The sequence below is a fragment of the Sturnira hondurensis genome, unplaced genomic scaffold, assembly GCF_014824575.4.
Source record: "Sturnira hondurensis isolate 20B ecotype Veracruz unplaced genomic scaffold, ASM1482457v3 Scaffold0021354, whole genome shotgun sequence".
Classification (NCBI taxonomy): domain Eukaryota; kingdom Metazoa; phylum Chordata; class Mammalia; order Chiroptera; family Phyllostomidae; genus Sturnira; species Sturnira hondurensis.
In genome coordinates, this window is record NW_028093985.1 from 9,034,144 (window position 1) to 9,178,322 (window position 144,179).

Here is a 144,179-nt window from a genome sequence, read left to right on the forward strand (position 1 = left end):
CAATAGGTTTTATAATATGTCCAATATCACACAATTACTAAATGGTAGACTTACTAGTTAAACTCTCACCTGTCTAAATTCTAAATTTAAAATTCTAATTTAGAATTCTAAATTCTAAATTCTAAATTTAGAAAACATAAATTCTCACCCGCTGAATTTCTGGTAGAAACAATCAAATGAGCTGCTTGGCCCAACACAATGGAAATGAGTTCATCCCAATCATGATTAGGGCAATACCCTCTAGGCACTTACCTCTCTTCTTAAGAATTCTCAGAATATTTTATTTCTACTTTTCAATTCTCTGAAATTTATACTAGTTAAATAGCAACCTCTGGGGAGAAGATAATACTAGAACTGATAATACTAGAACTTCAGTTCTAACAAAAATTAGAACTGAAGATAGAGTACTTTCTCATGGAACTAGTATTCTGGAAATAACCATTTAAATTAAAGAGAGAACAAAGTAGTTGGCCAATAAAAGTTAGAGACATGACATAACATAATATTGCAAAAAAACAAGTCAAACTCTTCTCTAGCCCTGAGAGATTTTCACCTACAACTCTAATGAAAGCATTATGATTGCTATCACGGTGATTACCAACACTCTGTTTTCTGTATTTTCACCAAGAGGTTGCTACATACAGTACCTGATCCTAAGTGTGCAGTCTGACGCCTTTTGAGTCACGCATATATTCACATAACCTGTTGGTTACCCATTGATGGTAGAGCATTTCCATCACCCTAGAACATTTTCTCATGCCCCTTAGTTTTTTACTTCAAGGTGACTACATCAAATTAAATTGTAAGCAACACATTTCTTACTCCCTAGGCCACAATTCTACTATGCCCACCACTGATTCTGGAATGTGTAGAAATTTGGATTGTGTTATTTAGGGTACACCTAGAGAAATCTTACTCCTTCCAATGTAGCTTCATTTAATAGTCTCCATAAATTTGTCCCATACTTGCCTTCATAATTTTGGTCCGTTTCTTCCTTTGATCTCTCCTGTTTGATTGCATGCTCCCCATTGCCAGCATAACCTCCAACCCCTCCTTAGACCTAGAGAATTTTATACATCTTTTAATATCCATTTAAGAGCTACCTTTTTATTGAAACCTCAATTTGTGAAGAATTCTCCCCCCTTTGTAACTGTCTCAGTCCACTCAGGTTACTATAACAGAATACCATAAACTAGGTGACTTATAAACTTAGACATTTATTTCTCTCAATTTTGGAGGCTAGGAAGTCCAAGATCAAGGTGCTGGCAGATTTGGTGGCTGATGAGGGATCACTTCCTGGTTCACAGGTGGCCAGTCTTTATGTTCTCACATGGTAAAATGGGGAAAGCGGCTCCCTGGGATCTCTTTTATTAGATTTTTCTAGTCCCATTCATGAGAGTTCCACCCTTATGACTCAATCACCTCCCGTGGACTCCACCTCCTAACCCTATCACACTGAGGGGTAGCATTTAACGTGGATTTTGGGGGGGGTTACAAAACTCAGTCTGTACCAGTGCCCCACTATGTCGCAACCACACTGCTCACATAAAACCTATTATTGCATTTTTTACATGTGACACTCTATTAGGTTCTCAAATAGGATTGCAAACTGCAATGTCTTAATGACCAGAAAGAGTGAATGAGTGAAGTAGCTAGGATCAATATAATAAGGAATGACTGGGAGTGTAGCAAATTAGAAAGTATATACCATCACCTAGAAAATGCAAATAAACTTATTTAAATAAAACCAAAATGTTGGCCAAAAACTTGTGGCACTAGTCCTTTCGTATATAAGCCACTAAAGTGGCTGTGGACACCTCAAGATGGGAGGGTCAAATACTAGTGACCAGCCAAGGTTTCAAAGAGTTTACATGTCAAAGGGTTCCTTAGTTCAATCCCTGTCCAGCAATCCGCTCTACTGACTGGAAGACTAAACCACAACTAATTGCCCTGACCTAGATTTCTAATTATTATCTGAGAAAGCAGGGCAAAATTTTCATCTCAATACCTAATTCCTCACAGATTAATTGTACTTCCATAGAGAAAGTCAAGTGAAGATATAATTTCCCACAAATGCTATGTTACTCTGTTTGACATCATACAACAGCACATTCTCATTAAGCAACATGAGATTTTAAACTTGGGATTTTAAAATATCTACAACATGTTCACATTTTATAGGCAACTTTTACACATCATTTATTTGTTGGGGTCTACATTTACAATATTCTCTTGAATAATCTCACTAGTGCTCATAGTTCTTTCATAAGATTTACTCATTTTTACAACATAATTTTCTTGGGTGTTTTCACTTTCTTTGTTAGGTAGCCTCACTTCAAATTACTTTTGATGCAGTACGTGCTAAGAAAGAACTACAAGACAGAAGTTTGAGCAATGCCACCAATCAGATGTTGCTCTAAGGAAATCAAGTCTCAGAACTTCCGAGAGAAATGTGGAGTGAAGAACAAACAGTTCATATAAACTCTCTTAATCCCCTCGTAGGCTATGATGAGTGGGCTTTGGTAGAATGTTAGATGATGCTAATATAATTTGAAGCATCTGCATAGGTAGGCAGTGCAATGCGGAGATTAACAGTGCAAGCCCTGAAGTCAGAGGTCTCGGGTTAAATCTAGGGTCACACTTAATCACTTAAGCCACAGGTTCATTTGTAAAACGAGCTGCCTCATAGGCTTGATAAAAAGATCAAGTATCAATTTGCAAAGTACTTAGTGCCAATTCTGACGCATAGTAAGATCCAATAAACAATTGCATGTACTACTAATATTATTTACCTGACATGACATTAGAAAATCAGAGAACATTTTTATTTAGTTTGGTCATAAAGCATCTGATTTTCTACTATGCCTTATGCTGATTGTTTAAAAGCTTGAACATTCTGGTTTATATACATAAACACACACATGCACATATGTATAACAGTTTTTATACAGAGATTATAGTAAAAAATGGATGATTTTACCCAGAGGTGCCATGAGGAGGGGATTGTCTCTGTGCAACCCCATCAGCAGTGCTGGAAACTAACAGGAAACTGCGGCATAATCACTACACACGCAAGGCCTTGCATACTTACTCAATTACTGACTTCACCGACCTCTCACATTCCTATTCAAGCATAGTGAAGAGAATATAGCATGTTCAATCTCTAGTTGAGTAATTACAAATAATTAAATTTAATTTAAGCCTAATTATGCATAAAGCAAGCCTAGTATTTCCTTGGATCTCGATATGTTCATGGGGTCTCCTGACTAGCCAGGCTGGCTGTATAAAGCAGCATAACACTTGAGAATTGATCAGAAGCTTAAAAAAGTCAGCTGATGTCACTAATTCAGCGTGTGCCCTTGAGCAAGTCAGTCAGTTTTGTGAGACAGCCTCCTCGCCTTCAAAGTCCTGGGAGGGACCAGTTCCTTCACAATTTTTTCCAGAGCTCAAAGTCTGTGTTTGCATGATTATCTACTCCACCTTCTTCTACCCTAACATAATTTAAGGAAAACACATTTCCCATGAACAGTAGAAGAGGTCTTCAAACAGAATGATAGATGCCGCCTACTGGAGAGAATCAGAACTGCTAAGGGGGTGGTGAAAGGGAATTGCAGGAAATCCTGTCACCCCAAGGTAATCCCTTCAGTGCCCTGAGAGTGGGTTCCACTCCCCTCTTCTCTACTGACTGAACTGCTCCAATCATCCACATATAGTAAATTTGAAAATGTTATTTAGAAAACCTCTTTTGGGGAGGTCATTACAAGGTAGCTCTCAGATCATGAATGGTCTTGTGCATGTATTTTATACAGTCAAAAATATTTTTTAAATATTTGAATTAGTTGTCAAAACTTGCAATTGAAAGAAGACACAAAAATATGAATTCCCGGTTTCCTTTCCAACTACACTGCATTGTCCATAGCCCGACCACTCCCCATGCTGCCTCACATCCATCACTCTGCGTTGCTCTTTGTTCTTCTAGGGGAGAAACATTTCTCTGTGTCTCAGCTCTTCAAAGGTAGGAAAACTAAAGATAGACCTATTTCATTCATTTATCATTGGTATGATTTTGGCCTACTACAACCCTCAGCTTATAATATGTTTATTTTTTTCATAATACAAAGCTTAAAATAGAAAACTTGAAAAATTAAAGTCTGACAGCATTCTCTTTTGCAGGCATACAGCACACGGGTGGTATACATTGGCCCATCTACTTTAGAAAACAATTTGGTGCCCTGGCTGGTGTAGCTCAGTGGATTGAGCGCAGGCCTGCGAATCAGACGATTGTGGTTCGATTCCCAGTCAGGGCACATGCCTGGGTTGCAGGCCAGTTCCCAGCAGGGGACGCACAAGAGGCGATCATACATTGATATTTCCTTCTCTCCTTCCCTTTCCCTCTAAAGATAAATGAATAAAATCTTAAAAAGAAAGAAAGAAAACAATTTGGCAATATCTGGTCAGTTTGAAGACAGGGATACTATACGACACAATTTCACATCCAGTTTTTTGCTATGCATGAGAATATGCATACAAGATTTCTGTTACCTCTTGCAAAAAAAGGCAGAAAAGAAGAAATGAATACACATAAAGAAAAGTTACTCCACAAAAGTTAAAGAAATTAATGAGAGCTTTATGACTAAGTCCTGAAACTATAATTTTAAATTGAAAGAAAACAAGTTGCAGAATAATAGGTACAGTATAATTTACACATAAGCTCATATAAATCTTGAAAACAAGCCAAATTAAACTATATAGTATTTTTGATGGCATAACATTGCCATCAAAATGCTATACTATGCCAATAAATAGTGGCATAATATTGTTGGAAGTATATGTGGTCATGGACAGTAGTTGCCTCTGGAAAGGAACCTCTAGGAGACAAATGTATAAGTACTACTTCATATTGAAAACAAAAATAAAGTGGAAACCAATCTAGTTGACCGTTGAGCAATGAATGGTCTAGGGCCTCCCAGTCCTGCGCAGTGGGAAGTCCGAATGTAGTAACTCCTGTAGTACAGTCTGAACTACACATCCCTGCATTCATCAAACCATGGATGGAAGACAGGATTTTGGGAATCTGCAATTGGAAATGAGAAAATAATTTCCCATCTGAGGTTGGCTGAGTCAGCAGTTCATTGAACCTGTGGTTGATTAAGTCTGCATATGCAAAACCCACAGGTAGGAAGGGTGGAGGGTTGACTGTATTTATTGGAAAAAAACACATGCATATAAACAGATATGCATAGTTTCAACAGGTGTTGATTAAGGGTCAACTATGATAACAAATTGTAAAAATTCACTAACTCTGGATAGGGCTACTTTGCATTTCACTGTCATTTGTCATAGTTGTCAGCATGTTTAAAATAGTTTGTCTTTCTCGAGTAAAAATGGGAGATATTTTCTGCATCAAAAATGAAAGACCAGAATGTTGTAGCTGTTTCAAAATTGCCTATAAAGTTATTAGCAATTATAATAAATATTACTAATAAATTAATAATTTGAGCCAGTGGGAACTCAATGATCGGTCAATGGAATTGAGAGCTTGGACCTCAGTTAAACGGGCGCTATGACACCCAAATGGCCCCTTTAGCAAAGACCTGGCTCCAACTGCTGCTCAAAGGCGAAAAGCACGTGTCATTATACTGCTTCTATTTTTAGTGCAGTGAAGATTAGCTGCTGGTTCCTTCCCTTAACTTTTGAAAAAAGTAGTCTCCATTTGCAATATAAAACTTTCTTTGGTGTCAGCTTGACTTTCTAGAGTGACTGCATTATTGTATGCCTCATACATACAAATGCCCACTTGTAACAGTTTTAAAAGCTCAAATAAGACATTTGCTTCTTTTTTTTTTACATCACACTTGAAATTAGGTTGTAGAAAACAGACACTTCAGTGATCACTATATCCAAATACTGAGGGCAATAGGAGCTGCAGAACAATCTATTCCTTGTTGGCTACAATGGTTTCTTTCCAAATGAGAAGGCTATTTTAAATGCTCAGAGATTGATTTTTTTCTTCGTTTCCTGCCTTTCAATCTTATTTTCTGACTTTCTTTTTTGTTACTAGCGTGGTCCTAGAAAGATGACCTATGACATCTCTTCAATTATGAGAAAGTTTCTTTTAATACCGTAGCCATACTTTAACGTCAGCAGTTGGCACCTAACGTGCTCGTTCTCACGGAGAGCAATGTGTGAAATGTGCTATAGAACCGTCCCATGTGCATGACTCCACAAAGATGCCTTCTGTTGCACAGCCAGAGCCTGTCAGCAGTATCTCTGGGGCACAGCAGTAACAAGTAGTAGTAAATGGAGACAGAAGGCTCGCCTCTGAGCACGGCAAACACTCAGCCTCTGAGGGGGCTATTATTTCTATCTTGTTAAGGAAGCAATACAAATACGCTTGGTAGAATCTCTGAAAGAAAGCTTAGTCAAAAATCTCTTGAATCCTTGCCTCCTTAATTTCGGGCTCCTAAAACAAGAAAGACCTAGCTTTCTACTTGTGTGGGTGATGAGATGGCACAGTCACCCAAGAGCGATGGGCTTGCAAACCTTATATGGTCTTCAGAAGTAAGACCTTGTGTGGGTCTGTGTGTGGGGGTCTGTTTGTGGAGACATTAGCCCAGTGCTCTCCTGTTCAGACAATGAGGCAAAATTACAAAATAGAAACTCACTCAGGTTTGGAGTGGACCATCAGATTCCATCCTTTATGTGGCTACTTTGGAACGCCAGAATAATGGCCTCAATTACACTGGAGGGCAGAGCATGTGAGCCTGCAGCTGTGCTCAAACCGAAGCAAAGACAATCTTTCCCCACCATTCTCTGCTGCCCCTCAGATGTCCTTTCTATAAACGGACTGAAATGAAGTAGATTCATGAACTCTTTAATATCTTTTTGTTCATCTATATTTTTGCCTTCCATTTTATCTTCGTTGCTCAGTTCTCATTCCCGTTCTAATTTTCTTTCTCCTGCTTGTAGCTCAACATTTATAATAACCTTTCATCTGGTTTCTACCCCAAACCACATGTTTGCATATTTGTTCTTATGACTTCTGGTAATTGCAGTTGTCATAGTTCTTGGCTAGCTGCTTTTTTATCTTGTAACAGCTTTAACATAGCTTGAATTGGTTTAAGGGAATAAAATAATATAAACTCACTCTCATCCTAGACCACAACTGTCTGCAATACATCCAAAATTTCATAATTTTTCATGAAATCTGAGAGTTAATGGGCCAGTAAATAATTATAGGATTTTCTCCAAAAAAAGAATACATAAAAGTATTTTTACCAAAGTGAAGATAAAATGCATATTTACCCTCTAAGACTGAAAAATATGTGAATAATTAATTCCTGCAAACAAAATTCTCATCCCATGGTTGCCATTAATTTGACTGAAACCTTAGATTTATTTTCTCTGTGTCTACAGAGTCTACAGTCTAGTACGAGGGGGTGATAGTTTGTAACAATTCTTGGACCAGTAAGAAATACCACTGCATAGGTCTCTATGAACTTTCGTTGGTCTAATAGTTTTTCCACAGTTTATCAAGGTAATAAACGAGCAGTCTGACAGTTTCATCTCATGAGGCCACCAATTCCGTCTTTGATGTCCTTCAGTTCTCTCCCCACAGCGCAGTGAATATATGGAATTTTTTTAAGATCTGGATGGAGGAACAGAGTTCTTTCATCTCCAGGGTTCTAACCCAATCCTTCTAACCAGCCTGAGCCCTTTATTTTTCCTTGAAATGTGTTTACAGCGTTTGTGTTGGTTTGTTCAAGCTCTGTTATTTATGTAATGTTATTGTGTGTTTAGGATTCAATTTTTCTTTCTCAAGAACTGACCAAGTAGGTTGACGGAGACTGGAACCTTATCTTTCTCACTGTTACACCTCAACTGCCAGCAGAGTGTTTATCTAATTTAACAACACTATGTAACATTTTACAAACGCTGACTCAATTTAACCTCCATTACAGTCCTTTGAAATAAGTTTGACTCTTGTTCCCATTTTAAGGATGAGAAAAATGATGCACAGAGATGTTTAGTGACCTCACTCAAAGTGAGTTACCTCATTCAAAGACAGCAAGTGGCAGGACCAGGCCAACTCCCAACTGGCACGCTACTTTATACGCCTACACTGTACTGCTCCTAGTGCTTGTACGTGTTCAACGCTAGTCTGCGGATGGAAAAACAAATAGAAAAGAGAAGGGGATGAAAGCAGAGAAGGCAGGCAGGAAGGAATTTTACAAATACATAAAGCTAAAAATATTGTTGATTCAGAGATAAATTTGGATTTGAATTTTATTAATACCATTATTATTATGTAGCATCATCTGGAATAAACGTATTAGCATTTACATATATTTTGATAAGTATTAAATAGAGATAATATTTATTTAAATGTTAAGTCATAATAATACAACAAATGCCCACAAAACCACCACTCAGTTCAAACATTAGAATCTGATGTTGGGTAAGGTAGGTGTTACCTACCTATCGCACCTTCCTCCTGCCCCCAGGAAGGAGGAACAGCCACTCTGAATTTTGTGCACGTCATTCCCTCTCTTTCTCCATATAGTTTTCTCACATATCTAGGTATCCTAAATAATAGTTTAATTTTGCCTGCCTCTGAGTTTTATTAAAATAGTATGATACTCTCTAAAGTTCTCTGTCATTAGCTTTTTCACTTCGTATTATATTTCTATGACTTATCTAGGTTGAACAAACTCTTTATGATAAAATGACTCCCATAATTATTTCACTTGACTGACAAAAATCCTTAGAAAAAGGGAGATTGGCCTCACCTGTCCTGTTCCCTTCACAACAAGAGCCACGAAGAGCGCGCTCTTTATTGGCAGACGAGCCACTGGCAGATCCAGACTGTTCGCCAGGCTGCCATACGGTCGATACAGGCGCTGCTTAGTCTTCGCAGCGTGTGCCACGACGCACCTTCCACAGCAGTGAGTGTGTCTGAAGGCTTGTACCTGTGAATCGACTTTTCAGGAGGTATGGGTGTTGCCACGCTACGCTGAGTAGAAAAGTGAAATAAAAATGAATCAATACACTTTCCTTAGGGCTTCTTGGACATTCATCTTATTTCCACATGTGCGGCATGCATTTAAAGCTTTGTGTTCATTCCAAATATGACTGTCATGTCTATTTCACAATATCCTGTAGGATATGGTAAATAATAGCATATGTAAACCCCTCCCCCCAAATAAATCTGAGGGAAGAGTCTGTCTTTTATTACCTCCCAAATACTCTTTTCAGACCTTCTTTCAGCTGCCTAGCAAGCAGAGGAGGCAAGAAGAGATCTGAATGTTCCTGCGGCTGTAGTGGCTTTGGGGTCGTTTATGACTCAGCGAGGTGCTGATATCTACTTTACAAAATAGCACCAGTTAGCAGAGAATTTAGAAGTCCGCTTTCTAGATGAAATGCTCAAAACAAATGCGCCAATGGTTCGTAATTACTTTGAGGATATCGAGAACACAAAAGTTCCTTTGGCTAAACTGAAAGAGTGATAAATCCTCTGATGGTTCCTCCATGGCACTGGGCTGGTAGCTCCTTGTCTGATGTGGTATATTTAATGCAACACTGATGCTTTCTAAGTGACTATTTGCTGAAGACATGTCTGCATAGGGGATTCATTAATGAACTGAAGAAACTAACTGGGGAATTCAGGGCCCCCTTCCCTGACTGCTAGGAAAGGGGTGAGAGGTCATTTTACCATGTAAATTTGTCAAGTTTATTCTTGCTCATGGATTGATTAACTAATTTAGCTGCTTAACCCCAAGTAGATTAGTCATCATCCTCCAAGTAGTAAAATACACATATGTACCAGCAGCAGTGTGTTCTGTAAAAATAGCAAAATTTAGTTAGTGCTAAATAGTCAGACTAAAGCATTTACTATCCTAAAGCCAGGATGAAGCTTTTCAGTATCCTTTATGGAACCAAAAGAACTGCCCCATTTTGAATTTATATGACTTAAAAAAAAAACAACATAGAGCAAAAGTTGTTTCTTTTTGCCTCATTAGATTGCAGTGCAGTAAAGAATTTGAAATCACTTGATTCGTAGTCAACCAAACTTGGGTTTGAGTCTCATCTTTGCCACTTTCTAAATTTAGATCTTAAGAAAATGATGGAAACATTTGGAACCTCAGTTTCCAACATTGTACAATGGGGGTTTTTGAAATGGTTTTTATTTCATAGGACTGTTGTGAACATCAATGAGGCAAAGCCTTAGGATCTCCTGAGGGTACTTGACATGTAGTGAGAGCACCTTACAGCAGAGTGAACTGTTGGGTGATTGGATCATCCCATTGATTTAAAGAGAGCTCTGTCATCCTGGCCTTTCTAGGGCCATGTTTTCCTGCAGACAGAGAGTTAGTTGCTGCATTCCCAGACCTCATTTTGCTTTTGGATTCCATGTGGCCTCCAGCTGGAGCAGAGGCACAAGAGTCAGCGTTCAGCAGCACATGGGGAGCATCCAGTTTGCACCAGGGTTGCACTCTCTTTGTTCGGCTCTCTGACAAGCAGGAAGAGGCCCAGCAGCCTCCTCTCCTTGGGGGGATCCCTGTGGGGAGCCCTCTACACAACCTGCTTTCATTTAGCCTCCACGTGGTGATTGTTGTTCTTTTCTAGGGCTTTCTGTTTTCTTTCTTACCGAGTCTTTTTCATGTTAAAGTTGGGCAAGATGTACCTGCACAGCAGGCATGCTCTCCCCTACTGATGAGTATCTATTTCTTGTTTCCATCCCACACGGTTAAAGCTAGTTGTTTTGTGCAACAAACAGGCGAGGCCAACCTTAGGGCAAACAGGATGTGTTCCCACTCAGGGGGTGGCATGGACAAGGGAAGGTCCTGCCTGCGGTATGCTCGCTCTCACCCAATTGCTCTGTTTGAAGTGGTCAAGAGGAGCAAAGAAAGTTTGGACAAAAAGAATAAAATTCATGCAAGTGAGATCTGCAGGTTTTGACCAGAACCCGCTTTGCCTCAGAACCCAAACTGGGCATGGTGTTTCTAAAGATGGTATTCACTCAGAAACTATAATCAAGTAGCATAAATGTACTTTTGATATGAAACTGAAACTAAGAGTTTCAGTCTCAAATCTGAATGATTCCAATGGGCTTCCAATGACTGGTGTTTAACTAAAACGTGACGATTTTAGCTCACCACTGAGTAGTATGTATCACAGAGAGGCAGAAGGAAAAGGAAAAGGTAAAGGAGAGGGGCCCTTCTGGTACAGTTTAGGAATGGAAATTGGAAAACACAGGGGTAGAGTGTAGAAAGGAAAAACTGAAGGAAAAAGTTGTAGAGCGGGCTAAAGGACTGCATTTCTATGAGTAATGGCTACGCACAGAATGCAGAATTCTTTGGGAGTTTCTGTCCAAGACTTCTCAGGAATTCTCAAGCCTATTTCTTGCTGCTACTTTTCTCCCCTTGAGGTGTTTGTGCCTGAACAGTTACATTGTAAGTGGTAGTTGCTTAGGCCAGCGTTCCCCTCGTCCTACAGTTTTGTCTTTGACTGTTTGGCTTGTCATTTCTTTTCCCCAATAGAATTCTGGTACCTGCTGTCTTTCTTTCTTTCTTTCTTTCTTTCTTTCTTTCTTTCTTTCTTTCTTTCTTTCTTTCTTTCTTTCTTTCTTTCTTTCTTTCTTTCTTTCTTTCTTCCTTCCTTTTCTTTCTTTCTCTTTCCTAATTATTATTTCCTGCTGTCTTTCTTAAAGTCTGTACGGCTAGATGCATTGATCAAGACTAAGTATTCTCATCTTAACCAGATTTTAAACTCATTGAACATATTCATATTGAAATTATTTTAATGCATTCTAGCACACACTTTTTAAAAACTTTTTCATTAAATTTTTAAAAACAACTGAAATGTACTAATGCTTTTTCAAAACCCATAGAACTGTATACTAAAAAGGTAAAATTAATGTCAAGGATGCCTCAATTTCTTTAAAAAAGGGTTTATGTAAAGAGAAGTACATTTTGCAAAATTGTCTGCTGAATTGGGGCCCTATACATAAACAGAATGAGGTGGGTACAGCGTCCTGATGCTGAAACCATCACGAACACCAGATCTGAGGCCCTGCTCAGTGACTGACTAACTGTGGGATCTCGGGCATGCCACGATGCCATTTGTCATCTGCAAAGTGAAGAGTTTGTCCAGATTAGCATTTCTCAAAATAAGTTTGGCAAGATGCTAGCTCCTCAGAATGTCTGTACTTTTCATATAAAACAAAGGGGTGGGAGGCTTTTTGCCAGATATGTTTAAGAATGGCTCCACCAAACCAAGTCAAATAAGTTTATTTAGTACAGGACTTGTCGGGCCTTTTTGCCTACATACAAGTGTGTGCAGTATTTCCTAAACTTATTTCATCACCATACCCTTTATCCACTTGACCCCAGCTTCCAACATCCACAGATCTCGTGTATAAACTTTGGGAAACACTTAACAAACCTTGCTGTCCTCTTGACCATTGTTCTGATCATTTCCTTAGCTAACAATTTTATTGGGACACAAATTCAGGTGCACAAACAAAATAAACCTACCTATTAAGTGGTCATTATGACACAGTGATTTGCCACAAGGAGTCTGAATAGATGGGACAACACTTCACACTGAGGGTGTAGACCAGATATGGTCAGTGTGTTCATCACATAAATACATTTCAGGCTTTCCCCTACATCGTGTCAGTGGGATGTATGTAGTGAGCAGGCAGAGGTTAGCAGAAATAAGAGATAACAGTAGAAGTATGGGCAGAGTCAAACCAAATATTATTAGAAAATGAAAATACTGGTAAGATTCGAAATGTTTGAATCCTGTTACAGACTTGAATCAAGCACTTTCTCCTTCTCTCCTAACAACTCTGAGAATCAAGTTTCAGGACAAAGACCGTCCTCATTTTTATCCCCACTCTGGGAATCCCACATACTTACTGTTTGGGTGTGAAGCTGGGAGTGAGGAAATCTTTCTTAACTGAGTGAACTAGAAACAGCAGAAAACCATCTTCCCACACTACACTCAGCAGCCGAGCTTACGCAGACACATCTCCAAGGAAAAGCTCTTAACTTTTCCAAAGTTCTTTAGTAAATATCAAATTATTTATATGCTATCAAAATTCGCTGGAGCCCAGCTGTCTACATCTATCCATAATTTCTAGAAAATTTAGCACATGATATTCCGGTGGCCTTCTACCCTTTCTACAAAGAATGGATCTAGTTATATTAATGGTTACTGGACTCCTCTGCCATTCTTTTGCAGCAAAATCCTTCTGGACAACACAAATACCGAAAATGTAAATGTGGTCACACATAACAAATGACTGCTTTCATGACAGTTTGCCTATGTGCTATACAGGAGGCATCCCAGTGGTCTCCCCTCTTTCTTACTCATATTTATTAGGAGCAGTGGTTGTTTTCCTTATATTACCAAGAAATAGCTTAATATGCTATTAAACAGTTCCCAATGTATACATTTTGTAAGTTAAATAAAAATTAAAATGTTGGTAATTAAAGTAATGGCATAATATACTTTTTTAAAAAAGAAGAAGTTGGATGAATTCGATAAGGAAAATATGGTGTCCTCAGAGTTGCAGAAAGTAAAACTATAGTGTACACAACTGGCAATAGAAAAATAATAGATACTTTTGGCCCCTCCTAGGCAAAAATTTCAAGGGTGGCGTCATTAGTTTTTACTTGAAAATGAACCAATTTATGTGTCTTTCTTTTTCACAATATTAGAGATACTTAAGTTTCATTTAAGCCCAAGACAAATAACCACAAGCAAATATTGTTTTCTCCTGCATATTAAAGCAGGACTTAATCATCAGCGACTTGAACGACTGATCTTTAACAGTAGATGCTTCCTTACAGTACTGCCTATTCTTACATTTCTGTCCCCCAGTTATCCTGAAAGTGAATAAAATGTACCCGTTAGGGTCACTAATAAACGTCTAGAGACACCTTGAATTGATTTAACTGAGCTTTGAATTAGTGAGTTATAGACTCATCTTCACCCTGAATTGTAACCTTTACTCCGTAATCTGCCTGGTCTCATAAACTCTTGGCACCACTGGGGTGGAAACTGTTTCAATAATTTAATATTTCTGTGTTTAGTTTAATATCACTAGTATAAAATCAAATCTACAGAATTAGTACCATTAGCATCTAATATAGAGACATTAATTCTTAACTTAAAAGTCAATAGTAAAAATCTCATGAGATAATAAAATTGTATTGGTCTTTAAATTTTTTTGTAATTTCCTTCCGTTAGATATTTACAAAAGAGTTTTATAATAAAATATTTGATTGGGTTATACAAGATAAATAAATCCAAGTCATCTATATAGCATAGTGCCCATATTTAAAAATAGCATATTGTACTTAAATATTTGATTACAGGATAGACCCTATGTCAAGTGTTTTATTCATGAATAATAATAACAATAATAAGAGGTCAGAAGACTACTTTTGGAGGTAATGAATAGGTTTATGGTATAGATTGTGGCTATGGTTTCATGGGTGTATCCTTTTATCCATACTCATCAATTTGTATACATTAGTATGTGCAGTTTTTTGCATGTCAATAAATATATTTAATAAACCAACCAACATATAAATAAATAAATTAGCCCTAGCTGGCATGGCTCAGTGGACTGAGCACCAGTCTGCAAATCAAAGGGTCGCTGGTTCAGTTCCCAGTCAATGCATATGCCTGGGTTGCAGGCCAGGTCTGCAGTAGGAGGCATGTGAAAGGCAATCACACATTGAGGTTTCTCTCCCTCTCTTTCCTCCTCTCTTACCCTCTCTAAAAATAAATAAATTCTCAAAAGAGACCTTACAGGCAAAAAGGGGCTGGAAAGAAGTATTCCAAGTCATGAAATCCAAAGACCTACAGCCAATATTGCTTTATCCAGCAAAACTTTCATTTAGAATGGAAGGACAGATAAAGTGCTTCTCAGATAAGGGCAAGCAAGTTCAAGGAGTTCATCATCACCAAGCCCTTATTAATATGAAATGCTAAAGGGACTTATATAAGAAAAAGAAGATGAAAAATATTAACAGTGAAAGGACAGCAAACACACAGTTATTAACAATCACACCTAAAACAAAAGCAAACCAAGAGGACAGCTAGATCAGGAGTGGAACCATAGAAATGAAGAACACATGGAGGGTTAGCAACAGGGGGGTGGGAGGAGGAGAAGGGGGGAGAAGGCACAGAAAATAGCATAGACGGTAGGTAGAAAATAGATAGGGGGGAGGGCGAGAATAGTGGGGGAAATATAGAATCTAAAGAACTTGAGACACGTGGTTATAAACTAGGGGGGGAGAATGGTGGGGGAGGGAGTGTGCGGGTGGAGGGGAATGAAGGTGGGGAATAGAACAAGTGTAATGGTATAATCAATAAAATATATATTTTAAAAAATTAAAAAAATAAAAATAAATAAATAAAATATTTTACAAATTAATTAATCAAAATAATAATAATACATTTGAACTTCTTCAGAGCTAAATGAACTGTCAACTATGTATATTTTGATCCTATTCTGTAAAGAAAAAAGGAGAAGACTGAAATTAATGATTTGATAAACAATAGCTACAAATCTCATTACTCAAAGGTTGCCAAAATTTCAAAAAGCTCTAGAACAAGATAAGAAACCAGCCCTCTTTCCTGGTAAAGCAGAATGTGCCCTGGCACCGAAGGACTTGACTGTCAAATGAGCTTTCCACCTGCTGCTGTTTTTAAAGGCCAACAAATTCTTCTCAGAGGAGAAAGTACCTGACATTTTCTTTATTGTTGGGCAGAGCAGAAAGAGTTTGTGCTCTACGCTCACCTCCATAAATGACCTTGCCATGTGCTGGCACGAGACTGCTGCACTAGGCTTCTGGTGCAAGGTGATGACCTAGATTTGGGGAGCTAAAGAGAAGATGCTCCTTGTCCTAAACTGTCACCCTTCTGTTTCCTAAATGGGTGCCACCAATCCCTATATTACAGCTTCATGCCAAGACTTTGGAGACTGTTAAAATTAAAATAGTTGCTTGAGCATTACCCTTTAAGCCTACTATGGCAAATAGACTTGGTTCCATGTGACATCTCTGATCAAAAGGCGGAGTCTGTCTGTAATGTGCTGAAATGGATTCTAAGGGCAGCTTCAAACTTGGCAGAAAAAAATTGTTTTCTATTAATAATGTCTGATGTAAGAATAGGGAAATAAATTAGTGACATGTAAGCTGAGTATTTAACTCTGCTGGTTTTTTCTTTTTCTTTCTTTTTTTTTGCCCAGTATCTATTCCTTTTTATTCTGACAGCATTATCCTGATTTTCCTTTAAAGATTCACCTATCCCCTGGTACATTCACTTGCATTCTAATTTTTTTGTATCTGTTTTTTCTACACATTAAAAACCCGATCAGTTTGATTAAGCAAATCATGTGTCAATAACTGTAGGTGTCCCCTCCTGTCAGCCATGTAGGTAGGCAAATTGGTGAGAGAAGGGAGGTTTGCTCTAGCCTCAGCCTCATCATCAATGCAGCCTACAAACATGTACACTGAATTATCATTCTTTGTTGAGGACATCTGGCACTTACTGAGCGTTTTGCTGAGACTTAAAACAAAGGAGAATAAAAATAAAAATGTATTATGTCCCAAGCCAGTACAAGCTTGTTCAATTATTTTTAAAATGGTACAGAATTATATAACAAAATCTTATGAAATAATGTATAGCAGCGTTTTCTTTTTACTCAAAAATTAAAGCAACTTGAAAGAGAAGGGTTATTTGCCAGAGCAAATTTCTAACACTCATATGCCTAGCTTCTTCTGCAAGAGGATATCTTATTGACTTGGGGTATTCTGAAAATATATTTACTTCAATGTTTATTGTCCTCCCCTACCCATTAGTTTTCCTTGAGAGTTTGATCTTGCTATCTATGACATTTCTGAAGGAATAAGTCCATAAATTGTCCTGATTGCTGTGGCTCAGTTGGGCATCACCCCGCAACCCAAAAGATCACTGGTTTGATTCCCTGTCAGGGCACATAATTAGTTTGCAGATTTGGTCCCTGGTTGGGGCATGTGTGAAAGGCAACTGGCCAATGTTTCTCTCTCACACTGATGTTTCTGCCCCTCTTTTTGTCCCTCCCTCCCCCTCTCTCTAACAATAAGTAAGTAAAATATATTTTTTTAAAAATAGTAAGTCCAGACTTTGCCAAAGGAGTGTTACGTTTTCTGTCCCCCGGGAACTTGTTTTGGGGGATGCATGCTTTCGAAATAAGTTTAACATTATCTCTAACTGTTGCCATGTTTATTTCCCCCACAGCACTTACGTCAATCTGTAATTATTCTATTATCTGTTTCCCTGTTCTCTGTCTACACCATGCAAGTGGCTTGAGGGGAGGGACTTGTCTTTCTGATCATTGTTTGTCTCTAACACCAAGTACAGTACTTTGCACAATAATTATCTGTGAAAGGATAATGGATGGATGGATGGATAAAGCCGATGATGACAGAACAGAGCGGAGGTGCTTTTTATTGTTTACCAGTCCATGGACATTTATAAGTGGGAGGTTCCAAAATATAGGAGTTTCTGTTCTCTTTCCTGCCTTTCTTGAGCATGGCCTCAATACCTATCTGACATCAATTTCTAGGCTACCACTTCCAAAGGATCACTGCCATTCCTGAACTAAGATATTGTGAACTCAAAGAGGTTTTTTCATGGCTGTGTGTATCCTGACCCTGCCTGGAGCCTTTATTCAGCAAAGCAAGCTTGGTACATTTTCTTTTTGTTGTCTTTCTGAGTCTACACAAAAAGATGGACCTTTTAGTGCTCTGGCCAGAAAAACTCGCCAGACCATTCATAACATCTGGCCCACAGCTTCTAATTACTCTTGGGATGCCTTGATATAAGCAACAGCTAATTTTGTATTACACAAGGTTCTGGTTATATTAAAAATGAGATAATGTACATAAAAGTGCTTTAGAAACTATAAAATCCTATACAAATGAAATAGATAATGATCATGATCATTGCTATCATCTTTGTTGCCTTAGCAAAAACATAAAACTCTTTGAAAAGCCTTTTCCCCTTTTGTTCTTTTGCCTTTTAAGAAATGTTGAACTACATGCACCCAGAGAAAAAAATTGTTTCTTGACAGTAAAACAGAACTTTTAAGAAAATCACATTACCCTGGCTGGTGTGGCTCAGTGGATTGAGCTCCGGCCTGCGAACCACACGATCGAGGTTCAATTCCCAGTCAGGGCACATGCCTGGGTTGCGGGCCAGTTCTCAGCAGAGGACTCCCGAGAGGCAACTATACATTGATGTTTCTCTACTTCTCCCCTTCCCTTCCTGTCTAAAGATAAATAAATAAAATCTTAAAAAAAAGAAAATCACATTAACACTTCCAAGTGTTATGTTATAGAACAGAGGAGGAAAAAAAAACCCAAACTATCTCCTATTGACCCAGATCTGCTATTTATACAGAACGTTGGAGACAAGCATTTCTTAGTAGTTTATATTATCAGGCACATAGCATAGCATACTTCTTTTTTTAAGTTTAATCTTTATCACACCTTTTCATTGCCATTTAGTTCCCTTATACCCCTCCACCCCGCCATCACCACACTGTTGTCCATGTCCATGAGTCCTTTTTCCTTTTTGCTCCACCCCTCCACCCCCTAACACCCCCTACTGTCATCTGCATTTTCTACTATGAAGAATAAAACTGATTCCCCTTTACATGAATTTATTTCCTTGTCCCCCTTCTCAAAGAGGATGTCCTAAGGAAGGAGATCCCACTATGCCGGTCACCCCAGCATCTCAGAGCACATCCAACTTGTCATAAGTGAAGTATTGGGTTGGCTAAAAAGTTTGTTTGGGTTTTTTCTTTAATTGGCTCTAATAGTGCTTAGTTGTCTTTAACTTCATGTGAAACAGTTTTGTTAGATTGTATTGTGACAGCTGTCATACGTGTGTATTTTTAAAAAAACTTATCAAAGTTGCTGAATTTTTGTGTAGCCATTTTAGCGTTGAAGGTGGAAGAAGATATGTAACACTTTTGGCATATTATGCTTTATTATTGCAAGAAAGGTAAAAGCTCAACTGAAACACACAAAAAAGATTTATGCAGTGTACGGAGAAGGTGCTGTGACTGGTCCAATATGTTAAAAGGGGCTTGCAAAGTTTCTAGGTACTAGTGACATTTTGGCCACATAATTATTTGCTGTGGGGCTGTCTCACCCACTGGAAGGTAATTAGCAGCACCCCTGGCCTCCACCCACTAGAAGCCAATAGCCAGAGATAGCTGACATACTCAAAACATCCAAATCAATCAAGTGAATGGCGAAAATGAAAAATGTGTCTTTTATCTTACGGAAAGAATGAAACGAACTTTTTGGCCAACCCAATAGAAGTTGTGTAATTCAAAACACAGAAGGGTCTCCATGTGGCTCATCTAGAGAACGAGGTCTGGGGTTCGAATGCATTGAATAGGAATCCCGGTCTCCCTGAGTACTTTCAATTAATAAGCACGAGTCCTGTTAAGAAAATGGAACAACAAAGACGGATACACACAAACAAACTTCTTTGACATGCAAATGTTCCCAGAAGGTACTGAATTGCGTACTAGTGAGAGAGCTGACTGAAGAAGGGGGAGTCTCGGGGGGGACAAGCGAATCCCTGTTTCACAATTTTGACTTTTGTTGCTCAGCTCTCTCCCACTGCCTTGAGAGAAATTATTATTTCATGTTAATCCCAATGCAAGAAAATGTGTGCCAAGAGTCCCGAAAGCCCATAATTTACTGATATGTCAGGATTCTGAATGTTAGTATAGATGGTGAATGTGTAATACACTCATGAGAGATGGTACTCCCACAGAGAATCTAGCTCAGTAATTTTTAGAAGCATCAAAGAACTTTTCAAGGCTCACTTTTACAACATGTTTATTTTCGCAGACGTTCCTTTAGTTTCCTTTTAGTTAGGAAGGATCAGAGGGGAAAATAATGAAACCTATCTTGGGTAAAATGTATCTCACTAAAGAACCTCAATATCATTTACAAGCATTTGCCACTGACTTGGTGTTTCACTGATGATTAGACTAGAAATTGGCATTGATAAAGGAGGCTTTGCATAACATTCAGCAGGCTCTTAAAGATATGTATAATTTAGCTTTGGTAGTTTTCACAAAGTAGAGGGTAGATTCTGCCAATGACCTTCCATGAACTTCTAGGAGTAGATAGTCTTTGGGTGAAAAGGTAAAAAAATAAAGACTCTCTTTTCCTACAAAGGTGGTAATTACACTCAAGTTTATGTGCCCTGATGTCCGTGGGAGATCTTTATAATTTACTCCCAGATAGGCTCTCTATGTGAAGCTTTCTTTTTTTCCCTTGAGAGGAATTTTTTAAGCTATCTGTGCAAATTGGATAAGTGTTGCATACAGTGGTTTGCAACCCATTGATAGAAACTTACAGGCTTTGAACTTTAGTAACAGCATTTGAAAGACAGATTAAAATCTCCTTAACCAGCAAGCATTCACTTTCTAAAAGTTCCTGTTTCTGAGACATGAAAGCACTGTATTTTGTAAGTCATGTAAGTCTAAGCAAAGCAAAATGTACCTCTACTCAATGAATTCAGTGGTAGTTGGTTGTTCAGAAAATGACTTTTTTGAGGCTGTCTGCAAATTGCTGAAGCAGTTTGCCCTTCACTCAGCATCGCAGGGTTCATCTGCCATCATGGTAATTACACATGTTGCCACCCCAATTAAGACTGCATGGGGAAAGATGAGTGATCATCACAGCCATTTCACTGTTACAATCAGTGGTAAATTCTGTGAGAAAACTCCATCTGACAACTTTCCCATCCTCCTGGAAGGGGAGCCCTTGGTGACCAGCCAGAAACATGCAAACCTATCAATATAATTCATGCTGCTTAGAGTTTCAAAAAACAGATATTTCCTAAGCCAGGGAAAATTAGCCTTTGGCATTGGAACTCTAGATTATTTATCCACTGAAGCACATCTATACAATGAGAAACAACTGCCTTGAAAGGCAACAAAATGTTGCATAGAGTTCCCAGGGCCTGTCTGCCTGATGAAGCATTTAATCAAGTAGGCCGCAGGGCCATGTGTCTTCTCTGTGTTCAGGGGAGGCAGTCAATGAAACCGGTTCAAAAGAAGCCATCTAGCCCAGGGCTTGATTTTCTCCACAAGGCTCTTTAGGCAAAATCCCAAAAGTCCTTCTTCAGGCTATTGAGGGATATTTCCAAGCTCAAGAAGCCTGCTCTGCTTTCTCCAAAGACTCAGGTCAGAAAGGTGTTTATTCTCTCACACTGTTTGTTCCTGGACTTTCAGACTTTCGGTCAATACTTCTTGCTAATCATTTGGAGTGCTTTAGTTTTCTCTCCTTAATTACAATGCAGACCACACAAAGGGACCACTTCTCAAACAGTGCTTGCATGGATAATTGGTTTGTAAAAAATTCCTCTTGATTGCTCTGCTGGTGGGTTCTCACCTACACAGTATTTCCACTCGGAAATGGGAAGTCCTCGCTCACTTACGTAAACTTCTCCTTCATTTGCTTTTCATCTAGGCCTTTCTCTCAACCCTTTCCATGTGGTGCTGCCTGACTCTGAAGATTTGGGTCAGAAATTGCTACTTAAAAATTTTTCAACATATAAGCTTTCATAGATATAAAGTAACTGCATCAGAACAAAACCACAGTACTCATTTACATAATGGAGCTCTGTGTGTAAGAATAAAACAGAAGAAGTCTTTTGGACCCTAGCTGCTCATCTCTAGAAGGATATCTGTATACATTATCTGGCTTCCTTATTCAGGAAACACAAAAACCTTCCCTTAGCTATTTGAGTATTATGGATGCATTTATTTTAATAAAATTGGTAGGCTCTACAATGAGTTCTTTTAAGATTTTTTTGAAAATTTATTTTCTTAAGTAAATTTTTATTATATTTTTTCAATTACCATGTATTCCCCTTACACTCCCCCTCCCCCCAATCCCCACACTGTTGTCCATGTCCATGAGCATCCCTTTTCCTTTTTGCTCGATCCCTCCACTCCCGAACTCCCACCCATAGTTGTCAGCCTGTTCTCTGAGTCTGTCTCTATTTTCCCTGTTAGTTCACTTTGTTCATTATTCCACATCAGATTCCACATATGAGTGAAATCATGTTATTTGTCTTTCTCTGGCTGGCTCATTTCACTTAGCATTATGTTCTCCAGATCCATCCATGCTGTTGCAAAAGGTGAAAATTTTTTGTTAATGGCCGAGTAGTATTCCATCATGTAAATGTCCCATAATTGTTTTAACTACTCATCCACTGATGGACTTTGGGCTGCTTCCAATCTTGGCGATTGTAAATAATGCTGCAATGAACATAGGGGTGCTTATGTTCTTTTGAATTAGTACTTTGGATTCCTTTGGTTATATTCCCAGAAGTAGGATCACTGGGCCAATAAGTTTTAACACCAATCCCCTCTTCCTCCTGACTGCTGAACTGTTGATGACTCATTTGGGCTCAGATGTGTCATTGGATAATCCCAGCTCTGCCATTTATTAGCTACCTGATTTTGGTAATATTATTTAACCTTGATGCCTACTTTCTAAATCTGTGGAATGAAAATAGCAATAGTACTACCCTGTAAGACTATTGTGAGGATTAAATGACCTAATATGTATAAAGATTTAGCACCTGGTACTTGGCACATAGTCATCAAATATTAGTTACTTTTCTCCTAGATTTAGGAATATTCTCATGTGCCCCAGTAAATTTTGACCTATACTAGCTGAGCATCGTGGGAGGATGACACTTCTTAATTTAGGATTCTTAGTGCTGAATCATTGGCCTTTCATCACATACTGGTTCAAAATACAGGCTTCAGATGGTAACTCTCTGATTCTTCTGTCTCCCGATACTATCTTAGATTGAGAGATTTTTAAGGACAGGGATTCTATCCTAGGCTTCTCTTTATTGCTCACCATGTCTAACAAGGTATGTCAGATACATTAAACTCCATATTTATTTTTGTTGATAATTTTCCTGTTACCTCCCTCTTTAGTTGTCCCAGGCTGATCACAGCAGAATTCCTTCCTTCATCCTCTTCCACACCATGTGTGTTTGGATCTGCTCGGGGTTACAGAGTCTGTGAAGCACAAAGCAGTGGGGGGCTTACCATTTGAGTAACTAAATATGTGATCTTTGCCAGAACTCTTACTGTTTAGACAGAAGAAAGGGCAAAGATATTTTGGAGATGTGTGTCCAGGGTAATCTATGGGCTGTTTATGGGTAACTTTGGAGCTAGCATGCTGATAAACTTGGAAAGTGATGATAAATTCCCACAGGCATTCGACTGAAGCCAATAGGAGAATCTGAGCAACTTTGCCTACATCGTTAGGGGACAGTCTGTAAAGGTGAGTTTGACAGAAAACACTCCACCATGTGAATGAAGAAAATGGATGAAAAATTCAAGTTCACTGGGCTAGACTCCTTCCCACACATTCTTAGGGGTCCAAATACAAAACGCTTTTTTTCTCGCCTGTTCATTGCACCTTTGAATGCAAATTCAATAATGAACTGGCTTCATTCTCTTCAGAAGGAACTGTTTCCACTGCTAGAAAATGCAGATACAAAAGAAAACCTTTGTGGAAGAATTTCACTCCTGTGGAATGAATCAGCACCCCCCGCCCTCGCAGCATCCCCCCCCTCAACACACACACAGCACCACGTGCTTTTGTCACAAACTCTGTGGAAAGTCCCTTCTCTTATTTAGTCCCTTGCCTCCCCCCTTGGCCTCATGGCCCATTGTAGTTTTCCGGGCTATCATGTGATTATTATTAATGTTATTAACTTGCTGTTTCAAACAGCGTAGGTGCCAGTCCATTAGAGTGAACCTTACCCTTTCTTGTACATCTCCTTGCAAAAGATCTCTCCGGGAATTTTTTCTTTGAAGTTGTGACTTTCCTCAGCACTTTGGTTTGATCTGATGTGTTCTGTGACCTGTGTACAAGGCACGTTTTTTTTGTAGTTGGAAATGAGCTGGGTTTGGGTGATCACTTACACATGTTGCTATTTCCCTTTTGTTTTTCTGCTTGCTCCTTCTTAAACCCCCACTCAGGATATGGTGAATTCTATTGTTTTTGAGCCAGGTGAGAACTGAACTTCGGACTAATTTTTAAAATAGAAGGTTTTTCTAGTGAAGGGTTTTGATGTTGTTTGCTTTTGAATTTTGCTCTTTTAAATGCTTTTCGAAAACCCAAATGTTGTTTCAAATTAGAGGGCATTTGAACTGTGCAACTAAAAATACATAAATAATTATCATCCAGTGAGTTACATACATTTTTAAACACATAAAATAAAATCATAACTACTTGTGATTAGTTGGTGACTTTTAAATTTGTACTATAATGAGAAGAATTTCATTCTATTGTCCAACATGAATTACAAAGGAAATATCACGTATAGAAGCCTCCTTCCATGCAAATTGGTCTGAACATCAGAGAGGGGGCAGCCACGTTACAGGCTAGCGTCTCTGGTGGCTGCCAAAGAGGTCAGGCAGACCTTTCATGATGTGGGAGGAAGGCAGAGACTCGCAGAAAGCAGAGGCTCCTTAATTTCCCGAGCCTAAGAGAACCCAGAAGAGGAGGTTCCTGAAGGCAGGGATGAGGTCTTTCTTGCTCATCATATAGGCTCTCTCTTTCCCACCAGAATCAACTCGAGGGACTAAATTAATTTCTGAATTAAATTTTTATTTTTGATAAGATACTCCCTCCCCACCACAGCAAGTTACTTAGTTCTTCTGTTCCTCATCTTTAAAAGCTTGATAGCTCACCTCCCCCACTATCTCCTACATATACAAACAAAAATGGTGATACTTCAGGTCCTGCTTGATACTCAGGCTGGATAGCTTTGTATCTTCGGCATAGATTATTTTATACAACTAAAAGGAAATATAGAACTTAAAGTAATAAGGAGAATTGAAGTTACATGCTCAATTTTGCTCTTGTAACATTCAGAGAATGACTACCTTTTGAAAAAAATATTTAAGTGCCCCGAAACTACTCTGTGTGGTAAATAGCTGATACTGATATAGGGTGCAGCCAAGGGGAGGCAGAAAAAGGATTTGGAATGAGGTCCAGAGCTCAGGGTATCCAGGAAATATTATTAAGATGTCCTCACCTCCCTCCCAGGTGTCAGTTGGGGGAAGGGACAAATAGAACAGGGCTATTGAGAGTTGTTTTGCATAGCAACAGTTTTGCAGCTGACCTCTGGAATGATTATATAACATACCTATAACATTTAACTGCTTTCATAGATATGTTGAATGGCTGCGGCCATGCTTTGAGCCAGGGAGAAGGGAGTGGCTTCTACCCAGGATGTAACTGGGGGGTGATGCTCTGAGACAGGGCCTGCGTGAGAGCTTGGAATGGATGGGCTCTAGGACATGGGGCCGTACTTGCCCAGGTGAAAAGGGAGAGCCATGCTGTTTTGGAAGAGGGCAGACGCAGCAGCTACTGGAGGGAGAACCATCTGGCTTTAGCAGAGTGAGGACCCCCCCTTGCCCAGGTGAGAGGGGAGAGCCATGCAGTTTCAGCAGAGTTAGGACCCCTTCTTGCAGTCATGAAAGAGAGAGCCGTGTGGTTTGGGCAGAGTGCAGACCCCCTCTTTCCCAGGTGAAAGGGAAGACCACGCAGCTTTGCCAGAATGGAGATCCCTGCGGCCAGGTGGAGAAGAAAGACATGCGCTTTTGGTGGAGTGCGGACCCTGCAGCTTTGGTAGAAGAGGCCCACGCGGCTTTGGGGTGCTCCCTTTGGCCAAGTAGCCTGGAAAGCAGGAGAAACTTTGACTGGAACTTGGTACAAAGAACTCTTGCCAGTGGAAGGTGCCACATGACTTTGGATTAATTGGAGATCCTGCCTGGACAGGTGAAACAGCCCACAGTGCCAGCGACTTGAAAAACGGACGTGTGCTCTTTTCTTGATTTACGGTACCCGGAGTTGAGACAGTGGGAGAAGGGAGCACTGTCTCTGTGTGTGTGTATGTGTGTGTATAGGTGTATACCCTAAAGGACTTTGATATTTTAAGGAAGACATTAGGCCTGAATAGCATTAAATAAGCATTTCGCTTCCTTTTCACAAATCTCTGGCATTGAGAGATGTCTTTCCAATTGGCAGCGGACAGAAGAGCCCAGTAGATATTAGTATACTGTCCTTGGGAGGGGCCTCTGTTTTCTGTAGAACTTTTTGGCATCCCTCGGTGGGCCAAGCATTGCCCCCCACCCTTGGACCTCTGTTCGGTAATAATACCTCTGAGCTCATTTGCTTCAAAGTTCCACTGTCTTGAGTCCACTAAAATGCTGTGTGGTAAGACTAGTTTCTTGCTAATTATCAAATCCAGTGATAACTTCAGCCATTTCCATTCATTATCTTAACTGACCTCTCTGGAGCATGTGGCATTGTGAAAACGTGAGCCGCTCTTTCCATCTTGACTCTCTTTTTTTTGTTTTACTTTGGAAAGATGTTGTAGAAGCTACAAGCCTATGAGTCTGGAATCAGATGAGTTGAATTCCAACCCTGCTCTCTACTAGCTGGCACTACCAGGCAAGTTACGGGTCCTCTCTGGGCCAGAGTATCCCCATCATAGGTTATGTGGTTGTTGTATTAGTTAACCTACACACAGTGCTTAAAAAGAGCTCTTGCACATAGGCAGCATTCAGTAAATATCAGCTTATTTACTCATAATACCGTTTTCCTTCATTTTCTTCCTATTCTGTTCATTGTCTCGTGATCTGTCTTCTTCACAGGTACTGATTTCTTTGCCTCTCCCATAAAATCCTTGCCTCGTCTCTTCTTGCTCTGCATACTCATTTTACTCATGATCTCATTCACTCCATACCCTCACATACACTTAAGAGGTGAAATCTTCCTCAATGTCAGTCTCCAGCCAGACCTCTTGTCTTGAGCTCCAAACTATCTCCCTAACTCCTTACTGCATGGTTGTTGTTGGCTGTGCCATCAGTATTTCGAATTTAATGTGTCCCCAGAGAGACACATCAGCCCCTTCACTAGACCTTTAACCACCGGAGATGAGAGAGTTCTAATCAACCGATATGATAGGGATACCAAGGTGGGGTGTTTAGTGAATGGTGGTGTTCCCCATGCTCGGCTCCAGCACAGGGTGGCTGTGGGTGGGCAAAGAGACTTCAACCTAAGAAGGTGTGTTTGGCTCAGATTTTCACAAACCCTGCTTTTAATTCTAGAGTCTATTATGCAAGGAATGGAGAGTTACTAAAAATTTCTGATTAGAGCAGCACCTAAAAATAGTATCATGTTTCTAGCAGTCATGTCAGTAAGCTATCAGAGTTTAACGATGTGGGTGATCTCGGCCTCTTCCTTTGTGTTCCATGTATCTCTGTCAAGAAGAACCAAAGAGCCTCCTGCTGTCAGGTTTTCCTGTGAGTGAATACGCATCCTTTCTACCGTGGAAAACTGAAGGCCTCCGATCTGGCTCCTTGCCCCATTTGGAAATCTCTGCTGAAGTGAGATAATCCAGTTCCAGTTGCTGAACATCAGGCCAGTCTGACAGCTGTTGCTTCATGGTCAGTTATTGCAGCAGTTTAGTATTACTCGCCTCAAGAGACAATAGGTCCCGATTTCTTCTACTATCCAAGTATTCATGCAGCAAAGTCTTAAGGCCAGGGCCTAAGCTGAGTGCTCACGGGTGATAATTTAGGTGACTCATGAGAGTTGGTATGGCAGATAGAAATCTCATAGGAGATGGCCTCAAAGCACCTTTTCTTTGTCATGTAGTAAAATGTAATGCAAGTCAGAGAAGGCACCTCCCCTACTCCAGGACCATGATTTAGCACAATGTATGTTAGTGCAAGCAAGGCAAAGGGGATCACAACCACCCTGGAGTGTGGACAGCATGGAACATCCACAGCCAGGAAGAGTGATTACTGTTATATACTGAGCACACAAAAATAACAGGAGTACAACTGTTATTCACATGACTTCATTCAACAACTACTAATTTAGCACCTACTACAGACCAGACATTGTTCTAGATGCCAGGAATACACTAATGAACCAGCAGACAAAAATCCCCTTGGCCCTGGAATTTAAATCCTATTGTACTGAGAAAGAATTTAAGCCACAGGAGAGACTTGAGTTGGAGATTTTTGCTTAGTTATCTCATGGAGATCACAGATCAAATTCCTTAATTGTACATCTATGCGCTAGTATTAAAACAAACAAGAAAAAAGTACACAGAGAGAGATATAGCTATATATGTATGTATTCATACATAACCATATATATAATTAACAACACTGTTCCCCTCACCCACATGTATTTCTATGAGTGAGAAGGTATTCTCTCAGATGGTGTCACAGTTGAAAAGAAAGAGCAGATGGTGCTACCAGAGAAGGCAGCTTGCTTGCTGAAATGTCATGGATGTGCAAAAATAAAACCAAAAATGAAAGGCAAAAAAATTCTCATTGGAAGAGTGAACTATCTCATGTTTCCTCCGAGCCACGCAGCTCGGTAATGAAAAGAAACACTCTCAAACCCTTTGTTCTGCATTTATAGCAAAGCTCAAACCACATGTCTGTCATGTAACAAGCCACACTGGACAATTTCTTTTTTAAATTTATTTTCTTAATTTTTATTACATTTATTGGGGTGACATTAGTTAATAAAAGGTTAATAAACCTATGTAATTAATTAATTACATAGGTTTCAGGTGTACAGTTCTATAATACATCATCTGTATGTTGTAGTGTGTGTTCATCACCCCAAGTCAGGTCTCCTTCCATCACCATTTACCCCCCTTTATTACCGTCTACCGCCCCCACTACCCTTTCTCTTTGGTAATCACAATACTGTTGTCTGGGTCTCTGAGGTCTTTTTTAAAATTTCTCAAAGAATAATAATCACTGTTTGGTGGAACCAAACAACGATTATTGTAAAATACAAAAGGTATTCCAGAGAAGCTGGCACTCAGTAAACTACCTCAGGCATAATTTGTGCAGACGAATGATACCGAGTATTGCATGTGAACTACCGAGTGTTGCACAAAAGAAAACTGATGGGCGAGCCCACTCTCCACCCCAGCTTCCTGTCACTGTTGATTTTCCTGTGTTACCATAGTTAAAGGAAGCCCTCTGGACTCATGGTAGCAGATAGTTCAAAATGATGCTTATAAAGCTTTTATAATTATTATTATGTTAAACACATATTTTGGTTGCTGTGTTCTGTGACTCTATGTGCTTATTTCAGCCTCATAACGGTTGCCAGATTCTCTGCATGAATCATATCCTACAGTGAAATGCACAGACCACCGGTCTGCTTTCCTGGCCCCCGCTCCACCCGCCGCGCTGTGCACAACAACAATGCCCGTCATTGTCTCCTGGGATCCTGGGGCAGACCTGAAGTGACAAAAGGGAGTAACTTCAGACAAATCAACAGAATGTAATTACAGGTAAGGAGTTTTTGGCTTTATTCCCTCTAAACATCTGAGACCTGGGATAAATTTTGACTCAACACCAACTGAACTGGTTTTTGGATCAGTTGTTTACCTAAATCTACTGCATGTGTATTTCACAGGAGCCAAGAGACTCGACTGCAAAGCCTGCCCAAAGTATACAGTCTTCCCATCCACCTTGTAGGAGGGGAGAAAGCCTTGGGGAAAGATTAGGTGAAAGATATCGGAGATGTGACCTTTAGCCTTGTCAGGTGGACTACAATCAAGTTGTTAAGGCCCCTGCATCCCCGTGATGTGGAAGAGGAGCCAACCATTGTGTAAATCCCTCTGATTGCCGTCCTACCCTGGCCTCTGGCCTCCCTGCTTCTGGGAACAAAGCAATTTGCCTGCTACTTGGAAACCAATCAATCACCCCAGGTCTGAACCAACAGAGCAGACAGTTCTCTTACAGAAAAGGTAAGATGCCCTAAAAGCAACATGAGCCAGCAAGGGAAGAGGTTTAGAAAATCAACTGAATTGTTTTCCCTTAAGAGTTATTTAATTGAGTAGTGAGAGACCAGTTGTTAGAATTTGAAAAAAATTCAGAAGCTGTAGAAATCCCTTGATTGTAACCTCCCTCCCTAGACTTTGGTCTCAGAAGAAAGACAACTCCTCAACGAGGGTCAGCAAATGATGGCTCCACCAATGTTCTCAATACGGGCAGACGAAGCAACGTCCACAGGAGGCAACAGGAAGCAATGGTTTGCAATCTGACAAATCCTGGTTTTAAAACTCAGCCCTCTCTGTTATGTAGTGGGGAAATCAGACAACATATTGACCTGGTGATCAAGGATGGGCAGGCCAACTTCGGGTGCCTCTGGGTGAAATAGCCTGAGAAGGATACAACTTCACCGAGGTAGCACTGAGTGAGTGCTTAACACAAAAACATTTTTAATCCTCCCTGTTCAGTAAGGCTCTCTGCAAAGCATTGATTTTTCTCCTGCACATCCTGAGTATTAACATGTGATATATGATTTGTCTTTTCAGAGAGTTTACAGTCCAAACAAAAGAAATGAGGAATGTGAACATAAAGATATAATCTAAAAATATCAATACAAGGTGGTATGCTCTGTGTCCAACTGGGGGCATTGATTTGGGGCATTTAAAATTGTGGTTTCCAAGATATGGTCCCTTGTAGACAGGTGGAAAGAGTAAATAATTTTAAGAGTTTGGGAATCTAAATGCTCATTAAGCATTAACCACAGGCTTTAGGCTGTAAGGAAAATGGATAACGCATAGTAAAGTCAATACACACCCTGGGCTAAGGCATGTTTCTTGGGGGTGGAGCAGCCCCCAGGGGCGTCCTCTGCAAATGGGCTGAGTGGTGTAGCAACTCCCAATCCCTGCCTTGTACAATCTACTGGTGCCAAGGATTCCATCAGCCCAAATGAGAGCATGGCGGCCATTCCCTCCAGAGGTTTGCCCCCGGCCACCCACAACAGTGCTGGTGCCACTTGGGCTCCACTTTCGGTGACGGCTCCTGCAGAACAGCAGGCTCTTCGGAAAGCCTTGCCCCACCACCTGGGTTGCCTCCGAGGCAGGTCTGAATCACTGGGGAGTGAGCTTGTCTTTGGACAGTCCACCTTCTGGCTCCTGGCCGTGGTGTTGGTGTTCCTAGAGCACTTGGAATCTTCCCAGACCTCTAGTGGCATCCTGGCCTGTGACCTCTCTGGGGAGGCCATCGCCCAGCAGCCTGGCAGTAGGGCAAAACCAATGCCTAGCAGACCCCTCCTGAGCCACAGCCACCAGTTGCCTTGCTATGGAGGTATTGGGTACATCAGTGCCCCAGCCTAGGCGGGCTGCAGTGAACAGAGAAACAACTGGATTCTTTTTATATGAAAGCACCAAAAAGGACCTTGAGATTACCCCACTGCTACTATATACAACACGCCCGAGCTTTCATGATGCGATGAGCAAAAATAAAATAATTTTAAAAAGGTAACGAAGGGTGAAATAATATGATAAAATAAAAATATTTATTAGCATTGGTAAGATGTTAGATACAAATTAAGGTACAATAGTTCCTTGAGGCAAGGGGTGTTTCTGAATCCACACATTCTGTACCTTCGGATACAACCAATCATGGGTAGAAAACAATATTTTGGAGGGAATGGCTGCCAGAATATTTTGGATTCTGGTTGGGAATCCCATTAGGCAAAGGGTAGACTGTGCATTGTTCTGTGCAACTTTATATAAGGAACTTGAACATCCGAGGATTTGGGTACCTATTATTTTGATTCCTAATTGGTCTTGGAACCAATTCGTTTGAATGTCATGGGAGAACTGTATTATTAAATTCATTGCAGCTTTTTGTTGTCATACATTTTACTCAAAACTGATACTAAATTAACAGCTATTGTTATAACAACACATCCCTGAAATGGCCTTCATGTTTATAAGATATTGAACTGGGAAAAGATGACACCCCTGATGAGGGAGTTCTTAAACTGGAAGTGGTCACTCCCTCTCTATTCCTCCCCATCCCAGCATGCCTTCCTTGTGGTCCTATGGGAGTCATTGGGCTACTGCACGCTCACAATGCTGCTCTGTGCCCTGTGCGCCTACTGCGGGAGTTTGTGTTAAAGAAACTCCCGAGGAAAGGGCGAGATGGTGCCTGGAAGGGAGAGCCTTCCCCTTTTATGAACTTCTGATGCTCAGCTTCTACTCAGAACTCTGGTCTACATACACCTCGGAGTTCAAGGCTTGTCTCTGGAGCACAAACCAGCAAGGCTCATTTTGCAAGAAAAGCATACAAACAAGAGATTCACAATAAAAACTTTAGAGAAACTGAATATGGGATGGAAAGAAACCACTAATGTAAATGAAGATAAAGGGCTTGAATAAAGAAGAGAGGAAGAGGAAGGTAGGAATAAAAAAAAGGAAGGGAGGAAAGAAGAAGGAAGGAGAGAAGAGAGATACTTTGCTTGAAGCAATGATTATTATAGTCCATAAACTGAAATGAGAGTATAATTAATTGTTATTTCTTCACTGATTTCAGTAAAGAAGAAATAAAGAAAGAGGAAATAATCCTGTAGGAAGTAGTCCTCAACCTTTTTCCTTCTGTGGTGGGGTCCCAGGATACTCCCATCAGGACACCAATTCTGCACCAGGGGCAAGAAAGAGTGGGAAGACAGAGGCCGACAGTGTCTGACCATCACAGTTCTAGGACGGAGTTCCTTCAAATGTGTTCTGGGAATCACCTGCATGCGTCCTGAGCCACCAGAAACAGCGTAGGTTCTGGTTTGATACGTAAGTTAGTGAGCCTCATCCCAGAGCTACTGAATCAGAACTTCTGGTGTTAAGGACTGGAAGTACGTATTTTGACAAGCTCCTTGGATGATTCTCTCTCACCTGAACTTTAAGGACCACTTCTGTATAAAGTATACCTCTTAATATCTCCTAAATGAGGCTAGGCCTTCCTGGTGCTGAGTTGAGATACATTTTTATCAACTAATCTGTGTTCCCTGAGCTTGAGGACGTGAAGCATCCAATGAGGAGTTGTGGATGCGTCGACTTTTTTTTGTTTGTCTGTACCCGAGGACATGCTTATTGATTTTAGAGAGGGGGGAACAGAGGAAAAGAGAATGAGAGCGATAGAGAGACATCCATGTGAGAGAGAAACATTGATCAGTTGCCTCTCCTACATGCCCCAACCAGAGACCGAACCCACAGCCCAGGTATGTGCCCTGCCCAGAATCAAGCCCAAGACGTCTTGGTGTATGTGACAATGCTCAAACAAACTGAGCCACACCGGCCAGGGCTCAACTATCATTTTTTTAAATTACTTTTATGGCAGGTGAGATGAAAAAAGGGAAAATTCAGGTTCATTAATCAAATGTTACTGAAACAATTTACCATTCCCTTACACACAGAAGTAAAAAAAAAAAACAGAATCCAAAAAATTAGTTTGTATTGCTATTTCTTGGGTACTTGAAATCACTTGACATTGGTGATAAAACATTAGCCGAACTGATATCTGTTATAAATACACATATTGTTGAATGTTATTTCTTCTTCCATGGACCACATGGCAACGCTCCAAAACCTCTTGGTTTGTTCTTATACTGTAATATTCTTCAATACAGAGGAAGGCATATTTTTCCTAATTTTTACCCTTTCCTTTGAAATTGTTTCCCATGCCATTCATGGACCTTGGCAGTGTTCCAAGACATTTCTCATCAATCTAACATTGTAAGTTGTCAGAACAGATTTTCTTCCCTAGCATTTATGACAGTATACATTCAATATCTGTTCCACATAAATCATTCTATGCTTTTCTTTTTGTTATTATTTCCTTTGTTACTTAAGACTCTTTTTGTTCTGTGCTCACAAGTTGCTTTCATTGTCATCTTTGCCCATTAGCATCACTGTAATAAAAACCTCGCCCTGCTCAGTAACTCTCCTTTGTGCCTTCCTTGGGTCCAGTTAGTTCCGCAGGGCACACTGACGTGCTGAAGCATTGCTGTGCCTAGGTCGTCCACAGTCCGATGCTCCTCCGCCTCCATGGCCTAGCAAAGGCCGTTAAGGGTGGTTTTTAATACATGACATTTTTATCTTATATAGTCATTTAAAACCTAATCTCCATAAAAATGGGGCTCTATTTTTTAACATAAATAACTGAAGTTTGTGAAATGCTTGTATCATGTGATTAAATATTCAGAATTTAAAATGCATATGTCATGTAGGTGACATAACTGCTAATGCAAATAAATGCTCTAATGTTAATAATCGATTGGGTGGGATACAAAAATAAGATGTAACAAGTGAAAAATGTAAAACTGAGTCTTATTCACCAGATAAAATACTATTCTTCTATGACACCTCAGCTGTATAATTACAATTATGATTTGAGCTGCATATTATACTTCAACATTATATTAACTTATGGTATTAATTGTGTTTTCAATAATACACCCTGGAGAATATATGCAGAATTCTGTTTATCATTTGCAACTATTAAAGATCCACCAGTCTGTGGGAACAAGTGGCAATAGATAAGGACTGAGCTTAAAACAATTTATCTTTGTGCTAGTCCTACATTGTATTGTGTGTGTGGAGGGGGCCTGGGGGAGACTGAACATTAGAGAGTATGTGACTGACTAGCAATAGAGGAGACCAGTCAAGTTCCTCAGTTAGCAAAAATGTTAGTTATTTTGCAATATGAAACTTTCTGTTAAATTCCGCTAAGGCTGAATAAGCATTATATAAATTGAAGTCAGATTGCTGACTGAATGAAAATGTTTTGTTTTCTGAAAATACCACAGACCATTTCTGAAACGTTTCAACTTTGGCATTAACCAAATGTATTTGCCAAACACCTTTCCTCTATTCAAAAATATGAGTGCCTACAGTCTACATGTTTCAGATTCATTTGCAACTAATTTATAAAAATTGACAAGACCTGTTTCCTAACCACAAGGTCTAGGGACAACTCAGCTAATACAGAGGGGATTCAAACTCTGATTATGAAATTTCATTAGAAACTGAGAAGCCAATGGGTGTTTTCTTTCAGTCTGTTTCTCCTATTTGGTCTCCTTTGTCATTCTGAGAGGTCCCCAGTTCGCCTTTGCTTGCCTTGCTCTTAGGATCAGTGGACATGTTCATTAACCATATTAGCAATCTTAAATTTCAAAAACAGGTATTGTGAGTATTAATGCTCCCATCTCCCTTGCTTCTTATTTTCAAAAAAGAAAAAAGTTTCTTGGCCAACTGTATGATAAATTCAGCACATTTACTTTCTTCCACATTTAACTGATGGTGTGTTTCAGAGCAGATGTTCTCCACTTACACTTTTTCTAAAACCCATAGAGTGTGCGTATTAGCAATTAAACGATTGAATATCTACGCATCAATCTAACTGAAAATTAAGTAACAAATATTTCTCATATATTCCGGGTTCCCAGATGTGCCTAATCATTGGACTTACATGGGCACTGATCTAACATACAGAACCCCAGATCCCTGTTCTGGAAGTTGGGAAATGTCTATGTTTAATCAATGCACCAAAATGATTCTTAAAAATCTAGGTTCTGCAGACACTATGCTGGCTAATTATGCTGTGATCTTCATAATATGGTCTCTTCAAGAAAGCTGAAGGAGATATTTAGAAAGAAGACAGGATATGATAGTGACAGCCAAAAAGTTTGTGACATTGGGCAAGTCACTTCCTTCACCGGCATATCTCATTTTACTGGACTTTGCTTTATTGTGTTTGCATGTATTATGTTGTTTATAAATTGAATGCTTGTGAGCAGCCTGTGTCAGGCAAGCACCATTTTCCCAGTAGCAACCGCTCACTTTGTGTCTCTGTGTCACATTTTGGTAATTCTCACAAATTTGTTTATTATTATCCCAATATTACATTTGTTATGGTGATCTCTGATGTTACTAAGGCAAAACCTCCACCAACAAGTGATCACTGAAAGCTCAGATGATGTTCAGCAATTTTTAGCAATAAAATATTTTTGAGTTAAGGTATGCATGTTATTTTGCAGACCTAATGCTGTTGCCTACTTAATGTACTACAGTATAGTGTAACATAACTCTTGGATGCAAACCCAGAAATTCCAGGAACTCACTTCATGGTGATATTTGCTTAATCATGGTAGTCTGGAACTGCATCTGCAATATCTTTGAGGTAGGCCTGTATTTGAAATTCATCTGGACATTAAGGAAAATAAAATTAGAAATAAAGCTGTATGTACTTTGAAAACAAAGCAACCCTTTATGCCATTGCTTTTATTTAATTTTATTTTGTCAAAGTATTTAATTTACTTTTATTTTCTATTTTACATAACATTTAAGTAGTGCTTATATACAAATTTACATTTATGAGATAGAGGAATGGGTTAACACAGATTGGGAAGTACTGATTTAGGAGGTGCATTTATTTCCTATTGCTGTATAACAAATTACCACAAATTTAACAGCAACCAACCACAGACATTTCATGTCATAGTTTCTCCAGGTCAGAGGTCCAGGCACAGCTTGGCGGCCTCTTCTGCTCAGGATCTCATCAGACTGTAACCAATATTTTGGACTGATTTGGAGGGTTGAACAAGGAATGGTCTGCTTCCTGGCTCATTCATATCGTTGGGAGAATTCATTGCCTTGTAACTGGAGAACCGAGGACCCCTGTTTCTCTCTGATCACCAGCTGGAGGCCGCCCGCAGTTCCCAGGCCTCTGTGAGCAGTTCAATTTCATATCATGGCTGTTTACAGGAAAATCTCTCCAGTTCCCTAAAATGGAGTCTGCTACAACAAAACAATGACAGGAGTAACATTCCATCACCTTTTATGCTCTATTGATTAGAAGCAAATGACAGTTTGCTCCACTCATCTGCTCAAGTGGAGAAGATTATACTAAGGGTATGAATTATACTAGGGTATAATTATACAAGGATGGTCCAACACAAGGCTCTAAACTAGATGGTCACTAAAGTAAGCTCTTTGCTTAGAAAAGAGTGTGGCTTAAAATGTAGTCCCTAGATCACATGAATGGGAATCTCCTGAGCTGCTTATTAAAAATGTGGATTACAGGGTCCAGAGTAACACTGTTGAACCGGAATGTCTTGGAGCAGGATAAGGAGATCTGTGTGTTTCACAAGCTCCCAGGTGATTCCTCTACATGCCAACATTTTGAGACATTATCATTCCTATGATGCTGTAAATTAATTGTGAGAATGTAACCTCTAAAAGGCAATGGGGGATACCAAAGGAAAAATAAATTGGACTTCATTAAAATAAAAACTTTTGTGTTTTAAAGAACATTCTAAAAAAAGAAAAGACAACAAAATGAGGGAAAACATTTGCAAGTCACAAGTCTGATGTAACTCTATTTTCCAGAATATGTTCTTAGAACTCAAAAATAAAAAGACAAATAACCCAGTTAAGATAGGTAGAGCATTTGGTAGACATTTCTCCAGAGAAGGTATACAAATGCTCAACAAATACATGAAACAATACTTATCATTAGTCATTGAAGAAATTCAAACCAAAATCTCAATGAGCTACTACTTCACACACTAAGTTATTATAATAAACAGATGGACAATGACAAGTGTTGGTAAGGACACAGTCTGATTGGAACCCTTACACATTGCTGATGACAGGGATGTTATCTTTGATCAAACTTCAGTGAGGCTTTTCAGAACCTCCTCTCCACTGGGCATCATCTTTGGCCTGCCATCTCTTGGACTGCTGAGCCCAGTTCACCAAGAATCCTAACAAGAGAGTTTAGCAAGAACCACCTACCTTGATATTCTTCAGGTTCCGCTTAGTGATTTTCCATCCCCTGACTCTCTCACTATGCCAGCTGGCTGTGAATCCTCAGCTTCCCTTGTTGTATTTGGAATTGAGTTCAACCTCTCTCCTATGGCAATGATCTTGAAAAAAATTTTTCTTGTCTGTTTAACTCTTTACAGTGCATTTTTAAATGACACTGGTGAGAATGTAAAATGGTACAGCTGCTTTGAAAATAGTTTGGCAGTTTCTCAAAAGGTTAAACAGAGAGTTACCCATGAATCCCTTTCCTATGTGTATACCCCAAAGAATTGAAAACATATGTGCTCAATTCTTCAACATGCATATGTTTCTTTTTCAACATATGCAAAAAATTGTACATGGATGTCCATTGCATAGTTGTTCACAATAGCCAGAGAAAGAAACAATTCGAATGTCTATCTGATGAATAGAGAAACAAAATGTAGTATATCCATACAATGAAATATTATTCAGCCATAAAAATAAGCGAAGTACCAATATGTTAAAACATGGATGACATGAAAATGTTATGCTTCATAAAAGAAGCCAAACACAAAAGGATACACACTGTATAATTCAGTTTGCATGAATGTTCAGAATCCATAGAGACAGAAAGGAAATTTGTGGTTGGCAGGGGTTGAGGGAGGAAGGAAATGGGAAGTGAATGATAATAGATGCAGGATTTCTTTTGGGAATGATAAAAATGTTCTAGAATTAGATGATGGTGATGGGTACGTAATCTTGTGAATACAGTAAAGGGCACAGCATTTTACAATTTGTGAATTTTTTGGTAGGTGGATTAGATCTCATTTTTAAGTATATAAATAAAGAAATAGAATGCATCACCTTCTAAAGGAATTTGCTTCACTTGTGCTTGTGCAGTGTGTGTGTGTGATTGTTGAAACAGAATGTTAATTATGAGACTAACATAGAAAATAATAAATGTTAATATTTCAAGCAAATACACCATCAAGATTAGTCTTGTTTTCCAAGCACTAAATCTAACCTTGCTCTAAAATTTTAAGGATTCATCATTCTGAAATATAATCAATATAAAAGGCACAAGGAACAAATGTGCAATGAATAAAGTTTTCCTGTAGTACATTGTCAGGGATACACACATTTTCTCAGATACATAGCTTATCTTGTGCTTCTCAGATGCTTTGTTAGCCATTGGGGAAGGGGGGAAAGGATGAGGAGCAAGGAGATGGAGAAAAAATATTTTTTTGAAAAGGAGAGGGAATAATCATTAAAGCTCATCCCTGATTTCTACCTTACAAGCTTTAAAGCCGCTGCTGGCTTTCTCCAATATCTACTGAGATTAGGTATTTAAGCTGCAAAACATTCTGTAATGCATTCTATAATATAAGTGTGTAGCTATTAAGTTTACATATCCAATAGTTTTAAAGAATATGAATATTGAATACAATGGTAAGTCACTTTGCAAGTGGTGCCACAATATAATACCACTTGCTTTCCCTCAGAGTCTTCCAAACGCACAGCCTTGTGCCTACAGTACTTTGGGAAGGGAGGGAGAGATGGCCAATACACAAAGTGAGGGGATGCTTTGTGGGCGGCCCAGAAGCCACACATGTAATGAGGTGAGAGAGTGGAGATGTGTGAAAAGTGAGGAATAAACACAATGTGGTGACATCTCTGACCATATTGGGAGGAAGCCTGCCTTTCCACTCTGTGTTCCTCCCATCTCTTCTTTCTTCTCAGAAAAAAATGTAACAGGAACGCCTAGAAGACAACAAAGAATAAAACTGAAAATATGAAGTTCAATATTTTGTCTTACCCTATAGATTGATTTTGATACTTTCTAACGTGATCTTGATAAAGAACTTGAAAGAACTCAGTGGGCAGAATTAGAAGGAATGATACAGGCTTACAAGAGACTGAGCTTGAGCCAGCTGACCCTGGCCTGTCCATCCATCCAATATTTCCTTGGTATCTTCAATATGTTGGGTGACTTGATAGGTATTCTGACCTAAAGATTAATAAACAACGGCCTCTGCTATTAAGGAGATGTTTGATTTATGTTTAAAATACAAATTAGTTTTAATAGTGCACAAGCAGAGTATGATCTATGGACCATTGCTAGTCTACAAAATATTTATTGTGGCTAGCCAAGCACATAACCTGAAAGTAAGTCTTCGAAACTTTCAAGTACATTGACAAAGTAATTTTATATCTATTGACCCTAATGATCAAAAATTGAGATTGTATTTTATAGCTTTATATTTCATTTTTCTAGAAATGCACTTTTTAAAAAACAGTATTATTAGTCCATGACAGATTGTATTAAAAAATACTGGTCTTTCACCAATGATACTTTGAGAAGTTCTGTTCTAAGGCAGATATTTAGGACTCCCTGTAACTAAACTTTCCCTGGAGACTCAGAAACCTTCCAGAAGTAACTGTTACAGAGCAGAACACTCAGAGATAAACAGGTCTGTCGGGCAGACAAAGGAAGGTGTTACTGGAAAGAAAGTGCACGTGTCCAGGCTACGGACCACCCTGCAGTGAAGCGCTCTCAGAGAGCTGAGAGCAGTTCAGTGCTGCTGGCGTGGGTGCTGCTGGGTTTGGGGCCGTGGTGAATAATAGGAGGTGAAGTTGGAAGACAGCCTTACAGCAAGATGTAAATCTCACACTGCAGACAAAGGGTGATGGTAGCAGGGAGGGCACATAGCTTCTCTTACTCTGCTCTGGTGACCATAACAAAGTATCACAGGCTGATAGCTTAAACAACTGACATTTATTCGTCATAGTTCTGGAGGCTGGGAAGCCCAAGATCAAGGTGGTAGCAGATCTGGTTTTGGTACTGGCCCTCTTCCTGGCTTGCAGACCACACCTTCTCACTGTGTCTTCACACCACAGAGGGAGGGGGTTCTGGTGTCTCTTCTTTTGTAAACAAAGGACATTAATATCGGTATGGTGGCTCCACCTTCATGACCTCCTCTAAACCTAATTATTATTAATCCAAGTCCCCACCTCTTAATACAAACACACTGAGGGTTAGGGCTTTAAAATACTAATTTGTGGAAGGCACAAACATTCAATCCATGATCTAGCTAATGAGCTGTCCACGGCTGATTAGGTTAATAGTGGGACATCCAGAAAAGCTGCCCAGTAGGCAGTTGTGCATACACAGCAGTGACAAGCCTAGGGTCTGTATTTGGTTTGTAAAGTCATCAGCCTAAAGACAGTATTTAAAACCAAGGGAATAGTAAGATGCTGCAGGTATAAAGTATAGCATGAATCAAGAAGAGAGCTCAAAATCATGGGAGTTTCCAGGAACACAAAGAAGAAAAACAATCCGCTTGGAAAATTATAAGACAATGTCAGAGAGGGCGGAGGAAAAGGGGAATATGGAGTTAGAGAAGCAAAGCAGGATAATCTAAGTATGGGGAAAGGATTAATAAGGAAGCACTGAGAGACTCTGTGCTCCCTAGTCCCTCCTATTGGCTGGTCCCTTCACTTACAATTTGGACATCTGATCAACCCAAATGCCAGCAACCTGGTGGCAGAAAGAGGCAAGAGTGTCTTGGTTTAGCCTAGCGCATACTTGGCTACTCATTGTGCCACCATTAGAAAATTACTGAGCTCCTCAGAACCATAGTGTCATCATCTACAAAAATCAGCATAATATTTCTAGGCATGTCATCTCCTCCAGGATATTGTGAGTTCTGAGTGAAATCATTTGTGTAGTAATTACAATGCTGTATCTGCAAAGTGGAAATATTTAAAAGTCTCCTGCTAAGCTGCAACATCTTAACTGAGAAGAGTTTGTGATCATCTGTAATCACATTTATGGATAATTAATTCCCATCAGCTTCCTCCCAGAGATGAGTCATATGTTCAGGCGATCTCAGGAGATGTCCATGGCAGGAAATACAAAGCTGGGAATCAGAAGGACACTGAGAGGACAGATGACAGCAAAGGTCAGGGAGTGATAAAGAAGAAACTTGTCCTGGGCCACAATTACCGGTGATAGAATGGGACATGTTTTCACAGAATCCCAAAGTTCCCATCATTTGATGAAAGCAGAGGTAGTTACTCAATTTTTGAAGAAGTTACATTTTAAGAGTACATGCAATAGAACAGGTCCTGAAAAAANGGAATATGGAGTTAGAGAAGCAAAGCAGGATAATCTAAGTATGGGGGAAGGATTAATAAGGAAGCACTGAGAGACTCTGTGCTCCCTAGTCCCTCCTATTGGCTGGTCCCTTCACTTACAATTTGGACATCTGATCAACCCAAACGCCAGCAACCTGGTGGCAGAAAGAGGCAAGAGTGTCTTGGTTTAGCCTAGTGCATACTTGGCTACTCATTGTGCCGCCATTAGAAAATTACTTAGCTCCTCAGAACCATAGTGTCATCATCTACAAAAATCAGCATAATATTTCTAGGCATGTCATCTCCTTCTCCAGGATATTGTGAGTTCTGAGTGAGATCATTTGTGTAGTAATTAAAATGCTGTATCTGCAAAGTGGAAATATTTAAAAGTCTCCTGCTAAGCTGCAACATCTTAACTGAGAAGAGTTTGTGATCATCCGTAATCACATTTATGGATAATTAATTCCCATCAGCTTCCTCCCAGAGATGAGTCATATGTTCAGGCGATCTCAGGAGATGTCCATGGCAGGAAATACAAAGCTGGGAATCAGAAGGACACTGAGAGGACAGATGACAGCAAAGGTCAGGGAGTGATAAAGAAGAAACTTGTCCTGGGCCACAATTACCAGTGATAGAATGGGACATGTTTTCACAGAATCCCAAAGTTCCCATCATTTGATGAAAGCAGAGGTAGTTACTCAATTTTTGAAGAAGTTACATTTTAAGAGTACATGCAATAGAACAGGTCCTGAAAAAAATAGCTTTAAGAGTTGGCACAATTACCAACAAGTTTTCTAGTGTTAAAAATATAGTGAAAATAGGTAAGACATTTAATAAAACAATCAAGAAACAAATGATACCACTGTCAGACCTTTGGATGGAAGAATTACTGAACTCAGGGATGATACATTTTTCTTGCTCTGGGACCTCTAAAATTACTGGTACCTGATTATGGAAAATGTGTCAAATAAACAAAAGCACTTCAGAGACCACAGGCCACCAATTTCCCTGTGAAAATAACAAATGTTTTATAGTTACTTGGCCAAATATATGCTCAAGTTAAATAAAGAGTGCATCCTATAATAATTTTTATTTCTATTGTGCCACATTTACTATTAATATATTACAAAGAACATGAAGGTGATAGGGCAAAATACAGAATAGATATATTGATAGTCAAATTGGTTCTAATTAAGACAACTGCTATTAGGGAATTTCCCATAAAGGGATTCAGCCCTTTCAGCCTTAGGCATAAGGAACAGAAGGAATTCTTGTTGTAGGATAAGTGAAACACAGAAAAGAAGAATAGGGAGATGCTCTGCCAAGTGAACGATTCTAAAGCAGGCCAAGTTTTCTTCAATTCATTCACTCATTCAGAAGAGAAATCCACACAACAGTTATTAATTGAGCACTTTTATGTGCCAGGAGCATTGTCAGTGCTGGGAGAAAGCAGGACAAAGTTGGAAGCTTCTGGTTGGGAAGACTTACATCAAAGAAGTAACTGAAAAAGCACCACGTGACTGGATGGACAATGGGGTGTTGGGGAGAGATAAATGGAAACACAATTGAGGCTGCAGACACCACGTTAGTGTCTTCAGCCTCTCTTTTCCCTCAAGTTGTTATTTTTCTCAAATACTGTGATTCTGTTCCAGCCTTCCTTTGACTTTAACAACAAAAAATAATTGGAAGGTTTGGGTTGCATGTCAGAAGCTGAAGAAATTCCTTGGCTCAACATAGAATCATGTGATAATTCCATTGGCCACCAAAGTTAATCTGTCAAACTAATAACATGCATAGTTTATATTATGTTTCATTGTAATTAATCTTACATGGTCCAGATAAATCCAGATAAATCTGGACCATTTAATTTGTATTACATTGACAGAATCAAATTACTTTGTTGTTGTTTTTCTTCTCTGTACCTCGTAGTTTAATTTTGTCTATATTGACATCATGGTTTCTGTCAGGAAGTTATCAGTGTTTCTCCTGTTTTCCACTCTCTAAAATTCCTCCAGAAGTGGTAAAGGAAGAGAGTGGTATCTCGTCTCCCACCATGAAAGCTGGAATGAATGACATGGAAGACTCGGGGTGTCATGTACATAGGTTCTTTCCACCTACGTTTTTGTATTTGTAATTTTGCTTTTTTTTTCTTGAAGAGATACCTAATCTTAGAATCACCCTCAAATGAGATTCAAACAAAAAATATATATACCGAGGAGAATTGACAATGGTAATAAAATAGATTCATATACCAATGGGGCATCATAGTAAAAGACATATTTGCAGGCAGGACAGAACTGTCCAGGGAGAGAAAAGTATAGAAATAAACTTCAATGGGCTCTTCTACTCTTGCATGGGGTGAGAACTGTTAGAACATTCTATAATTTAATAAATATTTATTGTTTGCTCACCCAGTGCTAGGAAGTATTCTAAAAAAGTGGGATCCTTCAGAAAACAGAACAACCAATAATACTTAACTTGTGGAGCTTACATGCTATCAAGGGAAGACAGACAATAAACAGTAAGCATAATAAAGAGATACATGTTACATTAGAAGGTGATAAGTACCATAGGAGGAAAAGGTACAGCAGGATAAGGGAGACTGACAGTGTGGGGTGAGAAAAAAGGTCCAGACTTCCAGGAAAAGGCTGGTTATTCCATAACTTTAATAACAATACAACTTTCAGTGAATCAGGGCAACTCATCTCAGAAAACGTGCTTTTACAAGGTGACCAGTGAGTATCAATCCCTTATTTCTGAAAGATAGCCAATCAGGAAGCAACTCAGCTGCAAAAACCATACTTCTGAGTTCTGAACCACCAATCATCAACAGTCTCATGAAGTTACTGAGAAAATGCATGCCTCTGAAATTGTGCCAGTCTTTAAACTTCATGCTCCCCCAAACTGTATGTAAAACTAACCTAACAATCTACCCTCTACTGTGCTTGGAGAAATTGACTGTGTGTAGGTGTATAGTTCCTTTTTAACCATAAGCTAAACAAATTGTGCTTTGTCTTTTTATCTTTGAGATGCTCAGGAATTGAGTGGTGGAAAGTATGGAGAATCAAGGGTGGACAATTGGGCAAAGAAAACACCATTGAGAACATGATGTCTGAGCAAATAAATGAAGGAAGCTAGAGAGTTGGCCAAGTACATACTGGAAGAAAGTTCTAAGAAGGAATACTAGGGAGATCCCAACATGGGAGCGTATCTGCCATGTTCAGCAAAAGAAAATAAAAAAGTGTGCTGAACAAGAGTGAGCAAGAAGCAGACCAGTAGTATAAGAGAGTAGAGAAATTATGGCACTACTCTAGGCTCGTAGCCCACTAAAAAGACCTTGGATTTTGGTTTGGACAAGATGCCACAGACTGGACTTACTCTACTCTACCCACTAATTACTACCATAAACCTTAGATATAATGCAAATGAAAATCAAAGAAGTTCAAGAGGTGGGACTAAATATAGAAACACAGAGGATTCTGAAAAAATTACTATGAACAACTACATGCCAAAAAATTGGACAACTTCGGCGAAATGGAAATTTCTAGGAACTTACAGTCTTCCAAAACTGAATCAAGAAGAGGCAAAATTCTGAACAGACTGATAACAACTAGTGAAATTGAAGCAGTAATTGAAAACTCCCAGTACACAAAATCCCTGGACCAGATGGCTTCACAGGGGAAAATTCACCAAACATTTAAGGAAGAATTACCTCCTATCCTTCTCAAATTATTCCAAAAAATCCAAGAAGAGGGAAGACTTCCAAACTCTCTTTATGAAGCCAGTATCATCCTAGTTCCAAAACTAGGTAAAGACACAACAAAGAAAGAAATCTATAGGACAATATCTCTGATGAACATAGATGCTAAAATCCTCAACAGAATATTGGCAATCTGGTCAGACAAGATAAAGAAATAGAAGGCAACCAAATTGGAAAGGAGGAAATAAAACTGTCATTATTTGCAGATGACATGATAGTGTACACAGGGAATCCTATAGTCTCCACCAAAAAACTACTCGATCTAGTAAGTCAATTTGGCAAAATAGCGAAACACAAAGTCAATATTCAGAAATCAAAGGCATTTTTGCACACCAACAATGAAATATCAGAAGTAGAAACCAGGAAAAAAATCTCATTTACTGTAGCAAAAAGAAAAATAAAGTACATAGTAATAAACTTAACCAAAGAGGTAAAAGACCTATACTTAAAAAACTATAGAACACTGAAGAAAGAAACTAAGGAAGATACCATTAAATGGAAGCATACACTGTGTACATCACTTGGAAGAATTAACATCATTAAAATGTCCATACTACCCAAAGCAACCTATAGATTCAATGCAATTCCTATTAAAATACTAATAGCATATTTCATAGATCTATAATAAATAGTTCAAAAATGTATATGGAACCAAAAAAGACCCCAAATAACCTCAGCAATCTTGAGAAAGAAGAACAAAGTAGGCAGGATCACAATACTGGGTATCAAACCATACTACAAGGCCACTGTAATCCAAACAGTCTGGTAGTAGCATAAGAACAGACATATAAATAAATAGAGCCCAGAAATAAATCCACATTTTTATGGTCAATTATATTTGACAAGGGGGCCATGAGCATACAATGGAGTAAAGATAGGCTCTTCAATAAATGGTGTTGGGAGGACAGCACTGGTACATGCAAAAGAATGAAATTAGAACACCAACTTACATCATGCACCAGAGTAAACTCAGAATGAATAAGAGGCTTAAATATTCATTGCGACACCATAAAAGTGTTACAGGAAAACATAGGAAGGAAAATCTCAATACCCCACATAGCAATATTTTTTCTGATATATCCCCTAGAGCAAGGGAAATAAAGGAAAAAATAAACAGATGGGACTACATCAAACTAAAAACTTCTGCACAGCTAAGGATACCATTATCAAAATGAAAAGGGAACTGACTGCTTGGGAGAACATATTTTCCAATGATATATCTGACAAGAATTGGATCTCCAAAATATATAAAGAATGCATACGACTCAACACCTGGAAGACAAATAGTCCAACTAAAAAATGGGCAAAGGACCTGATCAGATACTTCTCCAAGGGGGACACACAGAAGGCCCATACACATATGAAAAGATGCTCAACATCACTAGCCATCAGAGAGATGCAAATTAAAACCACAATGAGATGACTTCACACCTTTCAGAATGGGCATCATTGATAATTCAACAAACAACCACCTTTCTCTGATGGGCATGCAGAGAAAAGGGAGCCCTAGTATGCTGTTGGTAGGAATGCAGACTGGTGCAGCCACTTTGGAAAACAGTTTGGAATTTCCTCAAAAAACTAAAAATAGAACTGCTTTTTGACCCAGAGATTCCACTGCTGGGAACGTACCCTAAGAATCCAAATCACCAATTTAAAAGAACTTACACACACCAATGTTCATAGCAGCACTATTTAAAATTACTCAAGTGCTGGAAAGTGCCTGAGTGCCCATCAGTAAGTGAGTGGATCAAAAAATGTGGTGCATTTACACAATGGAATACTACACAACAGAAAGAACAAAGGAACTCTTACATTTTGCAACAGCATGGATGGAACTGGAGAATATTATGCTAAGTGAAATAAGCCAGTTGGTAAAAGACAAATACCATCTGATCTCACCTATAACAGAAATCTAATGAACAAAATAAACAAATGAACAAAATAGAACCAGAGGCATGGAAACATAGAACAGATTGAATGCGACTAGAGAGGAGGGGCGAGGGTGACAATGGTGGAAAGAAGAGGAAGAGCCTAAACAAAGAACATGTATGAATGACCAACAAACATGGACAACAGTGTGGAAATTGACTGTGGAGTGGAGGGAGAGGTGGCCAGAGGAGAGCAAAGAGGGGGAAGGTTGGTAAACTGTAATAGAACAACAAAAAATGATTTTTTAAAAATGTCTCAGAATAAATGGCCATTGAGCAGTTATCCTTCCCCACCAGACCTGAGGCTATGCCCATCCCTCAACCAGAGATACCTTGTTGCCTGGGGACACCACCACATGTCACTAGTAGCCCCAGCTTAGGAAGCTGTGTTTTTGTTGTTGCTGTTTGCTTTTTGCTTCAAGATCCTCTTTGCCTGCACACCTCCCCCACCTCGGCCAAGGAAACCAGAGCACCGGCGGTATCATCAAGAAGGGTCCTGCCACAACAGGTGGCTCTAGCCCAGAGAGCAAAGCATTGTTCTTCTCTGCAGGGCTGGAGAAACTTCTCCCAAAGCCAGAGACACTGGCAATGGAGATCGCACCACAAGCACCTGGCCCGAAGCAGTCTTTACCCCGACCTGCGGCAGTCTTCTTCCCAGCCTAGAGGCACCAGGCAGAAGTGGCTGCGTAAGCGCCATCTGCCCCACGAGCAGCATTTGCAATCAGGAGTAGGAGGCCAACCAGCGTGAGATAAACCAAGCAGACCAAACTAGCCCTGCAGAGACCCTCCAAATGAGATTGCCATTGAAACGTAACTCATGGAAAGAGACCTGGGCCTGGCAATATGAAGTCACTGAAGTCACTGTGTAGCCAGAAAGGTCATTTTAAGTAGTGTGAGATTCAACAGAAATATAAAATGCACAGACCCCGATGTTGAGAAAAATGGAACTCTTTTAACACAATAGACAAACCTATGGCCTCCTCAAATGCACAGAAGTAGCATTTTCTCAGCATTAATGATCTGCAGACTACCATTCACCTTGCTCCTCTATACTGGCCCTATCTACCCAGCCCCTCCAGACTGTGAGCTTCCAAATGGGTAAAATTCTACTGTCTGACTTGTGATGATATCTAGGTGCCCAGTACAGGGCTTGCCACACACCAAAGATTCTCAACAATTAGTTAATGAAGTAATCAAGTAAATGATAAAAATAGTAAAATTGCAATTTAGATGGTGATTGACTTTTTTATGTAAAAGTCAAACTTGCAATCATACATTATTCAGTGAGCTTGAGGCTGCTGCTTTTCATTTTTATCACGCCCCACGCAAGTATGCTGTCCTGAAAAGATCCTTGAGGGGACCTTATGCAAAACCTCTGGATGTTCATTTCTAGGGCCAGGCAATGTTAGGTGACATAGGGCAATTTGGGGGAGCAGTAGCCATGCTGTTCCCAAAACTAGTAAAAGGCATTCATTGCTATATATGTGGCAAATTTACTATCTTTATTGCTGCCTTCATGATGAGAGAAAGTATGTACTTTTAGACTGAAAAGTGGAGAAAATGAAATGGTGAGGGGCTTTGAATGATTATTCACGGACTTCTAATGATCAGCAATAAAGGCAGATAAAGTTCAAAGGTGTTCCCTCTGAAGCGGCGTTTTTCACCTCAGGGCAATCTTTGCTCCTTTGTGAAACCAAACTGGCTAATTGATGTCCTTCTCTGACAGCGCCAGGACTGGTTCCCCTGAGCTCAGTGTGTACCCAGGGCTCCGAGCTATCTAGCAATAATGGGGACAAGAGGGGAATAAATTATCATTAAAGACTCCTTGTCCTGCAAAGCTAGGGGTTGGCGCAGTGGAAAACATCAAAACGTGCTGGGTCATTTAATAATTTACTTCCTGAAGTGCAGTCTAATTCTAATTGGATGTGTGTTCTAATTAGCACTGTGTGGGAAACTTAAAATAGAACTACACTTCTAAGTTATCTCTTTGAGAACTGCTGACTTCAGTTTTATTGAACAGCTTTCCCTTCATCCTCATAGCTTTGTAGTTCATATAGATTTTATAAAGGTAACTATTCTTGTAAATCTGGTGTAAGAATGCTTTTTTTTTTCTCTAGGCTTTATGCACTCTCAGAATTCAGGCGCCTGACTCTGGAACAGAAAGTGAACATGCATGCTTTGCAGATGATTCTCACTTGTACATATGGCTATTATGTTGTACATTTTAAACATTATATTTAATGCAGTAAATTCAAGTGCTTTCCATATGGGATTTTTTTTTTACTCCGAGCCCATGCGGCTTAGTTCTTCCTCTACCATTCCATAACTTTGAGGGGCAGTATAATAATCAGCCAAAGAAAGACTGTTACTGAGCAGAGGTCGAAGGGGGGCGATATTTGACCCACTCAGGGATGCAAAAAAAAACTGTTACAGAACAGACACACTGGGGCCCCAGACTCCAGTGGATGGTATACTAACACTGTCTGGACCCCCCTACTGAGCCTGATCATCCATCGCCAATTGGAAAGACATCTCTCAGTGCCAGAGATTTGTGAAAAGGAAAGGAAATGTTTATTTAATGCTATTCAGACCTAATGCCTCCATTAAAATATCAAAGTCCTTTAGGGTATACACCTACACACACACACACACACACACACACACAGCGCTTCCTTCTCCCCCTGTCCTAACCCTGGGTATGTAAATCAGGAAAAGAGCACATGTCCATTTTTCCCAGCTGCTGGTACCGTCAGTTGTGCTGCTGTCCAAGCAGGATCTCCAGTTAATCCAAAGTCATGTGGCACCTTCTCATGGTCCGCTGGCAAGAGTTCTTCGTACCCATTTTTGCAGGCAAAGGCTCTCCTTCTTCCCAGGCCAAGCGACCAAAGGGAGCACCCCAAAGCCACGTGGGCCTCTTCTACTAAAGCTGCAGGGGTCCGCACTCCACCAAAAAGGCATGTCTTTCTTCTTCACCTGGCTGCAGGGGTCCCCACTCTGCTAAAACCGCATGGCTCTCTCCCCAATGGCTGCCGTGTCTGGGTTTAAATCCCTGCACCAATCTTCCTCTGTACCCCTATTTCCGACTTCTCCCACGATCAGTTACACCTGCCAGCATTCCTGTATTATTTAAAGTTTACTTGCTGCTATCATTAGTCTGGGCAGGTATGGCCCCATGTCCTAGAGCCAATCTTCTCAAGCTCCCGTGCAGGCGCTGTAACTCGGGGGACCTGCCCCCATTTACATCTTGGGGGGGAAGTGACTTCATCCCCCTGGCTCCAAGCCTGGCCACAGGCATTTAACATATCCAAGTGACCTGCCAAAGGCTATAGATATGTTAAATGACCAGGCCATGGATTAGCGGCAGGGCTGTGGCTTTACAAAACAGCCCTGCGTGTTCCTGGTCTATGTGTCCCTTCCCCCAACTCACACCTGTGGAAGAAGGAGTGAGGACATCTTATATGTCTCTCCAATATTCCTACAAACCTTGAGTTCTGGACACCACTCCAAATATTTTTTGGGGCCCCCCTCTTGGCTGCACCTTGTATCAGGGCCATGTATTAGTTTCAAGTTATGTATAGTTAGGACTCTTTCAGGTGCAAGTAACATAGGCCAGTTTAAACAATCAGGACAAATACTGTCTCATTAAATGGAAAGTCCAGAGTCAGGGCAAACTCCAAGTTTAATCAACAGTCCAATAAAGTCACACAAAAAACTGAGTTCTTTCTTTCTCTCCTCTGCTGAGTTTAATGTCAGCATCATCCAAAGGCCTGCTCACCTTGTGGTACCAAGAATGCTGACAGTGTCAGCAGGCCTTCATTATTGCTTATTATGTCCAGCAGGAGAGAGACAGAGAGAATCTTTGCCCACAGTCAAGGTCTGGGCTCTCAACCTTGCTGGGCTAATTCAGGTACCAGAACAATTATAGTTGCCAGGAGAATGCACTCAGCCTAGACCTTCAATGACCAATATGGTGGGCACTAACTACATGTGGCTACTAACACTTGAAATGTAAGTAGTCCAAGATGTGTGAAAAAATGCACTGGATTTGAAAGACTTAATATGAAAAAAAGATATATCTCATTGATAATTTTATACTGGTTATAAAATGACAATACAATATTTTAGATATGTTGAATTAAATAAAATATTATTAAAATCAATTTTCTTTTTTTAAAAATACAACTACTGAAAAGTACAAAATTACTTATATAACTCTGTATTTCTTCTATTCAACAAGGCTAGCTAACTCCTGAGGGTAATGTCCAGAGTGGGGACTAGGGACACAGACAGAATTCAGGCTTTGTTCGAAAGAGGGGGAATTGGTGTTGGGTAAACAACCACATGATCTACTATATCTTAGAAACTATTTTAATTATTCTATTGCTATTTTTATTCTAATTTCTAATTGGTAGCTGGGGGATATAGGGAAATCAGTAGATATAGGTGGGTTTTATCTGGAACAGAACACTTTTCTCCAAGCTTCCAAAACTACAGCCACTGTCCTGTCTGATGCTATTGTTGAGACTGCAGAGATTTCCAATACTGTTCTTGATTTCCCTGCACAGCCCATTTACAGCTGGGAACAAAGTAAGGTTGACCTCACAGACCTGAATGCTCTATCACTACTTAGCCCTACATAATTTTATTTTATCTCATATTCAGTATTTATTCTGTCATTAAAGCTGTATGTAACAGTAGCTACACGTAAAGCTATATGAGATATGCCGTGAGGGACAGGAGAAGCTTTGGTGGAGTGGATGTTCCTTATTGCTTCTTTCTCTATACCGCTGCTCTTTTCCCCCTTTTGTTTCCTTAGACTCATAGGTAGAAGGACTCTTTCCCACCTTTACCTAATTGAGAGTTTATTCTTGTCTCTCTCTTTGACAGCTAATTGTGCCAACTGTTCTAAGAAAAAGAATTCAGAAGAATCTGGAGTAGCAGGAAACCTGTAGAAACTAGTAAAAAAAAATCAGTGGGACTTCTTAACACATTGCATGTCATGATTAAGATGCCTAGTTATAAATTGAAGACTCTTCTTCTGAGAAAAGTTTTCCCCCTCTACTCCTTCTAGGGCAGAATTACATTTTATTTTTGGATTAACAACACTAAGAGCTGATATTCTGCCTTTGGGCTGCAGCTCTGACACTAACCCGGAGTTTCAGTGTGGAAGTACTTCGGTGGCAGTCTGTAAAACCCCCTGCAGGGCAATGCAGCAACTCCTGGCACCAAGGGACCTCCAGTTCCAAAGAACACTTTCAGGCAACCCATCCATTGTTCACTGTTCTGAACCTTCCTTACACTATTGATCAGTTATGAAGGCAACTCAGTGATGATTATTAATGAAAACCAAAGCTATCTTTTCAATTAATACATGCCAGTTAAAGAAAAGCCTTCTGAAGCATCATAGTAGAGCAGAGAGAAGATCACTGAACTTGGTGGCACAATAGCTGAACTCCAGTCCGTACCCTGACCCCCATCACCTGTGTGAACTTGAGAGGTGATTTTTCCAGAGCTGCAATTTCCCACATCCGCAATTTCTTCATGAGAAAACACAATAATGACAATTTCCACTTCACAGAGTTATGAAAGTAAAGATAAACTAACAAAATTTGGAAGCATCTAGTCTTGTCCCTCGTGGTACATCATCAATGCTCAGTAAATGCTAATTGGATTAAAATTTGAAGAACTAGAGAAAAACTTCTTGAAAAAACTTTTTGTAATTTTTTTTATTTAGGTAAAACCATGCAGAAAAATGCACAGATCGTTAGTGTTTACTTCACTAAATTCTGACAGAACATGTGTAACTGGAGTCAACGTCAAGAAATGAACACCGTCCACACCCAGAAGCCCCATTTGCTTCTTCTTAGCCCCCAGCCCCACAGGGCTCTGGGTATGGGACTAAGAATACTGTACATGCCCTAAGGGCTTCAATGCTGAAAACCAAACAAAGAAGGGTTTATTTAGGTGAATCGTTCTCTAGGATGAATAGAGAACCTGTGATAGATTAAGAAGAGGAGAGTTAAAGATTAGAACAAAATCACTCACTTGCTCTGCAAATTTGTGTCTACTTGCAAGTCTGTGAACAACAGCATGATAGTGCTTATGGCATTTGTGACCGTGGTCCCCGTTCTCTTGGACTTTTACAAGAAGAGGAGCAGTAACAGAATATGAAAATCCATAGTCTGGGAGTCAGCAGGCAGTCCGGTTTAGTCTCCAGGGAAAACACAAGCCTGGACAGGAGGGGTGGACTGGAGAAGGCCATGGAGGCCAGGCTAAGGGTATTGGTGGGCAGTGTAGAGCCAATGATGACATAGTGGAAATATTCTAATTATGAAGAATGAATTGAAGAACAGAGAAACTGGTCACAGAAAACTAATTAGTTTGCTCTGGGGAATAGTGGAAGCCAACGGCTCATCACAATCATCCAGAGGGCTTGTTAAATGATGAATTGCTCATTCATCCCCAAGGTTTCTGATTAAGTGGGTCCAGGATCTGAGAATCTAGATGTCTAAGTTCTCAGGGTGCTGCTGTTGCTATTGGTCTTGGTACCACACTTTGAGAATCACAGGTCTGAGCTGATAGTTCTCAGCCCTCATAATACAGTAGACATACCTGGAGAGAGTTTTTGTAAACACCTGTGCCCATGCTTCACCTCCAGGAGTCTCAGGAAAAGCCTAGACAGTGGTACTTTCTAAGAGTAATCTATTTCATAACCAAGCTTGAGAACTGTACATCCACATAGTGATTCTGAAATGTGGTTGCTTATCAGAATCACCCGGGGAGCTGGTGGAGCAGTTCCTGGGCACCAACCCAGCACATTCTGAGAAGGAGATCTGAACTGGGACCCTGGCAGTCAAGAGTTTGCTCCTCACAGATGGATCACTCTGATGCAGTCAGTTTCCCTACTGGGTTTTGGGAGCTGCTAATCTGGAGAGAATAGTGAAGACACAAATCCTGGAAATGAAGTAGGAAGAGTGGCAATAGCAAAGTTCCTAGGATTTGTTTACTAGTTACATAGATTAGGGGAAAGGGATTGACACCTACAAGGTAGATATCTACTAAGAAGCCATAAGAAAGCCATGTGTGGCAGTCAATATACTGCCATGGAAACCTGTTGGTGGCACAAAGAGCCACCTTTTGAGTCAATTCTCTTCTTGCCATCAGCCTGGTGCATCCAGATGCCCCGCTTCGTCAGGCCTGACAATCAGTGGAGGCTAATTCGTGCAGACTAAATTCTTGCAGGCTCAAGTCTCTAACATAGATAGCAACTGATAATTTTCAGTGAGATGGAATAAAGACCAAAACCACCAAGCACTTGAATCTCTACCTTGGGCAAATTACACGCGAAGCGAAATCATAATCAGAAAGTGGCTGGGTAGGCATGGAATCAGAGGAAGGAGTTAACTGTGTAAGTCAAATGTTTAAAGGCAGCAGGCTGCGGTAGCTTGGTGCCTCCTTTCCTACAATGCAATGTATATTGGATGAGACAAAAAAGATACACTCTCTGGTAGATAGTCCCTATAAGCACAGAGAATATTTGCCCCAGAGACTGCCAAATGCACTACTATCAACAGACTAATTAACCCATTATTTCTTTACAGATGTGAATACCCTCTTACTCACCAATTGGAACACTGTGTGTTTTAAGGTGATTTTGTGCATCTCTTGCCTGAACGACAACGTACTTGATAGTTTAGTTTTCAGAAGACAGCTTCATTTTTCTTAATTCTTTGTTTCCAGGAATGGTTCATCAATGTCACTGTTGCTATGCACAGTTCGTTTCATTCTTTTGACAATTTCATTTCATTTTCAATAATTATTTGGCTTTTTATTTTTCAGAACTAGAGGTTAATATTTTAGTTAAGAATTCCATTTTTTTTAGAAAACACAATTCGTTTTTAGGACTAAGGGAGACCCAGAAAACCATGAGCACATGAAGCCTTTATACTCAGATCACAAAGCCAGAATGCCCGGGTCACTCTTCCCCCAAGAGCCTTCCCAAAGAGATGGCAGGCACCTTTGGTTAATAGGGCATGAATCCGGCTCTACACATTTGCATGCCAACCTAAACCTGCAAAGGATGGCAAGTATCCCAACTATATTTCAGCTTTACAGGTATACTGAGAATGAAGCCGCTTTTTGTGAGAGCCAAAAGTGGAACAAAGCATTTTCACCAGGCTTGATATAGATAACAAAAAAAATAAATCAAAACTGCAGCATTTGCTTGACCTTTTCTGAGGGTGGGATGGGATAAGCATTGCTGAACGTAGACTCTCCAAGTACATATTTGTTGCTTAGCAATATCAGAAGCAGATTTCACTGGAGGGGGAAGGAGATGCAGGTGGGGGAGGCTTGAATCTGCTCTCAATAGGAAGGGTCAGGATGTGTCTTCTCTGACCTCCTGCTACTCTCCCATTTATGTCAAGCTTTCTGTGTTATGGTGCTCAGATTCTTGTTTAAATCCAATTAAATCTGAGACTTGAGTAAGCACACATGTATATCATCCAGAAGATAATATTAAAGGATTTTGCATTAGCCCAGAGCAGCTGTATCTTTTCTGCTATTTAAGATTTATTCTTAGTATCTTTAGAACTATACACACACACACACACACACACACACACACACACACACACACATTCTGTCTGGAAGAAGTCCAACCATTGTTAACATAACGAGAACGGCTTGTGAAACATCGATGTACGTGGCAGCCACAGAGAGTGGACTGGAATGCACATGGGTAAACAATGACAACTTCAATGTACTAGTCAATAGATGCCTTTAGCGAGCACATGTACTGTGTGGCTTTGGTATTCAAAATGATTCAGGGAGGAGAGCAACGACTCTGTATCAGATTTTGTGTTAAGCTTGAACATTCCTCCATGGAAACTATTTGGGTAATTCCGAAGGCTACAGCTACGGACAACTGGTGATTGGTAGCTTCGTCAAGACAATGTGCCCCCTCAAGCATCATGTCTCATGCAGTTTTGTGGCAAAACATCAGATCACCCAGGGGACTCAGCCTCCCTACAGCCCAGATTTGGTGCTCTGTGACTTCTGGCTTTCCCCCAAACTAAAACCACCTTTGAAAGGGAAGAGGTTTCAGACCATGGATGAGATTCAAGAAAATATGACAGGACAGGTGATGGTGATTGGGAGAACTGTGTAAGGTTCCAAGTGCCTACTTTGAAGGGGACTGAGATGTCATTGTCCTATGTATAGTGTTTCTTGTATTTTCTTTAGTAAATGTCTCTATTTTTAATATTACATGATTGGATACTTTTTGTATACACCACATGTACATATATATTTATGGTCTAATTTCATGCATTACCAGAGTGCCCCATTTTTCTGGTTTTCTTCCTTTTTGGTTTAGGCACGTGTGTTAAAACACAAGTTGGTCTGGCTTCTCTCCTTGCAGGGGCTCCTCATCACCCACAGAATAAAACCCAGCACCCCTAAATTCTAATGATCTGGTCCCTGCTCATCTACCTAGCTTTGTATCCTGTCACTTCTCACAGAATATTACACCAAGTCCAGACTTTTGCATTTTCCCTAACTTGGAGTTATTTCACATGTACATGTTTACTAGCCTTACTACCTTGCTCCAAATTGGAAATTATACAAACTCTGGAACAAAATTGCCCGATCAGCATTATGGTTCTGATACTTTGTTAGTGGTATGACCTTAGATAAATCAGTCTCTGTGGCTCAGTTTTCTGCTTCTAGCACAGGGACCATAGCAGCTATTTTGCATAGTTGTTGTGAGAATTAAATGAATTCACATGTGTAAAACATCCAGTACAGTGCCTGGCAGGTAAGAGGTGCTTCATTTTTACACTTACATTTAACCTACCATACTAAGAGCACTTTGCAAGTTGCAGGACAGTGGTTTTCAAACTACAATGTATTCAACAATTACCAGGGGGATTGAAAATGCTGATTTCCCAGTGTTACCCTCAGAGCTTCTGATTGAGTGAGTCTGGGAGGTTCCCAGGAATCTTTTAAACAAGCTCCAAAACGGCCTGATGCAGGTGGTCCAAGTACACACCTTGGGAAACGTACACCTTGAGAAACATACAGGTAGGACTTGGGGAGGAGAACAGGCCAATCCCAGAGGAAGACTTGGGTTTGCCTGCACATTAATTTCAACCACCTGGGTGGGAGCTTCTTCGAGCTGATCTGGTCCACCAAACTTAGGCCAAGGGGTCTGATAGAGAGGGCAGAGATGGGGAAGATGGAAAGGAGAAGAACGGAATAAGGCAATTACAACCACTTCCAGGGGGATGATTATTTCTCTGTGAACAGTGAAAAAGCTGTCACCGGAGTCCCTTCTTCTTTTAGTGTGACTATCACTAACTGGCTGTTGTGACTATCATTATGCCCCAAGGGAGTTTATAGAAATAAAAGGAAAGAAAAGAAAAGGACACCCAAATAACTTGGGAGCAGAAACAGAAGCTGGCTCATTTCCACCAGCTTGGAGAGAAGCCCCGACTGGCTCCTTTCCCCAGGGTCCTCTCTCACACCATCTCTAGGACCTTTCCCCTCCTTCTTCTATTCGCTCCCACGGGGGCCAATAAACATTGGTTGTCTGGACAAGCTTTATAATTATCCAGGGAAAATTCCAAAGTCCAACAATTGTGCCATAAAATAGCATTGTGCTATTGCAAACTGGTGATGTTTTCACCGTTCTTATTGAATCACATTCTCTTAGAGATGAAAGCTAGCAGAGGCTCTTTTATCCTGAGCATCTTTCTAAGAGATCAGTTGAGTTACTCTGATTGTAATATCTGAGCATTATGTGACACACTTTAACAATGTAGGAAACTTACCTTTCACTAACTAATATATTGCTTTGGGTTTTGTTTTGTTTGTTTTATTAAATTTACTGGGGTGACAATGATTAATAGGGGCATACAAGTTTCAAGTGGATATTTCTATGATACATAGTCTGTATATTGCATTGTGTGCCCACCACACATCAGATCATCTTCTGTCACCATGTATTTGGCTCCCTTTACCCTTTACTACTCCCTACCCCTTTTCCTCTGGTAACCACCATGCTGTTGTCTGTGTGTGTCCATGTGAACTAAGTCATCTAAAGTCCTTTCAGCAATATAGGGCTATCATAGTGATTCAGGCTGCCTGGCTTAAGTCCCAGGCCTGCATATCACTAACTCTGTGACGTTTAAGGTTACCTTACATCTCTAAGCTGCGGGTACTGATCTGTAAAACTGAGGTAATACTTATCCTGAGGTAGTAATAAGAGACCTTGCTTACAACACAGACACCCACACACAGAGACACACACATGCACACACACACTTCAGTGGACTGTTGTGACCACCAGATGAAACAATATACGTAAAATAATAAATCCACAGTAATATTTCCTTCTATTGTTTTTCAACTTTTCCTCCATGGAGTATTATTGTTTGATTATTTTAAACCTAATATCTAGACAAAAACTAGCAGAAAAATACAAGGGAAAGAGAAACAATGGGGGAAAAAAGCATTTCCACTCCATTCGCATTGAATTTCAAATGCTCATAACACACTGTGAGGAGAACAACAGATGAATTTCATCCAAAGGGAAGTTCACATAACTTGAGAAGCAAACAGATATAGAACAAGATAAATCACCCAGTTGCGTACCACACACATTGTGAGGTATTGAATGTGGATTAGAAGTTTCTTACCAATAGTTTGGCCTCCGTTTCTTGAGTGGTTTTATATTTCCAGACTGCAAACAAATGATTATATGTGTGAAAATAATATATAATAAGCTGGAGGACAAATTCAAGTGAGCCAGAATACCAGGGGTCTGGAATTCCGGTACGTTTGCTCCAAGCTCTGCAGGGGAGAAATCCTCCGAGTGAGGTGCGGCTGACAGCCCTCTCATTCACATGCAGGTTCCCCTGGGTGTTGCTCTGAGAGCCACAGCCCCCAGTCAGTGCCGAGTTACTAAGCAACACATCTCCCACTGAGGTATGCGAGGAGACAAAGTCTGGATTTCAAAAACAAAAGATGACCGAAAAGCCCTGCCGAGCAGAGCTAAATACAACTTGCTCTTATCCTCTCAGTAATTTGAGCCTGAAGCCCATTCCCCTCTACCAGAGAGCACAACCTCATGGAAATCAAGTTAGAAAGTAAGCTGCAATTTGCTTTTTTCAAGTCTCTTCAAGTAATGTTTCAAATGACTGCTGATGGATTTTACGCTAAAGTAGAGTGAATCAGATTGTGTTCACCATCTTTCAGTTGGGTACCTGAATGGAAGCTAATTGTCATTGGAATAATAGGTTTAGCAACTAATTTAGCTAATTTTCAGTTTAGGACTTAAATTGCTCTATTGCTTTTCATAATAAGTCATACACGTTTATGGCAAAATTATTTTTGAAGTAGTCAATGTGAAAGTCATAGCAAAAAATAGTTGACTGGGTCATTGGAACTTAAGAATGCTAAATAGATCTGTACGTGTTTTCATATTCCCCAAATATCCTCTTAGAAGGACACAATGAAACATTTTCTTGTTCTAATTCTTATTTTGATCAGTGTTTATGAAGCATCGATTTGGGCAGAAAACTGCAGTTGATATACGGGCTGAAGCAGGGAGAAGGAAGAAGACACACCAAGAAACGACATGAGGTCCAACCACTCAAAGAAGTACAGTTTTAGTAGAAGAGATAGACTTACACGTACAGAAGGTGATGGAAAAAGGAATGAGAAAGCTCTAAATTGTGTAATAATTTGAACATCACCGTTCTAACCTGTACTGGGATAGACTAGGAGAATGACGTAAAGGGAATGTCTGAGAATTTGACTTCCATATAGAAATGAGCGTGGGTCTGACAGCATGCTGTACTTTCCAGCCTTTTTCACATCATGATATACTCATATTAAAAAACCACAAATGCATTTTTACAAGTCATTGAGGCCAAAAGATTTGCTTGAATTGGAGGAGAGTGAGGCTCCGGTGACCCAGTTTGTCCAGCTACTTCCAAGGCCCACAGGTAGCCCAACAAACCCACTGGGAAGCTCTGCACATTTGACACACATTGCTGACATGGTTTTGCCAGCTGGGGAGCCAGAGTCTCCAACACAGTGTGGAGGAGCATTGCCCCCCACAGTCCCATACAGTGTGTATAACATGGCTTGCTTAGCAAGGCAGTGGAAGAGCTGGGTTGGAACCCCAGCCTGAACACTTCCTAGTTTACATGACCTTGGGCAAGTTAGCTCATTTTTCTAAATTTAGGAAAATGTCATGAACATATAGTACCCTGCAGAGACATGTTGGAGCCTGAGACATTCCCATATGTACTTATCAAAATATTCTCCCATATTTGGAATCAAGTGGGGACAAATTAATAGAAGCACTCTAGTGAAAGAACATGCCTATATATTAAGCTTTGTATCATCAAAGCTGTTGACACACCATTATCAACCTTAATAAACCGGCTGGTTGGGGACATACTTGATTGGGAATGACTTCCAATCACACAGTAGTACAGGGTTGTAAGACACAAAGCCTGTAAGACACACGGCCTCTTTTTATTTACAATTATGTTTTATTGTTCAGGGAGTTCTGCATTACTTTTGATTTTCTAAAAACATTACATTAAACTATTATTTTTGCTGAGTACTGAGGTTGCATTGATGCCCCTTCGTTTCGCACCTGTGGTGAGTTCAGCACTTGCCTCACTCTAATCCTGGTCCTACAAAGATGTACTTTGAAGGACTATTACCATTAGGAATAAGGATTATAGAATATCTTTACAAAATTGGTTTTTAAAAATAGTAATCACGGACATATGATCTTACAATACCTACAGAGATTACGTAGGTATTGCAGAGCACACTTGCCGGGGATCCCTGAGGCAGCAGCGCCAGCGAGAACAACATGCCCTTTAGCAAACGTGCTTGAAAGGACAGGCAGTGAGTTCTGCTATCAGCCTCTAGAATCTGCTCACCAAGGAAATTCTGACAATCCTTAAGAGTCCGGGAAGAGTCCTGGGGACCCTCTTGTGTATCCCAAGCCAATCTACATGCCCACCTGTCACTTAGACCCTGATAATGGCACTCAGCTGTCTATCTTTGTGGGCACCAAAAATAGTCTGTAGGTGCTGAAGTTATCTATAGACGTCCATAAAAAGCTCTGTTCCCCACCCCTCACGTTCAGCAAAATGCTGATGTCCCAAACGCTTGACTGATGGTGGTAGAGGACATCTGTCTCTCCAGCTGTGTAACTCTTCTCTCCGGCCCAACACAGAGTCTCGGGGGACAGACCTGGGCATTTTAAGACCCCCTTTGGCAAGAGGAATAGCTCCCTGCGCTGAGTCTGACCCAAAGCGTTCCCTGTCAGCAGAGCTTTGGTGGGTATCTGGGCCTCTTCCTTCAAAGGCAGCACTAACTCAACAGTTTTCGGTGGAACCACTTTCAGAGCAACACTGTGAGAGCTACAGAGCCTACACCACCATGAAACGGCACTTGCCTCTAATTCTGAGAACGATAGCCCAGGATTATTTGAGGGTGAGTGCCACCAACGCACCAGTGTAGGATTAAATTCAACAAACACCGAAAAGTCAGCACACTGACCGTTTCTAACTACCTCTTCTATTCTGCGGCACGGTGTGTAGCAGAGCAATTCCATGGTGGTTTTGTAGTATGCTGCTGCTTTCAGGAAAAGAAAGGCAAATGAATAGGCGCTGCCTTAGCTTTCCATTCCCTTGTTTGTTTGCAGAGTGAAAAAACAAAATAAAACCTTGCCTATTGACTATTGAAAAATATTAGTGATCAAAGCAGAAAGTGCTTACATGAGAAAAGACTTGACAAAAAGCCACATCTAGACACAGGGCAGGTCTGACATCCGATACATTTGCAGCCTGAATACAGACAGATTCCCTTTCCTGTTTCACCTGGTTTCCTCCTCGGAGGCCGACGCTGACAAACAGCCCATCACAGTAGTTTTCGCCCTCTGTCTGCCCTGGACGCCGAGGGCTCTGTGAGCGGAGAATGAGCAAACGTGGAATAAATGTTTCACTCGGAAACTTCTCTCTCTCACTTCTGAGACACTAGGAGCTCTCAGGTCTGCTGCAGTCCGACTCATTTTACACTGGCTTTTCTTCTATCTCCTTCTTTCTCTGTGTGTAATCAAAATAAAAGGTTCTACAAGAGGCTTCTGTGTTCTTCCTCATTTGCTTAGATTTTAGTTCACATTCCTTTATTATTTATTCTCATTACAAAGCAATATGTGTATTGCAAGCTATTCTTAACAATACAGAAAGAAGGAAAGCAAAAAGTTAAAAATCACTGATAATCTTATCAGCAAAAACCACAGTTAACATTCTGATGTAACGCCTGCCAGATTTGTCCGTGTCTACTTCTCTTCATTTATTTAACCTTTATTTTCTTCCTCCACTTACTTGAAATGCCATTTGTTATATGGTAAACCCCCAGATATTCTTTGGTTTGTTTCTAGACTCAGTTCCAGTGGCTTTTTAAAAGATTTTTTATATTTATTTTTACAGAGAGGGGAAAGGAGAGAGGAAGAGAAACATCAGTGTATGGTTGCCTCTCATGTGTCCCCTACTGGGGATCTAGTCCACAACCCAGGCATGTGCCCTGACTGGGAATCAAACCTGCCACCCTTTGGTTCTCAAGCTGGGACTCAATCCACTGAGCTACACCAGCCAGGGCTGTTTTTTAAATATATATATTGACTCTCAGAGTTCTGAGGGCTCTTCAAATCCTTTGACGTGTGAATAGAGGTCAGAGTGGTGGATAGTGAAAAGACCTGTCTGCTGAGGTTCCAGATTTCCCAGTCCTCCTTTCTCTAAACCAGCTTTTATCTTTTTATATATATTTGGTCCTCTGTGTCAGATTTTACTTGAATAAAAAGTTATAAGAAAAAATTCAATTAAATTAAAACCACATAGAGCCTGTGGCAAAACTAGGTTTACAGTTGTTCTTAAGGAAAATAATATAATAATTAATAGATAATAATACAAAAGTAAACTGTGCTTCACACAACAGCAAACCTACTTTTGCCCCTCCCTGTATTGTTTTGTTTTTGTTCATCAAGGTGTAAGATTGTGATATTATGTCTTTGTAGCTGCCATTTTGATGTGACTACATTTGTGTGACTATTTTAAAGTGAGGATGCTTCTATATGGCCTACAAAGCAATCATTACATGTATAATTCACATGCGAGCATAATATTGAAATAGATATTCTCACGTAGTTTCTGAGCCATTCCTGGGCACAGCTGTCCTTTTCTGATGTCCTTTGTTGATGCTTCACTCCATCCTCAGGAAAAACTAGGGTTTCTCACAATGTCTACATTTATTCCTGAATCCTCTCTCCATTCACTAGTGGTGTGAAATTCAGACATACCACCTAAGACTGGAGGTCCCCACAATAGCTACACCTGACCTGCTACCCAGAGACTACCCACCTAAGACACTATTTTTTCTGCTGTAGCAACGGCTGCTGTGCCAAACATGAAACCAGTGTCCCTACTGTTCATCTGTCTTTAAAGACCCGGGACAGATCACCCCTGTTCACCCACCTCCCTCGTATTTCCACACTCAGTAATGTCACTTATGGACATTAGGCCCCTTTAGGCCTCTCCAAGACTCATTTCTGCTTTGAGTTACCATTTTCCCGGTAATCATTTCTCTTAGGATAGAATTATTTTCTCTGGGTAGGTAAAATCCCCATTTTTATGAACCAGGGTGTGCAGCCATGCCTCATAACCCAAGAAAGAAAATAACAAAAAAGTTTTACATTGGTACATAACATATATTTTGAAAGTGCATTATCAGTTCTACCATGAATACTTCACTACATAAGCAAAATAAGCAAAAAAGTCGGTGCATTTTCTGAGTATTCATTTGTGTATTGAATGATATGTCTTTCAATACTTTAATTTCTCTCTTGACTTTACTAGGGTCTTATTTATTTACATTCAATTGATAAATTATTTGAATGTTTACTAATGGCACTTATTTGAAGCTCTAAAGGAGATACACCTCTGTTTTTTTATACTTCCTCATATTCTAAATGTATTTAAATGGATGTAAAGTAGATATTGTGAGAGAGTAGATATGGGAAGGAGGGATATTGAGACCTCAAACAAATCATTAGCATATATTCCCTACTCTCAATGACATATGTGAATTACATTAAATTTGTAATCATGGTTGGGAAAGATGGGATATATATCTTCCTGGAGGCTAACTTATAAAAAGCTTTTGAAATAGTAAATTGATATGACTATAACATTAATGCATATGTAATTTTAAAAATCTTAACAGTATAGTATTGAATAAAGTGAGAGTTTCCCATCATTCGTATAAAGGTTAGAGATAAAATACTGATCAAGCATGTCCTTGGTACACTACTTGGTAATAAAAAATGTATTTTACACATTTTCAGGATTATATTTCAGGTTTGGTGAGATTATACAGAAATATCTCATATTGAAGATCTACACCCAAACCACATGGTTTTAATTACTATAGCTTTATAATACAATTTAATATCTATCAGGTTAGAGGGTCACTAAAACTCTTTTTTATGCCCTCAGTATTGTATTGCTGAATCTTACTTGTTTATTCCTCCAGATACACTTTGAAATCATTCAGTCAAAAAAACTGAATTAAACTTGGCTTTATAGAAACAGTATTTTTGACAACAAAGAGAAATAGCCAAATCCAAAGCATGATTTTTAAGTGCAACTCCTTTAAATGCTGTAGGTGTTTTGCTTCAGTGAGTGTCCCAGAAACTATATTGACCTTTAATACCTAACATTTGCTCGCATTGTAAATTAGAATTTGTGAACACAGTTGGTGGTTCATTCTATTTTTACACTCTGTTTTTCCCAGAGGAATGCCTGAAAGGTGTGAGCATGTTGTCCTGATCCATCAGCACCTCATGAAGGTGAAGTGTTATTGGATCATAAGTTGACTGCTGCTGGCTTAATAGGAATCGTATGGCATAAGCTGTTGTAAGGGAAGAGTAGTCAAGTAGGTGTGGGAAAGGGGGAGAAACTCTAAATTACAAACTGGAAAGTGGGCTATTGATGACTAATTTTATTTTTCCTGCAAGTTACTCTTTGTTATTTCAGAACATTTATTCAAATGTATCTACGCACACAGTTTCTAGCTGGCAACACAGACTCACAATTTGTTCCCCTCCTCTGCCGTATATTGTTTTGGGTTGCTGTGAAAGGAGATACACTCAGGTTACCCAGGCTGTAGGATTTTATTTTAAAGATGCATGGGGAAATGAGGAAACTCTAAGCTCTTTCAGGTTACCAGGAGTTGAGAAAATTTGAGATGGTTTTAAACACAAGGATGCTTACTGAAATAAAAATAACAGAAGGCAATAAAAGAGTTTTATATGGGTGTATATGACATATTTTAAAGTTTGGGTTATCTGCCCTACCTCTGAATACTTTGCTGTATAAGCAAACAAACAAGTGTTTGTATTCTGAAGATTCATTTGTATATTAAAATAATCTGTTGCTCAAATGCCCTGATAATTCTCTTGACTTAACCATGGTTTTATTCATTTATACTCAAGTAGTAAATTATTTGACTCTTTACTAATAGCAACTGTCCATTCAGGTCTCAAGGAACTAGAATAGGATTGATAAAATGGCATTCTTTTCCTCTTACGTCCTCCTACCTGTGACTCAAGTCACCTCTGCTTTCCCTTGTGAGACCACTTAATCACTCTGACTAGTTCTCTCTGCACTTAGCCTCTTGCTTCTGGGCACCTTCTTGCTCTTGGCAAATAGCACCTCCCTATTGTCTTCTTTCTCTTCATGTCCCTCATCTCAGGCCACTTGGCTCTGCCAAATCGCTCTGGATATCTGGCATTCAAACTCAACAAGAGAATCTGATTAGTTCAGCCTGTCACCACCCTCACTGAAAAGCTTTTGTAATAGCCTCTAAATGGGCTGCCTTTGTGTCCAGCATTAGTTTCTGGCCCAGCTAACTGTGACCAGAGCAGGGTCACCTGGCAGAAAGCATGAGTCCCTGTGCCCAGGGAAGAATCCCCTGTGGCTGTTTCTCTCAGAAAGATAACATGCTTAAGACTAGCTTTTCAAATGGAATGGCTTGTTCAGTATGGAAAAGTTTTAGATTTTTGTTCCTGCTCACTAAGATGTCAACCTTCAGACTGCTACAAACACTGTCCTTGACTTTGCTTAATGAAATAACAACGATGAAGCTCAAAGTAGCACACGTAGGCAGCCGAGATGCCTTGACCTTTGCCATTCTCAAAGCATCAGTAAGGGACTTTAACCAGGAAGATGGAGTTGCTGGTAAGTATGGTACTTATGTGACCTGTGTTTTCCAAGTCATACAAGCCTGGAGATAGGACGTGAATATCAGCAGCCAAATAGAACTTGTCTAAGTCCACCCTTTTGTGCTCAGAAGAAACCATTCCTTCCCTCAACACTTTCATCAAGAGAGCTTGGAGTTCCCAAAGGGTTTCCCCCAAGTAGGCAGAGCACTAAGCCCCTGGACCACGATGGCATTCCTGAATTTGATCCCTCGTTTGTCCTGAATCCTTGTGATGAATACCCTAGGAGCAGCTGATGCCAAAAATAGCAGCTGTGCCTTCACCAAAAATGCCACTGCAGCTGCTTCTACTGCTGCCACTGTCTTCCGGACTAAGACCACTCCTGACTACAGGAAAAGATGTCATTGGTGGACACCAAGTGTAATGATGCCCAATGTCAAGGGCACTGACATCCAGTCCCACAACTGACATTAAGAACTCTGTTTTCCCTAATGTTGCTGCTTTCACTGCCAGGACTGCTGTCCCCACCTCAATGCCACTCCAGGTGCCTATAAGCCTGATGCCTTGACCTGAGAGACATCTAAGGGAAAACAGCTTTTTCACTTTTACTTTCCTTTTATTAAAATTTTCTCCTTTATAAACTTAGTCATGAGTCCCCAGGAGCTGGACTGTGGCATAATCTAGGTGAGAAATTGTGTTCAGAACCACCCCTCCCTTCCAGTATCAGTCCACGGGCTTCACTGCTTCTCTTCCTTTCCTTGGCATGAGTTCTTTCCCACAAACTTCTTGGACCCTTATGTGTATGGGAATGAGATAGGCCTCAGCCATCCACAGCTGCAGAGCAATTGGCTACAATTCTTTAATATGATTAAGTGATTTAGAATCACCCAGGCTTAAAGAAATAGTCTATGAGTATGTGTTTGAGGAAATTTAGGCATATCCTAAAATACATGATTGACATAAGGAAGAATTACACTTTTATCAGCTCTATTCTTCCCAGTTGAAGAAAGAAACAGAAGGTAAATAGTCCTCCTGGATTACAGAAATGGGAAGACCAAGATGGAATTTTTACATTTATTTAACACCATCCAGAGAAAGAAAACACTGAATCTGGCAGAGAAAAATCTCCCAAACACTGCAAATGTGTAGTCTTTTCTTAGCATAAATATTTTATACTTTACCATGGCCTGAGTAAAATATTTCCTCAAGATTATTCAAGTATTTGCTTTAGTATTTTGATGTTCACCAAGACATTCTTGTCGACCACTAGCTATGTTCACTTTGAGCATTAGTAAGTTTGGGGTGGTGTGAATCACCCAAACAGACATGTTATTTAGATACCTGGATATACAAAAAAGAGAAGATTGACCTAGAAATATAAATTGGTGAGTTTTAGAGGGAGAAAGGATGAAATCACCAGAAAGAGGCAAGACAGTGTATGTGTTTAGAAAAGAGAACAGTACTGAAAACCGAGCCCCAAGGAACTCTAATACTGAATAGTGCACAGAAGAAGGAAGACTAGAAGAATGGGTTATCACGGGAAGCATTTTGGGAGACCTTTTTAACCTGGAGGGAGTGGTCAGTGCTGTCTAATGCTGAGTGATTCAAAAGTATAATTTTCGAAAAGTTAAAAACAGAACTTCTTTATGAAGATACAAAATTCACACAATTCAAAGAATTTGTTCACCTCATTAACTACAGAGGAAAACAATAGAAAATTAAGACTGGTTCAGAGGAGAATGTGAAGACCAGAGATTTAAATAGTCAAGGGCATGCTAAAATTAATTTACTAAGTAAACAAAAAAGCTGTTTAATATCCTACAGGACAATAGTCTGTAATGTTTGGGGTTACTTTTCTACCTGATGGAAATCAATTGAATCTATTATAAACCAAATTAATTCAGTGCAATAGCAGGAATCATTTGCATTTCTCTCTGTCAAGAATCACTTGCTTTGATATAAGATTTTTTTCTATAGATTAAATCTCTATTCCTTCTGAGTTGTGAAATAGCCTAGTCAATAAAAACATAATCAAAGGTGCACATCACTATAGGATTACATAGTGCCGAGTTGAGCCACACCATGCCTACCACTCTGCTCAAAGAACACCCAGTAATCTCTTTTGCCTATTTCCAGTTTGGAGATAATTTTTCTTAACAGTAAACATGTAAGAGAACAACTCAAAGTGTTTATTGAATGTGGTAATAGGGAAGTCATTGGGGACCTTAGCAAGAATAGTTTGTAGTTGACTGATAGTAAGATTAGAAGACAAACTGGTTAAGTTGAAGAATAAATGGAAAGCAGGATAACAGACACAAAACTATAGGTGATTCTTATAATGCTGCAGAGAGGAAATGGGGCAATAGTTGGACGGTATGGAAAATCAGGGATTTTTTTCATTTTTAAAATTGGAATGACTAGACATGTAAGTCTTGCCTGACCACAATTTTTTCTTGTATTTCATTTCCGAGTATTCAGATGCTCTTAAATGTTTTCTGTCTTAAGCATCTTAAATGTTCAGATGCTTAAAATGTTCTGTTTTCTATGAAATTCCCATAGCAGCTGTTGTGGAGAAATTGACAATGCAGCATGAAATTAGGTTGCTCCCAGTGGCCCTTATGCCACAAATTCCCTTAAGAACAGTGACAGCATGACCCTGCCATCCAAGGCACTGCTCATTTGACCAAGAATCAGTATCTGGCTCAGGAAGAGACCATCTATCATCTACTATAACCAGTGAGGTAACCTCGCATAAGAGTCCTCTCCATCAAGGTTGATACCAACTACCAGAACCAAAAGATCCCACTTGGAAAACTTCAGAATGGGATCATAGAGGGAAGAAGCAATTGCAAATGGGAGAAGAAGCTGAAAGTCACAAAGAAAGGAGGAAAGAAGCAACAATAAGGAAGTGAAACAGGTAGAAAGAAGGATTTGAGGGGTCAAAGAAATAGTGGCAGAAACAGTGGTGGGAAAGAAAGACATAAACTACATGATAAGTGTGGTAAAGTTGCTAGGGTGGTGAACAGTAGTCACGAGTTTCTGAGGGAGACCCTATTAGAATTCCTTTCCTCTGAGTCCTGGGGATGCTATCCCAACCACTGATGTTAGAGGTGCTATCATATACTAGTGCTTAACAAGAGAATAACTTAAAGTATTTCTGACTGATCATCTTTTCTAAACCAAGAACCATCACTGCACAGTCTAACAATGAAAATATGCTGATGGCTCTGAATATATAAAGAGATCTACACCAAGAAATCCATCCTCATGTTTGGTGTTGGACCCAAAGTTAGCTTTTTGTATAATTTCGAGTAAAGACACACTATATTTACTGATTATTTTCTGCTTTCAAGTTTCAGAAAGTTACTCAAAATAAACTTTTTACTGGGAATTATGGAAACTTTTGATTCATAAACATATTTATCTCCTTAAATTCAAACTCTTGCTTATTATACTTACTTTAAATGGGAAGTTAGAGAGACATTGCTTAGTTTCTTTAAAAATAATAATTTTTCTAAAACTATAGAGAATGTTTCTTTTGTGAAAAACGTATTTTATTTTCCCTAAGGCTATTAAACACTATGGTAGTCCTTTATCAGTGGTGTTTACACGGCATGATTTTGTTTATTTAGATGCTTGTAGAGTGTAAAATTATGGGGTTGGTGGTTTGCAGGCAGAATTTGCTTCCCTCCTTCCATCCTTGCTTTTACTTTTTTTTTGGTATGTTTTTGTTTTCCTCTGTAAAGCAGATAAAGTATATGTAAACTCCCTAAAGAACTCTCCACAGACTGGTAATTGGGGAGAATTCTTCTCCATTTTAGAGCTGCACAATTTTCAAGTCAAGCCATATAAAAGGAGCATGGCTTGGGTCAGCCTCAGGGTTGGACTTGCAATGTCTATAAATTTTCTGTACCAGGGGTTGTTCATCTGCTTGCGCCTCATCTCTCCCAGAAGATCCTGCTCTTTTTTTAATTTAGGAAGGAACTTTGGAAGGCTGGTTGGCTCAAAGTTGGGAAAAATATTACCTCTCCATGCTGTATACACTACCCAGCCTGGAGTCCCTTAGTAGCTTCCTCAGCTATCAGATCAACTGTCATGGTATCACATGGTCCAAGTGATCCTCATTTCACTTAATAATTCCTTCAAACCTCAAAAATAGAGATGCTGGCAATTCAAATATTCCAAAGAGAAAGACTTCCTTGTGAAAATGTGAGTACAGTACAGTAAGATATTTTGAGAGACACAGTCACATAACTTTTATTACAGTATGTTGTTATCATTGTTCTATTTTATTAGTTACTGTTGTTAGTCTTTTACTGCCCCTAATTTATAAATTAAACTTTACTTATATATGTATGTATGTGTAGGTAGTCTCCTCAGTTTTAGGCATCCACTAGGGGTCTTGGACCATATTTCTGCGGATGAGGGAAGTATGTTCAATACGAATATTCCGTACCCGTCTTTGAAGGAGTGAGCCACCATGTTGTCACTGAACCACATCCTCTCCCAAGACTGAATTTCCCCCCTTTAAGTATTTCAGACAAAATAGGCCTATTTATTTATATGTACTTAATGATAATTAAGTTTTTTTTGTATTGTGAGCTAAGTCATCCCACTAAATTCAACTTTTTCCTTCACGTATTGATTTGTGATAGGTTGATCCTGGACCCACAAAGAAGTTTGAAGGGGTTTAAAGGACATACATTTAGACACCTTTCATTGTGTGTGGTGAGCCGAACGTAAAATCAATCTTCCACATGGCCAATGCTGAAAATAAACTATGATTTCAATCACAGAATCCAAACATCATCCTAAAACCCACCCTGCAGAAGTCTCATAAAATAGCCATTTATGTTGCTTTTTATTTTTTCTGACTCCACTCTAAAGCTTATGTGAACATGGTGCGGCCCGTGGCTCATCCAGTATTGGGTCAAGGAAAACTTCAACAATCACCCAGGAATTCCTCTGGTTATAAATCAATAGAAAGGGTGGAATTTTTTACAGTCAATGGATGAATTTAACTAATGATTACTCATTAAAAACAAAGAAAAAAGAAACAAAAGCCACCCGGGCTTTCAGAATCGACCTCACTAACAAGATATTTTCCTTTTCTTCCCTTTTCTCCTGTTTTTCTAAACAGGAAAAAAACAAAATACACTATTGTAAATTGAACAAACCAGTTATCTCTGCACATCTTGCTTTCCTTTCCTCAGCACCCACCTTTTAATGCTACTTGCAGAAAGACACTGTCATGACAGGTAAAGAAGTGCCTATCGGAGAGCAGTTTGGCAAAACTTAATTTGTATTTTACATACACTGATTGAGAATCTACTAGAGACTGGCTACACCTCGAGGTGCTGGGTTATAATATCAAAAAATCAGAGCAAGGGCCACTTCTTATAAAGTTCATAATATTCTCTGGCTTCTCTTCTTCCTCCTGCATTTCCTCTCTCAGATCAAGATTAAACATTGGTGCCAGAAGAAAATTCATGAAGAAAAATCAGTAGTTAAGTGAAATCATATATATGAAAGAACTCAGTAAACTATATGAGTGTCCCATGTTGATTCTTTTTGAGTTAGTTATTATGTCACTACCCAGGTGAGAGTTTTCAATGACTACCTACCTGTGTCAAACAAATTCTAAACTCTTAGACTGGGCCCTATGGGATCTAGTCCTTGTCTATTTTCGCATTTATTTGCTTTCCTACTTTCTACACATTGGAAAATTGAAATTATTCACAATCACATCCAAGAGCCACTTCACTTAGGTTATGCTTTTTCTTTGTCTTAGAATGCACATCTTCCAACCTGCTCCTTCCTGTCTCTCCCCTTACCACCAGCAACTGAGCCCTTTGAGGAGGAGAGGCCCTAGCATGCAGGGAATGGAATTCTACAGGGCACGGGATAACTGTGGCTTCATGGGCCAGTTAGCAGAAAATGCCAGATATGATAAGGCTACAAATGAGTGCTCAGATTTGGGGAGAGAGGGCAGAAGATTTTATTGCACTTCAGCAGCAGGAGGCCAGTGGGCATGTGCTAGTTTCAGAAATAGGAATAAAGGGACTGTTCGTGCAGTTATGGATGAAGAGGGGCCACATACTAAACCTGATGAGCTCAGGGAAGGTCTGCATGGTGGCCTTAGAAACTCAGAGACAGAGAGAGAGTAACCACATAGGATGGTTTGAAATTAAAACCTGTAAAAGCTATTCATAGAGGGTAGTCATGTCCTATGGAAGTATTTTTTCATAACAAAGGTTAATCTTTACCTTAATTTAGTCTGTGTACTGTCCTTTTGCATCTAGGATAACATACCTGATAATATGCCTTTGCGATAACAAATTTCCCTTTTTCCAGACCCCCCAAAGCACAGGCACTCCACCAGAGTGGAGACTGCAAATCCCGTCATTGTTATCATTTTCATGTCAATTGTTGGCTGTTAACTACCCCGTACTCACCTATGTAAAAGAAGCATATGTCTATAATATTACTTTTTATTCAATCCCAAAGGGTTCCCCTCTCCTCGTTTTGCTTCCTCCTGCCCCCTTCAATCTATCACCAGTGGGTTTCATATAACTCACTTATGTCTTTTCTCTTGACTGTAATGTATAAAATAAAGTGCAAAACTGCCATTTTCCAGAGCATTTTCTCAGCCGGTTGAGAGTTCGCTTCCCAGCAATTATCATCATTTTGGCTCTGATAAACTCACGAAATTCTTACAGGTTTCTTACGTTGACACAGTCTGGGTAGTTGGACAGTGTGGAGTTTATCAAGGGTAAAAAGGAGGATTCCTTAGGAGATGAAGTTATTTGCAAGAGGGGGTGGGGAGGAACAGCTACAGGCACTGAGGCCGGACATACGAGGGCTGGCTGGAAAGGAAAACTCTCAAGCCTCAGGTCCCTCGGGGTCTCTTTCAGTAGACTCACAGCTCCACTGTGGATTTGCCCTGGAGCAGAGAGTAGGGCCCTTTCAAATCAAACATACTGGCTGCAGACTCTTCAGTAAAGAGTAAAATGAGTAAGTTAAATTCTGCCTCTTTTTTTTTTTTGGTTCATTCCACATGCATAGACAAAGAACAACTGCAATCTGGAAATTTCCCAGGGATTTATTGTTTGTGCTTGTCAGCACACCTGAGTAAAATTAAACTCTTAAGAATTATCTAATCTAACTTTACAGGTGGCTTCAGGGAAAAAATATCTAAATGTTTAGGGGCAAGTCAAGTGTAAAATATGCTTTGTGAAAATGCCTGATGAATTTTGACATGACATGCTTTATTCTAACAATGGATGATCTGATAGTAAGGACCCTCAGGCTTTTGGATTCATTGGTGTCAATTTTGAGAGCAAGGGTAAAGATTTTATCTTCAAACTTCAGCGTTATGCTTTATTTTGAGAATCTTTTCAAAATGTACGTAATTGTTCTCCAACAAAATAACAATATGTCACAGCATTTTTATGTGGAAGACCCAAGATCATCATTAGGCTTTAAATTTATTTTGTGATATTTAGTCTGTATGAACTCAATTCATGTAATAAATATTTGTAAAGTTAGACATTTATTTCGTGGTTACTCCTATCAACTTTCTATTTGTATTTGTAACCGATTTCTCACATTTGATATTTCTTACACCGAACTCCTAATCTCTAGGGCGACCTGCTCTACTGAAGATGTATGTGTGCATCAGTAAATGGAAATTCCACCCTTGTTGTGCAGTCCAGGATCTTAGAGTTACCCTTGACTCCTCCCTTTTGCTTATATCCCAACGTTCAAAATGGTAGGGACACCTTGTTGCTCCTATCTATCTCCAAGATAGATCCAGAATCCAATCTCTTTCCATGTTTTTTCACCACCTCCTTCCTGGTTAAAGCAACCATTGTCTATGGCCTAGTTTATTGAAGTAGCCTTATTTTGGTCTCCCTGCTTCTTTGCTCTCACTCAACATGGTCTAATCTCAGATGAGCAGACAGGATCACCCTTTGAAAACCTCATAGTCTTTTGCTTAATACTTTCCAGTATCTTCCAATTCTTCTCAAAGTAAAGGTCCTTCGATGCCTCCCAGGCTCTCCAAATCAACTCCCTTCGCTCTCCGTTCCATGTAACTCTCTGGCCTCACCTCCCGAGACCCTCTCCCCCGCCGAGCTCAGCCACAGTGCCTTTCTTTCTTGTCCTTCATTATGAAACTGCTCACAGCAGCCTTCGTGGTTCTTTCCCCCAATCTGAGTTTTCTGCTCCCAACCCCATAAGAGAGAGCTGCATCCCCAGCACAAGAACTATCAACCTAAAAGCAGGCAGTGGAAGGTCACGAGAGAACAGTGCTTATCATACCCTTTTAAAGTCACCTGTTGAAGTCATATATTTCCCCTAAGCGTGAAAATCAGCTTAATCTTACGTGATAAAAAGAATAGAAAGGGACTATGGGGTGACCTAATGTAACTGTGAAGTGACGAGAATGGAGCCATAGGCCACTGATGAGATTACTTCCAAAAGTACTATACCTCATATTATTTTATACTCTTACTTTTCATTAAAGCTAGAAATTTGATATGAACCTTTCTGTACCAAGAGAGGCAGGAACTTGGAATTTTCAGCAGGAAATACTTCTTAGCCAATCTCTTGAAAAAAAAATTATATATGGGTGTGGCACAAATAACTACCTTTTTTATTATGAAATCATAAGTATGTAATTCTGTAACATAATATCACAAGCACACCATAGGACATTTACGTGAAATATTCAAATTGCTATCTATTCATATACCCTACACACTCAAACAGACATTATTTCTGCCAGACTCTTTATATATAGGTATAATATATATACAGGTAATAATATGGGTATAATAATTTATAGTTTTAGTATGAACATGTCACCTAAAATGTCATGTGGTGTGCTTGAGTGTCACATTGTTATGTTACAGAACAACATGCTTATGGTTTTGTAATAAAGATTTGGTAATAAAAAAGAAGTGTTATTTGTGCTGTACCCTGTATATCACATGGTTACTAGGAATCCAAAACAAGCCAGCAGGTGAGGTGTTCTTGCAGTTTCTGAGAAACTGGTCAGCTTTGTCAAATGAAGTATTTTCATCACTGATTCCTCTAGTCTATGCAAACAACTTAATAAGATCATGAATTTTAAAGGCTTAGATACTGACCAAAGAACAAAGAAATCAAACAGCCAAAAAGTGCATGTTTTGTGAGGTCTAGATTAAGAAGCGTGGATAAAATTCCCAAAAGCAAACATTTTAAGTATGTATTACTATTTTAAGTATGTATTAAACATTTTCTTAATAAAACAGGAGTGTCTACATGATCCATCTTTAGTGGCTTTTGAGCAGATTCAGGATGAAGATCAGGTTTCCAGGACTGACTGCAAATGTGCTCTTCCTTTGGGAACATGGGAAAGGGAATCTAATGATGCAGAAATCTTCACATAGCAACCAGGAAATAAAAAGACCAGAAGGAAAAGAGTAGACTGGACAGAAAAAGCTGCCCACCAAGAGCTTGAAGTCAGTAGTACAACACCTCCTCAGACTATGCTTGGTGCTTTCCTGGGCTGGGGGAAATAAAAGAGTGATCGACATTAAGCCTCATTTGTGTCTTAGATGTACTCTCTTTTTTCCCTGAGTTTGTCAATAAAAGTAACACTATTTGTTTCTTATGGTCAGTTAATAGATTATTTTTAAATGATCCAATTTTGTCCAGAAAGTGGCATTTTTCCCTATCATTTTTCATATTTTCCAAGCCACCAAAGTCTCCTAAAATTCCTAGCAAGAATTCTAGATATCATCACATTTTTTTTATTTCTTGTCTACAATCTTCTGCTGTGACTAGGAAAATTCACTTGAGACCCCTTTTACCCTTCTTTTTCTTTCTTGGCTTTATTGAAGTATAATTGACAAAATTATAAGATATTTAAGGGGAAATGTATTTACCTTCCTTGATCCTCCATGAGAACCACATTTATTTCTTTTTATTCTTCTGTTATTTCCTCCTATGTCTAAATTAGAAGCTTACATGCCAGCTTTTGATTTATTAATTGCAGTCATAGTCTATTATTAGCTTCCTGCTATGATGGGTTATGATTTAACCAACTTACACAACTACTTTGCTAAATTTTGTTTTTTTCTTAGTTGCCTTTTTTGACATATACTTTTGTTTCTAGTAACTAAAAACAGTATTTCTTGACTACATGTCACTATTCTTCCCCATTTTCAGCCATCTGGACTTACACATTTATATTGTCAAATTTAATAGTGTCATTTTTGGTCTGTGTCAATAAGTGCTTCTGTTGTTTATGTAGTTGGTTGTTTCAGCTACCACCTATTGAGGACTTTCTATGTGTAGCTCTGTTACAACTGCTTTGTGTGTGGCAATTTATTTAAGCTCCACAAGAAGGCTTAAAATAGATAACTATGATTACTTCTATCTTATAGAAAGAAAATTGAGTAATATAGAAATTAAGTAAATTTCTGGATCCATAAAGCCAGTAAGAATCCTGGGGCCTGTGTTGCTAACAGCTGCACAATACTCTATCTTTAGGTGGTCTGTTGAAGTTGAAAGTCATTAACCACTATTTACTTTCTAATGACATATAAATATCATCCATTGCAATGCCAAGTAGCATACTATGATTATTACCCTTAGTTTTTTTATCTGGTTTATTTGTTTTCTTAAAGTTCCTAATTGCATTTCTTTTTTTTCCCTTACATTTCCTACCCTGTCTCCTAAATTCTTTTAATGTCTCAAGAGTAGTATTAAATCTTTTTTCCTCTGATACCTTTTCCCAAGCCTCCAATTATCCTGCTCTAAGTATGGACTGCTGCTCAGTCTTCTCCTGGACCAGATCACCTGTTTGCTAGGTTTCACATTCTTTTCCTTGGTTTACTGCCTCATTGTACTATAACGTGTCTTCAATTAACCCAGGAATCTGCATGGTAATGAATGTCGGAGTTTATTTAAATGCAGACAATGCTTGGACCTTCCTTTGAGAATCCCACTCTAGGACATAGAAGAGAAAGAGGCAAACTAAGTAAAAAGCCAGTGTCCTCTAAGAAATGCTTCAAGAGGAAATGGAGCAGAGAAGATCAGTGTGTAAAGATCCCTAAAGTACCCAAGTCTCACTAAAGAGATGGCAACTCTTCACATTATACACGTAAGTGGAGTGAAAGGATACTGGTGTCATTATCAGGTTACTTTCTTTTCCTTTTTAAAGAAAAAGCTCGTTTGTTTAGGTAAAGAACTTTTATTGATCAAAATGCAAAATTTTGAGGTAAAAATATTTTATTTGCTTTGTGAAATAAGGACACTAATTCTACAGAATAATATTTCTTCTGAGTACTGGATCGATGTGTTCTTCTTAAACAAGGAAGATGCATAACCTCAACCTGCCCTTTTAAAGTAAATAGCAGCTTTCATATTTCTCTTTTCCAAAGCATATCTCTTATTCTCTGAACCCCTTGGTGTTTGTTCTTTGTGTCAGGGCAAACTGTAGGCTCCGAGACAAAAGTAAGCAAGCCAACGTGTTGAAACTAGACTTTCTTTGCTGTCAACTGTGTCAGCTGGAAAAAAGATCATGAAAGGAAACTATGTGGTTGAAAGTAAAAATTCAAATAAAGTCATTATTACATTCAAATGATTTTATTCATTTTTTAAGAACTTGAGCTATTCTTTCATTATGTATTATGAGTGCAGACAGGTATAAACCTGCGAAGTCAAACTGTGAGGGAAGTAAAGGTGACAGAGTCTTTGTGAGATAACGAAGTACATCGGCCCATCTTCCTCCAGTGTACACCCACCAGACACGCCATTGTGATCGTTTCACAGATATCAAACTCTAAAGGGAAGTTGCTCACTCTGATTGAAGTCTAGCATGATTGAGCCCAAAATTACCATGGCTAGATGCCAAGTGAAATTTTTCCCTAAACACAAATGTCTCTCTATGTTCACAAGACATGAGTTGCTTCAAGTCTATTCACCACCCACTCTGTCCGTATATTACAGCAAAAGCCCTTAATTTACCGTTTCTTACATTGTTCTTTCTAGTCTGCGTTTCTCACCTGCATATGAGTCTGTGGCCAGTATTTAATGGCTGACATGTGGACTGATTTAGCAAAGCTTAGATCTGCTCAGCTTATATTTTTAGGGATATTTTGATCCAAAAATGATTTGCTTTGTTTTTTATTCCTCAATTTTTTGCTTAGTCACACAGAAAGCAAGAGAAGAGGTAAAGGGGAAAAGATGGAAGATGTCTACTGAGAGCCAATACCGGGTCTGGCTTTGAACCCTTCACTTACCTCTAACATAAAAATCTCCTTCACTGAGAGCTTGGAAAAGTCCTCAGGGTTTCTCTTTCCATTATGATTTAGATTTTCTTTCTAAAAACAGTCAGTGTATAACAATCTATAACTTGTGATGAAAAATAGAATTAACATTTTTTAAAAGGTTGCTGATTCACTTATATACTATAGGGTGATGAGAATGTAATAAGTCTTAAGTCAAGTGGATATGAGTATATCAATAATTTTTATCTATTAAAGATGCATTTACTGATGACCAATTCTATGCTAGGCACTGAATTGAAATAAAGATCCTACTGTGCCCACTTTGGCAGCACATAGACTAAAATTCAAATGATACAGAGATTAACATGGTTGTTATGCAAAGATCATATACAAATTTATTAAGCATTCTATATTTTTAAAATGAAAAAAAGAAATAAACATCTCTTTGATTATTACATTCATATCTTCCAACTTAGAAAAAGTGTAGTTTTCATTTCTACCTACCAATGTGTTAATTCTATTTTTATTATTATTTTTTAATCCTCACCTGAGGATCTGTTGATTGACTTTTAGAGAGAAAGGAAGAGGGGTGGGGAGAGAGAGAGAGAGGGAGAAAGAGAGAAACATAGATGTACCATGACCTGGAATGAAATCCACAGACTTTTGATGTATAGGACAATGCTCCAACTGAGCAATTGCCAGGGGTATTTATTTTATTTTACATAAATGGCTTTTTATTTCTTGTTCTTTCTACCACAGAAGAATATTTCCTATGTTTTCAAAATTCTATGATGACTCATTATGTCAACTGCGGTTGGTATTATAGATGCTGGATGGGACTGCCCTCTAAAGTGTTTGGTGTTTAGTTGGAAATGTACATTAATCAAAGTGTGATGATCTAACATTATAACCGTGTCTGTGATCTCAAGTTGAATTTTTTACCTAATAAGTAACAACAACAACAACAACTATGACCTAATTTGGGGAGATACTACTGGCTAACACTAGAGGAATGAAATATTAAAAAGGACAAAATACCAATAAAACATTTACATTTGGTTTTGTTTTCTTTTAATTCATATAGAACATGAGTTTAGCTTTCATTTTTAATAATACTTTAAATTATAATACATCATATGACCTTAAACAGGTGGTTCTCCCTGGCCCTGTGGTCAAGTCCTCTGGACCCAGGCTAGAAACAAGCTGCCCCACCACAGACGGACGAAAGCCCCGCAGCGAGCTCAGCTGTGGAGGGGAGGAATTGATGAGCTAAACAGCCCTATAAGAGCAGATCAAGTTGTGCCAAATATCTTATTTAAGTCTAGTCTTTTTCATTAATAGGAAGTAAGTGAAAGCTGGAGGATGAGGGAGTTGGGCTGTCTCTTTCTAGCACCCATCGATTCCACGTGTCGCATTCAGAACTTCTGTTGTCACTACAAACTGAAAAAGTAGTTCAGGCATCAGAATGCCTCTGTCTCTCCCTGTCCTTCCTGTGGCCAAAATGTACCCATGACTCTGTCACTTCAGAATCGGTTTTGAAGGCAGAGGCAGCACCTGTGGAGTGGTTGGATACTCCCAAAGCTCTGCTCTTCCTCTTAGCACCCACGCAATGTGAAATCCGGAGACTGGCATCCTTGACCTTCGGGTTTGATGCATGCTGCTCTTGCTCAATCACTTTCAATTGCTATATTGAAAACCATTGTATTAACATGAGTCATCTTTATCAAATTAGTTCAGGTATTTCTTCAGGAAGGACTTCTTTGATCCAATAAACTACCCCCTCCCCCCCACACACACTTCTTGCCCTGTGTCGATTGATGGATAGATGATAGATAGATGGAATAAATCAGCTTCTCTAACGAGGCACTCTCATAGAACTCAGTAATTTTCTTCATAATTATTTTAACTATTTGCAATTTTACATATTTGGCTAATTTTTCTCTTCCTTGCCAGAGTATACACCCCACAACAGAAGCAACCGTGCTTATTTTGCTCACTACCATACCCCCAGTGCTTAGCATAAAGGAGATTAAAACATATATGCTGAATGAAGGATGTTCCTGTGCCAACTGTTCTGACATCATCATTTTAACAGAATTATATGGCTGTGTGCATTGGTGAAATGTGGAAAGTAGAATTTCAAAGTCAAAACCCTTATCAATAAAAGTGAGAAACTGGAGGTTGGTGCACACACAGCACCTGACTTTGGAGCTGCAATAAAGGCTGGAGTCCCTTCGGTCCAGGAGGCAGACACCACATCTTTCTGCCAATAGAGAATTAAGTGTGTGTGTTTATGGAATTTATGGAGTCATTTTGCTTTGAGGGAGTTACTGTTAATTGTTGGAAGGTTAAATAAAGCCATAGTTTTAACTTAAAGGAAACAAAAAATGAATTACTTTAATTATGAGCAATGTATCAAAAGAAATATTTCCCAAATTAACCTTTTCTGGGTGAGAAACAAATCTTTTTCGAATTCATTTTAATGTCTTTTAAAGAAGGAGGCAGGTACATTCTACCCAGTTCTTCTTAAATACACACGCGCGCGCACACACACACACACACACACACACACACACTATTTAGTCAGGTCCCACTTAGATTGCAAAAAAAACAAACAGGAATTAATTACAGGTAACAAAGCTTTTCTTCCCAGGTGTTTGCTTTCCCATGTCAACTGAGGGAGGCAACCCTTTCTAGTTAAAGAAGAGGCTCATTCTCTTCTCTAAGAAAGTGACTCCCAAGACATCCCAGATCCCAGAGGTCAAGGGTCAGTAGTGTTACACATCCAACTGTTTCTTTTAAAGGCAACCCATCTGAAGTATTTCTAGAGAAAAAAAGCAGAAGATTCTTGAAATGGCTTGAATGTTAACTTTTGTTCTTAATTAATCTAGCTTAATTCTCCTACACATGTTCACAGAAGTTTTTGAGTATTCTCTGAAGGCTTTTCAAAGCTGGAAATCAGTAAAATCCCAGTAGTAGAGTAGAATTTAAAAGGATGGAGGAGGTGTCTTATTGTTATTTTTCCCTTTGATATCAGCAAGTAAGAAAACTCTAAGATTTTTTATAGCTCAGTGTTTGAGATGTGTTATGTTTTTATACCCCTTTGGTTCCCCTAAAGGGACTGTGTTGGGGGCATTATAGAAAAATAAGAAGGAGAAGAGGAATCGTGGGATGAAGAGGCTTGAGCCTAAGATTGAGGATGGTAAATGTGGGGTGAAATTGTCAGGATTCACACAGCTTCCTCCAACTAACCTTCCATTAGCTCTGTCTGGTGACATAATAATGGTCCTGAAATCTGAAACCTAAGTAAAAACAAAGAGAAACAGGGAATATTCAAGCTTTACCATATAATAAATTTTGTCGGAGAGCCACAGACTCTCAGGGTTTTGCAGTCATTTTCTGACTAGCCATGTTTACTATTTATTGTTTTGTTTTAACTTTGCATACTCACTCGCATTTTCTGGAAGTTCAAGAAGAGAGTCCACAAGAGAGAAGAGAGTTAAGCGTTGGCCTTGCCTGCCATAATTTATGATAAACAGTAACACTCTGCAGTGTTCAATGATGATTGGACAAAACACACTCTTGAGAACCTGGGATAACTTCTTATAGTACCAGAGTCATCAACTATGAACAATGGCAGAGTAGAGATGCAGAAAAACATATTTTCTAAAGATAATTGGTTAAAACTAAAGCTGAGTATAAATAAGGTATACAGCAAGAGGTAAAATGTCAAAAAAAAAAGGTCACACAGCTAAGGATGTCAACAAGGTGTATAAAAATAACAAACTTCAGAAAGTTCATTGGGGTCTTGAAAAAGAATATTGGGTCTTTTCCTTCTCCTCACATGCAACAAAAATGGACACAGTCTTACAAACAAGTGAGGAGTGGGTATGCCCCGCTCACCACATACCACCAATAGTACTGATGCTGATGAATTGTTCAGGGTCAGATTAATACTTTTAGAGGCTCTTAGCTTTGAAAATATTATGAGGCCCTCCCTGTTGACAATATAGAATAACTAAAGACTGAAACATAACTTTCAGAAATTCTGAAATTAAAAGAGCTTCTTTCTAGATGTTTGACTGTGGAATTCTGCATACATTTTTTGGAGCTTGATTACTCTCACTGGCTTGGGGTTGGTGGCTCAGCTTTGCTGATGCCCTGTCCCCAGACTGAGCCCGCCTGTTGGTTTACTCATGACTGGACTCCTTCCCAATCCAAACAGGGACTGGGGAAGGCAGTGGGAGAGGGATAGGATACAGGTACCGAATTTGCACTGGATTACTGTGGAAAACCCTCCAGAGTCATCTTCCCTCTGAAGTGCCCGCCAGTCACAGAGTTCGCCACTCCTGGGCAGTGAGGAAGGTTTGGAGCCACCCTCTCCCTTGCCACAGGACACTGGATCTGACGTGGGGTGGGTGACGGTAGAGCCCGGAGAATGCCATGGTGGTCGTGCTGCCCTTCACCTTCTAGGCTGCACAGTAACGCCACTGAAGGAAAAATATCTGTAACTGATCTAATCATGAGCTTTCTCCCCTGATGCCAGCCTACCCTGCCAAAGTGTCAGCAGCACAAAGGGCCTCAGCATCATTCCTCCATCACAGAGTAAACAGCGCATCCTCCTTCCACTAGCTCTCACCTCCCTCTCTGGGCAGGAACAGGGCTGAGCTTTGATCTAACAAGGGGGGATTCAAGCTGATTACTTTTGTTTGGACTTCCTTGAAGACTACAGAGCAAGAGGTATTTTACGCTTGTCTTGTGTTCAAAGCCAACAAGTAAGGTGATTCAAGAATATTTCCTTCTCAGAGCAAAGACTGTCAATAAAAAAAAAATCACATACAATTTTTTCCTTTTTTCCTATTATATATTTTTTATTTAATTATCTTTCAAGTACAGTTTTCTGTCTTTTACTCCCTTCCCAGCCCACCCGCTCCCAGTGCTCCCCACCTCCCTCCCATTTCCACGCCCCTTAGTTTTTGTCCATGTGTCCTTTATACATGTTCCTGTGAATCCTTCCCCTTTTCCCCTGAAATTCCCTCCCCTCTCTCCTCTGGTCCCTGTCTGCCTATTCTCTACTTCAGTGTCTTTGTTTATATTTTGCTTGCTTGTTTGTTTGTTGTTTAGGTTCCTGTTAAAGGTGAGATCATATGGTATTTGTCTTTCACTGCCTGGCTTATTTCACTCAGCATAATGCTTTCCAGTTCCATCCATGCTGTTGCAAAGGAATGTGGAACTCCATCCACATTCTTACTTAATCATTTTCTCAGTTGGTCACTTTTACAAATGTGTTGCCAAATTTGGGGGAATGTGCATGCATTTTGCTTTGTTGGCTCTAGCCAGGGATAATACTATGGCAATGACATCCATCACATAGCGTGCTGAACTCAGGTGACTGTGGGATGATGGAGCAGGGGTGTGATTTGCCGCAGGTAAGTTAAGTGGCACAGAGATGTCAAGTCTGGGCCAAGGGAAATGCATGTCCATGGAACATAAGGGACCTTTCCTCCTTCTTGTAATCAAGACAGGATACAGTTCTACTACCTCTGTGACCCAAAGAGCTCTGCAGAAAGTGTGGATACAGATTCACATCTTTAGCGTGACACCAGAAATCCCAGTATGCAAAAGTACATAAGAAACTCTCATTATAAAAAAAGACAAATCTAGAGGAACAAGTTTACAGTCCTTCTTACATTGACAAAGCCACTGTCTTTTCTTTGGTCCCATCTGCTGTCCCCCTATTCTCCCTTTGCTTCACACTGTGCTCTAGATACAAAAATTTAAGTTCTGATCATGCTATCCTCTTTCATTCCTCCCTATATTATTCTATTTCCTCTGCAGAGGATGCACGTTCTTATTTTGTCTTTCAGGAAAGCCTGTCTTTGCTTTTTAGGGTTCAGGTCAAAGATGACCCCTTATGCCTCTTCTCCTCTTTGCACCAGGTAGATAAGCTGTTATTCTCCACTATACTATATTCACATATTCACCTGAAGCACATCCCGTCAGAGTGAGGGTCACATAGCTTTGTAACAGTTCATTCGTCTGTCTGCCTCTCTAGATGGTGAGCTTCTTTAAAGCAGGGTCCTTGGTCTGGCCATCTTTCTACACCACTTCTGAACATACAGAGTAACAAACACATCACAGGTGCCCTAGAAATACTGGAATGAAGGAAGAAATATGGTTTCTAAATTATTCAGTTAAATCACATCACAGGTGTTGTTTTGGCTGAATGAAAAAATACATTCTTTTTGACTTCACCATTTTTATGCTACAAGGGAAAAGACAACAGAAAGCTTTGTTGCAGTTAGTTGTTCCTTTTTCTCTAATTACATGGAAATTCCTACTACAAAAACTTCCAGTAAAGGGCCAAAGATGCTTTAATGGAATCTCAGGGCGAAGCAAAGCAGTTTCTGTGTGCCAGCACCTTAACATTTTCCTGTTTCAGTTGTTCTCCGGGGATTATAGTTTAGAAACTGATCTCAAGCTGAACAAAGGATAAAATTAGATGCTTAATGAAAATAGTCAAATGTCATCACCAGCTAGTTTGTGCGAGGAGCTGTGTTGGGAGCCATCACCTGTAAAACGGACTTGGGCTGAATCCCCACAATCTGCAGGGTCAGGACGACTCACAACACACAATGTCTTCTTGGGGAGCCATTTCTTCTTGTGCTTTTTGTGATGCTAAGAAATACAGACACTTGAGATTTACTACTGGGTACTTGTAGGGGAAATGGAGTCAGCTGTTTCCCCACAAACTCAAAGGCTGAAATGAAAAATTCAGAAAATAAAGTAGAAAATACATGTATCGAAAACTTTGAAAAGTAAAAAGATAAATAATTAACTCCGGTTAAAAAATGTTGTAGCTCAATGAGAACCTTATAATCCTTTCATTTCCAGTATTTTAATTTTTTTCTAAATTGTCCTAGTTCTCTTGTTTTACCTTAGGAATTACACTATGGTGACTGTGTAAGAAAGTACAATTCTAAGTAGATATTATTAATTTTATTGAATAGGATTTAGTGTTTTGCTGTTTGAGCTCATATTATAGAGAAAGAATGCAGCACAAAAGAAGGATGAAAGGGCTTCAAGTTTAAAATACTGGAATCTAGCTTTATCTATTCTACACTTTATGACATGTTAGCCTCCCAAGTTTTCAGGTACTCCGTCTATGCAATAACTAGAAAAGGACACTTCCTAGTGTCCACTGCTCCCCAGTTCCTACCTCAGCTCCTGCAGTAGGATCTGCCAGTATGTCTCACCGCACAGGTGACGCTGCGGGGCTGAGTACACTTTTTTTTTCATGTTTTACTTCCCTTTCCCCCAAGGAGTGACTTAATTGACTTACAAAGTTAGGGAGACTCTAACATCTATTAATCTTACTTTCTTTTTTGGAAAAGAGAAGATATTAATACCTGTGAACGTGTGTAGCCTTTTTTTTTTAGGTAGAAGATGATTATCTTTGTTTTCAATTGTTTTGAAAGCAAGAAGAGAGGATAAATGATTAACTGGGGACATCCAGTGATCCCAACAATAATACTTCTGATAGTACTTTCAGATCAAGAGGCCAGAATGAGCAACAAACCCCCTTGATCTCAAGACATCATGGAAATCCCGGTGGTTTTAAGGTATCATATAGAGTACCAAAAATTAACTTCGTTATTGAAGAAGATAATGGACAATAGAGGTGGTACCATCAGAAAAGAGATTCCAACAAATTTTTGAAAGACAGAAAGTAGATAAAAGCCTATGACATATGACATAGAATGGAGCAAAAGGTAGGTCTAAATNCTTACTTTCTTTTTTGGAAAAGAGAAGATATTAATACCTGTGAACGTGTGTAGCCTTTTTTTTTTTAGGTAGAAGACGATTATCTTTGTTTTCAATTGTTTTGAAAGCAAGAAGAGAGGATAAATGATTAACTGGGAACATCCAGTGATCCCAACAATAATACTTCTGATAGTACTTTCAGATCAAGAGGCCAGAATGAGCAACAAACCCCCTTGATCTCAAGACATCATGGAAATCCCAGTGGTTTTAAGGTATCATATAGAGGACCAAAAATTAACTTCGTTATTGAAGAAGATAATGGACAATAGAGGTGGTACCATCAGAAAAGAGATTCCAACAAATTTTTGAAAGACAGAAAGTAGATAAAAGCCTATGACATATGACATAGAATGGAGCAAAAGGTAGGTCTAAATCCACTAACTACAGATTGCCACGAAGATGGAGGTACCATTGGAGGCACCAGGTTGAAGCTGGCAAATGGGGCAGTGTGTGGAAATGAGCAGTACGATAAACTGGACGATTATCTGAAGGTACCTGAACAAAATATACCCCCTGCAATGTAGCTCTCATCCCTCCTTCCTCACGCCAGAAAGCACAGAGTGAAGCAGCCTGAGGTCTCTGATTAATCATTGGTTGAACCGCTAAGGCTTCTGTTTGGGTTTAGAAATCTACAACCTCTTTGCTCTAGCATTTACAGAAATGGCAACCTGTCGGCTGATGTCTGTATTCCTCACCCCGAAACAAATCAGGTTCGTTGACATTTCCTGCTCTACGTACATAAAACTGCCAGTCATATTTCAAGGCAGTGACAGGTACTTTGGGGGAAAAGACCTATTCACACCACAGCAGAGGAAACTTACACCAATCACTTAGAATAAAGAGCCTCATTCTTCATTTTAAAAAGTTATTGCGTAACGAAGAATAAATGAGAAAACTATAAGCACAAAAGAAAAAGACGAAAAATAATAAAATAGAAGAGAAACCAATTCTGTGGGGAAAAAATAGAAGAGAACTTAATAATGACATTTATATAACACTTACTAGGTGTCAAGCATTGTTATAAGGAATATATGTAAATATGTATATACACCCACATATATATAAACATGTACTCCTCACAACCACCTTGCCCAGCATATATCATCACTACCCTCATTTTGCAGATAGGGAAAGTGAGGCCCAGAGAGGTGCAGTGAGTAAACCACGGACACAGAGCTCTTAAGTGACTCTAACAGGGGCAGCCTGGCCCCCGAGTTTTCTTTCTTAATCAATCTGTCAATACTAATTGATTTCCTGGCCATGATGTGAGAAGATATTACATTCATAATAAGAATAGAATGTAGTGAAAAAATGCAAGCCCAAGGAAAACATTTTAGAGCTTAAAAATATAACAGCTAAACTAGAATAAAAATATAGCATAATTAATTAAAGACAAATACTGACATTAAAAGAGACTGTAGCCAGATACACGTACAAGCTCGTGTTTACATAGATTGGGCAGGAACTAAACATTTATTAAGCGCCTTCCCATGTTGAAACAGTGAGGACTACAGTTAAGTGCAGGACCTGGCCCTGAGGAGCTGCAGACACTGGTGGGCCTCCCCAAGGGCAGGAAACCAGGGAACTGCTTCTGGGCCCACAGCAGCTTGGCAGCCCGCTACGGAGTGCCAGCGGGATCGGCTCGCACCACTCCCCTTCCTTGAAGTCAACGACCATCCCTCGGGATTGTGAACAACCTTCTCCCTACCCCGGCAAACCACACTCTTTCCTACAGAACATGGGCTCACATCGTTAGGATCAGTGAGAGGGGAAATTGTTTCTCAGATGACGGTAAGAATTTAAGGTCTCAAATAAAGATCTGCTTTGAGCACGTAGATGTGCACAGGGAAGTTTCTGTGCAAGAGAGCAACTCAGAAAGTCCCTGTGAGGAAGGTGGTGATGTGCTCATGCTAATTCTGTTGTGTCCATTTCACAATCCTGTGTCTCCCTACCCAAGACTTCCCCCACACACACAACCATATCTAAGTAGCCCAAAGAGGCTGCAGGAGAAAAATATCCTAGCTATATCAACTGCCTGGCCCTCCCGGTCCAATTCACTTCCCTTCTTGTCAATGGGAAGGAAGAAAAACTGCCTGTGGAAGGAATCAATATAGGAAGATAAGTGCCCCTGTATTGGTCAAAGTTCATAAAAGTAGACACCAGAATCCACTGTACCTGGTGAAAGAGGGAAGGGATTTATTGCAGTACATTGAGTGGATTGTAGTATCACAGGAAGACCAAAGACACAGTCTGAAAACCGCTTTCAGAAATCACTCCCAGCTCTTCCTCACACCAACTGACTCTCGTGGAAGAGGACACACCTCACCCCAGCATCATAAACAAGTCTCCTCTTCCACAAGGAAGGCTGCCTCCCCCCCACCAACAATGCTACCCCAGCCCAACTTGGAAAGCTGCTGGTCCCATCAGCAACCTTTCCATCCCGCCCCAGTCACATGGATGCTGCTGGCCTGCCTGCTTCTCACATTACATATCTGTGGATCCAGCATGCACATGGTCGTGCCTTGTTGACAGAGCACAGGTCCCATGTCTTCTTCTCCTTACTGGCAGAAGGGGCTGGGGCATATCACACTGTGGATTTCACATTGGGAAAGTGGAGTTCACTCTGTAGGGTAACCATCAATGTAGAAAAAATTCCAATTCATAGAAACAGAGTCAAATATTGGCTACCAGGAGCTGGGGAGAGAGGGTAATGGAAAATTATTGTGTAATGAGTACAGTTTCAGCTGTGAATAATGAAAAGGTTTTGGAGGTAGGTGGTGGTGATGGTTACACAACAGTGTGAATGTACTTAATACTTCAAAATGGTTAAAATGTTTAATTTTATGTTATATATATTTTAGCACAATTTAAACTCAAAAGTTGCTTGAAGATATAAAGTTATTTCATGACATTTCCAATTTATTTGCTTAGTTGCCAAAATGAATGTATCAACATTTGAGGAAATAATTTATGTAAACCATTCTACCCAAATGGAATCCATCCTAATATTGGAAGATTGCCACAGAAGGAACCACAGATTTCCTTTGTAAACCCTTGCAATATTTAACAACCCACATTGTTAAGATATTCTTCTTTATATCTAACCTAGTCCTTTTTGCTACGTTTTAAAACATTTCCTTGTTTCCTCCTTTTGTGAAGATGAAGAACATCTGGCTAGCATTTTTGCATACTTTGCCTTTAGGCCAAAATGAGTCCAGTTGTTTCACCCCTTCCTGGAAGCTGTGCACCCCCTCTTGCTTCCATTTTCTTTCACCTCTTTGAATCCCCCCCTCCTTTCTCTGCAATTCCTTTATGCCTGTAGGGCCCGTCTTGGGCCCGAGCATTGTGAATAAACGACTCAGTCCTTTTTCAACGTTGTCAGTACCAATTGTCAATTTGTAAACAAGCTGTTAGAAGTGCTTGAACCCATACTGAGTTAGAGTGAGCTAATTGCATCCTGAAAACCTGATAATGAAAGGGAAATGACGCTGCCGCCTCCAGTACATGGGAACATTGAGAGGCCACAAGGACAAGGGGGCAGCAGGAAAGAGCAAAGCGTGGGTGTAGTAAGGACAATGAGGTGTGTTGAACTGTTCTCCTGAGGGTGGGGGTGGGGTAGAGGAGCCACCCTCCTGTGTCCCGGGTGTGTGCGCTTGGGGAGGAACACTCTGTGTGGTCAGGCAGCAGGCCACATCCCTAAGGTGGTGGAATCTGCACACCGCAGATGGGAGCTGGAGGAGGTGAGAAGAATGAGCCCTCAGAATGGAAAAACCAATTCTGAGGACGACTCTGTCTTTCAGCCATCAAGGAGGAGGCTCTGAGGCTCTGATGGGCTGAGGTACCAGGGACGGATGTTGACCATGTAGAGAGACTAGGATCAGTCAGGGCAAAGCCTCTGTGAAATCAAATCCCGGGAACATCTAATCTTTGCCCAGGACATTATGGTCTACAGAGCACTTCCACATTCTTGGTTTACATCACACATCGCCCTGTGTTATCAGCAGGCCACATGAGATAATCGGGAAAATGCACATAGGATCACAGGACCAGGAAAAGAGCTAAAACAGCACCTCGCCCATTTGACTCCTACTCCAATGCTCTTTGCTCCACAGCACAGTGCCTCTCCTGCAGCTTTCTCAGGGTAGGGCTCAAGGAGTGCTGGGTTGAGATTTTTCAGTTAGGAGCAGTGCTGCTTAATTACAAAAGACTTTCATCACCTGAACCCAAGCCATGCACAAAGCATGCCTTGTAAACACTAAAAGGAAGTGGTGGTTAATATGATGAAATGGTGGGGGGGGAGGAAGTTGTTTCCATTGGCACATTGAGTAGTAGCTTGTCGCCTCCCCAAGTTGACTCCCCAAGTAACTGATTACCCTCAGAAAACATTGTTGGCCCTTGTTTAGGTTGGAATGAGGGCACCTTTAACCACCACCATACTCCTTGATAAATAGAAACTAAACACAAAGAAGACATTCTTTTTAAATATATGTGTTCTTTAATAATATAAAAATATATTCCAAGAATTATTTATGTTATTTCTTATTCACAATATCCTACAATCAAACATTATCCCAAACTGAGTAAGCTGCATATATTGAATTGTTCGTGAGTCAAATAAGAAATGAATACTGTATTGAAACCAAAGCAAAATTAGGTTTTTTTTTTCCTCAGTAAGAAAAGACTCCTTCTTCCCATACCCAGAGTTTCCACACACATTAGAGAATGGTCTATTTTATTTTAACAAAGCTTTTAGCAAAATGTTAACCAGCCACAAATGAGGCCTCTGAGCCCAAGCACCAAAACAACTTAATACTGTTCCTGTGAGAAGTAAATAGTTTGTCCAACAGATGAGAAAAAATAAAAAAACTATAGTTGTGTCAGTAAATTCAACTATTTGATTATAATGTGAAATTTCCCATAAATCAGCTACTCCTGAGTCCCGTTGCACAATACCAGTTTTTATATTTACTATGTGTTGCGGTGCTCCTCAGTATGAGTTAATGGCTAGCTTGGTGTGTTCAGTGGTTTATTCATTCACTACTCTAATGAGAACATGGAAACATTCAGCTTGTACAACTCAGTCAGACACATGAAAATGTCCATGAAGAGCCAGATGGATGCATCTGGTCCCTGCTCCACAGGACAGTCATGCAGGCAGATAGAGTCAAGTCTGCTGGCCAATCAGGAAGAACAACCATTAGACACCTGGGATCTAACCATTGATGTATAACTACAAGCAATGGAAGAACAACTCTCCTTCTTATTTGCAAGAGGTTCTCAGTGGAAAAGTATTTTTTATTTGACTTCATAGTTCTGTCAGTTTAACCAAAAAAGTTATTTTTGAACCTAAGAAAGTGAATTTTCTTAATCATATTCCTCATTCTATAACTTTTTTAAATGGAGCCTAATTACTATAGGCTTAAAAAGCCAATCATGAGATGAGAGTATTTATGGTAGTTTGTGGGGTTCTATTCCTCATCTTATATATAACTGAAGAATATTCCAGCTTTTTGCTCAATTCCTCAGTAGTTATAACAAGTACACACAGCACATCGAGTCATTCATTCATCTTAGTTCATGGTGCAAACAAGTCCAGGTAGCACTGAGTCATTCTGAGTCACACCTTTTATACACTGACAACCTGCTGCTTGGCTGGCCTTGAGCTGACAACAAAGGGGATTGGGCACCTATGGAAGGCTCATTCCAGGCCTATTAGCTGCCAATGAAAAACTAGCTCTTAAGATCTACCAATTGTGGCCTCTTTACTATTACTGCCTTCCTCTGTAACCTCTTAATCTGGTGTGTAGCCTCTGACAATGGACCATTTCACTCATGCAGTGAACTCACAACCAAACCCCTGGGAGCACCAAGAAATCAGTGAATGTCCAGAGTTTCCACCTACAGCCATCTTCACTGGTGCCACCTCTTCCCTGCCTTGGCCTGGACTGGGCACCCGCTCTGGGACTTATGAAGGATGGCAGAGCTCCCATACCCTGTCATTAGGATGCTACACAGTCTCTATTTACTGAGCAGAGCAGAGAAAGCAACATATACTACAGCCAAACTAACAGGTGGTAAAAATTCCCTGAGGGTACTAAAGGGAACATGCGGTCCCTTCTTTATCAGAGATATTGTAAGTAGGAGAGTGACAAATCTGAGTTCTGCTTCATTACACAAAACGTGCAATCCTTGAGGGCTTTATCCGAAAGGATCTGAAGACTAATGAAATATCATAGAATTTCCACCATATAACACGAAGAACTTAAGGAAGTAATTAATGCAGGTCAGTAATAGAATAATGCATTCATTTCCTATTACTAGGGTAAGAGATTATCACAAGCTCAAAAAAAAACCACACAAATTTATGGTCTTAGAGTTCTATAGGTCTGAGGTCTAAAATGAGCTGGCAGGGTGGCATTCCTTCCGGAGGCTTGTAGAGATGATTCATTTCCTTGCTTCTTTTAGCTTCTAGTGGCTACTGGCTCCCCTTGGCTCACGGCCTCATTGTTCACCTTCGAAGACAGCAGCATAGCATTAGCAAACATCTTTTCTCTGCCTTCTACATCTGCCGTCACCTCTTCCCCTGAATCTGGCCCCTCAGCTTCCCTCTTACAAGAACCCTTATGATTACCCTTGGCCCATCTGGATAGTCCAGAATAACCTCCCCAACTCAAGATTCTTAATTTAATCACAAGAGCAAAGGTTGTTGTTGCCTGTTTGTTTTTACCACGGAAGGTAATACAGTCACAGATTTCAGATATTTGGTTGGGGGTGGAGGACCATGCAGGATATCGTTCTACTTACCATGAATAACAACCAAAAGATCTAAACCTCCTCAGTGGCTAAGGTTCTAGCAAATATGTCTGTTAACTTCATTTAAAATATATTTAATCATTTCTTACTAAGTACCAGATACGATGATTGACAAATGTGGCAAAGCAAGTAATAAGCCTAAAATGCTTTTATTAACTTTCAAAAATATCCATGTGTATGACTAAAACATTTCTCCCACATAAAATGACGTGGCAAGTTACATATAATGGTCAATATTGCAGAAAAATACATAACCCACTTTTACAGCAATAGTGACATGATAGTATAGACATAAAATAAATTGAAAAGCTAATATAACACCCCACTATGTGCTTACCTTTCTGAAGCTTCTCACCCACACACACCCAGTTCTGCTGTGTAGGAATTGCACGATACTCACATATTCTTTTTTATATATTTTTTAAAGGTGGGGACAAAAATAACACTCACTGTCAATCTGGGAATAACATAGGACCAATCATGTCTACTCTTTTTTTCAAAACATATATGTTTTCCACTTTTCACTGATTTGCTTTTTGTGACCCTGTAAGTTCTGCTTTCATTTTTTTGGCCTCCATACTTTAATTACCATAAAAATCTTGTTCATTATCAAATGAAGATATGATAACTCTTTACCATTGATATCCACTATTCAAATGTCTCCTGATATCTTGCAGATAAGAGCAAACTAACTGTTAGAATTATGCTGCATGACTGTTGAACCTCAGCCCTGATTTTCTATCACATAGGGTGCCTATAAATCACATCTCCACAGGAGCACGCTAACATGCCCCCTTTTTTAGAAAAATAATGAGCTATGCAAATACTTGTAAAGGGCGAGATTGTTCCCAAAGTAACTGGCTTTTACAACTGATTCATCATAGAGAATCTCACATTTTACAAGATTTTGAGGCACATGAATGTAAAACCTGCACCACCCTCAAAGGAAGAGGTTAAACATGACCTTAGAAAGTGCAGCTCCTAATTTTCTGCTTGAATATAGGCCTTTGGTAAGTTCTTTACAACCCAGAATTTCCCTTAAGAAAGGAGTGAAGGGCTAACAAATTGGCAATTCCAATATTGAAATTAGAGCTCTCACAAGGACACCCTGTACCTTCTGCTGTTCTTAACTGTTCAGCTTAACAGCTAAATAGCAATGTTAGCATTTACATCATGTTATTGAGAGTTCAACCACAATTCCACTTCTAATTTCAATGACCATAATAATCCTCTGGTAGAAAAACTTCATAAAAGTTGAAAATCAAATCAATTTCTACTGAGAGCTCTCAGGGCTGGTTAATTACACAAATCAACATTTAGCCCATTGCTCTGTATTTTATCTGTGCTCAAGTCAGGCAATCAGATGGAGATATGGAGAATAATCGGTGATGGCAAATGTACAAACCAAGTGGACCCTCCTCTAGTCCTCAAATGAGTTTCACCCTGGGCATTCCATCTATGTTCACATACTCCATTGCTGGGAGGGATAATTCTAACCCAAACTGCTCCGTCTTTGTGTTGTCCATACTGTTTTTTGTTTGTTTTTTTGGTGGCCAACTTGACTCTGATACATAGAAAATCCAGTAAATTCCCTGAGAAGTTTGATTTCTATAGCTTTTTTTCTTTTGTTTATTTTTTTTTATTCTGAGTTAATGCTTAGACCCAGTGGAGGGAAATCTTTGTTTACTTTGATTTTACCAAGAACTCATTTAAAGCAAAGGTCCCAACTGGAGACTTACATGTGAGGACAAATATACTAAAAAGCATGACTGCTTGGCATTGTGTTTCTTTTCAGTACATTGTACAGCGTCTCCTCCATAAGGACTCTAGGGAGAAATTTCTTTTTGGTCTCAAAAACAGTTGAAAGCAACTGGGCCATTAATTTGTTTCTACATTATGGACAGTGTGGATTTTGCAATAGGGCCTGTTTTGGGTTTTTATGTTATTTAAAATGTATAACCTGGTTGTCCTTAGACCCCGCCCACCTAGGAGCACAAGTGAGTCACGTTAACATTAATTCCCAAATACTTTTGGTTGAGGGGCCTCAACCCCCTACAAAGAAGTTCACTTACTCCAAACATTTCTGCATCTCTCTCTCTGATATAGAACATGTGCTTACATTTGTTGATTTTAAGAAGATGAAACCAACTGTGTTGGCTTAAGTAAAGGGGAAAATGTATTATAAGGATTAAGAGATGACCTGTAGAATTTATCTGGACAGGGAAGTACCCTTGCTTCAGAACAGACTGAAACCAGAGATTCAAGTATCATCAGAAAGTTTCCTGTCTTTCATCTCTGCTTTTCCCTACGTTCTTTTTCACTACTGATCAGCTGCTCCTTGTGTTAAACAGTGAGCAGTACCACTGTGAACGTTTGCCTATCCCTCTGAACAACTCACAGAAACATCTGGCTCTACGTGTTAATTAAAGTTTACTTCTCCTCAAAGTTCTATTGAAATATTTTTTAAATAAAAATTAAAAGTACAAAAACCACTATGTCTAAAAATGTGCTTGAAATTCAACGATACCAGGAAAAAAATCTTTATGGTGCAGATAGCTTTAGAGGTAAATTTTATTCAATTCTCCCTAGAATGGGTAATTCCAATGACACTTAAACTGTTTCAACAACTTCAAAAAATAAAATTCTAAATCTATTATATCAAACATCTAAAATTGTGTGGAATATTTAAAATCCTTATAGTTATCTAGACCTAGGGCTTAGATTTTTTAAAGTAATTTAAGTATAAATGTGTCATTATTTTTTTAATTCAAATATTCTTGTTGGTTTCACCCCTTGAAAACAAAAAGCAAAAGTTACGTTAGCGCACCTACTTTTCAGGCTGTGTATGAGTGTATTTTTTTTACTTAACATACTATGAATCAAAGGAGGCTTTGTACATTTCAAGCCAGGGTCCAAAAGAGGTCATCAATATCACACCTGCTACAAGACACACCCATTGCAGAGAAAACCGTGGTTCTACTACCTCCAGGGCACAAGTGAGAGCATAGGGGACTGAGCTACTTGTTCCACTTTCCCATTTTTTTTAGTATACAGCAAACAAATGCATTGGTTTCTCTTATTTTTAAGGGTCTGATTATGAATATGTTTAATTTAATGAAAATATACAAGTGGGTTAGGCAATTGAAAATGTGTAAACCTAGAGCTATTCAATAACTCCAAACTAACAGAACCTAATTTCAAAACTAACATAAAACACAGAAAGAAAACTAGAGTTTTAGTTGTTATTTACAGGTGCAAAAATCTTAAATGAATATTAGTAAATCAGAGATCTTGATATATATAATATATCTATTAATAGGAATTGGTCTAAGAAAATATCTATAAATATATAAGTGGTCATTATTTTCAAACATACTAATAGATCACATAAGATCTTACCTTAATAGAAACTGAAAGGATGTTTGCTGAATATTGCTGATTAAAGTCAAATTTTTGGTAACAAAGGAAAACCAATATATTTTCTTAAAAAAATAAATAACAGTCTCAAACAAATAGTCACCATTACTTGCAGAGTTTTACCATGCAAGCATTAATAAAATAAGGATATAACCATTATTATTTAATATCACTTTAGATGTTCTGGCCAATATCACTAGGTTTAAAAAATAGTTATCAGAAATAAAAAGAAGGTAACAAAAATTCCAGATAATATAATTTTTACCTAATGACTCCAAAGAAATCAATTTTAAAACTTAAAAAATTCAATGGGAGAGCTTAAAAAGGTATCCAGATATAAAATAAGTATATACAACTCTAACTTTCCTATATACCAAATATATGAGTTAATAATTAAATTTAAAAATTGACCAAATTAAAATATCCCCACATAGACTAAAATATTTATATAAGAATTTTATATATTATTAAGGTGTTTGAAGTTAGTAAGAAAATATAATACATTCAATGATTGATAAAGAACAAATGGCCAAACATTTGAGAAAGTACAAAGTTAGAAATCTACTTCATAACTTACAAGAAAATAAATTTTATATGGAATAAAGATTAAATATAATACATGAAATCATAAAATTACTAGAATATGATAAATATTTAGGTAAACTTGGAGTAGAAAAGTCTTTCCTAAAGGAGAATAAAGGAAAAAGAAAGGGTGATAGTTTATACTCATTATTTATCAAAATGTTTAGAATGTCTAAACAAGCACCATAAACAATATTGAAAGACAAATGAAAAATATATATTTAGGAGAGATTAAGTAGTTATACCACCTAAAGGAAAAGATGAAAAAGCCTTAAAAGATATAATCAGTCAATTCACAGAAGTAGAAACAAGTGATTAATAAGCATTAAACAGGAAAAATATCCAACTGTACAATCGAATAAGTATATACAATGTGTGTCTGCTTAGTGTTTGTCTTATCCAATTGCTAAGCAGTTTTAAGGGATTTCTAAATGAAAGCAACATTTACTAAACATGCGAACAAACTGACATCCTTTAATATTGCTGGTTAGTGAAAATTTTTTTCCAGAATAAAATTTGGAAATACACATTTAAAAGCCTTAGAATACAAAGACCTTTCAGCCTATTTCTAGGAATTTAAAAAAAAAACAATCAGTAAGCTGTATACAGAGATTTGACATGGAATCGTTTTAGTAGAAAATTGGTATAATGTGAAAATGTTATGGTGGGTGAATAAATTATAAAACAAATTATAAATTATATTATTAAATATAATGTTTATATAAATATAGGGTGTGAGTCTTTACTAACCTGGAACAATGGTTGTATGTAAAATAGGTTTGAAAGAGAAAGGACATACAGCGCAGTGGTAAATGCTCGTTCCTGGTTGAGCAAATGTGGTTGATTTGTATTTTCTCCAAACTAGTTTATTTGATTTCTAATTTGTCCTCAGTGATCATCTGTCAGTTGTATAATAAATGTTTTATGTTTTTGAAAAATCACTCTAGTGACACAAATTCTTCCTATACATAAATATTCCTCATCGTTGGGAATAAGGATGTTCTTATAGAATGAAAGCTCCTATAGGTGTATATAGTGTGCTATACATTAACTTCACAGTCAGTATTCAAAAATAAAAGAAGGACAGGAATAAGAAAAAATGAACAAATTAAATGATAAGATTCTGTTTAACACCATGTGTCAGCTTTTCATCCTTCAGTGGTTCTCAAGCAAAGATGGTACCACTCTTAAAGACTATTCAGAGAAACTGCATGGAGGGTTTTTCAGATGTCCCAAAGACTAGTGAGCACTGCTGACATTTAGTGGGGAGAGGGAAGAGAAGCTAACTCTCCTGCAATACTTGAGAAGTCCTGAACGAGAAAAACTTAAAAGCACCCTCTACTGAGAAACCCTGCTAAACTAAACCTCTTTGAACAAAATACAAGAACTTCAATCCCTGCTCCCTGTGTGTTTTTCTAATACCCCCTCTCCCAGCTTTCCCTTCCCATTTTATACCCCTGGTTGTCCCCTCTAATTCCTTTTCTTTTCTGCCCCAAGCTACAACTATATCAAATTGCTGGCAGTTCTCATAGAGTGCCAAGAATTATTACGCTTCTCAACTTTCAATTGGTTTAGATTATTTGCTCTGCCTAGAATATTCCTTTCAAAAAGTCATACTTGTTCTTGAATATTCAGCTTAATCATCTCTTTTGTGGATCCTTTTTTGGCATCATAGATTCCTCCCCTTTTTTTTCCACTCACACTGTTGCTGGTATACATCTCTATCACAACATTGGAAACACCATACAGTATTTATTTCATGTCTTTATTCTACCACTAGAGGTACAAATTCTTTGAGGGCAATAAGAGAATACTTACCTATGGTTCACTTTATGCATAAGAAAAAAATTCGTCACATAACAGCTACTCAACAAATGCTTGTTGGCTGGTGGCAAAAAGGTTAAATTTGAAATTACATTTTCTTTCACAATCAGTAAAAGAAAAACAAATAAGGTTTGATTTCTGCCTTCAAATAATTTATTGTTTCAATAAAAATAATGTTTGATATATGCTTCAAATTACTTATCATCTCAGTATATTACCATCACACAGAGTACTTCAGAAAAAAGGCAAGAAAATATATTTCTAAAAAAAAGAAAGNGTATTTATTTCATGTCTTTATTCTCCCACTAGAGGTACAAATTCTTTGAGGGCAATAAGAGAATACTGACCTATGGTTCACTTTATGCATAAGAAAAAAATCCGTTACATAACAGCTACTCAACAAATGCTTGTTGGCTGGTGGCAAAAAGGTTAAATTTGAAATTACATTTTCTTTCACAATCAGTAAAAGAAAAACAAATAAGGTTTGATTTCTGCCTTCAAATAATTTATTGTTTCAATAAAAATAATGTTTGATATATGCTTCAAATTACTTGTCATCTCAGTATATTACCATCACACAGAGTACTTCAGAAAAAAGGCAAGAAAATATATTTCTAAAAAAAAGAAAGTATCTTAATATATATATAGTAAGATACTTTCTTTTTATATATAATATATATAAATATATATATATATATTAGTTGTAATTTTTTGTGTGGTTGTGCGAGGAGGCAAGCTGTGTTTACCTATGCTTCCATCTTGACCTGGATTTCATATATATATATATATATATATAAATATATATATATAATATATTGCTTATAATATATTATATAATATAGTATTTGTCTTTCAATATTGTTTGTGGTGCTTGTTTAGACATTCTAAACATTTTGATAAATAATATATAATATATATATGAACTCCATATATTATATATATATGAACTCCATATATGAACTCCATATATCATATATATAGATGAACCTGGAGTTCATCTATATATATATAATATTATATATATTGCTCATAATATATTATATAATATATTATTTGTCTTTCAATATTGTTTGTGGTGCTTGTTTAGACATTCTAAACATTTTGATAAATAATATATAATATATATATGAACTCCATATATTATATATATATGAACTCCATATATGAACTCCATATATCATATATATATGAACCTGGAGTTCATCTATATATATATAATATTATATATATTGCTCATATATTGTTTATATATATATATTTATATATATATAAACTCCAAATCAAGGTGGAGGCATAGGTAAACACAGCTTGCCTCCTCGCACAACCACACAAAAAATTATAAGTAAACTACAAAACTACTATCATGTAAAATTGTCAGAATATTGACCTATATGGAAGTCTGACAACCAAGGAATTAAAGAAGTCACATTTATCCAGGTGGGTAGTAGGGGCAGAGATGTGGAGATATAGAATGGGCAGTTCCACATCTATGTATGGTGGATAAAAATCAGGAGGGATGACTTAGGAGCTAGGGATTCCAGTCACGCATGAGACCACCAAGCCCTAGAGTTCCAGTGCCAAGAAGAGAAGTCCCTATAACTTCTGGCTGTAAAAACCAGTGGCGGTTGAGGTAGCTGAAGAAACTGGGAGATTTTCAGGTGTCTCCACTTAAAGGGCCCACAGTGGACATAGGACTTATGCAGGCTCACTCCCTTTCAGCTTCAGCCCTGGAACAGCTGCAAGAGGAGCACCAGTGGCGTACAGGGAGAAACAGAAGTGTCTGGTGTCAGGGCAAGTCCAGGAGACAGCTTCCTTGCAGACAAAACTCCTGAGGCCAAGCAGCAGCCATTGTATCCTTTATGTATCCTCCCCCACACAGAGCCACAGTCGCTACACCACATCAGAGACTCCATCAACCTGGTTCATACAAGTTTCCCCACTTAAAGCTCTGCCCTATCCAACTTACTGGAGCACTTTCTACCGTGGGCCAAGTTACTAAGACAGAGAGTCAAAGCAGCTCTACCTGAGAATACCAAAATGAGGAGACAAAGAAATATGGTCCCAATAAAAGAACAGAACAACACTCTAGAAAAAAATCAAACAAGATGGATATAAGCAACTTATCAGATGCAGAGTTCAAATACTGATTATTAGGATACCCAAAAAACTCATTGAATATTTCAATAGTATAAAAAAAGACTCTGGCAGAAATGATGGTTATAATAGTGAAATAGTGAAGTAGATGAAGCAGGGAATCAAATCAATGATTTAGAATATAAGGAAGAAAAAAACATTGAATCAGAACAGTATAAAAAAATATCCAAAAAATGAGGATATGATAAGGAGCTTCTCGAACAAATTTCAAACGTACCAAAATTTAAGTCAGAGGGGTGCCAGAAGAAGAAGAGGAAGAATAAGAAATTGAAAATTTATTTGAAAAAATAATGAAAGGAAACTTTCTTAATTTGATGAATGAACTAAACATACAAGTCCAGGAAGCACAGAGAGTTCCAAACAAGATGGACACAAAGAGGACCACAGCAAGACACATCACAATTAAAATGCCAAAGGTTAAAGATAAAGAGAATCTAAAAAGCTGCAAGGGAAAAGCAGACATTATCTACAAAGGAATTCCCATAAGACTGTTACCTAATTTTTCAAAAGAAACTTTGAAGACTAGAAGGGACTGGCAAGAAGTATTCAAAGTGATGAAAAGCAAGAACCTACCACCTAGATTATTTTATCCAACAAAGCTATCATTTGGAATTGAAGGGCAGATAAAGTGCTTCCCAGACAAGGAAAAGCTAAAGGAATTCATCATCACCCAGCCATTATTATATGAAGTGTTAACGGGACTTATTTAGAAGAAGATCAAAACTATGAATATTAAAATGGCAATAATTTCACAAGTATCAACAACTGAATCTAAAAAACAAACTAAGTAAACAAGCAGGACAGAAAGAGAATCATAGACATTCCGATCATTTGGAGGGTTACCAGTTGGGAAGGGGGGAGGAGAATGGGGAAAAAGGTGCAGGGATCAAGAAGTACAAATTGGTACAAAGCAGACAGGGGGATGTTAAGAACAGATAGGAAATGGAGTAGCCAAAGGACTTATATGTGTGACCCATGGACGTGAACTAAAGTGGGGGATTGCCAAAGAGAATAAAGGGAACTGGAAAGAGGGAGATGAAGAGGGGAAAATTGGGACAACTGTAATAACATAATCAATAAAATATATTACATATATATATATATTTCTAGTAATCTTAACTGTTGAAGGTCAGAGGAATTCCAAGGGGACCCTTCTTATTGACAGTTGAATCTTCTTACTTGCAGAACCTACAGTATGTTACAATGACCACTGTTCTTAGGGGACGGGGGTATAGGCCCATACTGAGCAAATTAAATGATGTATTAGCAGTCAGATACAGAGATTGCTTTTGTTTTACATGTTTTGATCTCTGAGGTTCCATGTTTTTCTCTTATCAATGTAAAGAGTTCAGAAATACGTTGTTTACTAATAGGGCATCTATTGATTATGCTCATATTTTAGGAGACAAAAGACAGTTCTCTATTTCAATTAACAAATTTCAAGTGATTAACAACATAAGCTAACTCACATGAATAAGTATAAAGGACACATGGACAATAATTAAGGTGGGGGGTGGAAATGGGAGGGAGGTGGGAAGCACGGGGGGGGCAGGGCAGGGAATATAAAACAGAAAACTGTACTTGAATAACAAATAAAAAAAGAACATAAGCTTTATTAGGGGGTAATATAGCTATCTCATGTCTTTACTAAATATTTCATCCCACGTCACAGACACCCTTGTTTTCCTTGAAAATGACATAACTACAATTAAGCACTGTGTATGTTACTGTGGCAGATATAAAAAACAAGAATTCAAAACCTCCCTTCTGATAGTTCTAACAGTCTTTGCAATCATAACAAATACTAAATTATTTTATTTGCAAATTGGGATTTATCCATTTCTTATTTTAAAAATTATGAGTCAGACTTTTGCTTTAAGTAAAAATGAAGTAACAGGGGCCGGGTTTGTCTTCCTGCTTGAAACAACCACGAATCAGAAAAGTGATCCTTGAGAGATGAGAAGCAAGCAAAGTGAGCAGATTGTCTCAGCTCACTGCCATGAGAGAGTTTATAGGCCTTGGCACAGAGAGGGAGAACTTGGGCAGATTATGGCCGATTCCCTTGGCTGAGAAAACAATGCTGAGAATCTGGAGAAATAAAGGCAGCAAAAGCTTGAAGGAAGGAAAAACAGGGAGGAGAAATCCTTCAAAGGTTCCCCTTTGAGTATTCAGCAGAGCACTGATAAACACGTGCACGTGAGGAAACTTGCAGCTAGAGAAAGAACTACACGAACGAATAAGAAAGAATCATAATGGTACTCACACAGGGCCAGAAACATTGTCTGTTCCGCCAGCCATGGAGAAAAAAACTCGTAATTCAGAAGACATAGTAGACTACCCGGAATGGTCTTACTTCAAAAGTAAACAATTAGTTTTAGTTTAAACATGGATCTAGTCCTGCCTAACAAATTTTTAAGTCAAAATTCAAAAGAACCATGTTGTTTCCAAAGTAACTTAACACCCCAGAACAAACTTCAACAATATTTGTTGAATTATAAAAATGTTTAACACCCAACAAGATAAAACCCACAGTGTCTGGCATTCAACTACTAGGTATGCAAAAAAGCAGAGAAATACATCCAATGGTGAGGAGAAAACCCAACCAAAACCAACAGGACTATCACAAATGTCAGATTCAGAAGACAGAGGTATGAATACAGTTCATATAGTTATTTTACATGCTCAAAAATTCAAGTACAGATATAGAAGATAGAAAAAGACAAAAAAGCCAAACTTTTAGAGATGAAATGATGATTTCTCATGTAAAAAATATACTGGATGGAACAAATGGTAGATTATAGTTTATAGAAGAAAAACAGCAAAACTAAAAGCGCAGTAATAAGAAATACACACAATGGCACACAGGGAAAAAAAAGAACAAACGAATAAATAGTGTGTCTGTAAATCGTAGGGCAACTTTGAGTAGTCTAATGTGTGCCTAATTGAAGGCCTCAAAGGGCAGAAGAAAAAAAATATTTCAGGAAATAGGTGAAAATTTTCAAACCTTATAAACACTACAAACCAACACTTACAAAAATCTTAACAAAATCCAACATCAGAAACACAAAGAAAGCTACACCAACATGCATCTGAAATTTCTCAAAACCACTGACAAGAGGGAGTCTTAGAAGCAGCCAGAGAAAGACTATGCATTGCATAAAGACATTTTCATTAGAAACAATACAATCCATGAGACAACAAAGCATCATTTTTAAAACACTGTCAATCTGGGATTTTATTGTCAGCAAATTCTCTTTTAAAAATGCAGGCAAAAAATGTCAGAAATACAAAAACTGTAAGAATTATTTGCCAGCAGACCTGCACTACAAGAAAAAAAGTTAAAAAAAAATTTCAGGCAGAAAAATAACACCAAACAGAGATATGAATCTATACAAAGAAATCAAGAACAATGGACATAGTTACTATACCAGTAAATATATGGCAGTATTTCTTGTTACTGAAACTCCATAACAGACAACCAATTGTTTAAACAAAACTAATAATCATCTAGTGTGAGGTTTATGATATATGTATATGAAAAAATGCATGACAATATCACAAAGGAAGAAGAAATAGAAGTATATATACTATTTTGTAGTGCTATAATATCACTTGAAAATTAAACTGAGGTAAGTTAAAAATGCTAACTCTAAACCCTATAGCAACCACTAAATAACAAAAGGTATAGCCAATGAGCCAACAAAGGATATAAAATAGAATCATAAAAATATTTAAAAACAACAAAGACAAACTGCTTCTCTCTCTGACCTAATCCTCACACTCCCTTCTTCCCCAACACATACATCTACAGCTCTAAATTGCCAAGCTTCAGACAAAGTGGATTTCAAAACAAAAATATTGCATGGAATAAAGAAAGCCATTGAATAATAAGCAAGTAAATTCATCAAATGTGTATGACAATCTTAAAAGTTTATGCACCTAATAGCAGAGCTTCAAAGTATGTGAAGCAAAAACTGATAGGACTGAAAGCAGAAATAGACATCACCACAGTCATAGAAATTGCAATAGCTTTGTCTCAGTAAGTAGACAAAAGTCAGTAATACAGAAGATATGAACAACATAATAAACCAACTTAATTAACATTTACAGACCACTCTGTTCAATCACAGGAGAATACAAATTGTTTTTAAGTACAAATGAAATATTTACCCAGATATACTATTTTCTGAACAAAATTATAAATGTTAATATATTTTAAAAGATTCCAGTTACACAAGGTATGTTCTTTGACCAAAATGGAGGTAGTTTACAAATCAATAACAAAGACATGTTATATGGATTTTACATTTACATTCATAAGTTTATGGAAACTAAACAATATACTTCTAAAAGGTCTATGGGTCAAAGAAGAAATCAAAATAGAGATGAAAAGAATATTAAACTGAATTAAGGTGAAAAAATAGAAGAAATATACACCTATATTAGAGAAGAAATGTCCATCTTAGAAAAAGAGGAAATAAAACTGAAATTAAGCAGTAGGGAGAAAATGATAAATATCAGAGTAGGGATTAATGGGAATCAATATCTAGGTTTTATTTTTAAGAAGGTCAATAAAATTGATAAACATCTATCCAGACTTGATTAGACAGGGAAAAGAAAAAAAAACAGAAAGAATATAGATTCTTCCAATTTAGACGTTACCACTATCCTGACAAGACTTACTCACTTTTTAAGGGAAACCATAGCTTCTCAGTTGGTAGTAGCGCTAAATGGTCTTTGAACACATGTATCTTCCTACTGGTGCTGCATCTTATTGAAAGTAGAACTGTCTTCAGGTTTGTGTACATGAAGCAAGTTTAAAATGTATAACACATTGTCTTATCAAAGAAACTGAAGTCTCCCAGCACCAGGAGATGGTGTCTGAAATGAACCTGCTTATGACCACCATCATTTCAAAAAATAATTCCTCTTTGTCCAGTGACAGCAGTTGAAAACCTTATTTTTCTTTGAATGTACATACGCTTTCCCTCAAAAACCTATGACATTTTACTGTGAATTGAACAAAGTCTTTCAGTGCTCAATTGTAAAAACATGTCGGAACTTTCTTCGGTCTGGAAGACTGACCTGTACATCTTCTAACTGTGCTCTAAACATCTACATTTATGTTTGATTGCTTTAAAAAATGAAAGAGAAAAGAAAGAGGAAATCCCCTGAGATTAGTCAAGGTAACAGGCATTTCGTTTAAGGCTTATTTCATCCATTAGGCTTTATGAGGATGGAAGAAACCTGTGATATAATTTTCTCAAGTAAATGTTTCGTGATGATCAGCATTAGCTTTCTCACCAACATTTTGCGTTTAACATCAGAAAGAAAGATGAAGGGAAGAAAGGCAATGTTTACACAGGGAAGCTGGGCAGTTGTTTGGGAATGAGTTCCAGATGCTGAAGCTTCAAAACCCCCAGCTTCCATGCAAGGCCTGTGTCTTTCATGGTATAAGGAGCTCAGGAGGATAAATTTCCTTTCAAAACCAAATGGCTCAATCCCTTCAGTAGTTGGAACTTGAAAGAAGAGGCTTTACTTACCCTGTCAGGTTACGTCAGTTCACCTAACAGGGCCCCGGTGCAGGCCAGTTTGTCAGAGAAATCAGAACATCTCAGGGGAATCTGGAGGTTTGTGATATCAATTTATTCTAAATTTTGATACTATTTTCATCCCGCTGCTCATTTGTCACAATGCAAAAGAATGAAAAGTTTTCTGCACTTTATGCCATGGAAAATGGCAAAAGCCAGAATTTATAGGATGCATGGTTTGGGGGGGTTAAAGAAGCATTGAATGGCTTTAGAGTTGCTCGTTGAATAAAAGATGATTAAGAGATACAGATGCTTGATGAGATGTCAAAGACCTCATTCTACCAATTTTCTGTGGATTGTATCTTTTCTATTATTGTTTGTGCATATCATGACATTTAAATGAAAGATTCTTTGTGTTAGTCTATGGCTGTGACACAGGAAGACTTTCTGTTATCAATTTTATAGTCTTGTCAAATCACTGAGCAGCAACTGTACAGAGCACTAACGCTTGAACTTATGGCCTCCCCTTCATCTGTCAGCTGCCACCATCACTCCCTTACGATCTATTCTGCAAGCAAAAGCATTTGGAATGACGTTTTCAAAATGTAAACTACGTGTGTCTTTCCTTGGCTCCATACCTCCCACTAGGTTTCCATCACATTCAAGTAAAATCTAAACTCCTTCTAGCTTTAGAAATTCTTAATATTCTAACTCCTGCTTACCTCCCCAGAACTCACTCTGCTGAGCCTCCTCCATCATAAGCCAAACTTACACATCTTATTTATTAAAGAAGTTTTTAATCTCTCAGTTGCCACTTTCCATCATCAAGTCTCACCTAGAACCCTCGAAGCAGCCCCCAACTAATCTCCTTATCTCCAGTTTTGGCTTCCTTGCACTATAGCCAGAGGGATCTTTTGAAATCACTAATTGGATTATATCAGTTTCATGCTTAAGATATTTAAATCACAAATCATTGCCATTGTGAAGGCACAAAAACCCCTTAACTTGGCTTACAGGCATTTCATAACCCGACTGCTGTTTATCTCTCTGGCTTAATTCCCAGTCACACTCCCATCCTGCCCTACATACTCACATCCAATTGCTACACGTGTGCCAAACTGTACAATTTTCAGTAATGGCCTCAAATCACATTTACAAATGCTCTTCTCTTGGACTATAATGTCCTTCCCACCTTTCTTTGTCTTAAACAATTCCCACCCATGACCAAAAGCACCTGGACCCCAAATGTTAGGTCTCTTTAATAGCACAGCTCTTTTAAAACCCATACCTGCGATATTTTTCACAACGTGTATTCACAAAATCAAAGCGTGACGTGATCAGAATAGGTCCCAGCATCAGTAGTAGGTTAGCACTCCCTGTTTGCCTAAGCTCTCTCACTGCCTCCACCTCCATCTCAGCGCCAGACTGGACCCTCTTATTCTTAGGGTTAGCATAACATCGTAGACCTCTTGCTCATTCCTGCAAAGCTGATCCCAAAGAGAAGAGCCTGACCATCAGACATGATTTACTTCTTGGCAACCTAAAGTAGAAAAAAAAAGAGTAAGTTTTTTTTCCTTGTCTTCCAGCGGGCTTCTATAGCAGCATCCACAATCCAAATGCAAATGGTTACGTTGTGGGAAGAGATGGAGGGGCCTTAAGTCCTCCAACCAACAACTTCTAAACCTCAGGGTCTTAAGTAGGCAAAAATATCTTGTAATATACAATATGCTACCCACAAGTATAATATTAAGTTTTTCTTTAAACAATGCAGATGATTTTATGCTAGCATGCTGAGCCTGAGGAGAAATTACTTCCAAGCAAGACAAAGTACTGAAACGATCTTTGATGCTCCGGTGTGGCGAGGTTGCAGTTTCTCACTCTGTCACCTTCATGTGTTGTTATGACCAGAAGCTGTGGTGTAGAGATCATGCATTTTCTTTGGTTCTGAAAGGCCTGGACCTAGCTGAGGAACCCATAAATTTTGTACATGTTTGCTTTTTAGGACCTACAGGTCTATAAAAGAGAGCATCTGACCTTCCACAGCAGTTGGTAAAGTAGAGCCATTTGATAGTAGTTGGTGCCTAGTAAGAAAACAGAAGAATGAAGACGACTTATACCCATACTTCCTTTCAACAGTGCAAGCAGAAGTTTCCTTTGTGTGTGTGTGTGTGTGCAAACGTGTAGCGATGGTGCTGATTGTATTTTAACAAACAACATGGACTCACAGAACTTATTTTGCAGATGAAGACTTCAGAGTTCCCTGGAGAACAGCATGCAGGTTTTCCTTCTATGTGTAGACTTCGAAGAAGTATGCTTTACTTCTAATACTTAGCATACTTCTAAGAGTATGCTGAGGTAAAGCATACTCTTGCATTAATTTCCTCTCTATAGATCACTGTTATGATGGATAGTCTGAAAAATGACATGGAGAAAAGGAGAAAGCTAAGGAGCCCTCTCTCAGAACAGGTTTTTAAAATTAGTTTATTTTTATTTTGTGTTATGTAGATCATTTCTCAATAGCTTATACCTATCTACATTCAGAGATTGACATTTATTAATACTTGGGAAATTCCATGGGGGGTGGAAATTTCAATTTGGGGGATCCTGGCCATGTTACTCTCTGATTATTTGTATTCTGACTGGTTTGCATTTGCTTACTTATGGGTTAAAGAGAATAAGGAGAAACATCAATTTACTTTTGGGTTCATTTCTTCCAGTTGCACACCTAAGAGATACATTTATTCATATTTATGTTTTAATAAATATGTGTTATTCTTTTAAGCTTTTTATACATTAAATAACAATCTCCATTTTTTCAATTCAATCTCTACCACCATTTTAACTATTACTGAGCACTTACTAAGAACTAGAATCTAATTTACATGGTTTACATGAAACAACTCACAGGTATTCTGCAAGGTGAAATAGTGTTGGTCATTCTGCACTTGAGGAAACCAGAAGTATAAGTGACATCCAGATTCATGCATCTGCTGAATCCAACTGGACTGAACCACAAGGAACTGCCCTTTATCCCAGGTTGGTAAAGTGTTTGTGGCTGGTTAGATAGCTAGTTAGAGGTTAAAGTTTAGTGCTAATGAAGTCAGAGTTGTAACCGTGAAGTTTGAGTGAGAGCTTTCCTCTGATTCATAACTAAAAGTTCACCATTCAACCCCAGACCATCAATGCGGGCTGTTGTTTACAAGGAGGGTAGACCGAAAGAGTGGGGGACTCAGTATAAATCCATCATGAATGCTGGAAGATTACTCAGAAAGCATGTTTCTTGATAAATAACCAAAATAACCATTATCCTTTTCCAAAAACAACAATAAATTATATTTAAGCCAAAAAGTCACTTGTCGTTTTCACTATAATAACCAAGCGATGGGCTAATCAGGGAACAGGTGTGCTGGATGCTACCAGCAGGTCTCTCTGGTACAATCCCTTCATTTGACAGAAAAGAGAACAAATTAAAAGCCAGGAGTAGGGGCAGACGCAGGGTTATAGACTTATTTTACTGGTGTTTCTAAGCAGAAAGTAGAAATTTATTTTTCTGACTGCAAGTGCACAATATACACTCTCCCTCCAAACGAGGGAGAGTGTATATTGTGGCCCAGAGCCCGAGAGAAATCATTTTCCGGCCTCATGAATGGGAGATGATGTAAAAGAGAGAAAAGTGTTCATTTTTTCCCTCAGAAAATGGCCAATTCTGAAGGACTCTCTCGTGATTCTTATTGAAATTCCTCTACTTTTCCCTTAAGCTTATTGAAATGTACATTTAATTTTTTTCTTTGTTTTACTGGTTCCCATTTGAAGTTCTCGAAAGAGAGAGACAGGAGGAGCCAGACGATGTGCTCCCAGTTCCTTTATTTGAAGTCGCACTTGCAGGCGGGTTGAGTCTGGGCAGACTGCAGCCGTGGAGGGAGGCAAGAAGGGGTGTTTTTTTAAAAGAAAAAGTACAGGGTTTCAGGGCGGGGAGGGAATAAAGGAGGGGCCAGTCTCTTGTTCTTCTGGACTGTTGCCTCAGGGCTTCAGGTTGTGAGTCAGGACAGCGGATTAGGTAAAGGTCCTGCTGTTTCCGGGTCCAGGAAGGTCAGTCTTCTGACCACCGACCACCGACCACTGTGGCTGACACTATTTGTCTATTGTGCAAGATGGGAAAGAGTTTTGATTAAGCCGCAAGCTATCAAGTGAGTTGAGAGAACCGGGTTATGAACAGTCTTGTGGGTGGGAAAACTGCCGGGCCCTTTCAGTTTCCTCCTTCTTCCTCTCAAAATCCTGAACTAAACCATTCTCTGTGAACAATAAATAACCCCTAGGTTGTCTTTGACAGATAAAACACCAAGCAGTCTCTTCGCACTTGTGAGCACCACTTTAAAAACAGTGCCTGTTTTTGCAGCCTTCATTGCTCTCTTCACATAGAAAATTCTAGGATTTTTCTTGAAAGTAAGTAACTTTTACAGAAATACTGATTTCTAGCACAGGTCTCTCTGTGTAAGTAAATTTTCCTTTCACCTTTAAATTGTGTAACTTGGCAGGCTGTTGACAATGACAACAAACATGGAGACTAGGAAGTTGTATAGAAAGAAAAATAAAGTAGGAACCTGAACATTTAGTATATACATAACTTACCTTATTTCCAGCTTATTACAGTGACTTCTTTTCCTTGAATGAATTGAAAATAAATAAAAAANTTTTTTCTTTGTTTTACTGGTTCCCATTTGAAGTTCTCGAAAGAGAGAGACAGGAGGAGCCAGACGATGTGCTCCCAGTGCCTTTATTTGAAGTCGCACTTGCAGGCGGGTTGAGTCTGGGCAGACTGCAGCGGTGGAGGGAGGCAAGAAGGGGTGTTTTTTTTTTAAAGAAAAAGTACAGGGTTTCAGGGCGGGGAGGGAATAAGGGAGGGGCCAGTCTCTTGTTCTTCTGGACTGTTGCCTCAGGGCTTCAGGTTGTGTGAGTCAGGACAGCGGATTAGGTAAAGGTCCTGCTGTTTCCAGGTCCAGGAAGGTCAGTCTTCTGACCACCGACCACCGACCACTGTGGCTGACACTATTTGTCTATTGTGCAAGATGGGAAAGAGTTTTGATTAAGCCACAAGCTACCAAGTGAGTTGGGAGAACCGGGTTATGAACAGTCTTGTGGGTGGGAAAACTGGCGGGCCCTTTCAGTTTCCTCCTTCTTCCTCTCAAAATCCTGAACTAAACCATTCTCTGTGAACAATAAATAACCCCTAGGTTGTCTTTGACAGATAAAACACTAAGCAGTCTCTTCGCACTTGTGAGCACCACTTTAAAAACAGTGCCTGTTTTTGCAGCCTTCATTGCTCTCTTCACATAGAAAATTCTAGGATTTTTCTTGAAAGTAAGTAACTTTTACAGAAATACTGATTTCTAGCACAGGTCTCTCTGTGTAAGTAAATTTTCCTTTCACCTTTAAATTGTGTAACTTGGCAGGCTGTTGACAATGACAACAAACATGGAGACTAGGAAGTTGTATAGAAAGAAAAATAAAGTAGGAACCTGAACATTTAGTATATACATAACTTACCTTATTTCCAGCTTATTACAGTGACTTCTTTTCCTTGAATGAATTGAAAATAAATAAAAAAGAAAGGGATTTCATGGTGTAACACTGTTAATCAAATTTTTTATTTAAATCAGAATCAAACTTTGAAAATTTACTTTTTAACTTTGACTTCACATCTCCATGATACTTAATGAAAACTGTAAACTAATTATGTAGATTTTATTCAGGTTTAATGACATTGTAGCTTAAAATGACTCATAAACTTGAAATGAGTATAATGGAATTTCGACATTTATTTAGACCAGTGGTTCTCAAATGTAGTGAGCATCAGCAAGAAGACTGATTAACCAGATTGCTGGGCCCACCCCTAGAGTTTCTGACTCAGTGGGAAGGCATGGGTCTGAGAATTTTCACTCACAAGTTCTCAAGTAAGGCCAGTTCTGTGACCACATTTTGAGAACCACTGATTTAAACCAAAAAATCTGAATTCCTTCTTTCTGTTGATGTAATCGACACCTTAGCACCAAAGCAAACTCAGATGCAGACCATTTGACAAGAATTAGATTTGGATTTTTCAAACGTCTGGAGAAAATGATTGTGGGCAATTTCTCTTTGTCTCTCTTGACAAAGGCTCTTGATCCAGGTGAGCCTCAAGTTAACTCCTGGCCAGGTTGTCAAATCTAATTCCAAATACTAGGATATTTGGAAAATACAGTTAAATGTTTTATAAGTGCAATTGATCTTGTGATTACCTAGCGAGTGGCCTTGGAAACTAGCTGTTCATAGCTCAATCATGTACGTGCTGCATAATGTTCAGAATGTGCAAATGGGAAATTCTAAAAGAAAGAAGAAACACTCAACAGTTTTGTTATTAGAAACTACTTGGGTGGCACTGTTCACTTGGCCTTGTTCTAATCCTGAATGAAGTCAGTCACTCTGCAGAGTAGTCAAAATAAATATCAGCAAGATAAGAAAGAAGGAAATAAGGAGGAAAGACTTACATAAATAATTGTGTTGTAGCTACCTGTAACATTCTGCAGCTTTTATGTACAGTAGAAAGCATCCCAACTTCTCTCCCATTTAAAAACAAAAAGTTCGGAATCGTAAATGTAAATCGTGCTCATGGAGCTTCCGCCATGACAGTCAGCCCCAGCAAGGCAGCTTGCAGAGATTTATTGTGCTAGACAACTGTTTCGGATCCACAGAAGCTGTTTGGGGAGTAGATAAGCACAGCCTAACTTGAGAAATGCTAAGTTTACTTCGGTGTGGTCTCCATGGATATTTGTTCTTTCTGGGACTGTTTCCTGAATGGAAACACAGTGTTTTGCAGTAACTGTTAGTAGCTTTTGTTAGAGGCACTCTGTGCTCCAAGCAGCTCGCAGGAACTTCAGGTGTCATGACATTAGGCTTCTCCTGAAAGCCCAGTAAGCTATAAAAGGACTTTATAATTCAAGGTGAAAAGGCATGATTACGAGTGCCAAAACCCTAAGTGCCAAAAAGCATTTTAAACAGGAAAAGATTGACAGGCCTGTCAAGCAGTAATGCATTTGCATTTGCATCTGACCTTCATGAAAGCACTTTCAACATCTGCAAGGACAAGAAAAGAAAAAGAAAGAAAGAAAGAAAAAAGAGCCTAAGAAGAGTTGTCTTGGAATGAAAGATTAACGATCCAGCAAAATGGCCAATTCTGGTGGGAGAGCCCGTCGCCGCAGCCCTTCAGCTGTCACCTAGAATCGGACATTCTTCAGAATGAGCTCTGTCTTTAGGGTTATATGTTTGTTTTCTTGTAGGCTAAAGTAAGGGCAGAGGGGGAAAAGGCTTGTATTTTATGTCTTTTTAACTGCAGAACAGGCCCCGATTCTAAGATGAGGACTGAGCTGTCTGTCAACTTGAGTAGGCATCTCCTTTGCAAACACATTTGTGATCAGTTTCCTTTTCTCCTGGCCACAGTGTGTGTAGTCATTTCTTAGAGTAAGTGTTGGAAAACAGTGTCAGTGTCGTTATAGTGACAATATAAAGACTGTTGACAAAGCTTGGAAGTTAAAAATATTTTAACCTTGGACTTCTCGTTTGCTTCAGCATAATTAACCTGCACATGAAATTAACAAATGGGTCCTGCAAAGGTATATGTAAATTAAGAGAAAATATTAAATATTTCTTTTAAAATCATCTACCTATATCTCAGTTGGCAAGTCTGTAACATGGTTCAGAGCCGCTGGGTTCGAGTGGGAGTTTGAAGCTAATCTTATGACCCTGTAGATGGTAAGTGTTGTCATTGATCAAATATATAGGCCTGTGTAAGAAGGAAAGTTTTACAGCAATTTTACACTATTTTACATTGTATATGTTTAAGTCCAGTTTCAGTTGCAATTAACATAAGAAGAGCGCTCTTGAAGCTATTTATAGTAAATTGCATGCTTTTGAGGCAATTTCCTAAGGAGGAAGCTTTTATACCTCTCTATGAAATCTCTTGCACACCTCCTATGGAGCTACAGTTGACTTCATAAACAGCATAATGACTACATGTCAAAAAAAGAGTGATAAACTGTGGGCCTTCAAAGAAATGGAAGGAACCCACCGCTTGCTTGCTTTCTGTTGAATGTATAACATAAAATTAGCCCACAGAGACATTTGAAAATATACTTCCTATTGCAAATGTGGGTAATTATTTTCAACATTACAAAGTAACTGCAGTTGCCTTGTTTGAAATATTTTGTTTATTACTGTTTTGTTAGAGTAAAAGAAAATTCTTCAATAATGTAAGGATTTTTAAATATATATGTATATATATAACCATTAACAAAAATCATACTACTTGCCCTGGAGAAAACAAGTAAAAAAATCTCTTTGTCAAAGTTCCCAGGAACTTAATAAGTATAGGCTATAAAAGGATAAATGAACATATGCAAGCCCAGATTCTCTACATGAGAACTTAGGAAATCCTAAACTTTCTTATTTTTTCAACTAATATCACAAACAGTTTGTCCTGTCATCTGCCTGTCTTTCCACCATGCTACTCCAAGTTCGTATAAATGTGTCTCACTGCTATTGCTGAAACGTTTCCTCATTTAATGGTAGCTTAGTGTAGATGTATATATTACAGGTCTGAGTTTTGTGGGCTTTTTGTTTTGATTTTTAATTTACAGAGCTATTCTAAATGCAACCAAAGATTGTAAAACAAGATCTTAGGGGAAAAACTGTGCTGCTAAAAGCAACTCATTATAAAAACATAAAATATTTTGAATGAACTTGTCTCAAAAGTAAATATTTCTAGCCATAATAAATAGAAAAGAAATAATGATATTATCTTGGGAGCTGGATTCGAAATAGAATAGGTTTTAGGTTCCTAAGTTTTAAAAACAAAGTTACATTTGAGCCCTGACCGGTATGGCTCAGTTGGTTAGGAAGTATGCGAGAGGCAACCAATCAGTGTTTCTCTCTCACATCAATGTTTCTTTCCCTCTTTTTCTCCCTCCGTTCCCCTCTCTTTAAAAATAAATTAAATTAACTTAATAAAGTAAAAACAAAGTTATATTTGAGAACTGTATGTCTTAACAATATATAATTAATTATATGAATAACAAATTTATAATAATATTATATTACGTTTCTATAGTGTTTCCTGAATTTTCAAAAACACTTTCAAGTACACAATCTTTTCTATATGCACATAAGGCAAACAGGGTAAGTCATCATTTTCCAAATCGGGAGATGATGCTCAAAGTGGTTACGTTACTTATCCAGGTTAATGCAACAAAAAAAATGACGTTTAGTCCTGGCTGGTGTGACTCAGTAGATAGAGTGCTGGCCAGTAAACCAAAGAGTCACTGGTTCAATTCCCAGTCAGGGCACATGCCTGGGTTGCAGGCCAGGTCCCAAGTAGTGTGTGTGCAAGAGGCAACCACACATTGATGTTTCTCTCCCTCTCCCTACATTCCCCTCTGCCTAAAAAATAAAATTAAATTAAATTAAAAAGGGGTCTAATTCTGGCCCCTATATCCCCAAGTTTTAGTTCAATGTTATTGCCTTGTAGACTTCTAAATTATAAAATATTGCTAAAGAAAAGTCATATTCAAATTTCTAAATACATAGACTGACTTCACGAACCCCTGCACATTTATTAAAGAACCACTACCAGAGTCCTTCCTTGTAACAACCACCCCCCCCCATCACCATATTTCCATAGTCCCTCCCTTGTGTCTCTAGGGACCTTCCCATGATCCAGCAAATGAAGGGTTATGGCCTGGTGAGCAGGAGGTCTTGAGGACCCTCCAGTGCTCGAGTAGGAATTTTTTCTGAATGGTCAGTGGCTATGACAAGCTGGTCAGTAAACACTTTGGATACTACCCTTGGTCTGGTGTGTCCACCTCAAAATGCACATGAGTCCAAACCAGCTAGCATAGGAAATACAAAAACTGTTCCCAAATTGTTTAGTTCCCTTATATTTCTTATTAATAGTTTAGTTCCCTTATATTTCTTATATTTCTTATTATTCTAAATAATAGACTTATTTCTTGTGTTTTCTGTGGTATAAGTTCCCTTAGGGTAAAGTTTAGAAACAAATAGAGGTATATATATATATATACATTTGTCATTAACAAGAAACATCATCTCAGGGAAAGTAATCCCCAAGGAAGTATGAGTAGGTCAGAGCACGTGCATCATCACATTTCAAACACAAACGCAAACTGCTTAGCCTAAAAGACCTAATGTCTGAACATTGAAGGACAGATTTGCTCAGAAGTAGAAATGAGGAATATTACTCATTTTATTTGTGTTTGTTAAAACCCAGTTGTCAGCTGAATGGCTTTCTACCTCTGCTTACAGCCATCAACCTATCAAGACATCTCCCTGCTCTCACCTAGATGCGCCCATCAGAAGAGTTAGACATACTTGGCAGAAACCCTTCGGTTCACAACTCAGGAGGGTCCAGGGCCCTCCCCACGCTTTCCACTGATCCCTGACACCCTGATATTTCCCCTGAATCAGTATATGCTGCCAGTTTCAGCCCTACTGACCTAGATCCAAAATTCAGCTTTTTAGCTCATTTCCACAAAAGATCAATTTGAACGAACAATTTCATGCATTCTAAAACTTTATCCTAAAGTATCACAAGGTCATGGGAAGAGGTCACTCTCTACTGTACCATTTTGTTAGAACTACATCACTCAGCCTCTTTTCCTTCCTTTGCTGCGACTTCTCTGGAGGAACAAGCAACCCTTACTCATATCCCTTGGAATGAAATTTTTACTTCCAAGTAAAATTGTCAAGATATATTTTCCAAACAAATACAGTTTTCTTACTGAGGAATTCTGCTGCAGATGTTAGACGAGCGATATGTTTCACTCCATGACATTCCATTAGGCTTCATTATATATTCCCATTCAGGAAATACGGTTTGTCCACCTGCTTTGTTAAAGGTTCTGTGCAGGGCTGAGACCTTAAGCAAAGATGCCACCACCCAATCTGCCACAAATGAAACCCATAACAAAAAGCTAAGAATCTAATGAATTTGTAAGAATTATAGAGTGAAATATTATATTTAAAAACCCTAAATTATTGTGAATATTTAAGTGTTGACAATGGACAGAATTTTACTTTATCTTTATTTTCAATGCCGATGTTTTACATAATTTATACTTAAGTTATTCAACTCTGGAAATAATTGCCACTAAAAAAAAAGAACTTAATTTTGTGACTTATAAGAAGTCACAAATCTCTCAAATAATTTGTGTTGCCAAGAGAGGAGAACTCTGAGATTACAAAATTGTTTACTTAGGAAGTTAATGATGAGTATAGATTTCAGGAAGGTACGAGTTTTGTCTTTTTTTGTTAACTAAAGAACTCCAAGCTTCTAGAACAGCATCTAGTGCATACTAAATCCACATGTAGTAAATTAATCAACACACAATAATTTATAGAACTTCATTTGTGCAACACATTTATTAGGTACGTATTTTATGACTAGCTCTAGGTGAATTAGATATCAATATATCTGACTTTATTTTTTAGGTCCAAAAATATTAAAACTTCCATCAGCCTCTTTGAGCTATTAATATAATAGTTCTTGGAGTTAGGAGCTTTCCTGACACTGAACTGTTTTGTTTTTATTTTTATCCTTCTTCACCACACAACACTTTACTTTTCTTCTAAGTTGATCTTTACTGACCTATGTGCACTTACCCGGTATCTTTTCCCAACTGCATGACAAGCCCTAAACAAAGTACCAAGTTCCAGCTGTGAACTGGCAGGTTGCTTTGGAAGGGACTATCAGTTATCTGGATTTGTGTAGTTTCTGTGGCATTGAACTTTTATATTTTTTACTATCAAAATTGCTACTGAGAATCACTTTTTGTTTTTTAACCCCGTTTGGAACTGTTTTAGAATTACTTTTGTTTTTATCAGTTTCATTAGTACATTGACATTTATCTAGGAAACATCTACAGCTAACTCTGAGAAACATAATTACATATATAATCTCATGAAATTCTCACAAAATAAAATCTCTGTGACATACATATTATTATTGTGGTTATAAAGTAAATGCAGTACAGGGTCACATAGCTATTATGAACTGAGATTTGAACCTGTTTATTGTGACTCAAATTCTACTGTGTTTTTTTCTCTTGTCACTTATGTGAGATCAAGTTTATTATTAGCGTTGCCTTTCCTTTACTAATATTTTTAACTTCTGTTGGTCTGTATCTCTGTTCTTTCTGTTTATTTATTTATTTAATGTATTGGGTGACATTGGTTAATAAAACTATACAGGTATTGGGTGTACCATTCTATAACACATCCTCTATGTGTTCTATTGCGCAATCACCACCCCAAGTCAGTTTCCTTCCATCACTATTTATCCCCCATTTACTCTCTTCCACCTCCCCTCAGCCCTCTTTTCCCGTGGTAATCACCAGAGGTTCTTTTTCTCCACACTTCGTGCAGAAATACATGTTCGATGAGGAAATAGATATTTGCTGGTGGGCCACCAAGTACCCATTTCCGTCTTTTCCCCTCCTAAGGGCCACCAGGTTTTCCTCTGGGAGTCAGTCGCCTCCCATTGTGCAGCAGGGATGTAGTTTGAATGGAACTGAGACCACTTCCTGTTCTACACGTGGATTCTGACTGGTATCAGTCCCTCTTTTAATCTCATCCTGATGGTTGAGGAAGGAATAGTCATTCAGATCAAAGTCAATCAGGATGGGACACTCATTTTGACTTCAATGATTGGTTCAGGTTGGTCCTGAGCAAAATTTAGGTATTTATGTCATGGTGGACACACACAAAAAAGGGCCCCTCTCTGGCTCCAGTTAGTGTGATGTATGCAAGTGAAACCTGGAATTGCTGTAGCTATCATGTAGCTATCAATTGCTTTACTATCATGATGAAAGCCAATCTAAGATGGAAGGAGACAGATCCAAGTGAACTGTGTAAAAAATTAGCCAGATTCCTGGTCAAACCATGACTGAAGGCCACTCAGTACAGCCAAACTTACAGTTACATATGCCAGTAAGTTTCTTCTGCTGTTTGAGTAGGTTTTTTGTTACTTGGAACCAATATCACTTAAAGTGATAGAATCACTCTTGCTTTTATTAGTAAATTTAATTTTTGTTTTATTTTACTTTACCAAGAAGTTTCTCCCAAATTTCTTTTTTGAAGGATATCTTCCAGGTTTCATTTTGTCATTAGAACAATGCTAGTTTTGAAACTCATTTAAATTAGTTTCTAGATTTCTTTCATCTATTATTTTTTTATTTCTCAGAGTCCAGTTCACTTATTCTCTCCCTGAGATCCATTTCTTAGTGTATGAATTATTGCAGTTCAAGGTCATCGGTAGCAAAGTCAGCTTTTAACTTCACATTGTAAATTAATTATTTCCTGCCAGTAAACTACAAATATAATAAAAATATTCTTGACAATAAGATGTAAATACAATATGTCTTCACCTCCATTTAGATCATAAAAAGCATATAATGTTAGTGGTGAGAGGAGCCTTATGGGACATCTAATCATACTTAACTGTTTTACAAATGGGAAAATTAGAGTCAAAAAATTTAAGTGAGTTGCTTACGATCACATGGGTAATGGCAGGTCCCCTGTGGTTTCTGGCTCTTTCCATTAAATCATGCCTCCTCAGATGCACTGAAGCCTCCCAAAGTTAAATAAATAAAGCCCAGTATTTCAGAAGACCAGTATAGTGGCACAATCAATGTGCCATGAACCATGGAGGGGACATTAAAAAATGTGCTGAACTGAACTGAATTGATTTGATTTTCAATTCTCAATAGAAATTAATATAATTTTGTGGCTAAGATTCTATCTGAACTCTGACAGTCACTGAAAATTAATATTTAATACATTTCAGATCATAAAGTTGACTTTCTTAATGCTAGGAAAATTTATTAAAGATACAATGTAGATTGTTTTTATAAAGCAGCAGAAATTGTAAATATGAAAGAACAAAAACTCTAATGGGTTTTCTGTCTCTACTTTAAGATAGTAATATTTAAATATTTTAAAAAATTCTTCTAGCTGCCATGGCTCAATTGGTTGGGTGTCGTCCCACAAGGTGAAGAGGCGCTAGTTCAATTCCCAGGCACATGCTTGAGCTGTGAGCCCGGTCCCCAGATGGCATGTCATGAGAGAGGCAACTGATCAATATTTCTCTCCCACATTGTTGTTTCTCTCCCTCTCTTTCTCCCTCCCTGCCCTCTCTATAAAAATAAACAAATAAAATCTTTAAAACCATACTTTTAATAGTTTCATGTGCTTCTGATAGAGTAGATAGACATTTCTTTTTTGTTCTCTGTGGCATGGCTTTTCAAATCACTCTCTTCATCAGAGTCAGTCCGGGCCTTTCTAAAAATTACAGATTCTCAGCTACATCCAGCACTACACCCTCGGAAGGAAGGCTCAAATATTTGTATTGATTCTGCTAGATGGTTAATTTAGTTAAGCACAGCTGTATGATATTCTATCAAATCTGTATTCAGAAATGCTTTACTATAATAAAAATCTTTCAGCATACAGTAATGAGCTATGCGTGCAGCTGTAAGACTCTGGCCTTGGGGTTAGCAGGGGACTCCGGTGCATGTACATAAGCCTGGAAGTGTCACAGCAGCACTCTGAGCAGGGAATCATAGGGGCAGGACTTGGTGTCTCATGCTGCTGAAACCGGAGTTTGTCAAGCAGAAGCAGGTCATCACCTGGAAGCATGCTGAAAATGCAGGTTCCCAGGCCCACTACATACCTACACAATCACAACCTGCATTTTTAACAATAACACTAGAAGGTCACTTATAGCTGCATCCATAGCTCATTACCGTAGTACCTGTGGTTGTAGGCAGCCATCCAGAACCGCCAATCATGTGGAGTCCTGAAGAATCAAATGTCCAGTGTCATCCAATAGCTTTGATGAAGCATTTCATGCGCTCCCAAACAGGCTGACAGAGCCTATGCTTACGCGAAAGGGCAACCCCAGTGTGGTTTGTCAGTGCAGGCAGCACCGTCATGACACAGAAAGGAGTGTGGAGCAAAAGGAGCAACATCCACCGGGAATGGCCGTTTCCTTTGGGGTCCAACAGTCAGCTGTCTCGTCGGTGGTATTGAGTGGTCCTATGTATTCACCAGGGTATATAATCTTATTCCCAAACCACCTTTTTTGTTGTTTAATCTGTGTTACAAAAGTATATGTATGAATCGAGAAAAACGTTCTCAAGTTACATTGCAGAATGATTTAACAACTCTGAATAAGCTAAAACCCTTGACCTGTACACTCTAAAAGAGTAAATTCTATGGCATAAGATTTATCCCAATGAAGCTGTTTTTTTAAAAGTCTTTCAGCATACAAACACACACATTCATTTCGTGAATGATAGATGATAGCTGGAATAGCTATTAAGATAAATTGTCACATTTTCTGTATTAGTGAACATAAGCACATAAACAAAAGCCAAATTTCACTGTGTTGAAGGTGGTATTGACTGTAAGATGCACCACTGTTTATGAACCCCTATAAAAGATTACTTTTTTTAGCATACTGCCTTCCTTTATGTTTTGTCTTTCCTTGGGTGTGTGACTCTTTGGATTGTGCACTCATCTTTATTATTGAGAGTCCTTTTTGGATCGTCTCAGAGCATCTGTTTGTGTACTTACTCTGGGAGAAAGTGGGAATTGCTGCTGTGGCTTGCACACCACATCACTTTTAGTAGGGATGGGGTGTGGCAAGATATGTCACTGGGCAGTGGCTATTTTCATGAGTTTGGGTGATCCCCTTTCCAGTAGGGTACTCACTTTCATTGTTTGCAATTGGACATGAACTTCTGGTTTAGGTTTTGTGATCCAAAGTGGGGACATGAGCAGAATTCAACATGCATTTCTATTTCTTACTACTGAACTCCAAATATAGACCCTATCCAAAGCCCAGGCCCCAGCTACTTTCTCCACTCTTTCTGAGGCTCACCATCTATGCTCCCCAGCGCACATCCTGGCCCACAATTTCTCTATTCAATTTGATCGCATCCACTTTCAAACACTCACGGATTCATCATAGATTCTGGTCTTCTAAGTTCTGTCCTGTTTTCAGAAAGAGCAGTTACGTATTTATGCCTGTATTTTTATAGGTCCAGTGAAGCTGGGTTGATTGTCAGTTTGTTCTTTTTCACCTCTCTGCTTTGTGTTGCAGGGACCTACAGTGTCTAGGTCTCCTTGTGGTCTTCTGGGTCAGTTAGTGAATGACAAATATTGGCAAAAGATTGGAAGATTGGAGCAGGGGAGAAGCCAAGGCATTTCTCCCCCTTCTCTAAGCTTCTTTCGACATCTCTAGCAATGGCTCATTTAGGATCCCAGGCCAAGGCTGGACCCACAGCTGAGCAGCCCTACCTTCTGAGCCCTGTTACCAAAGCTTAAAGATAGTGGCTTCCTGCTTTTGTATATCTTTTCTTTCTCTCACTGTCTCCCTCCTCTACATTTTCATCATGTGGTAGCCAATCTTCTGTATTAAATTTCTTTCATTTAAATTTCTAGTATGGCTTGGTGTTTTTTTATAGTCCCTGAATAATGTAGAGTAAAAACTAAAGCATGTTCTCTGTCCACCAGCTTAAAATAAACATCTAGTAGTGTTGTTGTAACTTTTTTTTGAAGATTACTGGTTTTCCTTTTTAAGAATTTATTTGTTTATTTTTAGAGAGAGGAGAAGGGAGAGAAAAAGAGAGCAAGAGAAACATCAGTGTGTGGTTGCCTCTCACACACCCTATTGGTTACCTGGCCAGCTGTGAAGGTATGTGCCCTGATTAGGAATCAAACTAGTGACCCTTTGGTTTTTAGGCTGGTGCTCAATTCACTGAGCCACACCAGCCAGAGCACATCACTATAACTTAAGAGCACAGTTTAAGTGCTATTTAAAATCATGTAGGAAATCACGAACATACTCTCTGTTTCAAGTCCAGAACTCTTTGGCTAAGTAATTTAATAGAGCTATTGGGACCATTGCAGCCCTTCCACAGCCCTCATTGTCTCCTATACCCACGATAGTGCCTCAGTGACAGGGATTGTTGTTTATCTAATACCGCTCATTTCAGGTTTTGTCTTTGCAACCTGGTCTAAGTAACAACTGTTTTCAACGTGGACCACACTTGCTCTTATGTTCAAAAAGATTTTGATGTCAACTCCAGCCAGAGTTTAGCAGTTTGGTGAGGCACTTCAGTGCTACCTTGCTCTGCATGGAAGGCATGGCTTTGGTTACCAACAGCCTTTAATTATCTACGTGTTTTAATTGTCTTGGCAAGCACTTTACCTTTGTTTCCTGTTCAACTCCAGAAATGTCTTTGTATTCTCTTTGCCTAAAGAAAATTCTTTCCCTGCATTCTCCCGTCTTTTGAAAGGCAAGGAAGAGATAGTTAAGCAGTCTCTGCAGCGCAAGCTGTACTCCCCTAAGGGCCCTTGTCTCTCAAGAATCACCAGTAACCCCTCCCCCTACTCTGCTCTGCATGAAAACTTTAAGTTTAAACCTGCTATTATCTATTACTTTATAAAAAATGATTCAAGATCACCCATTAGCTAGTTCAGCATAATGTTTTGTTTTGTTTGGTTTTTTTACTGGAGACTTGTAAGTGGCCTACTTTTTTTCCTTAGAATATTTACACTCTAAACCAAACACAGAACTATAAGTCATCCACATGGTGGCTTGTTCACAGGTATACATAATGAAAGTGATTGTCTATTTGTAAAGTGATCTTTTATATGTGCACACATATTGTACTATGAATTAGAAGCACTAATTATGACTAGATGTGACAACTAAGATTTTCAATATGGATCTTCCTTCTCTAAATTTTAAAAACAACTTTAAATTTTTTTAAGTCTCTGGGAGGCTGAAGTTTGATAGCCACTTAGAAGTTTTAGTGGCTTCTAAACACTTTCCCTAGATTTTTAAGAGGTCTGTTGCTGCTGTGTCAAATCACCAAATCAGAAAGATTCCACAGGGTTAGACCTTTTGAGCACGCTGAAGAACTGCTACAAGGTAAGAAAAAAGGTTTGACTTGCCATTCTGGAACTTACAATAGATGCTTCTTTATTCTCTATAATCTCACCCACTGGCAGCTTTATCCACTGGTCTAACTGAAATAAGATCAGTTAATGCTGTATCTCAGATGTTTGTCCTGATGGAAAAGGTCTTAATTCTAGAACAAGTTACAGCAGGACATTGTGGAACATCAATGTCTTTATGACTGAGCCCAGGGAAGTGGACAATGTGTGTCACTTCTGCACTGATTTACCCACCCTCCCTCAGTTTTCCATCTAGGGCTACCGTTTTCAAGCGATCACCACAAGTACCTGAAAGCATATTTGGCAGGGCCAATTGGTGGGCTGTGTAAGCGCTTACACTTCGAAAAGCCATTTTACTCATGGCAAGACTGTTCTGCAGGGACAGCCAGTGTGGACACATTTAGCATTGGCTTTTAGTCCTGGCTCACTGCTTCCTGCCTGAATTTCAGAACCACAAAGGCTTTAATCACCCCAGCCCGCAGATTCATTCAAAAATAAACACTGGGGTGATAATTAATTAGAAAGGTTGCATATTCCTCTCCTACAATGAGTTAAGTGTTTCTTCTTGCCCAAAATTGGCTTTCAGAAAAGGAGGTGTGGAATGTTCTTACGTTTTGGTTTACATTGGTGCATTTTTCATCAGATTCTCCAAGCTTTGATACCTGTGGCTAAATATTCATACATTTTTCTTGGGTTTTCAACTTTATTCAAAACCCATATAACTTCCACAACCAGTTGAGACAAACCAGATGAAAGATTTCCAACCACATCCACTCACCAAACCAATTTGTTGCTGTTTTCTTAGGGTTTCTGATCCCCTGATCTGCGTGGCTTGGTTTGTGTGAGGCCGGGTGGGAAAATGTTGTCCAACTAAAGGAGTGTTAATCATTTCTACTAATAGAGGGAACATTTTTATGGCTACTTTACTGATGAAATCTTTCCCCTGAGGCAAGAAAAGAATGAAAAAATCTCTCTTACCTGCCTGTCTCAAAAGAATTCTAATCTGTCTGGGAAATAACCATCTCCAAGCGATGTTTGTTGAATGTCCTCATCAGCAGGGCGGTGCTCCTTTGGAAATAAGCATTAGGTCCGGAAAGAGTAAGCACCGAATCTGGACTCAAAAGTTACGGGTTCCAGTTCCCACCTGCCATGTATCCACTGTGACCTCAGAGACCAGTCATCATCTATGGAACATCTCACATTTACCAGGCATTTTACATTCATTTCTAAAAATGTCAATAATGTTACAATAATTATTAACGCCCCATTTATAGATTAAATTAAGGCACAGAGGTTTCAATGACCTGTTCAAGTACTAACAACAAACAATTTTTGGAGCCAGGAGACATCCCTGGGTTTTATTTTTCAGACTCCAAAGCCTGCTTTCGTTCCCCTATCTTATGACAAGTCATTTTCCTTTACTGGATCTTAGTTTTGATTTATTTTAATCTGAAAAGTAAAATGATTGGACTAAGCCTTAAAAACCCCTTTGAACTTGGCTACCCTGTGATCCTATAATTGAGCCTAAGCCTTAAACTTGTAGAGATTATAGTTTGGTTCAGCACAGCCTAAACAATACACATATTTATAAAATAAAGTTGAGCAGCACTGGGTAGGCGGTGGGATGAGATTGAGGATCTGGTATTAATCTGGGGAAGCTTCCGGCCTCAAGGGTTTTCATCTGGCAGGGGCAGGAAGAGACACGACGCAGTGCGCAGATGGGAGGAGGTCAGCTGCAGCTCCCAGGGTCTCCGGGAAAACACTGTCGGGGCGGATCTGAAGTGAGAGACCATTAGCAGGTCTGGCTGGCTGACTGACAGACCGGCATCAAGGCACCCGTGCTGAGGAGAAATGAAAATGGGCCCTTTGCTCCATGGGAATTCAATAAACATTATTGACTGACTGGCTGAGGTGAAGTGAACTGCAGAATTGCTTTGAAGCCCACAGTTACAAGCTATAATTGAGAAACTGTCAAGAGATTCAAATTCATGGAAAACCATGAAAGAATAATGTCTCCATGTTTCAGAGCTTGCCAAAATATAAAGTTTCCTTTCTGCTGTTAATTTCCTCCCCCTTCTAATTCATTTTTTTAAAAAAAAAACTTTTCCATCAAGGAGTTTGTTTTGTAACTATGTATAATTAATGTTTAACATCTTTCTTTTCGGAATCTTAAAAAAGCTAGCAAATGTTGACAATTGTAACTTTTCTAATGTCCTAAGGGGAAAAGGACAGCAATTGTAAACACTGATCTTTTTTATCCTCTGATAAACAGAAACACTATTAAGAAAGGAATTCTAATATCCACAATAACCATAAATAAACGCAGAGTGAAAACTGTAGCTGGACTCTGTATGGTGAGTTCTTGTTCTTTTCTTCTAACACAATATTATTTATCTGCTCTTAAGAGTAACTTGGGAGACAAAATCTTTGAACCTATAAAAACAATGATGTCTACTCTATGCCAGGCACCTTTTGCTAGACACGATAAGAGTATCATCTCCAAACTTCAAAGCAATTCTTTAAGACAGAGATTTTAGGATGGGGTGCTTCAGGGACATGCCCGCCGTGGCAGAGCCGGGTTGCAGCACTGGCCTGCTTAACCTCAGCTCCGCACTCCTTCCACCGTGACCCTCACAAAGTCATGAACAGGCCAGCAGGTGCCTGTGCTTGTTCCTAACGAAAGTCGTCAGCACGACCTTTGCTCGTCATTTCAAAATATCTTCATAAACCAGTCTTTCACGGAATCACTCAAAACGCGCCACAAAGCACAGCCACTCCAAACTATTTTCTTCACCTTGGCCTGGAAAAAATGTTCAATTGCGAGGTTCAGTGGTTGAAACTATAAAGGACAAGTGTGAAGAAATGTTTACCACGAAGTTAAACCTCCTTTTTAAATGCAACTCTTTGTGAAGTCTGCTTCTCCCAAAGGTGAACAGTGGCGTGGGGCACTGAGGAAATCAAGTCTATCTGCATGTAAACATGTGCGCCTATGTGTACATAGGTGGTTATACATAGAGGACTATGTGTACATAGATGGTTATACATAGATGACTATGTGTACATAGATGGGTGCATGGAGTATGTTAGATTTCTTATTTGACAATTTTTTAATTAAAGAAATTCATTCACAATTTGACTTTCTAAGGAAAACCAGTGATGGATAATCTTTTAGGTTATCTAGGTTGAGCGGGTCTAAATACTGTTTTCTCTTCTCAAAAGATCCACACACTACAAATAATAGGTATGGAGTGGATTTGTCTGTTAACTCATCTTAAGTGAAGGAGTGAGAAGTCTCAGAAATCACAATAATGTGGTCATGTCACTTTAGTGAAGGAAAAGTATAGATGCCATGGAGAAGATAAGCACATTCTGAAAAAAAAAGCAAAACAGAAAGTGAGATTCACCCCTGAGGAAATTAGGAGAACATGGAGAACAATCTTTTTCATCTACTAATTTTGATCCCAATGCAATTCATCATATATCTTCAAACTCTGAATCTGACAGCCTCTGTGAAAGTTGTTTCCTATTCTTAACACAGAAGTTAGGCACACATTCTAGGAATGAGACAGCAGTAGGCAAACAGATGTGGTTGGCCCATGAGCTCAGGGCTAAATCTCAAGCGGAAGGTTTTTCAAGTGAAAACAAATGTATAAAGTAAGAAATATTCCTTGGTCAGTGACACCAACCCAACTCTTCCCACAGGCATTGAGAAAGCCTCCACTATACAACTGCCACAGAAGTGACCATGTGTGGAGACACTGGTCAAGGGCTAGCATTTGGATCAATAACGGCTCCAAAGACAATCACTCCAGAAACAATCAGAAGGCTTCTTACTGTGTACACTATTTTTTGTATTCATGCACTTATTTCTACCATTAAAATAGTATTTTTTCTAAGTAGAAAACAGTCATCATTTTGTTTATTTGATGTCATTATGATAACATATTGTCCTCTTTCTTTGGCACCACTAATAAACTTTGGGGTTTTTTGTTTTTGGTAAATTATTAAACGAAGGAAAGATTTTAAATTTCTTGAAATGTATGTGGACTCTTTTTCAGTCATTTTCTATATAATTCCTCCTTTAAAGACACAACATTAAGACTTGGGAGGATTTTCTTTCAGATCCCACAATTTAGTTAGAAAACCTTACCCATTATATACAGTATTTGGATGTCATTTTAGAGCCATTTTCCTCTGGAGGGTTAGCCACGTAGATGGGGGTTTGAAAGTTTATGGCACATCAAAGACCTAACACCTTTAGCCTTTCCTTTCGGAGGAGAAACATGCCCTTTGAAATGTTTCACTACAGTTTTAAAAAGGAATCTAGTGATAAATATTATTTTAGTAACAGCCCAGTGAAGTAATCTATATACAATACTTGGACCTATCATCTCACTCTTCTATAAACTTTTAACCTTTATTGCCGTCATGTTTTAAACTGTATCCTAACAGATAATCTTGCTTAGTCATGACAGTGGACAATCTCCGGAATATCAACCAAATTCATAGATGCAACTGCTATAAATGTCTGACATCTGAATTACCAGTAATCTGCACCAGTAGCATTGTCTTTCTTTTTTTTTCCCAATTTTTTTATTTAATTATTTTTCAAGTACAGTTTTCTGTCTATTACTCCCATCCCATCCCACCCCCCATCTTCCCCCTGCATTGTCTTTCATTGCAAAGCACAAAGCACACTTTCATTTCATGGTACTGGATTAGGTACTGTACACTTAAGCCCAATACACATGATTTCTTCCTGCCACAGAGGCTTCAAAAATAGAAATGATTTCTTGTCATTACATCAAATGTATGTTAATCTCATCAAAGTGATTGAAGTCCTAATTTCCAATATGCCTTAGTACAAAAAAGCACAACAAAAATATGTTGGGCAGGATTCTTTCCAGGGAGGACGTGGCAGTTCTTTAGAAAAAAATTCATGCCCACTTGGAGTTAAAGGTGTAAGGCAGACCGTTTTCCAAACTGCTCTGCAAGACAAAGTGGAAGAGTTTCCCGGTGGTAGCAGATGGGTATGGAAAGGAGAGAAAGACAAAGATAGGAGGAGGTGGGTAAGAGAGAAATAGCAAAAGCTAGCACTGCACAGAGAGACCCCATGTCCCTCGGATCTTCAGTAAAGTGACAGAACCCAAATCTAATTCACTGTGTCTAGATTAATTAATAAACGCATTTACTTGTCTATCTAGCTATTAAAAGAAGTGATGAAGGAGAGCAGCTGGGATAGCTTAAAGGAGAGGCGAAGTGGGCAAAAGGAAGAGGAAGTAAGCTTTAAATTATAGGGGTTTGAGACAAGTTCTATTAATACTTCAAGGGGGGAAAGGCCCCTTGAGTTGGAATATAGGGTGTTTAAAGTTTTTCCAGACATTTCTGATCACAGCCCAGTGAGATTCTTAAGCACAATAATCTCATATATGAAAAACTGTCCCCTGAAGGACAATATTCGTTGCTAATTGTTCTAGAAGAAAATTATGAAATTCACCTTTTTTGCTGACTATTTTTATGTCATATAGATTTCCTTATGTTTATAATTCTGAATATTCTTCAGTTAGCTCACAGCTGAGTTGATTATGATATTCCAAGTATCTCACGATACACAGGTTTCAAAATAATGTGCATCACACAAAATGTATTGCCAGGAATTATGTATTTTTGAGGTATGAAGATGAAGTAAATTATTAATTATCTTTATGTTATTACCACGTAGCAGTCCAGTTTTGGTGAATAAATAGAAGTACTTGTCACCCTTTTTGATTCATATGGGTAAATTAGTCTTGAATTATGCACATTTCCAAGGTAATCAAGGATTCTTTTTGGCATAGACAATGGCCTACCTACCATTGAAGAAATTGGAGAAAGCATCAGAGAACAGCTGGCATGAGATGTGGAACTTGAATGACATGACTACAACAGGAAGAAATCAGAAGATATTATTTCAGGAAGAGGGAAGACATGGAGACAAGAAATCAGAGTGTGTTTGGGGAAGAGCCTACGGTCCTGTTCATCTGGAGGGTGAGGTGCAGGCCTCAGGCTGAGGAGTCAGCTCTTGGCGCAGGTTTTGAGGTTCTTATAATGGAACAGTGGTCAGGCTTCTTCAATGAGCTTTTTATGCAGCAGGTGTTGACAAGTGGAAACCAGAAAGAGAAATTGGAGGGTGCCAAGTGTTGACTACAGCTGGCAACTGAGTGTGATTGGGACCAAAATTATTAACGTATGACTATTGCCAGTCTTCCCCATCCACTTACAGACTCAGGAAAAGTCTGATTTGTCTATGCCATTAATTCCCTTTCTCCAACTGCCTAGGAAGCCCATGACTTGGAAGCTCCATTCCCTTGGTTCTCACAATCAAGAATAGAAACTAGACCCCCCAAATTACATATCAGGAAGGAAGAAAAAGGTCTATGCCATTGTTGTTGGATGGTGCAACAATCCTCAGGATGCAACAGTCCTCAGAAGTCCACAATACACAAGCTGAAAACATCTTGTGTTTGAAGCTTTCTTCATCTCTCTCTTTTCTGTGTGTCTCTTCTTTCCTTCCTTCCTTCCTTCCTTCCTTCCTTCCTTCCTTCCTTCCTTCCTTCCTTCCTTCCTTCCTTCCTTTCTTTCTTTCTTTCTTTCTTTCTTTCTTTCTTTCTTTCTTTCTTTTTCTTTCTTTCTCTCTCTCTCTCTCCCTCCCTCCCTCCTTCCCTCTCCCCACCCCCCTCTCTTTCTTTCTTTCTCTCTGAAATGCAAAGCAAACTTAAAATATCAGAACCAGAAGTTTAACAATATTCTCTGCAGAGGGTCGCTCAGCACTACTGTAATTTGGGCAAAAATGTAATATATATGCATTGCTTAGTGAAATTAGGGCCATTATGATCGGCATAGATGACAGACTGGGGAGATTTTGCTTAACTAGACAAGGACTAGGGAGACATTGAGGACTCCTGAACAAAATGGTAATGTGATTAGTATTCTTCTTTAGGAAAAATTGTCTAACAGCCTTATCCATATCAATGAGAATGGAAAAAATAGAAGAGAAGTGAAATCTGATGGGAGACTTCGCAATATGCCAGGTGAAAGGGGAAGGTGAGGATAGAAAAAAGAAAATGGCAATATGTTTGGCAAACAAAATGAATAGAATTACTATGAAAGGCAAAGGGAAAGAGTTGATGATTCGATGTCCGAGGCGTCGGGAACTGAAGAAATGCAAGTGCCATGAGCAGAAGTGAGGATGCTAGAAGAAAAAGCTAACTTCAGGGCAGAAATAATTACCTGATTTTTTGTGAGTTGTTTTTGATGTACAGGTGGAACATCTGGGTGAGGATGCCCGATGGGCAACTGGAAATATAAGCTCCAAGAGGGGGAGATCTGGGTCTGTCTCGCTCACTTTTCACCATGGCTCCTCCCTGAACACAGCATGTAATAGGTGATCAATAAACACTACTGAATGGACGGAGAATGAATGTAAGTCTATTCAGTACTCTGAGTTCTTATACACTAGTATAATTGTTTTATGCTTGTTTCTATTCATTTATAGATTCTAAATTTTGCATATATATCTTAGATTTCTATTTCTGAGTGCTTGGTATGCCTTAAACCCTCAATGCATGTTTGTTGGATTAATAAGTGAATAGATGTTCTTTTAGTTTATAGATAGCCCTATTTCATCAGTTAGATGAGATAATTCTCATCTCTTTTTTATATTCAAATTAGGTAGAACTTACTAAATATCATATTAACATAAATAGATAAATACCTATATCCATAAAATTTATTTTAAAGAAAGAATGACAGTACTAAATCCTAGTTTTGCCCCATTGCTTGGGCAATATAACCACAGGCATTTCAACCTTTGGTAATTGTGTTTGACTAATAGCCTATATGCAGTTGTCAGAACTTAAAATTCCTTTTAACTACAAGGACCCTGAAACAAGAATTAAATAAAAATTAAAATTAAAAAAAGGACTTTGGATAACAACTTGGAATGATTGTTTAAAAGGTACATATTTTTTTAATTTTATGAGTTTCCCTATACTCAGCAGTGACACATGGCTCACTTTTGTCCCCAGAACAAGCTTTTAGAGCAAAAATACACACTGCGCAACAGTGTCTCACAAGGCTCCTGTGCTGTGAATGAATCCCAAGTTCTCTCTATCCCGGCAGTGAGTACAGGGCTTTTTAAGGAACATGGCGTTTCTACCTGGGGCTAACTTCTCATTTTCTATCCTATGTGAAAAGGATTTAACAATATGTTAGCATCGTATAGTTTATATTATCATGAAAGAGTCTCTGGCCATTTATGGATCATTTACTAATGATCCTGATAAGCATGGCTTACTACGAAAAATATAAAGTTCAAAATTTTAATCTGTAGTGATTTTTTTCCTCCCTTGGGCTGAGATGGCTTCATGAAAGTTAAAATTTAGAAAAAGGCAAACCGTGAAAATAACATCTGGTGTTGACTTCAGAAATTAGAACCAGATACGCTTTCTTATCCATATTTCAGTTCACATGATTAGCCGACCAGAATGGTAAAAGAAAAGAAACTTACTAATTAAATTCTGTCCTGTTTCTAAAGACATAATAGAAATATTTTAATGCTCAAAGTAGTTGAGGATCTTTTTTTTTTAAGTATACAGATCATCCCTGAATATACACAGAGAAATACCAAAATTAATATAAATTTTAGATATAGTTAGCTTATTATATCTCACAAAGGATTCACTAAGGGTTTCCTCTAAGTCACAACAGCCAAACAGTATAAAGGACTCAGGGGTTGCTTTTAAAAATGGTTTCCCATATAATTTATGGTATATGGGTTCCTGAATGAACACTGAAAGAGCAAATAACCATTGGATTCAGCCATGTTACAAGTGTTAGTGCATATCCCATTCAGAACACCATCGTAAAAGATCAGGAAGGATTTGTTTATTTTTTAAATGTCAACAATTATTCACATTATGAAAAGAAAAGAGTTATACACAGAAACTCTTAGAAAGCTAATTAATAGAATTCTAAGTTGGTATTTATAGTATAGTAAGTACTGTAGACTCTTTTTTTAATACTTATAAGCTTAAAGTAAATCAAGTACATAATCGATATTATTTCCATTTAATATAAAATTAAATTGAAATCTGCGAACATAGTAGGTTACATAGTTATTTTCATAGAATGAAGAAATACTAGAACTTAGAACTTCTCTACCTTAGATCACAGCCTTTTCCATGATTTAATGCTCTTTTTTGCATGATGGGAATCCAACAAACTATATCCCTGATTTGCCGGTGTTTGGTACCTAGAGTTTAACTGTGCTCAACCCTAGAAATATCTTAGAAATATCTACCTAAATCCTAGAAATATTATCATTAAAAAACAAACATATTAACATTGCATTTAGAATGTCTATGTTCTAAGAAATCTATTTGATTTGAAATTTATTATTTTGACAGAATATCTTTATTAATAATTTTTTCTAATTGTATAAGCATGATTATATTTTCTATTCGGTTGTTTTACTTATACATAAGTTTCTCCTAATATTTCTATTTCAAACAATTCTAAAGTCTTGAAAATATGGCCCTTGTTCATTCAAGTGTAGAAAGAAAATGATCTAATGCAAATGCTACATTAGTAAAACTTATTTTCCTCCTATTGAGGGGGGATGCAAAGGCATCTTTTAAAACCTACCCTACAGCTTCCAAATGAGAAAATTGAAATGGACTGTTTCCCTTTTTAAGATAGAGCTTTCGTGGTGACACAGTTGGTTTCTCTCGGGCTCAGTTTTCTCACCTGTGAAATGAGATGTAAAGTCCATGGATCCAGATGTACATGAAGCACTTCTTTGAACTGCAGTATTCTCTGGGTTTTTAACCTCATGATAAATAAATTGAAAATTTACTAAAAAGCTTTACTGAATTCCATTATGAATTTTCTTGACTAACAAATGTCTAGAGTACCATCATAATTATTAATGGGATAGAATAATCTTGTTTTATGACAATATTTGCCATTATTCAAGAAATGGGAATCAGTGTTAACTTTCAAAACCTACTCAACATGAGTTTAAAAGCATTTCTAAAATCAGATAGTTCAATTTGAATTTCTAGAAGCTAGAGAATTTCTTTTCATTTATGAGTTGAATCCATTTCCTTGAATGTATCCCAACAAATAAATAATAGTAGTTAACAACAAATGCCCTGTTTTTTCCACATCACCTTTTAATTTTGTTATGATCTCAAAAAGTTAGGATTGAAATACACTAGTAATAAACATTAAGGTGAGAAATTCAATGACAATTCCAATGAATTTATTCAGACACCTCCAAAATCTTTATATAAATATTAAGTGATATAACTTCATGAACATACTCACGTGCATAAATTCAGAATATTTCTGCATCATTTAGCATGCTCTCAGTCACAAGTAATAAGAAGCTCAAAATGGATTAAACGTTGAGAAAATTATTGGCTTGCATGGCTGGAAATTCAGAGATGAGGGGACCTTCAGAGAAGGCACTGTCCAGTGGTTCTGGTGAGGTTCCCCTATGGTCCTCTCAGCTCCGTCCTGCTCGCTGTGTCGTGTGTCTCCAGGATGGAGCAAGATGGATTCAGAAGATACAACCTCTCACCCCCATCAACAAATGACCACGGCAGGACAGAAAAAGTAGCTTTCATGCTTTGTTCATAAAACACAAAAAACTTGTGAATTTCCCAGCAAACTTCCCTTCAAATGCCCTTGGTTAAAATTGGGTTAGATGCCCAGTTGTGTACCAGCGTTTGAAGCTGTAGAGGGGAGGAATAGTGACCCATGCAAGATCAGGTTCCACTTGTGTACGTGGCTATGTAACGAAAAGGTGATGAAATAACATAAGGTTGGGATTCTTTCACAAGGAAAATGTGAGGAACAGATGCTTCTGGGTGGTTACCATCAGTATCCTCTACCTCTTCCAATAGCTCTACACTTATTTTTCCAAGGAGCATTAACTGATTGATTAAGATGCTGAAACACAAATATTCCTTCTGATATGCCCTCAGAAGAAAAGTAGAAATGTTCTAAGTATTAAATTAATTGACCTGAGCCTTGAGATTTTTATACGGTTGGCAAGCAACCATGGCACAAGGCATGGACAAGATTAAACTTTAAGTTTAACGGCTGGGATAAGTCCAAGTATAGGAAAATGAGCTTCTGCAAGTGTATTTCATGCACATATAATGGTGCACATCCCCTCTCAAAAATGTAAATCAGAAGATTTCATGCAACTAATGCTAAAGAAGGAAAATGAGTTTTCTCACGGAAAGCACTCAGCTTTGAGATAGACACGCGGGAGTGGTATAGTATTAAGATTCCTCTAATGCTGGATACTACTATGATCCATAGGTTAATTTCAGCCAGAGACCTGTCCATAAATAACTTCCTTGGAAATGAGATTTTACACACAAGAAGATTTACATACTACTGATAATGTTTAACACATTTTTTAAATGTAAAAATGGATTTTCAGAGTTCTAGTGAAACCAAGAGGAAAATATAGACTTTTTGGAAATGGTGTTTTAGACATTGATGACTGTGTCAAAATAGCAATTTTTTTTATTTTAGAATTTCTTTTAATTCACTGCCTTATAATTATTCGTAAAGAATTCCAAATCTCAACCCCAAGGATGCAATTAGGATTTCCTTTTTAACTACCATAATTTAAGTTTGAAAAAGAATTAATTATTTATATTAATAGATTACTTAAATATTTATAGAACAGATACTATATGTCCAGGAAGAATTATAATGCACAGTGTCTACTCTCAAAGAATTTAAGATCTCTTTCAGAGCATCAATTCAAAATACAAGCAACAGTAGAAGATAGCATTTAATTAACCACTAACTTGTGAATCAAGGCAATTGTTATAAAAAGACCAGCTGAGGAAAACTGGGGACTTCAGAGGAATTACCAAGGCCTTACCATCATAATGACATCTACCAAATGCACATCCCGCACCAGATATGCCTAACAATATATCACTTAATTTCATCACAATTCTGTTGCAATTATTATTACCAATATTTTACAGACAAAGAAATTGAAGCTTAGAGATTAACTTGCCCAAAGTTGAAAAGTTAGAAAGCAGAATTTGGAAGTGAACCCATACTGTCAAACCCTACAGGGTGGTTACTTAGCTCTGAAGGTTTTCTACCTTCCTAAAATAAGATGGACTTGAGTATTTTACAGACTCAGTGGCCTTTCTTAATAAGTGGACAAACTAGGCTATTTTAGGAAAAAGGACCAGCAGGACTGAAGGCATAGTTTTCCAGCAGGCATCACTGGAGGATCCATGGTATTTTAGAACCCTTAAAAGAAACGGAAAGAGACTGATATAAAGTTTGGACAAGGTCTAAGGGGGGAAAAAAGATTGGACAAATCCAGTGGAGCTGGGTTATAGAGATCAATAACAGCATGGAATACTTTCACAGAAGAATTTCTCAGTATAAAATAATTGTTCAAATGCTTTCATCTTGTCTCTCATCCTCAGCCTCAGCTTCAAACTCCAAAGGCTCTGAAATGAATCACTGGAGACCACCCAACAACTTTCAGACATTTAGATTAAACTCAAAAGCACCGAAGTGTTCTTAAAAGCTAAAAGGTTAATGCTTTTCAAATCCTGGGTCAGACTTCCCCAGGGAGAAGGCAAGACACATTCATTCCACTGACCTGGAAATCCCAGGAGCCCCAGGCAACCTCCTGGGCTGCCCCTCCACAGTCCTCCCATCTTCGATCTGGTGTTGTCCTGTCAGTTTGAAGTGGAGCTCTCCTCCTAACCGAAATAGAAATAGCTCCCAAACAGAAGCAGTGTACATATGCATGTTCACAAATATGCAGGTACTATCTGGGAGAACACACAAAAACTGGTCACTGTGATTGTTTCAGGGACAGATAACTGGCTGGCTGGGGGACATTCAAACAGAGGAGACTGACTTCTCCCCATCAAATGTCCTGTACTTTTTCAGTTTGGAGGATTACATATTTATTATTATATATACAAAAACATGACCATTGAAAGTGAATTAACTTTCAGGTGGTCTGTTTGTTTGCCTTTTCCCCATGTGGTCAGAGCATAATTGCCAGATTAATCTCCCCAAAAGCACAGTCCCATCACATCCTCCCACTGGTCTGAAACCTTCAGTGCTTGCCCATCACTGACAACAAGTAACTTACAGGGTTCACGGGAAATGATTCACTGACATAATTTATGCTTCACACCACATTTCGAAGTAGTTTACGCCTCGTATGACAAGTAGTGAAACAGCATCTAATGAATTTTAAAGATTTGTTCAGGGTTGCACAGCTGTCTTTCCCAAGTAGCTTATTGAGTTAAATCAAAACTCTGCTCTGCCATTGATTTCTACCCTTCCTTGGAAGTTTTGGCCTATAAATTTCCAACACCTATTCTTTGTTCCAAGTAAACTGTAAACACTGGTTCCTCAAATACCTCTCAACTTACTTTTTCTCATGTTCTTTCTTCCCCCTTAGAAAGTCTCCCCACTTCATTGATCACTTAGGAAAGCCTTCCCTGGTTAAACCACGAATGTACCTTGTCCTGACTCCCCTCATGTTTCAATTTTCCCTTTCCCAGTACTTTATTTGTACTACTCGTGAAACTGCATTTTAGTTGTAGTTGCATTGGTGTTTGTCTTAACCCAACTACAAAACTGTAAACTTTGAGAACAAAGATCATTGTTTTTCATGTTCATATCTTTCAAATACCTACCAAGCTAATTCTTCGCATATTACAGGCTCAAAAATATTTGTCAAATTCAGTTTGAGAATTGGTTTTCAGGGACGTCAGGGATGCTTTGTAAGATGAAGTGATATTTGGAGAGAATCCAGAAATGCGTTTTACAGCAGACATCACAGACCGGTAGTTTGCAACACTCTGAAAGCCAGATGTATTTCCTTGAATAGCCACAGGGTTTGTTTCTTTGGGGTTTTGTCTTTTAATCAATTTTTTTTGGCCAAAATTAAATTCAGAAGACGTCATGTAAAAATCTGAATTTCTAGCTTTTCTTGAAAACAGGAAAATCTAGCAGCTCTGAGCCTGTTCTACCGTGTGACAGTATGGGCTAGAGTTTGTAGTAGCGGCCTGTTCTCAGTAACAAAGAGCCCGCCTGGAGTGCCACAGTCCACCATTCCCAGCTGTCTTACACCAGTCTCCTTATATCGATTTGTGATGTTTCTTTAGATTTATAATTCCTGTTAAAAATGTAGGTCATTTTCTTTCAACAAACACTCCCTAGCATTTGTTACCTCTTTCCAGTGCTCTGTACCCATTTCAACAATGGCCTAGGTTGAGCAATCTGCTCAACCATCTTTGAAAAACTAACCCACCCTCTTCATGTAGGGAAACCTCAAGCACAAGTTAAAATGGTTGTTACGTGCAGGCATGTTAACGGATATGCAGAGAAATTCTATACACAGAAAGATGTCACCGTGAGAAATTGCCAGTAAAAAGACATACAGGGTTCCCACAGGTCAGGGGAGCAGAATACAGTGCAGGTGACAGAATTTCATTGCTAGAAGGGATCTAAAGAAGGTCAATCCAATGTTTATTTTATGACATCTCTACCTAGTTGATTTCTAAAATCCCCAGCTACCCAACAAGGGCAAGCCCATTTCAACTTTCATGGTTTGTGCTATGAAAAAAAGGACTCTTTCTTGTGCATAGGGGAAAGATTATTTACTGTAAATTTACTGCATTGATTTTTCATTTTGCCTCTGGAGTAAAAAAGCTACATGTGACAGCCTTTTTTTGATATTTAAAGACTATGATCCTGTTACCTCAAAGTCTTCCATTCTTCAGGTGAAACACATGTGGTTTCTAGTTAGTAGGATCCCCACACCCTGAGTAAGTCACTGGTATGCTACATTCCATCAAAATTCTCAGCACCCCAAACTGGACATAGCATTATAGATATTGTCTGGTCCAAAAGAATGTAGCAGAGCTATCCTGAATCATCTCATTACTATAACTTTTTGCAGCCTCAAAGTTCAATTTGTTGTTTTGGTACCTACAAATCTGTTGACCCACATTGTGACTACAATCAACGGGAACTCCCAAATTCTGTCACAGTTCATCTTCATCATCAATTGGAGTGTTGAACTTCATGTTTATTGCTATTTAATCTCATTCTCTTTATATTGGCTCATCATTTTAACCTGTCAAGGTCTTTTGGGATTTGATTCTAGGCCTCTCTTGTTTTGATTTCTAGCTCTGCAAATCTGATGTGTATGTAGTTCATTCTTTCCTCCAGGGGACTAGAAAACACGCAGAATAAGACAGAATCCTGGTTTATATCCTCCCTCCTGGCTTCTAGATTAAAGCTAATCCCTCAGTAGTTTTTAAGAGTCTTTACCTGTCACTAATTCACCCAACTCTGTTGTTAGTTTTCTCATCTTGTTTTCAAGAATACTGTGGAAAAACTGATGGATTCCTAACCTGCACAGGACAAAAGCCATGCCAGAAAGAAACCACAGAGTGTTTGTTTTAAGTGGAAGGGTATGTGTGTATGTATTGGAAAAAACATAGTATGTATAGGGTTCCATGCCATCCATGATCTCAGGCACCCCCTTAGGGTCTTAGAACATATCCCCAGAAAGTAAGGGGGCTGACTCTCTCAATCTCTGTATTTTCTCTCTTTCAATATTGACATCCATATATTTATCTCTGTACCTATATCTACTCACGCCCAATGTGTATGTATGTATACATACATGCATGCATGCATGCATGCATATATATTGGGTTAGCCAAAACATCTGTTTAATTTTTTCCATAAAATATAAAAGACATTTTTTATTTTCACCAGTAACTTTATTGACTTGGATATTTTGAGTACACAGGGTATCTCCCATGTGGTGTAGTGTTGATTGTTTTCAATTAATGTCCTGATTTGACCACGGTCAACTTCAACTGGTCCACACAACCATGGAGCATCTTCCGGTGAGAAATCTCTAGTATGAAACTTTGCAAACCACTTTTGACACCTTCAATATGTCAGAGCACCTTCTCCATATGCTACACAAATCTTTTTTTGCATTTCAGTTGTGTTTTTACATTTCTTGAAATAAGCATAATACACCAAAATGTAGTATATTTTCTTCCACCTTCAATATTAAAATGGCTACACAAAAATTCACCCATTTTGATAAGCTTTCTTTAATTCACACTGATATGACAGCTGTCACAATATAGTCTAACACAATTATTTTGAATAGAGTTAAAGACAATTAAGTGCTACTAGAGGCACCTTATGGGGGAAAAAAAACAAACGAATGAAATTTGGGGGCAACCTGATACAGTACATAACCTTATGCATTTATACTCACAAATATGCACTTTCCTTGCGAGAGAATCCATCGTTTCCATTAGATTTTCACAAAGTTTTGAGATAAAAAAGATTAAGAACCATTAACTTAGAAAATTTTTCTGAAGTTCAATATATAAAAATAATTCTATTTTTAAAATCTCTAATGATCCTTATTTATAGTGTGCCTACTATGTTCTAGGGATGCTCTAGCTATGCTTGAGGTTATCAGTGTAAACAGAAGACGGCCCTCTGCCCTCATGGAGTTTACGCTGTAGTGAGCCAGAATGCTAAACCACAATGAGAATTAGTAAGAAGGTTGGTAATAGGTTTGTAGGTGATAAATGCTAAGGAAGGAAAATAAAGCAGAATGAGGGAATGTGAAGTGTCAGGGGAGAAGTCTGGCTCATTGAGAAGATGACATTTGTATAAGGACCTACAAGAACTGAGATGACTTGGGAGAAGAAATTCCCAGATAGAGGTAACAGCAGATACAATGCACCTTGAGAGCAAACATTTAGTCTGCCCAGTGAGCAGCAAGGCTGTGATAGTGCAGTGAGAAGAAATAGGCAGAGATGGGTTAGGAGGTGAGTGTAGAGAGAGAAGCCAAAATGGTTCTCCAACATGGTGGGCAGGGAGTTGCCCTTCAGAGCACATCTGGAAATCTGAGGAAGAGGTATTTTTTGGCTGTGACTCTGAGACCCTACTGTCATTTAGAGGCAGTAAAAATGTCCAAGATCATGTAATCTGTATGACATTTTGTACAATGTAGAACTGTTTTGCCCAAAATTCAAACATCATTCCCATCTAGAAATCCTGGGGAATTAAACTCTGGATTTTATTCTGAATTGGATGAAAAATCATTAGAGACCTCAGTGCAGAAGGGTGAATGGGCTAACTTGTATTTATTAAGGCTCAACCTAGCCATTATTTTAGAGGTGAAGGAGACCAAGGCAGAAGACCAGTTAAGAGGCTGTCACAACAAACACCACCATCGTCGATCTAATAATGCAGACAGTTGTGAAGTGACTAACAGCAGGGAGAGTGGACACAGGGTGGACACCCTGGACAAAGAGACTATTCACATCCTGGGCAAGACAGAGCAGGAATGCTTGAGGTTTCGCCACACAACTTAGAATGGCATGAAATTTAAAAATTATAAATTGCTTACTTTCTGGAATTTTTCATTTAATGTTTTCAGACAGCAGGTGACTGTGATAATTAAAAGTACAGAAAACAAAACCATGGATAAGGGGAGGGGATATGGTACAAAAATGAAGAGAGAAATCTAAAAGAGATAAAAAATGTTAACATCAGCTATCTCTAGTTTGTTTGTTTTACTTAATTGGTGGTTTTCCTCTTACGTATTCCCTAAACTATTTACAGCAAACGTGTCTTAATTTGGTCAAATGTAAAAACGTGGAGTCTCGAGAACGCTGCTTCATACAGCTCACTTGTGATAGAGTTCTGCTTCGGTCTTTCTTATCAGATGCTCCTCCTGCTCCTCTCTCTCCTCTCACTTACTCATCAGCCAGCACTGAACGCCACTTATGGATGCCACTTTTAGGGATTTTAAATCTCAGCTGGGGTCATTGTAACCATGCAATACATTTCCAGACCCCCAGGATTTTCATTCCGAAGAAAAAATGGTGGAATTGCTAGCAGCTGGGTCCTCTTTGAAAGAGCAGGCCACACAAATTTACTAAAGCTTTGGAGGGGGTTGTAGAAGAAATGAAAAAATTGTCACTCAGGTCCCCTTTCCTGGCAGTACCTCAAAAGTCACCAAGTGAGAACAGTGCCAGGCTGCCCTGAAAAGCCAAAGAGAGTGAAATTTAAAACTCGAATTGCCTCTCTCTTCTCATTATGTACTATTTGTCAATCACGGGAGAAGTGGTTTTTGCCCTCCAGCTGCTAGCCCTGGGGTGCCTGTATCTATCACTCAGTGTGCACTTTCCCTTGGAACATTGCAAGAAAAATCAGTGATTTCACCTTTCTTTCCAGGAAAGGTCAGCTTTTTTCTCATTTTCCTTTTTTTTATATCTTTTAACCTAATAGTTTTAAACTAAGAAGGCAAGTCACTTGGGTGAAAACAACATAAACTTGGTTTTATGGCAAGAGACACCTTAAATATTGAAATAATGTATATTAGAACACATACAAGGAACTTTTTCCTTTTTCCTGTTGGAGCCAAGATGTCTGACATGTCCTGGAGCGGTGCAGCCTGGTAGGAGGGGCTCTTGTGCTTCTTTGCACTGAGCCCTGCAAATGAGCAATCAAATGCACATTAGCACAAGATGCAGACCTTTAAAAATAGATTCATTTTGATGCCCGCCTTTCCAACTTATTTTAAAACATCAAAACATGTTTCTGTCACTTTGTGCATTTTATTCTTGTGACAGAAGAAGGGTTTTTAGAATTATTTTTAGCACCATTTTAGGAACCAAG